We start from the raw sequence: 144,179 nt of genomic DNA on the forward strand, positions 1-144,179 counted from the left end.
GACAACTCTTGAGTACATAACTTTCCCAAATATTTTGGAAAAAGATTTCAGTAAGGAAACTGGACAGCAATTGTTTAAGTCTGTATTGTCACCTTTCTTATGAAGTGGTCATATATCACTAACGACATTACTTATTAAGTTGGAACAACTTTACAGAATTCTGCTTGAAATTCCAACACAAAAGAGATTTTATATTTTACAGTTTTTATAATTGTATTAATTTCATCTACTTCTAGTTGCTCAAAATTTAGTGAATGACATTTTTAATATATTCTTCGTTTTCAACTGAACCATTCAACCCTATATTAGCTGCTACATTTAGGAAGTGACTGTTAAAAGTACTTGCATTTGGTGAATTATCATTCATATGATTGTCATTTAATTCCATTGTTATCGAATCTTGTACACTGACTGGCTGGGCTGTCTCCCATTTGACAATGTCCCATACAGTTTTAATCCTATTATCTGCTTTATTTAATGCTGTCAGTAGATGCATTCTTCTGGACATTTTAAAGATTTCCCTTAAAATAATATAGTATTTTTTGTAATATGAAAGCAATATGAGACCATAACTTACTCTGCCCTATACATGAATTTGATCCATCAACAAGGATACGGGATTTCAACTGAGCACAGCGTGGAACCCTGCATTGGCTGCTATTAAATCACGACGTGTAAATAAAGATTCTTCACTAACAGGCCCGTCATAGCACTGGCCTAGTACAGCTGTTGGTGAGTAAGGTCTGGCCGCACTTGACAAACGCAGCGTACAGTACACGCACAGGTTACGACACATCCGCCGGGAAAGCTTGAAGAGTCACAATGTCCTACTATCTTGCAGCACACACGTTGGAAGATTAGCTACTGAAATTGAATTCAAACACCTAAATTATAATTCTAGTTCATTTTTCATGTATGTATATTTTTTGAAATATGTACTGAAATCTCCTGGAACTACTAACAGTTTCTTCTTGTCTGACAGGTGATTCAATAATGCATCTAGATTTCCTATAAATAGCTGGAAGATTCATAGAGGGGATCTGCAGACTGCTACAACTATCAGAGAAGTTTTCTGCAGTAACACACACACAAGCACACTCTTCTAGGTTCTCATCAGCAAAAAAAAAAAAAAAAAAAAAAAAAAAACAACTATTTGATTCGCTTTGTGTCCAATTTTTACTTTTATTGCAACATCTCTTTTCGCACATTTAGCATGAAAATGATGCAAGTCTACAATAACGGATATTTCACTAATTGATCTCAGGTGTCACACTGCTGGTTGTACAAAGCTTTCTGCGCCTAATATTATGTGAGCTTCAGTTCATTTTAGGAGCACTTCAAAATCTCGCATTTTGTTACAAACACTTCAGTGGTTGACCACTACAATTGCAATAGGCCTACTCTCATCCATGTAAGGCCTTTCTTGTGGTCTTACATTGATTCTTCTGCGTTTCTTACAGCTATCGTTTAATTGGGATAGGATAGAGAGTCGCCTAATCTAAAAAAAACATACACTGTACGCTACTTGGGTAACTGCCTCTGATACATTCTCTCAGTATCATTTAAACAATCTGTCCACCTATTTGGATAGGATACAGGTTGTCTGCCCCTTCACTTTGCGATGGTAGATACTGTTTTTTTTTCTTTTTTTTTTTCTTTTGGTCATCAGTCTACTGACTGGTTTGATGCGGCCCGCCACGAATTCCTTTCCTGTGCTAACCTTTTCATCTCAGACTAGCATTTGCAACCTACGTCCTCAATTATTTGCTTCACGTATTCCAGTCTCTAGCACCACATCTCAAATGCTTCGATTCTCTTCTGTTCCGGTTTTCCCACAGTCCATGTTTCACTACCAGACAATGCTGTACTCCAGACGTACATCCTCAGAAATTTCTTCCTCAAATTAAGGCTGGTATTTGATATTAGTAGACTTCTCTTGGCCAGAAATGCCTTTTTTGCCATAGCGAGTCTGCTTTTGATGTCCTCCTTGCTCCGTCCGTCATTGGTTATTTTACTGCCTAGGTAGCAGAATTCCTTAACTTCATTGACTTCGTGACCATCAATCGTGATGTTAAGTCTCTCGCTGTTCTCATTTCTACTACTTCTCATTACCTTCGTCTTTCTCCGATTTACTCTCAAACCATACTGTGTACTCATTAGACTGTTCATTCCGTTCAGCAGATCATTTAATTCTTCTTCACTTTCACTCAGGATAGCAATGTCATCAGCGAATCGTATCATTGATATCCTTTCACCTTGTATTTTAATTCCACTCCTGAACCTTTCTTTTATTTCCATCATTGCTTCCTCGATGTACAGATTGAAGAGTAGGGGCGAAAGGCTACAGCCTTGTCTTACACCCTTCTTAATACGAGCACTTCGTTCTTGATCGTCCACTCTTATTGTTCCCTCTTGGTTGTTGTACATATTGTATATGAACCGTCTCTCCCTATAGCTTATCCCTACTTTTTTCAGAATCTTGAAAAGCTTGCACCATTTTGTATTGTCGAACGCTTTTTCCAGGTCGACAAGTCCTATGAAAGTGTCTTGATTTTTCTTTAGCCTTGCTTCCATTATTAGCCGTAACGTCAGAATTGCCTCTCTCGTCCCTTTACTTTTCCTAAAGCCAAACTGATCGTCACCTAGCGCATTCTCAATTTTCTTTTCCATTCTTCTGTATATTATTCTTGTAAGCAGCTTCGATGCATGAGCTGTTAAGCTGATTGTGCGATAATTCTCGCACTTGTCGGCTCTTGCCGTCTTCGGAATTGTGTGGAAGATGCTTTTCCGAAAGTCAGATGGTATATCGCCAGACTCATATATTCTACACACCAACGTGAATAGTCGTTTTGTTGCCACTTCCCCCAATGATTTTAGAAATTCTGATGGAATGTTATCTATCCCTTCTGCCTTATTTGACCGTAAGTCCTCCAAAGCTCTTTTAAATTCCGATTCTAATACTGGATCCCCTATCTCTTCTAAATCGACTCCTGTTTCTTCTTCTATTACATCAGACAAATCTTCACCCTCATAGAGGCTTTCAATGTATTCTTTCCACCTATCTGCTCCCTCCTATGCATTTAACAGTGGAATTCCCGTTGCACTCTTAATGTTACCACCTTTGCTTTTAATGTCACCAAAGGTTGTTTTGACTTTCCTGTATGCTGAGTCTGTCCTTCCGACAATCATATCTTTTTCGATGTCTTCACATTTTTCCTGCAGTCATTTCGTCTTAGCTTCCCTGCACTTCCTATTTATTTCATTCCTCAGCGACTTGTATTTCTGTATTCCTGATTTTCCCGGAACATGTTTGTACTTCCTCCTTTCATCAATCAACTGAAGTATTTCTTCTGCTACCCATGGTTTCTTCGCAGCTACCTTCTTTGTACCTATGTTTTCCTTCCCAACTTCTGTGATTGTCCTTTTTAGAGAATTCCATTCCTCTTCAACTGTACTGCCTACTGCGCTGTTCCTTATTGCTGTATCTATAGCGCTAGAGAACTTCAAACGTATCTCGTCATTCCTTAGTACTTCCGTATCCCACTTCTTTGCGTATTGATTCTTCCTGACTAATGTCTTGAACTTCAGCCTACTCTTCATCACTACTATATTGTGATCTGAGTCTATATCTGCTCCTTGGTACGCCTTACAATCCAGTATCTGATTTCGGAATCTCTGTCTGACCATGATGTAATCTAATTGAAATCTTCCCGTATCTCCCGGCCTTTTCCAAGTATACCTCCTCCTCTTGTGATTCTTGAACACGATTCTGATTAGAACAACCCGGCCACTGAACTGCTCACAGTTACACACCCTCTGCCCTACCTTCCTATTCATAACGAATCCTACACCTGTTATACCATTTTCTGCTGCTGTTGATATTACCCGATACTCATCTGACCAGAAATCCTTGTCTTCCTTCCACTTCACTTCACTGACCCCTACTATACCTAGATTGAGCCTTTGCATTTCCTTTTTCATATTTTCTAGTTTCCCTACCACGTTCAAGCTTCAGACATTCCACGCCCCGACTCGTAGAATGTTATCCTTTCGTTGATTATTCAATATTTTTCTCATGGTAACCTCCCCCTTGGCAGCCCCCTCCTGGAGATCCGAATGGGGGACTATTCCGGAATCTTTTGCCAATGGAGAGATCATCATGATACTTCTTCAATTACAGGCCACATGTCCTGTGGATACACGTTACGTGTCTTTAATGCAGAGGTTTCCATTGCCTTCTGCATCCTCATGTCGTTGATCATTGCTGATTCTTCCGCCTTTAGGGGCAATTTCCCACCCCTAGGACAAGAGAGTGCCCCGAACCTCTATCCGCTCCTCCGCCCTCTTTGACAAGGCCGTTGGCAGAATGAGGCTGACTTCTTATGCTAGAAGTCTTCGCCCGCCAATGCTGATTATTTATCAAAATTTAGGCAGTGGCGGGGATCGAACCCGGAACCGAGGACGTTTTGATTATGAATCAAAGACGCTACCCCTTTTTTTTTTTTTTTTTTTTTTTTTTTTTTTTTTTTTTTTTTTTTTTTTAGACCACAGGTACAGCTGACAAATGCAGCATTAGGGAAAATTCTACTAAATACCTACCATGCAAGGAACCACATAACTCGAGTCCTTGGGCAGTAACTGAAAGTTGGTTAAAATATCGAACATTCAGAATTCTTTTATGAGTCATTTGAAAAAATTTACAAAAATTCCATTAAGTTGGTTTATTGTCTTTAAAAGGAGAAAAATGGTTATCTAGTCTGTATTTAATATCCTTGTATCAATTACACCATGTTACTGATTGTCTCTGTTATAAGTTCACACCCAAAAGTAACCAGACGATATTTAGTCCAATCCGATATTTTAAACAACCTCGCGCAATTTAACATAGGTGTCTTCCAGAAGACTGCAGCCAAGTGACTATCTCCAGTCATAGATGTGAGGCACACAGCCCTACTCAAATGCGCGGGAAACGCTGAAATCCTATTGGCTAGTATATTAAGCAGCCAATCGAATCATCTCAAGCACTTTTATACTCGCAGTATTTCTAATGTCACTCAATCAGGTTACCACAAGCAATTTAGACTAGAAATCTCGTAATTCCAAAACCAAATAAAATTTAATGAAAACAAAATACGATTCCCTTCCACAAAATAAGTTACTAATAAATTTAGCACTCAATGCCCCTCCTGGCTGCCATTTACAAAATCAAGCTTACTCAGACATACGTCACAAATACTCCTACTGCACAACAACTGTCTCACACATACACTTGCATAATTTTAATGAAATACCACGTTCTCACTTTATGTATGTCCTCCATTAACTCTTTCAGTTTTTTCAAAAAACACACACAATCAAAACATAATGAAACAATAATTTTCCAAAGTATTTTTAATTAGTTCCCAAAGCTGTGTTAAATGAAACCAAAGAAAATTCCAGACAATTAGATTATACGAACCTGTCCTCTTATTTGTAGTTTCAATTGATACTAAAATTTATGTCTCCAAAAGTATTGAAGTTATTGATTTGAAATTGTAACAGTATGGTTATCCGTAGAATTAGGTATAAAAAGTATGAAAAAGATGGGAATTCGAGTCTGACGAGGAGCGTGTGTAGGCAGGTGCTGCAGAGAGGTTGGCTGCTGTGTCCCGACAGTGCCCACCGTCGGAGGTTCGAGTCCTCCCTCCGGCATGGGTGTGTGTGTTGTCCACAGCGTAAGTCAGTTTAAGTTAGATTAAGTAGTGTCTAAGTTTAGGGACCGATGACCTAAGCAGCTTGGCCTCATAAGTTCCTACTATAAATTTACAAAATTTTAAATCCAAAATACTGCATCTCGGTTCTTCCAATAGTGCAATAGGTGCGCACTGGTTAGATGTAACTGATGAGAGACTTCAACTCGGATTGTGGTTAAGGGCGAATCCCAAGTGCATGGCCACGAACAATTGGGAGCGGAAACTTAATGTCATCGGAACCTTGTTGAAGGAGCATGGCACGCGATCGTTAGACCAACTGCAGAAAGTTCAGTTTATAAATACATACATACTTAGCAAAATATATCATGTCGTAGCAGTCTTACCGATACCACAGGTCACTGCACATAAAATATTAGTTGTAGCCTCTTGGTATGTGTGGAAACAAAATATCTTCAAAGTATCCTCCCACACGGCGACTTTGCGGAGGCAAAACGGAGGACCTGGAATTAAAGACATACTTTTAAACTAATACATGCCACTAAGACAGGCATTACGAAACTTCTGTTCCACTCGTTAAATCCTGGGGATAGGAACGCTCCTGCTAATGTAGCATGCCAGCCTAGATTACGTCCGAAAGTACTATGGCGATTGGAGCTGTATAAGACTTCCACCAGCACAAACCAACACTAGAATCGTCTATAATTGTATTACCAGAAATCGTCTTCACAAACCAATTCCGGTAAATTAACCTACAAAAAAACTGGAGGAACATCTGGAAAAATATCAAAAATAAAATTCTACCAACTAGAGTCAGTGCCGTATGGTGCGACGTTGTAAACGAAATCATACCCACAGCGGAACGATTATGGAAAATCAAATTGAGACCATCTCCTTACTACGACAAATGTCGGCTTGTAGAAACTGTAGTGCACATCTTCTTATGTGAAAATAGAATCAGAATTTGGAACTGGATTAGGAAGAAATTTGCACTATCAACAGAACCGCAGAAAGTCATATACCGATAACTGAAGCTTTACAACCCGACTGGAAATGTTACCCGTCCGCTAAGAATAACAGTTATTCGTGGCTTCTGGGACAGTTTCTGTTTTACGTCGTAACAAACAAAACTTAGAACTTAGAAGAGTACATGTTTTATATTACAGAAGAACATTTTAAGCTGAAGAAGAATAACAAATATAAGGAATGGTTTCAAATTTTATCTATTGCTTTATGTAGGCTACAAAGAGGTGGACAGTTTTATTGGTTAGAAGCAGAATACTATTCTTTCACTATTTTTTTACTCCTGGAATATTCTTTTACGTTGGTTCTAAAACCAGAACTGTTCTAATTGGCAAAACCCCTCCGGCTCCGAAATTTCTTTCATTTGTTGAAAAAATAAATGGCTTCGTTACAGACCTCATATGCATCCAGTGCATAATAACTTAAACTGGGAATATATTTCTGAATGAATGTTTGCTATGTATTTTTCCGTCACCCTTTTCACTGTTATAAGTTATGTTCTACAAGGAACGCACGCCGTTGGAGGCTGCAATCTGTAATTTATTTTACCTTAATAACTACATCAATTTTGTTCTTTAATTTAAAGCAATATATGGATGCAAACATGGAATACATGGGAATAATACAGCTGCTCAGTGATAGGCATGGGGGAGACATCGTGGTTAGGCCTCGGATCTTCGACCCCTCCCCTCTTCGCCTCCGCCTACCTGGTGCTGAAAGTCTTCTCGACTTAAAAAAAATAAAAAATCAATAATAGTGCAATGATCAGTACGTGTGTCTAGTAAGCAGGAGGTACAAGTTCGAAGCCCAGTCGGTCACAAATTTTCATCTGCCGTCATTGCTGTATTTCAACGCGCTGTGACAGTGTGGACGTCGGTCCTTCGATGTTTAAGATGCAATTGTTTTTTGAGGCAATAGAGGTGATTTGCGAACATTTGTCTTACCATCAGTGTAACGGCATCCAACCCTTAGTCACTGCTTTGTGCCAACGCTAGCCCATGTCATATATATTCGAATCAGATTCTAGTTCATATTTAGTCAAATAACGAATGGTCAGTGGACAAGTATGCCGGCCGAAGTGGCCGAGCGGTTCTAGGATCTACGGTCCGGAACCGCGCAACCGCTACGGTCGCAAGTTCGAATCCTGTCTGTGGCATGGATGTGTCTGATGTCCTAAGGTTTAAATTAAAAAAACTGTGTGTGAAATGTTATGGGACTTAACTGCTAAGGTCATCATTCCCTAAGCTTACACACTACTTAACCTAAATAATCCTACGGACAAACACACACACACACACACACACACACACACACACACATATACCAGAGGGAGAGAACTCGAACCTCTGCCGGGACCAGCCGCACAGTCCACGACTGCAGTGCCTAAGACCGCTCTGCTAATCCCGCGCGGCTAGGTTTGAGTAGTTCTAAGTTCTAGCGGACTGATGACCTCAGAAGTTAAGTCCCATAGTGCTCAGAGCCATTTGAACCATTTTTGAAGTATACAAGTACTTACGAACAGTAGAAGCAGCATTGCAGCGAATGATCACTTAACCAAGTGCAACATAGAGTACCTGATAATGAGTCATTCCAGCTGCATAGCTGAGGGTAATATTTGCAAAGCAATTCATTGCAGAATTAATGTAATAACCCAACGATGATCTCTGTCATCATACTGTAACATTAGCAGCCCGCGAATGGAGTACTGTGTTCGTTAAATCGGATTACTCAAGCTGAGGCCAAATAAAGAGAAGCGACGACGCCACAACACTATCTTTACTTAAGTAGGTAGTCAGTGCTAAATTATGTGCGCCGCCATTAACGTTACTGAACACAGTTTGACGGCATAACACCACCACAACTACTGACAACCTGAACCATTATCATCACACAGTTGTGACTCGCAGTGATTACAAGTTGCTGATGTTTGTCAAGAATAGCGGAAAGCGCCTCTGAAGTGCCATTTGCATTACGACTAGGACGGAGAGAATCCTAAATAACAGTAATAGGTCACCCAGCGAAGAGAAGAGTCCACGTATTGTCTCAAGTTCTTGCAGTTTGATATTAATGCAGTTCCCGATGGTTTCACACAAACGGGTTCTTTTGGCTATCGGAATACTCATATGGGAATTATAAAAGTGTAATTGTTAGAACTCTCAACTATCTTAATAACACCTCATTCTATATTGAATACGACTCGGAAAACGACGTTAATTTGACGTTTCCATCCATCACCTGGCGTCTTACTGAATGAAGTCTGAAGTGCACGCACAGTTGTGTTGCCTGCCGCATGGATTCTGTGAAGTGTTGTGGCAGCTGGCAGTCATTGCTGAATACAGACATGTGCAAATATCCTCGCTGCTCTAGGGGAACTAGTCTTTGTTGCATTTTTTTCCATACAGTAATTAGCACAATAACACAAGGCTTATTCTGCTGAAGAACTTGATGCCCACAAGTCCTTAAATAAGAATCTCCTAGCGGGAGTAATGCATGAAAGGAAACAGACTGTTGGACAAAAGAATTGGCAGCTTCCTGCTTTATACGTTTCCGATAGCGCCTACGATAAGAATCTGGTGTCATATGTTTCACTACCCTAAACTGTTTATTTTTTTTACTTCATACTAAAACAAAAGTGATGATATGAGAAGAGGAAATGACTTATATGCTTCTCAGGAACTTTAGTTTTTCGTGTTTATTTTCTCACTTCATACTAAAACAAGGGCGTTAATATGAGAAAAGGAAATGAAATATACGCTTCCAAGACATAATATTTCCTTGTATGCTACTGCTGCATACATGAAAGCCCTGCAGTTAATTTTTGTATGTTGGATAAATCTTGATATCACCTCACATTCCTTTGTGAGAAGGTTCCTATTTTCTTGGGATTCAAATAGAGTGGACATTTCATCACTGCTTAATATTCTGATGACTAATGGCATGATGCCCGTTGCAACTGCTCCATGGCACCTGTGAGTAGAGTCTCACGTTGGTTACTATCGAACACGCAGGCAGTGATATCCGCTCACTGCAGTCAGAGCCAAGGTGATTTCTTTCTAGTGATGGGCTAAACTGCGATTTTCCGATATCAGTGATTTCTATGAATGCTACTTTTGAGTATCTGTGATTCTTAACTGTGATTTGTCGCAGTTAAGAGTCGCAGTTAAGGAACATAGGTCGTGTATCCCTCCGCCACTGCTATTTCTGCGATATCTGCTACTTCCGCGATTTCTGCTACTTCTGTGACTTCTGCTACTTCCGCGATTTCTGCTACTTCTGCGATTTCTGTGACTTCTGCTACTTCTGCGATTTCTGTGATTCCTGCGATTTCTGCGACTTACCACCGTATGAGAAAGTTACATCTGTCAACACAGAAAATTGCATCTCAACAAACCTGTCTTTGGCAAGTATGTTTTACGTTTTTTCTTGCGTTGGCTTTAATTTTGTATTAAAGAAACAACTGTGAAAATATTAATAGTGTAATTAATATGTAAGTAGCCGTACAGTACCGTAATAGTTCGTATTTAGAAAATGAATTGTAACATATTGTTATGTTCACAGGTACCTGAACTACATTTCAGTCACTCAGCAAAGTGATAACTCAAAATATCATTGTCAACAGATCTGAAGAAATTGCCACTACGTCTTTAGACCGTTTTCGTCAGACGAGAGGTTAGTTTCTAAGCGTTTCGATGGACTTAATTACTTCAGTGTGATCGTTCTTGCAAATGTGATATTCATTATAGCAAATATTAGCAATCTACGCTGTCAATTATATTGCTAGTAATTAATGACAGCAAAAATTGTTTAATAATCCTTGTGTTTTTGCAGACACAGTTCTGACTCTGATTACTGGTTGCTGTACGTATCTATCCACATCAAGGCTGTTGTTGAGAGAGACTCGTGAAGATTCAAGACATTTCTTAGAGGATTTGCAGTTTAAAAGTGAAATAATTGTGAAATAAGTGTGTGAATGATTAAACTGTGTTTTATTGAAGTTGTTGTGCGATTTTAAAGGAATAATAAATGTCAAATACAGTGAGTGAATAATAAAAATCTCATTTTCCACATGTTTAAGCCGCCCTATACCCATAATTTTCCGCCACTTACTTATTGGTAAACACTTGTTGGAGAGTGACATGCCGCCCCCCCCCCCCTTTCTCCTAAATCTTGGTGTCACACTGACCTGTAACTTATCCCGAAGTCTACAATATGCATTTTGAGGCTGTTGATATGAAAGTGGGAAGTACAGATCTTCCAGTTAAATCAGGAATAGCTTAAGTGCATTACTTGAAAGTAACACAGGAAAAGCTTACTTATGTATGTGGTAGTAGTGTTGGCAAAAAGTTCTTGTGTGTGAAGTTGCCATGTAGAACACCAGGTGTAAAACTTTTCTCCCGAGTCTTGAACTGTGTCGGAACAAAAGTGAGGCATTCATATGGCTGTTTTCATTTCTCTACACTTATACAGATGTCTGAGTTCTGCTGTGTTAACACTACAAAGTCCTGTAGGCATGTGGAGTATTAACCAAAACTGTCATATTGGAAGCAGAATCAAACACATTTGTTACGTTACTTGATATTTTCAGGAGAAAAAGGCAATGTTGTCTTTTATTAATATAATACATTCAGAGTCACAGCAGTATTTGACCAACCATAACTGATGCTGAATGTGCATGTCGTCATATAATATGAAGGGCTTATTTCAATAGTGGTACAAGTCCATTACCTCCACTTTTCTGTCTATAATGCGTCTGAAATTAGTGATCCAAACAAACATAAATAAAGGTTCATCTCTAGCAAGAAGCCATATGCTTGAATATTTCTGGTATCTCAAATGCAGATTTGTCAGCGCTCATTAAGTTTACGACTCTGTATCTCAAAATGAACAAAAATGGACTTGTACCACTATTGAAATAAGGCCTTCATATGCACACACAGCACATCGAACTCGTGAGGCACAAGGCTCTCATAACGAAGTACGTACGTCGGTCAACAGATGACACTAGGAAAAGTATGTTAACTGCGCTTTTTAGTTGCTACTTGCGACTCTTACTTGCGATTTGTCACAGAAATCGCAGTTTGACTCGGTAGCGAATAGCGTAGTATGAACTTTGCTCAACAGATGGCAGTGCTAACTGCGCTTTTTAGTTGCTACTTGCGACTCTTTGTTGCGACTTGTCACGGAAATCGCAGTTAGACTTGATACCGCATAGCAGAGATGGACGTAGTACGAACTTTGTCCAAAAGATGGCACTGTTAACCGCGCTTTCTAGTTGCTACTTGCGACTCTTAGTTGCGACTTGTCACGGAAATCGCAGTTAGACCCGATACCGTATCGCAGAGATGGACGTAGTACGAACTTTGGCCAACAGATGGCACTGTTAACCGCGCTTTCTAGTTGCTACTTGCGACTCTTAGTTGCGACTTGTCACTGAAATCGCAGAAAGCAGTGCTAAATTCGAGCAATAGATGGCTCACGTCTTTGAATATGAAATACTACTTGCGACTGCTAACTGTGACTGAAATCGCAGTTAGATTCTGTAAAGTTGCTACTGTGATATCTGTGACTTCTCAGTCACTGTGATTTCTAACAGATACGCGATTTCCTGCCCACCACTATTTCTTTCTGTTTATGGCGAAGCGTCTGCTGCAGTGTCCACGCTCAGCCAACATAAACAAATCGCGGCGGCATTGGGCACTCCTAATCGCTGCACTTGTCGCGAGCCTCGACAAGAGCGCACTGTCTCTGCTAACGATACTATGGAGTTAATACATCTTATTTAACGTAATATGCAGGACGTCGGTTGGGTAAAAATTCAGTTTGTAACTTCCCATCACATTAAAATACTTTACAGTCATATTTGATGCAATATTTATTGTTGGTTGTCTCTCTAATGTTAATAGTATTGATTCAGACTGTGCGTGAACACGAAAAAACACACACACACACACACACACACACACACACAAACAGTCATTGATTCCCGTGAGGGTGACAACTACTGTGTGTTGAACAACACATGCACCAGTCAATTCCTCAGCTGGCGTTGAGTGGATGAGATTTTTCAATTACCTTGCATTGCAAGAATTTTAAGGAGGGGACTTGTATGCTAAAGAGCTGCGACAAAGCAAAGCTTGACCGATTATCAGATAACTGTCCACATGGGTTTTGTGGACGAGCCGGCCGCGGTGGTCTAACGGTTATGGCGCTGCAGTCCGGAACCGCGGGACTGCTACGCTCGCAGGTTCGAATCCTGCCTCGGGCATGGGTGTGTGTGATGTCCTTAGGTTAGTTAGGTTTAAGTAGTTCTAAGTTCTAGGGGACTTATGACCTAAGATGTTGAGTCCCATAGTGCTCAGAGCCATTTGTGGACGAGTTTACTTTTAGTAACCACCCCACCCACGATCATTACGTAAGATTTCTCGAAAGCGTAGGGCCATTGATATCATTAAGCCGTCGACAGTGTAGCGTGATGGTTTACTTCCCACAATACATTTTCTATATTCGTCCAAAGGTCGCTTGCATTTGTAGGTCCACATGGCAATGACCTTATTACCTCTGTCCACATATTCTCTATCTGGTTGATGTTCGTGATCGTGGAACAAACGGCAACAGCTTTATCCTCTCTTGGCCCTGAAACCAATCTCGCACTGCTCTGCTATGATGGATGGGGCTCTGCTCCTGTAAATAAACTGTTATCTCGTTAGTTCATATATTTATGTTTAAATAACTTGTTTGTAATAAGAATATTTGATTATTATTTTCCGCAATGTTTAAGAATTCAGGCCCTGTCATAGATAAGTGACCTAGATTCAACAGTCCGATTAAGAATGTGGTTTATCCAGCCTATGATATGATGAGAGTCGTAGCCGGATATCCACATTAAGACTGACTGGCTGAATCCGATTAGAACGATCTGGTATCAAAATGAAATTACTGAAATCGGATAATTTAAACGTCTGTATTGCAACAATGCTGAGCACATAAATTCCTATGATGGAGTAACAGGTAGCAACTGTCTAAAAAAAGTGAGAAATATGTCTACTAGCAGCAATGTAATTTAATTATAACCAATATATATGTGATGGAAATACTGAATCGAACAATACACATCTATTCCAGTGGTGGGATGATACACCATATTGGATTTGCTGATGACATAATGACAACAACAACAATAATAATAATAATAATCCCGTGTGGCAGATAGGGGAAACCCTACCCCTTATGGGTGGTACCGAGGAAATTAAATACTGCCGGCCGCGGTGGCCGAGCGGTTCTAGCCGCTACAGTCTGGAACCGCGCGACCAATACGGTCGCAGGTTCGAATCCTGCCTCGGGCATGGATGTGTGTGATGTCCTTAGTTTAGTTAGGTTTAAGTAGTTCTAAGTTCTAGGGGACTGATGACCTCAGAAGTTAAGTCCCATAGGGCTCAGAGCCATTTGAACCATTCTGAAATCAAATACTTGGGGTGAACTAAATACTAACACAATCCTGAACGGCTATTCAATCTGTTGAACCCAAAATCCAGACACGTCTGAGTGAAAATCACCGCTACTCTGGTCACCATCTGTTAGCTCAATGAGCTCGGCTGAAAATATTTACTTCCAAAGCTTCAACACCCTCTGGTCCTGTCCGGTCCTGGAATCACCCAGGCCAAACCAATGAAACACAAACAAACATGAACTGTGCAAGCAAAGTCAACTTTACCCTTGGTGGTACACAACCCGGCTGTCGACAGGCGGCAGTTGAATTTTCGGATTCTGGGGAGTCCAGGTCAACACGGCAGAGAATATCGAAGATCTCTGGTAAATTTCCTTACAACAGAAAACATGCATTTGAAAACTAAACATCGATACATTGACCCAAACACGAAAACTAAATAATCTCTCAAAAGAAATCGACCAACAAAAAATTCTCATCCTTGCTCTTCAAAAACCACGACTAACTGACAATGAATCCTTGCATTACGGAAACCATTGTATCTTCAAGAGCAAAATACAACAAAAGGTAGCGAAAAGCGTACCAATTTTCGGCATTGCATTTCTCGAACACAGATCTATCATCAACTCTGTCAAAGAAATCACACCCATCAACAGTCGGTTTATGACTATGCTCATTCAGAGCCTCAGTAAAAAATATACACTCATCAACGCACATGCCCCCACCAACATCGAAAATAAGAAAAACACCGGAAATGTCGAAAAATTCTGGAACACACTCGAAAATACTATGAGCAAAATTCACCAAGATGACGTGATAATACTAATGGGAGACTTCAACACTCTATTTGGGAAAAAAAAAAAAAAAAAAAAACGTATAGAAAAATCATTGGTACAAATTCAACACCCGAAACGCTTAGACCAACGGCACACGTCAGACTGACATCTGCCAACAATTCAAAAAGGAAAAAAATCAGTTCCCAGCTAACATGCTTGGCTGCCAGGTGCAAGCTGCTTTCGCTCGCCTTTCGAGACTCGCTGAAAGCCAGACTTTTAACTCTCTTGTAGCCTAGCTACAAGCAGGCAGATAGAAACTCAATAAGGGAATCATAAGACAACGCTCTAGCAAAATTCGTCTTGCTACTTTCATTAACCCTTGGTGTCGGAGCGAAAACCGTACGCTACTGCCAAATTCATAATGTCACTTTTGTTTCGTGCGACATATTTTGTTGTTGTTGTGAATACAAATGGTTCAAATGGCTCTGAGCACTATGGGACTTAACTTCTAAGGTCATCAGCCCCCTAGAACTCAGAACTACTTAAACCTAACTAACCTAAGGACATCACACACATCCATGCCCGAGGCAGGATTCGAACCTGCGACCGTAGCGGTCGCGCGGTTCCAGACTGTAGCGCCTAGAACCGCTCGGCCACCCTGGCCGGCTTTGTGAATACATAATTTATCTGTGAAATGCAACATTTTCATAATACTTGCGAATGATACAGGAAATGACGTAAATACAAATCTTTACGAAGTCAAAAGTCGGTAATATCCTACTAATTCCTGTTAAAATAGGCTCAATCATCTTACAGACATTTAACGCTTTATTAAGATAGACTGCTGTCGTGATGTTTCTGTAGAAAGCTGAATTTAATTTGTATTAGTACAATGAATGTTTTAATTGCATTTTCCATTAGTTTACTAAACGCAACATAACCATCAAAGAGAAATTAATCAGCAGCAAAATGTTCTTTCACATTATCTAAAACAATCTGACAATGCTAAAGTTGTTTACAAATTCTACTCCGGTAGAATTCCACTGGTTCTAACGATGTCATTAAACCAGAGTAGTTTTAAGAGTATTTTCATCTAGAAATGAATGGCCTCGACGGTTGATCGATCAAGAGCGGGAAAGGTAAAATTTTACGAATATATGACGAGAGGGACAAGTGCTTGAGAGAGGACTTTCCTATAGATTCAAGTGCCTGAGAGACGACTTTCCTATCAATCTCCTGGATGTTGTTAGCAACAAATTCCAGCTGTGTTGCACACACCCCTTGGGGCAGAATTCGTAGCCAAAAACACACTTTTGGAACTATCAAATATAAAATATTATGTTCACACTACTCTTTGCTCGAGTTTACGTCTTTTGGTGATGCTCATCCTTTCATTTCTTCTTAGGAAGTTAACGATAAAGGCATCACAACACGTCACCAGTAACAGTACTGCTTAGGAAAGCTCAATGAGCGACCTGATGACGTTCAATAATAGTCACTCCGTTGATTTTTGTTGTTAAGAATTAGAGTATGCAGTATTCCTACACCAGACTTCTGAAATTTGCCTGTTGAATGCAAATGTCGCATCATGGTAAAATGGTAATCTAAAACATACCAGTAGTCGAGGCTTCCTTAATGTGGAAAATCATTCATGCCAGAACGGTCTTTGGCGTGTTTTCCCAAAAGCACTCGCTCCAAACACAGATCAAATCTTTCTAGCTGCCTCCTCTGCGTTCAACCCTCTGTTATACCAAAAGTAAACGTTGTGTTGCAGACTTCACACCTTTTTCCACATGCGACTCAATTTTACAATGCTTAACTGTAGTGCACGATTTTCAAGTATGCAAAATCCAATGCTTAACTGCAAGATGATAATTAGAACTTCAAATTCGAAAATGACAGTTGATACACTGAGAGCGTCGCGCCGCGTTCACTTCGGCGGCGCCGGATTTCAGGCTGCGGGTGGCGCCTGGCCAGTGGCCGCTGCAGCGCGAGGAAACGCTCGAGCCTAAGCTGTTATGATCGCGACGCAGCCACGAGCTGTCCCGCGGAATTGTTTGTAGAATTCTTGTTATTGCTGGTTGGTAGAATGTTAAGCGTATTATCTTCCATGTTCAATCAGACTCATAACTTTAGACCGACATGTGGTAAAAAAAAAAAACTCTGGACGCGGACATGGGACTACAAGTTTAGAATGCACGACGATTACCACTAGACCACGGGCCCACCCAGTCCGAGAACAACACCGAAGGAGACAACACTTCCGCATCTTACAGTGTTGCCAGATTGTGCAGATAGCCAAACTTGTTGTCAGGGGCGGTCAGTTTTATTGGTCACCTTAAGTGAACGACTCTGACTTAGTCTCTGTGGCGCCCAGTTTTTATGTCTAAGACTGTACATACGAAGTCTGTTCAAAAACTTCAGGAACATTTGTAATTTCACACCAATGGTGTGTTGGAGCAAAATGCAGTTGGCATCACTGCACACATCTGTGTTTAATGTTTAAATGTCAAAAGTTTCACTGTTGTATGCCTGTTAGTTATTGTTCACTGCTGTATTGAGTAGAACGTTGTGTCGCACAGTTTGTGAATTTCGATATGGCATCTCCATTAAATTTTGCATAAAAGAAAATTCTTGGACGGCACTTTGTGCGATCCAGCAAGATGCAGTACCTATTGTTATATCCTGCACGGTGTTTGTGTAAAAGAAAAAACTTTATCAATTGACAGGTGCTGCTGAGTAATGTACTATCGTCATACCTTTCTCATCAACATTAACTGTACTTTTATACACTAGACAGTTCCATGTCTTAAGAGCTATGGATTGGGCAGCAGAGGAAGTTTTAATTAATAATGAACATTTTTCCCAGAGACTCAATTTCCCCAAATTTGTCTTTAATGTTTGTGACAAAATATATTGGTTTTGTGGCAGGAAGAGTATCCCCATCAGTCTGAGTACATACGAAGTATCGAGTGAAGCATCTTACTTCCAAAAGTCCGGCCCGTTCCTCTTCTGAAGGCGTAGCCAGGGAAGGACACGACGTCAGGTCATATCTCTCTACATTATAATAATTTTCCCCATCATAAGACTGCTGGAGTCTTGCAGCCACCAGCAGAAGAAAGTTAAATTAGCTTCACGTGCGAATCTTCCACCATGGTACCACGAGGGCTCTCCTCATTGGCACCACCCAGCCACAGCAACTGTTACCTGGCCAGCAAACCGTTACCTGGAGTCCCTGTGCCTCAGTCATGATGTGCACATCCTCCTCGGCTTGCTGTGGGGTTTCCAGCTCAGGCACCATCAGTGCAATCTCTGCTTGGTTGGGGGGCCACCACTAGGCAAGTACTTGATGACCACCCCGCCACTCCACAAGATAATTGTTACGTGTACGGTTTTGGACATAGTACCTATGCAAGAAAGGAAAGGTGGAGGAGAGAGAGAGAGAGAGAGAGAGAGAGAGAGAGAGAGAGAGAGAGAGAGAGAGAGAGGCAGGCACAAAAGGTGGAATATATGTAGAACTGGGTGACCTTCCCTCCATGATCAGCAGTTCTGTAACATTTTGAAAAGCATCCAAAGTCAAACTCAACAAGAGGACCATATAGTTCTGAATGAAAAGCTGTTGAATGCCAGAAGAGAAGAAAAAGTGTCCAAAATCACAAACCAGTCCAAGCACCAAGAAAAAATAATGACAGACAGATGGACCTGTAGCATGGAAAAGGGTAGTAGCACTGCAAGGGCTGGGGCCCCAGGATGGCCAAGGACGTACTCACAAGAGAGATATGAGCCCCCTGGGGAGGGGGGGGGGGGGGATCTGCAGCCAAAACCATCAACAGAGCCTTTGAGTGAGACGTTCTGCTCAGCTCCAAACTGAAGGTCCCTGATCAATTCTAAGAATGCTGCTGCAAACTGTAAGCTCTGCTTATGAGGCCAGCAGTCTCACCACTTCCGCAAGCTGACCGTATGAACTGAGGATGGCCTCAGAACCCACGCAACAGACATCACTGGTGCTTCCATAAGCTGATGATTGCATCCTTCATGCTCGACAACCACAGGTAGAAGCTCCTCCACATTTTGGATGAGGCCCCCCTGGCAGACATTCTGAGTGCCCATTGGATTTCTTTCAGTCCCCAACACCACTTCCCTAAAGGGCTCCACAACATGTTACCACTGGACCTTCTGATAACCAGTAACCCCCCTTCCCACTGTTGTACCTGCTTGGAAGGGGCTGAAGGTGTTCCCATTCAGCCTGTGAATGGGCAAGGGCAGATGTCCATCTTCCACACTGACTTCAGCAATGCAAACACATTACAACCATCCACTCTCCATGCAGTGAGCGAGGACCCTTTGTGACAGGTACACTGCAAGTTGCCTAGGCAGCAGAGCCAATGGGCAACACAAGCGACACCTGAGGTGTCCCATACAATGTGCCAGATGCTCTGCCACTGCTCCCCCTGAGGCAGCAGTCAGCAGACTAGCGACTGACCATGGGCATAAGCATAAGCATCTTCAGCTCCTCACATACTGTGGCCAGTTCCTCCTGCGGCCGCACACAGCATGCATACACCTTATACAAAAAAAAAATGTTCAAATGTGTGTGAAATGTTATGGGACTTAACTGCTAAGGTCATCAGTCCCTAAGCTTACACACTACTTCACCTAAATTATCCTAAGGACAAACACACACACCCATGCCTGAGGGAGGACTCAAACCTCCGCCAGGAGCAGCCGCACAGTCCGTGACTGCAGCGCCTTAGACGGCTCGGCTAATCCCGCGTGGCACACCTTATACATCCTACTGATATTTTCTTAAGAATTAAACTATGAAAACAAACAGAGAAAGCTAAATATGTGACTTGGTACTCGAATGGAGGCTAGTGGCCGACTGTTGTGATCAACACTAACTATCCTTTCAGAACAAACGACAAATGCTCTACACAGTGGGAAACTCTACACTATGCAGATATTAAAATCTGACACCACTCTCTCAAATACAAAAACAAGCAAAAAATTTAAAATTAAACCATGTAAGCACACAAAAACAGCTTCCTTGACAGAAAACCTACTTTCACAGTATCATCATCGGTGTACATGAAGTAATAACTAGAAAACTGATTTTCTGAACTGTTACTGCAGACAGCAATGCTCCGGGTCAGTATATACCGAATCAATGTCAAATTTCTTAAGACAGAAGAAACATTTTCATAATGTTATATAATGTAGCATTTAATTAATTACTTTATTTTGATAAAACATTTTTATTATAATGGTCTACGTCACCTCAATGACTCTTCCTAGATCATACTCTCACACACAACTATCAGTCGAAGCTATAAACGCCAGACTAGTGGACATTCAGGTGCTGAGAGAGCCATTTTCTGTGTCAAATAGAGCATATGTTTTCTTAATTATTAAAGATATGCACACACATACATTACTAATATTTTTCCTTGAATACAATTGTCCTGAATTTTACAATGCACATTAGTACGAGAGAATACCCTTCTCTCACAGGGGGAAAAGTGACATTACATTGTCAGTAAAGGAAAGGTTCTCGAAGGTTACAATAAATATAGGACAGCACTTACATTATTATACTGAAATCACTATTACAATGATTGTACACTGATGCTCATTTTATTAATAAATCAGTTGCACATGTTTATTTTGTCTTTTATTACTTGTGTTCTTTAAAAATACTTTGGAAACAAAGTTTCCACTGAGATGCACAAGAGTAAATAAAATAATTAAACTAGTACTGCATATCTTAGTGACTGATATGCCATAATCCTCACTCATGTTGCGCACCTTTTTTCCATTAGACCATATATCTGGCATTTCAAAAGAAAATTCACTGCACAAATAAGCACAAACAGAAATAATGCACACAATCTGAGCTGTGTGGAATAATTTAACATACATATGTAGAATGCTCACAAAATGAATGCTGGAAGACTGCCACGGGAACTAAATTAAGTTAATTTGCACATGCACACACAGTCACAACTGTATTAAATCACAAATTCAATACAATATATAGTGTTACTAGCTGCTAAGGTTTCAACACGAACATAAAGTACACACTCCATTTGATCAGGAGCAAATATCTTGCTCTGCAGACAGTTTCACATATATAAATATTTAATGCAGAAGTAAAGTTGCTACAATTTTCATTGCTTATAAATATGAAGAATTAAATAGTTCTGTCATGAATACAATACAAAACACAAAATTCAACTGTCATTCATTAACTGCCTTGAATTTATAAAGTTCTCAGATCAACTTTGACAATGATTTTAGAATGTATTTCCATTTATAAATAAATTAATTACTTGCTACAAACAAGGAGGATAAACATATTCTGATTATGTCTTTGCATTAACAAGCATGTGAGGGTTCAAAATAATGCTAAATAATTTATTACACAAATAGAGCAGATACATCATGCTACACAACTGAGACATTACTTTTTTTAAATAAACTAATACATTCAAATGGAAAATACATTAATGTGAAACATTAAAAAAAATGAACCCATTGTCTGAGCAAGCTTAGCATTCTACTCAACAGGTTGTTAACCAGAAAACAAATTCACATATGCTTTTCAATGTCAGTTAACAATATGCATAATGTACATAACTTAAGTACTTAGATGCTGATTACATCACAATAGCAAGCACATTGTTTTCAGGATGAGGCAGATGACTATAGGTAAAATATAGAACAATCATTTTTCCAACAGTAAATGCATGATGAGCCAAAAATGTTATCGGTAGCCATCTTGCCTTCCTCCACCACCTCGACTCCAACCACCTCCACGTCCTCCTCTCCCTCTTCCACCACCTCCTCCCCCCTGGTAACCACCTCCTCCCTGATAACCACCTCCGCCCCCCTGGTATCCACCCCCTCCCTGATAACCACCACCACCTTGGTAACCACCGCCTTGGTAGCCACCACCGCCTTGGTAGCCACCACCTCCGCCGCCACCACCTTGGTAGCCACCGCCTCCGCCGCCACCACCACGGCCACCACCTGCATTGCCTGTGTTCCATCCACCTTGTACTCTACCACCTCTGTCACCGCCACCACCTCCTCCCCTCCCACCGCCACCTCCACCCCCAAAACCACCTCGGCCTCCGCCACCTAAAAATTAAAAACATTTAAGTTTTTAATTGGGATTTTTAATCTTTTGTATTTAGGAAAATCAACTGGAGGAAACTATAAAATTGTGGGACAAAATTACTTGCCAGTACATCAGTAAGGAAAATTTTTAGTACTGTTGACAGACAAATATAAAAGTACATGACACTATTGTACCTTTTGAAACTATTATTTCTTTCCTTGGGGAGGTGAGAGGGATACACTGGGGAAGACTGAATAGACAGACACCTCGTGAGTCCCTCTCATCCTGAGGTCTGAGTGACCTGCCCTTCTTTTTTTGACATTCCTCAACCTATTCTGTGCTGCTTCCAAGGAAGGAACTAATAGTTATTCTTGTGAGCCAAAATATCACCAATCATTTCAAGCCTGTTTTATGTGCGCGACTGGGTCAGTGGCACCAATGATCAGCTGACCATGTGGAGTTATCAAACACTAAGTATGCAGCAGCCAATACATGGGCAGAAATGACATGATGGCATCATTCGTTAACATCAAAAGTTAACTACTACTCACCAAGCTCTCTCCTATTACAGTAATAGATTTTGTATTTTTGTGCCTCATTAATTTTTATGTTGTTTTATGCCTTGTTTTCTCCACAGATTGCAAAGGTCACCCAAGTGCCTGGAATTTTTGTGTTCTCCCAAATGGAGACAAAATATTTGAAAGCAAAAAAGTATTTACATTTTACAAGAGCTGGACGAAGGGAAAGCCTACACTATGCATGAGTAACAACCATAAATAGATACATGTTGTTAATGATAAATTGTTTCCACAGCGAAAAAGTTGGATTTATTTAATGAGAAAAATAATTTTTGATATTGTTTGGCACTATGAAACAAGACAGAAAGGATAAAGTAAAAAGGCAGTGCTTACTACCTTTTAAATATTGTTTGAAGGATTTGCAAGTAATATTTTTCCCTAGCAAGTAAATATAGATGTTTTGAACTGTTTGGACAACACCTTTCCTATTCCTCCACTCCTCACGAGGGTAGACAATTTACCATTTGAAGTTCGTCAAGAATATCTACAACGAATTTTGCTTTAGTCATTAATAAACTCTATTATTAATGTTAAAGATCAGGTGGCATGAATGAATAATGTATGAGGATGTACAGAACTGAATTGGAGAAAAAACAAAATTTACAGCCCAAATTGAGTGTAAAAAAATAAAAAATAATAAAAAAAAAGAGGTCACTTGCTAAGACACTTCCTGAGGCATCAAGGAATAATCAGTCTGGCAACTGAGGGAGAGGGGGGGTGGGGGGGAAGGAGAGCGGAAGGGGGAGAAGTGAACTGTTGAGGGAGAGAGCTAGGTATGAATACAGTAAGCAGGTTCAAATGGATGTAAGTTGCAAAACTTATGCAAAGATAAAGAAATTTTCACAGGATGGAGAGCATGGAGAGCTGCATTGAACCAGTCTTCGGACTAAAGATTACAACAATACAACATTCCTCGTGCCTACATTCTGTTACTACTGAGACAAAACATTTGCTTATGTTGAAGGGTCTTTAAAAACAATGTAAGAAGGAGAAGACAAAACCTGTCACACACTTCAGCAATGAAAAACTGATAAGGAGAGGTGAATGCAGTGGTGCCAATTTTGTTACAGGGGAAATAGGACGAAACCAAATCTACTTATTGTTGATATTTAAATCTGAGAAACATGATATTTCAAAACTTAATCTGAATTCTATATCAGGAAAAGGGTCTTTGTTTTTATTTCTTGATTGTGAATGAAATTACAATAGAGAATTCTTTTCTTTACATAGTAAAGAGTTTGTAGTTACAGGGCGAAGTGATTCAAATTCAAAAATAGCACAGAAAACACATTTGAAGAAGCACAATATTCTAGTCTTGAATATTTCTTGTGTATTCTGTTCCACAGCCTCATCAAAATGTATGAAACATATACTGTTGTAATAAGAACTGCCAGGGCTGCTTTTTTTTTATTTTTCAAATATGATCACATTTAATACCTGAGAATGAGCCTTCACTCAACCTGAAGTGACAAATAAAATTTAAAAAAGCTGTCATGGTGGATCTTATAACAACCGTATGAATTTCATACAGTTTCCTATTCTCATTAAAGTCATTTTTGTTTGTATATGGCTTACGTAATTAAAACAAAGGTAAGACAACCACTCATTTATAAACAAACTGATGTGCAGTGCATAGATATGAATAATATAAAATAGTGTTCACACTAACTTTCTAGCTCTTGCTCTTTTTCTAACAAAACATACCTTCACACAACCACACAGACTATGTGCTATGGGTGAGTGGTTGCCTTTCTTTATTTTAGGTATTTTTCCATCCAGGAATTCTCATCATTCTTACATTATGTGGTTGATTGATTTTTGCCTTATCGCAAGCTTCACTGATTTTGAATCATGTTTCACAAATACTGTTTTGATGTTTGTTCCACCAAACACCACATTTTTTCTTTTCATTTATTACAATTTAATACAACCGAAATGGTTCAAAATTGGGACTTTTTCAATATGATTGCAATGCAATGATCAATCTAAAAAAATCGTACAAAGTGCACTATTGTCAGGTAATACAAAATTTAGTGAAAAGTAATATTAGCAATAACAGCATATTAATGTTACTGAGAATAATACGTTGAAATTTGAGAAAAATAAAAATGTCAGATAACTGACATATTTCGCATAACATCTTCCACTAGAGATCAAACCTATACAACTGAAATTTTCATTCAGAGAGAAAATTAACTAAAAAACTTAAGAGTGTTTAACACCTCCCACCCCTCCAACAAACACAGTGGGATTAATTGAATCCTGCAAGCAGTTTCAATAAATTACAGTAAATATCTAGAACAACCATTGCAGTTCAGTAATTCAATGGAAATTGTTGCAGACTTGTGAAGAACAGAAAATGGACCACACTTTAGAAACATTTTTACTTTTATTTCAGACTTGTATATAGTAAGGTATAAATATTCTTTTCAATATATTATCGCAAAAGAAAAGCACAGTTTCTATGTTAAAACTTGTGCAGATGTTAAAGGAGGTCATCAGCTACCATAGAAAAATTACACCCTATTTGTGAGAAATCAATTTGAACGGTTGAGAAGAAATATTCATCACTTAAACAGTTAGTTACAATTGTACAGTTCACACAAACCAGTCACTGTTAGCTGTGGAAGAATTGATTTCGTGGCTATTTATTGCTGACTTGAGCTTAGAAATTAGTGTTAAAATAGTGACAAGTCCAAACAGCAACACATTGCAGTTTAGGTATCTAGAAAGGCAGCCCCGTCAATGCCTTGTGAAAGTTGAATTCTAAAGTAAGGTACTGTTCTCTCTTGCATGTCAGAGATGTCTATTGGATGGCTACATGGTCTACCAAAAATTATGATTAGTAAGACTACCATTACCAGGAGCATACAAACAAATTATTAAGAATACACATCTTTAACTGATAAGACATACAAAAAAATTTAAAAAAAAATGCAAGTTCCCTGGTCTCACAAAATACAGGATGATTATAATTAAACTTCTGATGCTTAGAGGGCTCCCACAGAAAGTATCATGGGACAATGAAACTTTTTGGAAACATTTGTAGAGACATGTGGAAGGGAAATAACAAACCATTGAAAGAAAGAGACACTAATTTTCATATGAGAGGGTAACATTTGTTAATTGCAAACTGTCTTTACATCCTAGGTTACAAACGTTTTGCTGAATGTGATGAACATCTGCATTCATGACGGCCTGGAATAGCACTAGAGATACCGTTTCACAGATTTTGCAGCACTTTTCAAACGGTGGCTACGGAACATTCAGCTGTTGTGACACAGCTTGTACACTGCTTAAAGATCGTGCACTGCATGCAGCATTCTCAGCCATGGCAATAGTAACTTCAACAACTGGAGGCACAACTGGCCATCAGCCTGTGTGGAAAGAGGACATTTCCACATTCCTTTAATGCAGCGATACTCGTGAAGAACAGCAGCACTATTGCTGTTGTTCTGATAAAATAGCTTTACGAGTAGAACCCTGTTCACCTTGTCCAGACCCCTGATGACTGACTGCAACTGTAATACACACCGATGCTTGTGATTCAACCACATATCACTGCACCACTACTGGCAACTAACGGCAAGTCATGACGCTAACACTACTAGAAATGCAAATTCTATAGTGCACAATCATTCCAATGAAGTTTAGTACACATAAGGTGAATAGTTTTCTGCCGACAACTGGTCAAGCAGTGAAAGTTCAATTATAATCACCCTGTATCTGCGTGATAAAAACAGATAAATAACTACGTAAATTATTGTTGATGCTAGAGAAAAATTTCTACGTGTTTTCAAAATTATTAAAGCCATGTTCAAAATCAATAATTCAACAGATTTGCATGCTACACTCCGCCACCACACAAACAAAATCTTGATATACACGCCAGTAATAATAGTGTAATTGTTGTCAACTGGCTCCTCAAAAACTTATTAACACTATAACAAAACAGTAAAGAATATAATCCAACCCCTCAACTTAATTAGTGATGCTATCAACAAGGCAATCACATTCAGGACGATGTCATACAATTGTGCGTAATGTATTATCAAAGTATTGGGACTACTATCAAACTAAGGAGATTTTGGGTCAAGGACATTTCTGTTATTTAATAGCTTCAAACATATTTAAAATTATCACTGGGAATATGGAGGTTTCCATTGGGAATGTATCTGTAACTACAAAATGTGCAATGTATAAAAAAATTAAACATTATCATCACAGATATGTTGGCTGTGTGTGTCTCCTTATAGGTGCGTGACCTTGAAGCGGACTTAGCCGCTGAGCGAGGCAGCCGCGCGAGTGTGCGAGAGAGAGCGCAACACGGGCCCTAGTATTACTAGACCCGTGTTGCTGTAAAATCAAGTTGGTGATAATCTTCCAACATAACCTAAGACCTTGGGCTCAGCTGTACATTAGTCTGTCAACCTGACCATTTTAAAACTAGTACTGATAGAGACACCACTCATCAAAGCAGAATGGCAGTATCTCTAACTTCACCACATGCATACTAAACCACAATTCCCTTTGGAGAAGCTCTTTAAAATGAAGCAGCAGATGCAAAAAATAAATTTAAAACCGAGACACCTCAATTTTTCTTGGTTATAATGTTAAAAGATATAATCCTGATCTTCTTCAAGTTTCTACAGATATTACTAACAAAATGAGAAATTCTGAAAGATGCAAGCAGATATTGTCATAACTAATATACAGCTTAATTGAATTTGTACTGGGAAACCCACATTGAACATTTTACGCAACTTTAAATATGGTAAATTGTCCATGTAGACAATTGCTCTTGAAATTATATTACAGTGGAATCTTGTTAACTGTATTAATTACATGTTTAACTGACTCATTTGTGTATTGTTCCTCCCTGCTTAGTGTGTTCAAATTTGACAGTATTAGTACTGTTAGGCCACTGCAACTTTTGACACAGATAGTTGAGAGAATGGTGGAAGTAGGGCATCTGCAGCTGCATTGGGTGGTAATGCCCAGAGAGACAGTGTCATTCAATGCCAGCAACATTGCAAGTAATACAGATAATTTGTTTATCTAGAAATGATGTGCGGAAGTACTTTGTATAAGTTAGCAGTACCTCTGACAACTTCAGACTTCTGTAGCTGCCAAACACACTGAACAGCAAGTAATTCAGTCACTGGGCTCCTTTGTTTCTGTTGAGTGTTTGACTTCCAGCCTGTGACTGTTTTTTGTGTTATACAGTACACCAGCACATCATGGGTGAAAAGACAGAGACAGTTAATAAACAAAGAAAATTGGAACATTATTCAGGGAGTGTACAAAATTTCACACATGAAGTGTGTTAAGGCTGCATGAAAACTGGACATACTTCCAACACCATCAAATACAATAAAGAGCAAGTAAATTGAAGTACCATATTTTTTGGGGGGGGGGGGGGGGGGGGGGAGAGGAAATGGCAAATGAAAGCAAGTGTGTGACAGTTTACAGAACTGGAAAACATGCTAATAAAGTGCATGAAACAAGGTCTAGCTTTGAACATTCCTACTGATGGTACTGAGAATTGCACCAAAGCAATATACTTGGCACAAAAGTTGGGACTTGCAGATTTCGAACCACCCAACAGTTGGATCAAAAGGTTCAGTAACAGACAATTTGGTGTATAAATGTGTTCAAAGTGAGGCTGAAAGTGTGTTGGTGTTCACTGTTCAGTTATGGAAAAACACTCTTCCATCATAGAAAAGTATAGCCCCAACGATGGTTTTAATGCAGAGGAACAGGCTTATGTTTTCACCTTTTTCCTGACAAAACTCTTGAGTTGGGGGGGAAAAATGCCATGGTGGAAAATTTAGTAAAAGGAGGCTAACTGTTTTACTATGTAGTTATGAAAGTGGAACAGAAAAATTTGTGCCATAAGTAATTGGAAAGGCGAAAAGTCCATGCTGCTGAAGGTATGTGCAGATATTTCCATGTAAATATACACTAAATGTGAATGCATGGATAACAACAACTATATTTAAACAATTCTTGCATGTCTCTGAAGCAAGATTGGGCATTAGAAACCAGAAACATCACCTTTTTTTGCAACACTGTGCAGTGCATCCCGAAGACATGTTGCATCTAAGCAATAAAATGGTTCGAATGGCTCTAAGCACTATGGGACTTAACATCTGAGGTCATCAGTCCCCTAGACTTAGAACTACTTAAACCTAACACACATCCATGCCCAAGGCAAGATTCGAATCTGTGACCGCAGCAGCAGCATGGTTCCGGACTGAGGCACCTAGAACAGCTCGGTCACAGCAGCTGGCCATCTATGCAATATACAAGAAGTGTTTTTTCATCTCACCTGTACAAGTCACTTGACCAAGGTATTACAAAATGCCTGAAATAAAAAAGCAGGAAGATTCTTGTATGAGAGGCTGGCCTGTCTTCATACTAAGATGATGAAGGTTATAATCTTGGATGCCATCCATTTTGTAAGAAGTGCCTGGCATCCCACACACAAAAGCACAATCTCAAACTGTTTCAGAAAAGATGGCTTTCATGAGACACTTAATAAAGACTTCATGCCAGAAAACAAAGTAACTGCACCGGAAAAATGGCAGCAAATAATGCGGCAAGAAGAAACAATGACTACCTTATCTTCTAGGGTGTGTCACAGTGTAGTTAGATTAACAAGATGTACAATACACTAATAGTAGTTAGATAAAATCAAACAATGAAAAATCAGGATGGAATAATGACAGCATTATGTAAAGCATAATTGCTACTCACTATATAGTGGAGCTGCTTAGTCACAGATAAGCACAACAAAAAGACTACTTAGTCTTTCTTACAATTGTACATGGAGTCTCCATTGTTCGACTGCTTAGTTTTTTTTGTTGTGCTTATCTCGACTCGACATATCTGCTACATGGTGATTAGCAACTATCCTTTTCATAATATTGTCATACTAAGGGGAGTGATTCATTAATGGAGAGATGCTAAATGAACAACACGCATTTGTTTTCAGAAATGTAATAAAAATTGTAGTTTTAGGGTATTTTTATTTTTTCTACATCACATATCAGGTACATATTTTTGGATGCTACAGGTTATGCTTTTGTGTCACGTGACTTCCCTATATTTTAACTGGCTGATGGCAGAAGTGTACATTTCTGACATACTGATTTAGCCGATGTCACCTATATTTTTGCTTCTTGTTTAATAAGATGAAATTTTGAGTGTTTCTGCATGTTATATTCTGAATATGATCTTGAAAAGGCACATTTTGAATTATAATTTACTGAGATAGCATGCCAGCTACTGTGACATTATGATATTACATATTACTTCAAACACAATCCCCTTAAACCCTTTCACTGCTACAGACATGCTCTGCATTCCAAGCTGAAGGCGTCTTTTGTTATGGCTGTACTGGCAGCGAAGACTGGTGCATGTGTGTGAGTCAGCATTCTGGTTGATATGAAATACTTACAATCCGATTCTTACAATACATTTGGGCAAAAACTTTTACTTTTGCACATCTTACAGATGTGCTTGATAAAGAGCTGAATTTCTATTCATTGAGTGTCATCCTTACTGAACTGCATCAAATTAAGTAAAACAATGTATGAATTTTAAAGAGTTTGCAGAGATAAAAACACACTGCAGAAACTGTGTATGGTTGATTTTGGTTCATAAACTGCAGTGAATGAAATGAAGTTAAGATATTGAAATTTTATTTAAAATTGAGAGCAGAACTAAATCTCAAATTATTCTCAAGTACTTGGGTTTATATCCGATATACGATAGCACGCGACATGCCCATTCACATGCTTGCGCATCACGAATTGTGATCATAAATTGTAAATTTCACAAATGATTCAAGTTATTGAAACATGGTTTTTGGCAAATGATAGAATGAAATGAGGCACATATATTGTACAATACATACTTGAAAGTTGTTTTTTTTTATTTACTGATGTATAGAAGTAAAATGTCTGCAGCAGTGACAGGTCAGCAGCTCACGAAGCATACAAACATCCATAGCATGGTAGTGAAACCCAAGTGGAACACATGTACATGTCCACAGCACCCAGGGAATTGCGTAGTGGGATGTGTATCAACATCCATGTCAGTTAAAGGGCTAATTCTGCATTTTGATCACCAAAAAAATCGAATTATTACCAATGTAGGTATTTTTCAGTAGTACATTTTCCCGCTTATGACGTTCAAAATCTGTGGTCCTAAGAAAAACAGGAATAATTCTAGTGTTATACTGGTAACATCTGCAAAATTTCTATGAGGCTATAAAAATAAAATACAAGACCACTAACAACAAGTGTGTAGTTCGATACCTGCCCGGAAAAATTGGGCTCTATACCAAATAATAATATTTATCAACTACATGAAGGCTGTAGGACAATGAATACAAAACGAAAGTGTGAAGTTTCAGTAAGTACTTACAGAAATGAAATGCAGATCAGACAGCAATTTAAACTGGCAATTTTTCATTTTCATACCATCGAAAAATATAAACTAAAAATAAAAAACCTTTACGATTGTAAAAACACCCTAAAGATGCTTACAGGCACAAAATGAGGATGTGCAGCAACTTTGAACTCCACATACGCACTGTATGTAAAACCTGTTACGAAAAACTACTGTGTGGTGCACTTAATTGCATCACAGTTAACCATTAAGAAATTAAAGTGTGTTTAGAACCAATGATACCAGCTAACACTCTTCTTCATCATATTAAAAATATTGCTTAGTTCTGAAACACTCAAATCTGTTTAGAAATTAGGTGTCAAACACACAGCATACAAATTTACTTTGTGACCACACATTACTAAGGAAAGAGGTTTTTTCCAGTAACTAATAGCCAAAAGAAAAGTTAGATATATCACCAGATAGCATGTGAGTTACATCTGTCACGACCTAGATCCAAAGCAATGGGCGAGTACAAAGTTAATTTTAATAAGCATTCCTAGTACCTGGACTGGAAATCATTAAGTTTCAATATTCACAACATAAATTACTACATTCTGCACTGGTATGTCATAAACAGACAAAAATGGAATAACTGGAGCTGCAAAATACTCACATATTTCACATTAGGAGGAGATCACACACTTCTTGAAGGAGAAGTCTGAGCTATACAATTGCTTTAACTACAATTACTTACAGGTAAGTGTCAACACTAATGCACTAATCCAAAGTGACTCAAATTAGTCAGATTCGTGATCTCTAAGTATATGGTGCCTTCAGTCAGCAGTACTGCCTGGCAAAACAATGGAAGGTAACGAAAGGCCTGTAATAATACTTGTTAGCAATGGATATTGTTTCATTATTAAATTTTATGTAATAAACTTGCAGATACAATGGGCAACCCAATACACTCAATACAATCCTGTGTCTCAATGCACCTGTCTGAGTAAGGTAATTAGTACTAGGCTATCTTGAGCCTCAAATAAAGGATAAACCTTGTAAAGGCACCCTCCAATCCAATCTTCTCGAATGGTCCAGAGAAGAAGTTTCTGCAAGATTTCAATGCACAACAGCACAATTGCCTTCATCTGCTACACTCCACTGACAATTAAAACTGCTTGCTCTGCTTGAGCCCTGATGTCACTGATTTTGGGCAAAAATCGGTCTGTCACTATGGGGGAAGTTGGGCAGAAATACTGGAAAGCAAGGGATATGATTATAAATTTGTAAAATTATTACTCTATACTTTGTTGTATCTAATATACCTTGAAGCATATTGTTTCTTTGATTTTATTTTATTTGTAACAGTCATGTTTCTCTTGTTTCATAAAAATAAAAACTGTGATGTTCCCTAATGATATTTTAATTCTGTCGGAGATGGTAAAGGACTTGGAAGAACTGTTGAGTGGGATAGATAATATCCTGAAAAGTGGTTACAAGATTAACACAAACAAAAGCAAAGTGAGGGTCATGGAATACAGTAAAATTAAATCAGGTGATGCTGATAGAATTAGAAATTGTTTGAGTGTTGGAATTTGTGCAGCAAAATCCCTCTTGTTGTCAAAGAAAAGAGCATATAAAATGGAGACTGGCACTGCCAAGAAAAGTATTTCTGAAAAAAAGAGAAATTTGTTAACACTGTGTAAATATTTAAGCGTTTATAACTATTTTCCAAAGGTATTTGTATGGAGTATATCCTTGTACAAAAGTGACAGGATCATTCATTCAGACAAGAAGAGAATAGATGCTTCTGAAGTGTAGTGCTACAGAAGAATGTTTAAGATCTGATGGGGAGATCACATTTCTAATGAAGACTCTGAACTCAACGGGAGAATAGAAATTTGTGGCACAAATTAACTAGAAAAAGGAATCAGTTGATAGGACATACAGACCAATCAAGGAATCATCAGTATGGTAATGGAAGAAATGTGAGAGGGGTAGGGGTAACAACTGAAGGGGAAGACCAAGGTTTGAGTACAGTAAGCACATTCAATTGGATATCAGTTGCTATAGTTATGCAAAGGTGAATACAGTTTCACAGCACAGACCAGTGTTAAGAGCTGCATCAAACCAGTCTTTGGAGTGACTGCAACAACAACATTGTTGTCATTTTCCCAGTTTTAGGCAATGAGATGCATCAATGCAACTGTCTTACATGAATAAAAATTTAGAAAAGTACTCTCTTTGTCAGAGGTGGTCGTGAGTGAGACTTGATAACTAAATAGGTCGCCATGATGTGCTAAAATTACAAACTTAAAATTTTTGTGCACATTGTTTTCTACGAAACGTGCTACATGGACTTACTTTGTATGTGTAAGTGGCTCCAATCCCACACTGACCTTTCTGCATAGGTTTTATTGATGGCTTATTACTGTGGAAGAGATGGATATTGCAAAATGTGTATAATATACGAGGGATGCCTGGGGAAAGTAATTACTGTTTTGGAAAAAACTCTAAAACATTTTTTCAAACTTTTTTTTTAACAAGAACGAGTACTTCTTAAACCATTTTTCTGCATAGTTGCCACCATTGTTTAGATATTTGTCGAAGTGGAAACCAACTTTTCTAAGCCCTTTACAGAGAAAGATGCCACCAATGAAGACTGCCACTGCTGAATACCATTTTTTTGCATCACTGCTGTCAAAGTGTCCTCCTTCAAAATGACACTTCAAATTCAAGAAAAAGTGGTAGTCAGAAGATGTGAAATCAAGGCTGTATGGTGGGTAATCCAACTGCTCCTAACCGAATTACTGAAAATATTTTCAGTGATCACTTACAAATGTAAAACAACACAAACAATCTGGCTGTACTGGCAGTAGTGGAAAGACAATGAACCAGAGAGACGAGTGTGAAAGTGCAGAAATGTTACACCAGTGCTATGGTAGCAGTAGTATGAAAGTGACTTTTATTAAAGTGTTTTTCCACTTATGTAACATACAGAAAATACATCAACTCAAACTAGCATTTCTTGAGATTCCAACAGCAGCTACTCCATGCATTTATTTAATGAGTGAATCATGATTTCTCACACATAACGAGGAAAAGCGATGTGAACCCTTATGGTAAAACTAAGAACACATGTTGGACAAGGACTGCTGTTCTAACAGTGATCCATTGGGTAGAAACTGTAGCTGTTTGTCATGACTTACGTCAAGAAAAGAAAGGAAAAAATTTGCAACGGGCAATAGAACACAAGGAACATAAGAATTAACTTTTCATTATATAAGTCTTTTTTTTTTTTTTTTTTATTTTACATTAGAAACATTTGGTTTTTATAGCAGAAAAATATGCACATGACTTAGGTAAAAAAGTAAAGCTTGGACTTATTTCAGTAATGATTGTCCACATGCCATCATTTATTTAGAAAGTATGAAAAAAGAAAAACGGTGTACTCAGCTACTGGTAAAGAAATAGTAGCAACTGTCCAAACAAAAAACAAACCTATCTTGCAAAAGATACTTTTCTGTGCAACACAATATCAGAATTATACATAATCATAAAATGGTGTAAGTATTTCAAAAATTCCCCAGATAATTAAAGACAGTTTGAGACAGACAGAGAACCAGATAAATGGATGATACAAAGAGAAATGAAACGACAGCTCCCATTGCCAAATACATCAAGTAAAAATGTGCTATTTCTATTTTTCAAGGGATCCCGAAAACAGTGGAAGGCCATATTCTGCCAATTCACACTGATTATTGTGAATTATGTTGCAATGAAGAGATGAAAGTTAATTTAAACAGCTTTCATCAAATATATATGCCATCAACTTAAATCATTTCTTACCTAATTAATCTGATATGTACAAAAACTTTGAGTTATTGATTTATGTACCTGGTTTTGATTGCTGCCAACTAGGCATCTCTGGTGGGGGTGGCTGCTGTTCACTTGGGCGGCCTCCTCTATCTGGAACCTGGAGGGCACAACAAAGATCAACCATCAGGAATGTTTGAGAAAGTATTAACACATCACCAAAAATACAAGTCCCACAAATATCTGTAAGACAGTTATACAAATAAAAGCTGAAAATAGGTTTTTCTGACCTCTCACTTCAATAAAATATTTCCTTTTGGGGGGGGAAAGGAAAAAAAAAAAAAAAAAAAAAAAAAAAAAAAATCGAGATTCATGAATGATTAATTCAAGCAAGAAACACAGGTTTTTATGGTCAATATGTTGGACAGAAGGAATTCTGGAACATGTGTGCATTAGACTGTTTCTTATTCTTTCAAGCACCAGAAATGAGCTAGAGCAGTGTTGATACACATTCCTTTGGGCACTTCCAGAAACACATTTGTCTGGATAAGGATAACATTATGGAATACAGATATGAAATAGTGTCTCTATGTACTTGTACTGATTACATGTCCAACAACTTTCAATTCAGTTTCCATTTAGTTGAAGGACTTTTCCTGTTATTTATAGTTATTTTAATTCCTGGCAGTGCTTGAAGGTGTATTAAAATAACCAAGCTACACATCAGATTGTAAGTTCCACATAGCTGGTTCACTGGGCTGAAAAGGGCAGACAACTACCCTAATATGCACACATCAAAGGCTGAACAGTCACATTCAAATTACTCTTCAATGATTTCTTTACTTTTAGCTGATATGAAAAAAAGAAGAAAGAGAGATGTTATCAAGCAAACCATTCAGGTCCAAGGAATTGTCAGCTGACCTACATAAGGTTTGTTTACTGTTAAAAATGCAGTATGCCTGTAAATCTGCCTTGTCTACTAAATGCAACAACAACAAGAACAGATACTGAAAATTCATGAATTAAAATTTTTATATTTATACAAAATGAATGCTCAGACTTTTGTAAACTTCAATATATGCATTAAAATAACGAATTAATGTTAAAATATTTCTAAGACAAAAATACTAAATTAAAATTAGATCTTTTTATCATAAAATATTTTGCACTTAAAACTTAGCATACAAAACAGGAGACTATGATACCTGAATGTTATAGGCTTCTGTATGCATGAAGTGTAACTCACCCTGCCTATGATGACTTTATTGATAGAAGACTGAGTGTTCTTGCGGACTGAAGCACTGCTTGTCTTTTCGATGACTGCCAGGTCTTCTCGAGCTGCTAAAAGATCAGCAAGATGGACATTTGGCTCAGAGTCTAAAGCTTTCCGACGAACTAGAAAAATAGATGCAATCTCGTCCTCTCTACCACGCATCCGCTCTGACCACTGTCAATAAAATGAGGACTGTTAAACACTTATTTATTTAAGCAATTATTTCTGAGAAAAATGTACAATAATTTTAAAAAAATATTTAGCAAACATGTTAACAGAACATGCACATGCGCATGTGCACACCAGAATAACATATATTTGTAAACATTCCTTCTCAGTTCAAATGGGAAGAGCTTTTTATATTTTTGTATGGTGTGGAGAGATGTTAATGCCTTTTTGGATGTTATAGCTGTGTGTTCAGCCTACTTAATCTTTTCTTTACTGATAGAGGTATATTTATATTTACCCCATTTAGGATACCTAAAATTTCAGATTAATGAACCTAGAATGACCAATCATGTCTGCTTGGGTAATGGATGGACTGAGCTTTAAACCAAGTCACCAGCATCTATGTGGTATTTACACAGAACAGGTATGCCACTGATGTACAACGAGAAGAGTATTGGATCTAACATTGAACCCGAGACCTCTGGCGTAAGAGTCCGACCCCTAACCATCTAGGCCAAACGGCGCTTCAGCAATGGATTAACATTTTATACCCGTAAGGCACCTAAGAAACTTTGGATCAATTTTTCTCTGGATTTTCTGAGTAGTGCGTCCTAATATTTTAACCACGTGAGGTGTTAGGGGTCCTCTTTCACCAAACAAAATTTCGGACAAATCCCCGACCCCATGGTCGTGCCGTCTCCTTGTGAGATAAAGCAAATGTTCACCATAATGTGACTGTAATTAGTCTAGTAGGCTGTTTGTAACTATGCAGTTGCCAAACAGGTCACGAAATTTATATTTTAAAGCCTTGGGTAGTACTGGAAGAAAACAAACCAGTCTGTAGTCAGAGTGCTGTGACGCCATCCTTCTTTCGGTGCCATTATAGACATCCAATGAAGTGTAGTGAGAGAATACTATTTGCTCACATCATCATATTTACAATTTTTTAGCATTTGCTGAACTTATTGTTTAATTTTACCACATAATGAGTGTCAACAGTCATGCAGCTAATTAAGCTGTTTCTAGCAGTAAAATAAAACATTTAATTTTTTTTTAAGTTTGAGAATTATTATTGTGTTGCACAAGCACTGGATATAACATTTTAACCCTCCAGCAGGTCAGCAGAGTGCTTCAGATACAGACGTGTTTAATTGTGTGTGTTTCCATTGAAGAGGCAAAATTACACCCCTCTCGATAGTATGTCGGTCTAATTAATTGTGCTTCATTTCCATTGTATCTGAAGTTTCAGTGTGAAGAAGTTGATCATGTGATGAGGCATATGGGATTTTTCTAAATCTTAGTGTAGCTTGAACGGTCTTTTGGAGGAGGAACAGTTCCAGTAATAAATAATACATTTTGTGACCCATCATGAAGTGTCATCAATTAAGTCCTTTATAATTTGTTTTGTAATGTGCTACTGAAGGAATTCATATGGGCAGCCAATTACAGGAAGGAATTCATATGGGCGGCCAATTAGACAAATGAATATGTACAGGTGTAATGTAGCACTGTCACAAATATCTGGTCACAACAGAGCCACCAATTCAAAGTTATTAAGGATGGTTGTTTGTCCTATTAATATTATGAAGACAGTGGTCGTAAGTGTGAGGTGTGCATACCTGCGTGAATGAATGTCAGGGTGTATACGTGGACAAGGGGGGAAAAAAAAAATTCCCAGAGTTTTCCCGGATGACCCGGTTAAAAATATACTTTTTTTCCAGGTAAAAATATAGTTTTTCTGTGTTAAGTGACAGAATACTTTCTCACAGAACCATAAAACTTATCCACCCTTTGCACGGTTAAGGTTTTATACACCAGCGTAGAACTTCCTTAAACTTTACAAAACAAACACTCCTCCCAAAAAAAACCACAGGCATTTTGGAAAAATCTGATGTGCAGCAACATACGCTGTATATTACAAAAGTAAATGACTGAATTCCACCACACACAGCACGTTAGTTTCTGTAGCATTGAAATCGAGATTGCTATGCACTTTAGTAAGGCAATCATAGCTGATGTCATGTGATCTCACCAGCTGATGATAGCTGACAGGACATAGGACACGTGACGCAGTCAGCCAAGAGCAACCAAAGTCACTGTTCGATAGTGCGAACACATAAATAGGAAAGTTAATGGTTTAAATTAATATACATAGGTAGCTACAAGAAAAGCTAAGCTTTCACATATAATATTGGTCTGTTTTGCATGTGTTACACTTTCATAAACATCACACAAATGTGCCAATAAAATTTTAAATACCTAAACGTCTACGCTCGAAATTCTTCTAAGTGGTTAGCCCTCAGAGTGTTAAGCTTTACATGAGAATCATTTAAGAAATTCAAAGTACATTTGCACATGTAATGTAATTCATCTGGCATAAAATGAAATTTACTTTGAAAGTAACACTTTTCAATCACCTTTTGTAATATTCTCCTGAAACCTGTTATAATCGTTTCAGCAGTTGTCAGAGTGGGCCAGAAAATGGCGTTACTGCACGTGCGCAGCTATGATGACATAAGAAGGCCGCATATTCATACCTTTATAGCATTAAGAGATCTTGCATTACACCGTAAACGAAACAGAACATCATAGGGTACTCCAAGAGCATCTGAATTTCGTAAACCAGACCAAAATGCATAATTCGGCTGAAAGTGCACATTTGTATGTCCAAATTCACAAAGAAGCAAGCACCGACCTGATATTAAGCTTCTCATTGTGGTTTTAGGGCTGCAAATTTTATCGGAGTATCAGTACTATATTCTCTCAGGCTCGGTTCTTTATTACTGCATAACGCCACATGTGGCAAGTGATAAAAACGGGCACTTTTAATTTAGCAAACAGTTGACACTGTGGAATGAAACACTTCACTTCAAATACGTTGACTGCCTGTGTGGAAAAGATTAATATAAGACAAATTTCTTTAGCAAATCAAGGAAAATAACTTTAGTGTTCTGCAAGGCAATTAATGCTTGACTTCCAAAAACCTGGGAGTAAAATAAGATCAGGAAACTAAAACTAATAACATATTTCAGCTTTCCATAAGTATGTAAATGTATTTTAATTCATTTGCTAGCTCTTGGATACAGAAATCCATTTTGTTTTCATTTGACATGAGAGTTGTAAATGAAGAAGAAACAGCAAAATTGCTAAACCTAAACACAGGTCACGTGGAGATTATCACCTCTCTCCACTGCAACTTAGACTGCTCTGTGCATGAGCGAATCTGTTCACCAGAAGAATTTTTCCGGCTAGTGTCTGGCTGCTTGCTGCTACTACAGCTAACAGCCGTACTTCAAGTAGCCATAAGCAGGAGAAGGTACTGCTCACATGCGACTCAATTGTGCCTGCGCACAAGTCCGCTGGCAACTGCTCAAAGGAAACTAATGTAAGCCGTTGTGACGTCATGGTCACCAAAAGCAGTTTGTTGTTATGAAGTATTGCATAGCCTTTGTCCTAAGGCCTTTGATACATTTTTGTATTGGCACACTTATGTGTGCACTGTGTTTTGTTTTTGGAGATGGCGCATTTCCTTTGCAAACTCACGTTTATTTTGGTTTTCTTTCCCTTCTTTATGTTTTATTGCTGCAGCATTTTTTGCAGCAGCAGGCTAAAGTAAAATTTTTCGCTGGAATATCAGTTCTTACCAGTCAAAATTACAAAAATTTAACTGAAAACGGAAACAATGAAAAATTCCTGGGTTTTGCCCGGTTTTCTACTAGGTGAAAAAATTTCCGGGTTTTTCCCAGTTGTTCCAGACTGTATACACCCTGAATGTGTGTGTGTGTGTGTGTGTGTGTGTGTGTGTGTGTGTGTGTGTGTGTGTGTGTGTGTGCGCGCGCGCGCGCGCGTTAAGTTCACTTTTCTGACAAAAGCTGTGGTTGAAAGCTAATGTGCGTCTTTTAGTTGTGTATGTCTGCAACTTAATCTGTTATCTTTATGGCATGTAGCACTGTATCTCTTCCTCAGATCGTTGTTATTATACAAGTATTTTCATCTACAAAAAGATTTAGACAGACTGCAACAGTAATAAATCTGATGCACACCATATGTACATTTGTAATAATGTTCATTTAAGAAAACTAGGTTGTAGCAATGTTTGAAACTTTTACTCTAATTAAACAATATGTTATAGGAAAAAGTACATTACAATTGAATATTCTGTATATATTCAACTCTTCATCACAATGGTTGAAAACAATTGGGTGGTTCTAAAGGAAATCAGAGAATTCCTATGAAGTAATAATATCTCAATCAACAAACAAGAGTTTTTTTCTTTTGAATCATTAGTTTTCTGACTGGTTTGATGTGGCCCACCACTAATTTCTGTCTTGTGCCTATCTTTTCACCTCCAAGTAGCACTTGCAACCTACATCCTCAATTATTTGCTGGATTTATTCCAATCTCTGTCTTCCTCTGCACTTTTCATTCTCTACAGCTCCCTCTAGCACCACGGAAGTTATTTCCCGATGCCTTTACAGATGTCCTACCATCCTGTCCCCCCTCCTTGTCAGTTTTTTCCATATTTTGCTTGACTCGCAAAATCTGCAGAGAACCTCTTCACTCCTTACATTATCAGTCCACATAACTTCCAGCACCATATCTAAAATGCTTTGATTCTTTTCTGTTCTGTTTTTCCCACAATCCATGTTTCACAACCATACCATGCTGTGCTCCAAACTTACATTCTCAGAAATTTCTTTTTGAAATTAAGGCCTATGTTTGATACTAGTACACTTCTCCTAGCCAGAAATGCCCTTTTTGCCATTGCTAGTCTGCTTTTTATGTCTTCCTTGCCCCATCCACCATGGGTTATTTTGCTCCCTAGGTGGCAGAAATCCTCAACTTCATCTACTTCGTGATCATCAATTCTGATGTCAAGTTTGTTGGTATTCTCATTTCTGCTATTCACCATCACTTTCGTCTTTCTTCAGTTTACTCTTGATCCATATTATCTACTCATCATAATGTTCATTCCATTCAATAGATCTTGCAATTCTTCTTCATTTTCACTCAGGATAGCAACATCATCAGCGTACGTTAACACTGATATATTTTAATCCCACTCTTGAGCCTTTCTTTTGTTTGCATCATTGCGTGTTTGATATATAGACTGTATAGTAGAAGTGAAAGACTGCATCCGTATCTTACACTCTTTTTAATCAAAGCACTTCATTCTTGGTCTCCCACTCTTATTGTTCCCTCTTGGTTCTTGCACATATTGTGTATTACCCATCTTTCCCTATAGCTCAACCCTACTTTTCTCAGAATTTCTAACATTTTACACTATTCACATACACGTTTCAAGGTCGACAAATCGTGTGAATGTGTGTCGAGTTTTCTTCAGTCTTGCTTCCATTATCAACCGCAGTGTCAGAACTGCCTCTCTGCTGCCTTTGCCTTTCCTAAAGTCAAGCTGATCGATGTGTAACAGATTCTCAATTTTTTTTCCATTCTTTGGTATATTATTCTTATCAGCAACTTGGATGCACGAGCTGCTAAGCTGATTGTGCGACAATCCTCATGCTTGTCAGCTCTTGCTATGTCTGGAATTATGTGGACTTGTTCTTCCAAAAGTCTGATGGTTTATCACCAGACTCTCAAATTCTGATCACCAATGTGAATAGTTGTTTTGTTCCCCCAATGATTTTAGAAATTCTGATGGAATGTTATCTATGGCATCTATCCCTTCTGCCTCATTTGATCTGAAGCCCTGCAAAACTTTTACATTCTGCCTCTAATACCGGATTCCCTATCGACTTTTGTTTCTTCTTCTATCACATCATCAGACAAGTCCTACCCTTCATAGAGGCCTTCCATGTACTCCTTCCACCTCTATGCTCTTTCCTCTGCATTTAACAGCGGAGTTCCCGTTGCACTCTTAATGTTACCGCCATTGCTTTTAATTTTACCGAAGGATGTTTTGATTTTACTATGTGCTGAGTCGGTCCTTCCAATTCCTTCACATTTTTCATGTAGCCATTTCAACTTAACTTCCTTGTGATTGCTATTTCTTTCATTCCTAAGTGACTTGTTTCTCTCTATTCGTCAATCTCCCTGAACATTTCTGTACTTCTTTCTTTCAGCAGTCAGCTGAGGTATTTCTTCTGTTAACCACCGTTTCCCCACAGTTACCTCTCTTGTACCCATGTTTTCCTTTCCAAATCCTGTGTCTGCCTTTTCAGAGATGTTCATTCATCTTCAACTAATCTGCCTACTGAGCTATTCATTATTGCAGTATCTATAGCCTTAGAAAATTTCAAGCATCTCTCTTTTCCTTAGTATCTCTGCATCCCACTTCCTTGCACACTGATTCTTCCTGACTAGCCTCTTGAACTTCGCCTACTCTTCACCATTACTAAATTGTGATCCGAGTCTCTGTCTGCTCCTCTGTATGCCTTACAATCTAATATCTGATTTTGGAACCTCTGCCAGAGCATGATGTAATCTGAGATCTTCCCCTATCTCCCTCCTTTTCCCAATATAACTCTTCCTCTTGTGATTCTTGATCAGAATATTCACTATTAATAGCTGAAGTTTATTGCAGAACTGTCTGTCTCGTCTCTCATTCTACTCCTTTCCCTTAAACTGCATTCCAGTCCCCATTAGATTTTCATCTCTCTTTATGTTCTGAATTCCCTGCTCAATATCCTCATATTATGCTTGCAACTCTGGCATATATACCTGAACTATTGTTGTCAATTCTGATAACAGCAAATATCTCAATGAAATGTTCATAGTGACTCAATGTCTTCCCTACCTTCCAATTCATAATGAATCCTACTTCCATTATGCCATTTTCTGTAGCGCTATTGATATTACCCTATACTCATCTGACCAGAAATCCTTGCTTTTTTTTCCAATTTCACTTCACTAACCCCCACCATTGAGCCTTAGTACTTCCCTTTTCAAATTTTCTAGCTTACCTACCATGTTCAAACTTATGACATTCCATACACTGAGTCGTAGAACATTATCCTTTTGTTGGTTATTTAACTTAACTGCTCCATCATGAACTTACATGTAGATAGGGCATCTATGAAGGTCTGCTGTCATTCAAAAAATCTCAACTTGGAAACTATTAGAGAGAGACTCATGGTTTGTTATAAACCATTTTGCAGTTCTCAAAGGCTTTTTTCCTCTCTCTTCTCTTGCAGATTTTACTTGGAGTGCATGAAAATGGTGACAAAACAAGGAGACAGTGCAATTTGTCATCTGGTATACAGAATTCAAGTCTGACAGTTGTACTGCAGAATTATTGATGCCAGTTTGAAAAGGCACCACTGGCAAAGCATGTATTTAAACAGTCTGTTTACATACATTTCCTGAGAGTTGGACTGATTGTTAAGATCACAATGTACAGCTCCCTGTTCTCTAGATGTTATGCCATTAGATTTATTTTTGTCTGGTTATGACAAGAATCATGTGTACACAACACCAGTCAATGACATTGCTACAGTCTGTGTATGAAGCAATGAGGCAATCTGAACTGTTGATGCTGCAATGTTGACCCGTACATGGACAGGACTCTTAATATCACCTCGATTTTCTATGGCTGATCTCTCGCCGCACACTGAAATTCTGGCGTAACAGAAAAGAAAAACTTTTAGAGCTGCTGAACATTTTACAATGAATCACAATTCTCTTCTCTAATTGTTTTCAAATTATGGTTTTCTGAAATGATAGTATAACTTTATGGATACCCTGTAGCTCATGTTTACATTTCTGATGAAGGACCTATGACCCAAAATGTATCTGAAGTGTTGTACAGTAAAGTTAACAACTCACCATTTACATTCCACAAAGCACGTTCCACCATATTTAAATGTTATAAGTAGATTTTTAAAAAATCAGATTTTTGACAAATTGTCATATACCTATCACTCCCTGATAATGACTAAGTAGTCTTCCAATATCATGTTTGTTATGTTTTATGGCACCAAGTTTTCAGCACTCAGTGATGTGTGAAAAAAAGATGTTTCAACTGCCAAAACTGGAAATTTACAAGCTTCAAATGTGTGGTGCAGTCCTACGTAACAACTAAGCAACGACAAAACAGATTAGTTTAAACTGCATTGAGTAAAGTGACTGGTAATAACTTTGGCGCAAGATTGATGACTGCCATCTTTCAGAATATATACTGCGACATGAAGTCAATAGTCATACACTAAACTGAAAAAGAGTTCGAGCGCATTACACACAAATAGTACAGGCCAGCAGCAAATTTTGCTTTAATATGCCATTCCTTAAAGTATGGTTAACTTTCAAGATTTTGAAACATTCACAAGTGATTCTTGATATGGCATTCATGATAATGATATGAAGTATTTTACAGTTCATTATGAAGCACAAATCTAGTAACGTATGTTAAATCTTATGCATAAAACTAATTATTTCTCACTAATTTTTACTTTCAATTATTTACAAACATCAAAATGAGATTTAAAAATTGAAAATAATCATAATTAGTACATTCCTCACTGTTTCTGTAGATATTAACTAAATTTAGATATAGTTCAGCTACAAACTTCATAAAGGAATAGTGCATTGCTATTTATTAAAGGGAACCAACCTGAAATGACTGTATAGTCACATCTAATCTCTTTATTAGCAGTTCTTTCCGTACACGATACTCGTCTTGCATTTCGGACTGTAAGTTAGCTAGGATGTGCCACTGTTTGTCCGATAGAACACCTGTGAATAACGGCTTCCCAATTAATTCAGGAGATGCTTTCGCCAATACCTCCTTCATCTGTAGGGAAAGAAATTATGTAGCTGCATGTACACAAAGAAGTAAATTCATGAGCAATTTATATAATTCATTGCTTCCATACCTACATTATTGTAAAACACACTTTGTTAACATCTTTGCTTATACGTAAGTGCCAGATGATACGGAATGCTTGTAATACAATATGTTCTTTTAAGAATGAAAATGCGGCCCAAGAAGATTCTAATCTATTTACTGTCTGTTCTATTAGCTAATTTTGACAGTGTCTTTTCCAAGCACTTATCACAAAACTCAAGCATCACATAATATTTGGCTTAATAGCCAGTACATATGTTACGGCACATTGTTTTCATGTGCATATGTAGCATCAATACAATCCAGAAGTGCTGTATTGTATTTGTACTACACATGCACACAAAAATGATGTGTGCTGTTACATATGTACTGACTACTTAGAGAAATAATTTATGAAGCTCGAGACTTGGGATAAGTATTTGAAAATGACCAATGGCTGAAATTAGCTAACAGCACAGACAATAAATAGATAAAGGCCTGCTTCGGCTATGTTTTCGGTCTTAAACATATTGTGGTTGTGGACCCCCCCCCCCCACAACAACAGATTGTAAAAACAATATTTCTGACACTCTTAAGTAATGTAGGTATAGAGGTGAACGACAGTCCCACAAATTGACATCATGGCATTCCTTTTACTATTTTTAGCCAGTTGTTATTTTAAGCTGTTGCCTGCAATCACTTAGATAACATAGCCATTTATCAAAGAAATGTAATCATAAGCCAAAGAAACTATTATTTAATGTTCATTATTGTGCCGAGTTTGTTTTTCATGTAAAGATTAGAAAACAATGATTCATATCTGACTTATCTCTCTCTCTCTCTCTCTCTCTCTCTCTCTCTCTCTCTCTCTCTCTCTCTCTCCCTCCCCCTCCCCTTAAAACTTTGACCTGATATGTGAAAGTATCACCATAAAGAGTATCATTTTTCATTCAAGTAGTCAATCACCCCAAGTGAAGTGTTTTTAAGAAATAGTTTTGGTCTTAATAATTTTACTAGCTGACGCTTTATGTGGAAGTGTGGACACTAATTGGCATTCTTGACTGATTGTAACTCAGTGGCTTCAAATGACAACCTGTTTTACTTATCAATAGTATTAGAAGTCCTATGTTTATATAGGCGACATTGTATAAATTCCTTTACCAGTTTCAATGCTGTCTTAAAGCAACCACACAGAGCAGATGCTAATTTGGACCAAACTTAAGTAAATAGCAGAAGATAAATTCAGTCCAATATCAAAATATGCCCTATAAAGAAAGTTTTATTTAAACAAATGAGTTGTACTTTCACTTCAATTACCTAAAGAGACAAAAATCCTGTTAAATAAACAAGATCAGTTTTTGTCAGATGAAACAATATAACTTCCCTTTCTGTAGTATTACTGAAAGAAATTTTAGCTATTTTTGCTTTTCAACCATGTAAGCTATGAATTAGTTGGGGGTTAGTTATAACATTCACAGCACATCTGGAACTATACATGGATGAACACTACACAACTGGTCTTGTAAAGTTTGATCCACAGTTATGTACTTAAGGCTTACATTTAGTAAGCACCTGACTGATTTCAACATTCTGCCTGAAGTTTGATCCCCTCAGGAATGGTGTTCCTGTCCTCCATCAAAAATAACAAAGTATCCTCATCAAAAGACATGGTCACTTTTCTCTTTATGTTCACTTCTCTGGTCAAACACATTACACACCTTGTCTGTTGCACTTGTATCTCTTGACAATAGTACGTAGCTCGTGGTCTCGCAGTCACGTTCTCGCTTCCTGAACACAGGGTCCCAGGTTCGATTCCTGGCAGGGTCAGGGATTTTCACCTGCCTTGAGATGACTGGGTGTTAGTCTTGTTCTCATCATTTCATCATGATTCATGTAAGTGGAGATATTGGACTGAGCAAAGGTTGGGAATTTGTATGGGCGCTGATAACCGCGCAGTTGAGCGTCTCACAAACCAATCATAATCATCATCATCATCATCATCATCATCATCATCATCATGACAGTAAAGTGAGGAGTTGCTTCAGCTTTCCTTGCATTCTGCCGGGAGCAGCCAGCTGAGTGACAGTTGTGGTGCACACAGATATTCAGGCAGTGAAGTGAGAAACAATGGGGAAAACAACAGGGGACACATGAAAAGTGTGTGGAGGGGGAGGGGGAGGGGGAGGGGGGACAGGCGTAAGGTAGGAAAAAGGGGGGGCCAGGTGGAGATTATGGCCAGTATGGAGACAACGTCACGGTCTGCATAACCAACACCAATGCCAGCACTAAACGGAGGGTCTCCAATTCCAGAGGGAAATTTAGGTACTCAAACCTGGGACAACAACCACTTTCATGAAGGAAACTGAGGACAGACATAACTTTGTGAGGGTCATCTGCTAACATCTGGGACAAAAAAGGTAGGAGAGCATATTTAGTGTGAAAGGCCAAAAGGTGGGGTAGTGCAGCAAAATATGAATCACTTGTGATGGGGGCCCTGCAACTACAAAGGGGGCAGCTCATTGTGTACTTAAAAACCAAAGACAACCACATGGGGGAAGTCTTGAATGCACAAAGTTTAGTAGACAGAGGGTTGCAATCATGTTTTCACAATATACACTACATTGTGAAGTGATTTGGGTATCAGAAGTTTATAAATTCATTACTGGTAGGCATGATACAGTAAGTTATTGGCAATATGAAGCTCATTTATGAATAATTTGTAATTTGAATGATTTCCATACTTCAGTACCTAAAGTGTCTGGCAGGTAGCAGATCAAGTTTTAAATCTAGTTTAAAATCATTTCCTTTAGGCAACTCCTCCTATTCCATGGACGAGTTTCTGTTTCAGAACTGGTAAAAAAAAGTACCTCTAAATGTAGTTGCAGGTGTAGAACTAAAAATTTCAGTAATATTAATATTAGTACTTTATATCTCTTGTAATCTGACTTGTTCCACATCATATCGATAAAATTATCGGGAAAATGAGCCACGGAACATGACATAACTAAAACAAACTGCTGTGAATATGTTCATTAATTTACTGCCTGATTCATACAATAATGGAGTTAGTTTTCCTGAGCCAAGCAGCTCAGATATGAAAGAAGAATAGGCTATGCAACAAACTAATAAAGCTAAAACTAAGATCTTTTTTCATTGTGTGCTGTCTCATCAATCATTCAATAAAATTCCTTAACTGATTCTGTGTAGCTAACACAAATACATTAATGTAATTTAATAATATAATAAAATAATATAATTAAATGGATAGATATGCTCCTCCTGCACCCATCTCCCTACCCTATGGTTCGTACATCTGTGATAGTCCACACTGCAAGACTTGCCCTATGCACCCTCCTTCACCACCTATTCCAGCCCTGTAACTGGCAAAACATATACTATCAAAGGGAGAGCCACCTGTGAAATGACAAGTCATATACCAGCTGTTATGTGGACACTGTTTGGCCTTTTACATTGGTGTGACTACCACCCATTTATCAGTCAGGATGAATGCATATAGGCAGAGGGTGCATACAGGCAACACACAATATCCTGTTACAGAGCATACTGTACAACATGACAGCCATGACTGGTGCCAGTGTCATCATACACACCGTCTGGATTCTTGCCCCAGACACTAGCTTCTCAAAACTCCGCAGGTGGGAACTAGCACAACAACATGTCCTTGGTTCTCGCCACCCACCTGGCCTTAATTTAATTTCTTCCGTCTCAGCATTTATTCAGAATAACTCTCCTTTCTTCACACAATTTTAGTTTCCTAAATCTTTCATTTTTGACTAGTCTATTTTTCACTGTCTCCCTCCCATCTCTGTTACATACAATGCACTTATCTTTTCACTCTTATTAACTCATGCATGATGTTTTAGTAGTAATCTCTGTCTTGCATATTACCCTGTCCCAGGTTGTCAAATCTCAACCCGTGCAGTCCCCAACACTCAGTCTTTCCTTCTCATCCCGTCTGGTAAGTCTCCTTTGTCTCAGGGTTCTGGGTGACTTCTGAACTGTACCCCTTCCCCTAAACCCCTCCAGTCCTTTTCCTTTGCCCCTTTCCTTTCCCTTCAAATCTTCTGCCAGAAGAAGGAGCCACTGGCTCCGATTCATGTAAATGTTAAATCCGTTTCTATGTGTGTTCCCCTGCTGACACTTGGTGAGTAGGTTTTTTTAATCTCTTATGAAGTTGTTAAATAGCTACTTGTAGTTATCAGTAAGATAGCTTTGCTTATCTGATCCCACATTGATAGATGACTACATAAGTAATTACAGTGTTATAAAATGGTTAGCGAATAAGGAAAACAAGAAGATTTGAAATAGATGCCACCTGTGGGCATTAGAAGTTCAACAATGAGCTCAGTTTGATTCTATTTAAACAGCAACAGCTACTTCAAAACAAAATATCCTCCTCACTGTAACTCTTCGGTTCTATCACAGGAACGAGTTTCTCAGTTTGGAATCATTAACAAACACAATTCTAATACTGTGTCAATAGTAGGTTGGATGACAGCAAACATATTGTGGGTCCTGTGACAGCAGAATGTTCAGGAATGTAAAGTCTTCTGTCTTAAGTGCACTGCTGACCACATAAGGTATATTTGTTTTTTTTAAATGTTAAATTGGGAAAAAGTTAAGATGAAAGAAACAATCAAGAAACAGAAGGGGCAGTAAAAAACTTTAAGAGGAATAACCATTCAAAATCCAGGACTGGGCATAGCTGAGATGAGTGCATCTGTACTGCCTGTGATTTGAGTGTACTGATAACTGCTGCTGCCGAGAGAACCCCAAAGCTGCTGCTCACTTTGCTGTCTTGAGACAACAGTCTGTACTCAATTCGGACAGCTTTATAATGTTGTCTTTCTCCTCTCCTTTTAACAAATATGTTCTCCCACTGATTACAATGGCATATCTTTCTTAAAAGATATGTTAATGATAAACATCTTTATGTAAAGCAAACAGATTCACTATCTGTCTTGAGTGCACTATTTTTTTAATGACCAGTTTAGACTTTACGTGAACCATCTTCAGATCTGTGGCAATCGTAAAATAACTAAATGGCAAATACTCTGAAATAGAAAATGTTACCATACTATGCCAACATAAAACATCAAATGTACCAGAATCATACACAACTGTGTAGGTGAAAGAATAACCCATCCCCCTATCAACAAATTTATATGTTACATCACAAAATAATGGCTTTGTAGAATCTACGTTATTAAAATATTCCATAAGGCTATTGCTACCAGATTGCATCTGGTACAATTGTCACATTTGGATAAAACAAACACCAACACTGAATTAAAAATAATTTTGTTCATTTGGTGAGAATGGATGTACTTAATTAAAATCTCAGGTTTGTTAGGGTTAAAAGACATTATTAAAAATATATGAATATAACAGAAAGAAACATTCCACATGTGAAGAATATATTAAAAAACAAAGATGCTGTGACTTAGCAAACGAGAAAGCGCTGGTAGATAGACACAATAAAAAACACACAAACATACACACAAATTTCAAGCTTTTGCAACCCACGGTTGCTTCATCAGGAAAGAGGGAAGGAGAGGGAAAGATGAAAGGATGTGGGTTTTAAGGGAGAGGGTAAGGAGTCATTCCAATCCCGGGAGCGGAAAGACTTACCTTAGGGGAGGGGGGAGGGGGGGGGGGGGGGGAAGGGACAGGTATTCACTTGCACATACACACACATATCCATCCGCACATATACAGACACAAGCAGACATATGTAAAGGCAAAGAGTTTGGGCAGAGATGTCAGTCGAGGCGGAAGTACAGAGGCAAAGAAGTTGTTAAGCAACAAATGATGTACGAGGGGCGGCAACTTGAAATTAGCGGAGGTTTTGGCCTGGTGGGTAACGGGAAGAGAGGATCTTTGCCTCGTACTTCCCCCTCGACTGACATCTCTGCCCAAACTCTTTGCCTTTACATATGTCTGCCTGTGTCTGTGTATGTGCGGATGGATATGAGTGTGTGTGCGTGCGAGCGCGGGTGTATACCTGTCCCTTTTTTCCCCTAAGGTAAGTCTTTCCGCTCCCGGGATTGGAATGACTCCTTACCCTCTCTCTTAAAACCCACATCCTTTCGTCTTTCCCTCTCCTTCCCTCTTTCCTGATGAAGCAACCATGGGTTGCGAAAGCTTGAAATTTGTGTGTGTGTGTGTGTGTGTGTGTGTGTGTGTGTGTGTGTGTGTTTGTGTGTTTTATTGTGTCTATCTACTAGCACTTTCTCATTTGGTAAGTCACAGCATCTTTGTTTTTTAATATATATAATATATATATAAACGAAAGCGCTGGCACGTCGATAGACATACAAACAAACACAAACATACACACAAAATTCTAGCTTTCGCAACCAACGGTTGCTTCGTCAGGAAAGAGGGAAGAGAGGGAAAGACGAAAGGATTTGGGTTTTAAGGGAGAGGGTAAGGAGTCATTCCAATCCCGGGAGCGGAAAGACTTACCTTAGGGGGAAAAAAGGACGGGTATACACTTGCGCGCACACACACACACACACACATATCCATCCACACATATACAGACACAAGCAGACATATACAGAGGCAAAGATGTTGCTGAATGACAGGTGAGGTATGAGTGGCGGCAACTTGAAATTAGCGGAGATTGAGGCCTGGTGGATAACGGGAAGAGAGGATATATTGAAGAGCAAGTTCCCATCTCTGGAGTTCGGATAGGTTGGTGTTAGTGGGAAGTATCCAGATAACCCGGACGGTGTAACACTGTGCCAAGATGTGCTGGCCGTGCACCAAGGCATGTTTAGCCACAGGGTGATCCTCATTACCAACAAACACTGTCTGCCTGTGTCCATTCATGCGAATGGACAGTTTGTTGCTGGTCATTCCCACATAGAATGCGTCACAGTGTAGGCAGGTCAGTTGGTAAATCACGTGGGTGCTTTCACACGTGGCTCTGCCTTTGATTGTGTACACCTTCCGGGTTACAGGACTGGAGTAGGTGGTGGTGGGAGGGTGCATGGGACAGGTTTTACACCGGGAGTGGTTACAAGGGTAGGAGCCAGAGGGTAGGGAAGGTGGTTTGGGGATTTCATAGGGATGAAGGTTAGGTGGACAGCGGAAAGACACTCTTGGTGGAGTGGGGAGGATTTCATGAAGGATGGATCTCATTTCAGGGCAGGACTTGAGGAAGTCTTATCCCTCCTGGAGAGCCACATTCAGAGTCTGATCCAGTCCCGGAAAGTATCCTGTCACAAGTGGGGCACTTTTGTTGTTCTTGTGTGGGAGGTTCTGGGTTTGAGAGGATGAGGAAGTGGCTCTGGTTATTTGCTTCTGTACCAGGTCGGGAGGGTAGTTGCGGGATGCGAAAGCTGTTGTTAGGTTGTTGGTGTAATGGTTCAGGGATTCCGGACTGGAGCAGATTCGTTTGCCACGAAGACCTAGGCTGTAGGGAAGGACAGTTTGATGTGGAATGGGTGGCAGCTGTCATAATGGAGGTACTGTTGCTTGTTGGTGGATTTGATGTGGACGGACGTGTGAAGCTGACCATTGGACAGGTGGAGGTCAACATCAAGGAAAGTGGCATGGGATTTTGAGTAGGACCAGGTGAATCTGATGGAACCAAAGGAGTTGAGGTTGGAGAGGAAATTCTGGAGTTCTTCTTCGCTGTGAGTCCAGCTCATGAAAATGTCATCAATAAATCTGTACCAAACTTTGGGTTGGCAGGCTTGGGTAACCAAGAAGGCTTCCTCTAAGCGACACATGAATAGGTTGGCGTACGAGGGGGCCATCCTGGTACCCATGGCTGTTTCCTTTAATTGTTGGTATGTCTGGCCTTCAAAAGCGAAGAAGTTGTGGGTCAGGATGAAGCTGGCTAAGGTAATGAGGAAAGAGGTTTTAGGTAGTGTGGCAGGTGATCGGCGTGAAAGGGAGTGCTCCATCGCAGCGAGGCCCTGGACGTTCCTCAAATCCTGCCCTGAAATGAGATCCATCCTTCATGAAATCCTCCCCACTCCACCAAGAGTGTCTTTCCGCCGTCCACCTAACCTTCATCCCTATGAAATCCCCAAACCACCTTCCCTACCCTCTGGCTCCTACCCTTGTAACCGCCCCCGGTGTAAAACCTGTCCCATGCACCCTCCCACCACCACCTACTCCAGTCCTGTAACCCGGAAGGTGTACACAATCAAAGGCAGAGCCACGTGTGAAAGCACCCACGTGATTTACCAACTGACCTGCCTACACTGTGATGCATTCTATGTGGGAATGAACGGCAACAAACTGTCCATTTGCATGAATGGACACAGGCAGACAGTGTTTGTTGGTAATGAGGATCACCCTGTGGCTAAACATGCCTTGGTGCACGGCCAGCACATCTTGGCACAGTGTTACACCGTCCGGGTTATCTGGATACTTCCCACTAACACCAACCTATCCGAACTCCGGAGATGGGAACTTGCTCTTCAATATATCCTCTCTTTCCGTTATCCACCAGGCCTCAATCTCCGCTAATTTCAAGTTGCCGCCACTCATACCTCACCTGTCATTCAACAACATCTTTGCCTCTGCACTTCCGCCTCGACTGACATCTCTGCCCAAACTCTTTGCCTCTGTATATCATTTTCATAATCTGCCACCACAAAACCACTCTTTTTAATACATTTACACGCCGTTTTTTCGAAATTTTCCCGAATCTCTCCATCCTTTAACGTGTTTTGGCGGCAACACAAGCACCTAACCTTTGTGCACATCGTTGTCTACCAACCCAAGTTCACCACAGGATCAACATAGCCCAGCTTTAACCAACACTTTTTCGCCTTTTTTCACAACAGATCTCTAGTTACTTTCTCCAGTTGTTTTCATTTTCATTTCAACCTCATGTTACACTTTCCACCTTCTAATACCATGTCATCCTCACAACACCCTCACAACGACCCCATGAAGTTTTATTTACATTCCCTCCGCAAACATGCCTTCACCCTAGCCAGATTACGCTCGCATATTTTATTTTCTCAGGCTTGTCTGACATTTGACATTACCCCCAAAGGCCTCACACTTAAAGTTCCCATCTCTGGCTGCAACCCTTCTTTCCATCAGTCCCTATACCAGTTCCAAACTGAACAATCCATTGCCCTCACCCACCCAATCCTTCACCTACGCATCAACTCAGCCAATGAACACACCCGTCAACTCCTATCCTTAATAAAAGTCCTCAATCTTTCCTCTCCCACATCCACACCGGCTGTTCAGAGCATCCTCCTACAGGCCAACCGCAAATTAGAACAGCATGCCACCCTTCACCTCAAAAAACTATCCAATCTCCTGGTTTCCCACCTCCAGAAAGGCAACTCACTCACCCTTCACAACCTTTACAGCAAACCTCAACCTCCTCTCATTGCACACAAACCCAGTCTCTCCCATCTACTCAATCTCCCACTTCCAGCTCCACTCCCTCCAAAACCTCAAAATTCCAATCAACACAATCTGGAACCACAACACCCTAATTCAGTAGTTAACCTTTCCTCCAAACCTCTCTCCCAATCCGAAACCTCTGTCCTATCCAAAGGCCTCACCTTCAGCCCCACTCCCAGATTCAACCAAACAGCCCTCGTCAAAGATTTACTGTCCTACACTCGTACTCTCTGCTGGAAGTATCACTTTGCCACGAAGAAAAATGATCCTAATCCTACTCCTAATGATCCAACTCCCGAAGACACTATCCAAATTGAACCCTGCCTGGAACAGTTCCGTCCTCCGTCACAGCGGGACCCACCTCCTCTTCCTCAAAATCACCCTCTCCAAACCTTCCACGAATTTCTGACTTCCAGCCTTGCCTCTCAATCCTTCTTAAAAAACCTTAATCCTACTCCCAACATCACCACTGCTGAAGCCCAAGCTATACGTGATCTGAAGGCTGACCGGTCCACCGTCATCCTTCCGGCGGACAAGGGTTCCACGACCGTGGTACTTGATCGTCGGGAGTATGTGGCTGAGGGACTGCGTCAGCTTTCAGACAACACCACATACAAAGTTTGCCAAGGTAATCCCATTCCTGATGTCCAGGCGGAGCTTCAAGGAATCCTCAGAACCTTACGCCCCCTACAAAACCTTTCACCTGACTCCATCAACCTCCTGGCCCCACCGACACCCCGCACCCCTACCTTCTACCTTTTTCCTAAAATTCACAAACCCAATCATCCCGGCCGCCCCATTGTAGCCGGTTACCAAGCCCCCACAGAACGTATCTCTGCCTACGTAGATCAACACCTTCAACCCACTACATGCAGTCTCCCATCCTTCATCAAAGACACCAACCACTTTCTCGAACGCCTGGAATCCTTACCCAATCTGTTACCCCCGGAAACCATCCTTGTAACCATTGATGCCACTTCCTTATACACAAATATCCCGCACGTCCAGGGCCTCGCTGCGATGGAGCACTTCCTTTCACGCCGATCACCTGCCACCCTACCTAAAACCTCTTTCCTCATTACCTTAGCCAGCTTCATCCTGACCCACAACTTCTTCACTTTTGAAGGCCAGACATACCAACAATTAAAGGGAACAGCCATGGGTACCAGGATGGCCCCCTCGTACGCCAACCTATTCATGGGTCGCTTTTTCTTCCTTTGTTGTTATTCTTAACTGTGAAATGACTTAAACCTACTTGTTTTAATTGCTTCTTTATTTTATTACTCATAACTTTTCACCATGTCCTTGCTCCTGTTCTCATTCGCCACAGTCACTTGCTTTAAAACATTCAGTTCTTATTTTACATCCTGCTGGCCTAGCAGCAATCTTAATAACCTGTACATCACTGCATTGAAGTACACCCACTAGCATCATGGAGGGTGGCATGAGTGCCCATTAATAACAACATCTACAAATGTACATATCCTGACTAGGCTAAATTCATGTTTTCTGTCATTCTTTGTTAGGGTTAAATTTAAGTACTTTATGCCGTTATCCTCTTCAAAGTCCACAGAGAACTTAATTTTTGGGTGCTGAGGACCCATTCTATGTGCTACATTTTCTCCTTTGTGTAATAAAATCTAATCATCCACATATCTCCTTTAACTATTTTTCCTTGGAAAAGAAATTCTATGATGCAGATCCTTATATTAAACAGGAAATCATGATTACAGGAAGTATGGAGAGGATTTGATTTAATGACACAGCGGAGACAAAAATGAACTGAAAACAAAGAACATGAAAAGTTCTCAGTACCAAAAATTAAATTTACTTTGGACTGAGGAAGATAATCACAATAAATTACTTGTATTTGACACTAATAATCATAGAAAATATGAATTTAGCATGTTCAGAAAACATACATCTACAGATAGTATTAATGACCATTCATACCACACTCCATGCTGCAATTGGGCATACTGTAATGCAATTGTGGACAGGTTATTAAGATTACCATTACACCAGCAGGAAGCAGGAAAAAACAGAGCTCTAAAGCGAGTGGCCATAGAGAATGGGTAAAGAAGCAAGGACGTGGTGAAAATTTATAATAAAATGAAGAAGAGCACCTAAAACAAGTAAGCGTAAGTCACATTGCAGAAAAGAACAACGGCAAAGGGTATATGGCTTTAACTTATTTCTAACAACACAGAGAGATGTTTCCATAACACAAATATCAAAATTGGTCTTCATACAAATAACACGTTAACATTCGAGCTCTGTTATATAATCTGTAATATTAGGAATGAGTTTCAGGATTCAGGTGCGTACAGCATCAAATGCAACGACTGCAGTAAACAGTATGTAGGGCAAACGAGATAGCACACGTACAGTTGGAACATTGAGCAAAAGATGGACATCCTACATATGGATCAAAAGGGATTATTCCTTGACTGTTTGAAGGAACTTGAGATTTGCACTCATAAAAGCAAGATCTGAATGTAATCCTGAATAAGCACACTGAATTATATCACATGTTTATTTACATTTTTATTACTTATTAATGTTTTGATTATTGCTTACATGTGTCTAAGTCAACTGGTGAGAGAAAGTGTGTGGTGGAACAACTGGACATGTGCAGTGCCTGACATTGGTGAAGGGGCCCTCCTGTGCAGCCCTTTGACAATAGGGATGGTCAGCAGACAACTGGTCGGCTTGCAGCACAACACCAAATTGGCCATCACATGAGGAAGCAAGCCATGACGTCAGGCTTACAGCAACGCTAAGGATGTTGACCCCCCCCCCCCTCCCGTCTTAAATTAGAAGTATTTCATAATTTTATTATCTCCATTCTTATCAAACAAACAAAACTTATTATTGACTCAATGTGTGTGTGTGTGTGTGTGTGTGTTATCTAAATGTGACAAATATAGCAGATGCCACCTGTAAGCAGTAGCCTTATGGAATATTTCAAGAACATGGATTCTACAAAACCACTATTTTATTATGTGATGTACATGTGAATTTATTGACAGGATGGGTTGCTCTTGTAATTGGTACAGTACGGTACATTCTGGTGCACGTGATGTTTGATGTTGGCATGTCATGGCAACATTTTTGCATTTCATAGAGTAATTTTACAGTATGTGCTGTCTTCTTTGTTTTTAGCCTCCTTTTTGCACTTGCAGATACGCATGTTGTATATGTTGTTTAGTCTTTTGTAGCTGTAAGGAAAGTCTTAAGACCAGTGTGTTTTGCTTTATTCTAAAGTACCTTCAGTAGTTACTATAATGATGTTTCTTCTCCTACAATTCGGTTTTCTAGGGTCGTGAACAGTTCACATGCTTTAGTTACTACTATAAACAGTGTTAATTCTCATCATTACCCATGGTTTTTTGTTGTTTACTTCCACATGTATGTGTTGGATTTTAGCACACATTTCTCCACTGTGAAGAAGTACTGTCATCTCGCCATTTCATGTGTTTTGTTTTGCTATTGCTGTAGTTGGAAAATATAAACACTCGCAGAACAATAGCAGACACTCCTGCAATTACCAAAACAAACAAAAGATGAACGCACCCCACAGCAGCAAAACAAAACACACATAATAGCAAGCACAGTTTTCTTCACAACACAAAAACGTGAATATATTTAGTGCAGTTGAAACTGCTGTGTGCTAAGATCCAACACAGACACAAGGAAGAACAGGAAGAATGAAAGAAACAACAAAAAACAGTGAGTAAGAAAACGAATTAACACTGTTTATAATAGTATGTAAAGCGTGTAAACTGTTCACGATCCTAGCAAACAAATTGTAAGAGAAAAAACCATGATGTTAAAGTGACCACTGAAGGTGCTTTAGAATAAAACGAAATGGGTTTGGTCTTATTAAGATTTTCATTACAGTTGCAAAAGACCGTAATTAATCAATACAACTTATCTTACTGTTTCCTACAGATCACAGAGGATGGTTCATGTTGAACCAAGATTAGGCCTTTTAAAAATTAATGCACTCAAGATGGATAATAATATTCCATTTAAAAGCAGTAATTGCAGATCTGTTCCCCAAGAATGTTATGTCAATTTTCAAAATTTATGTAAAACTGCTGACATGTGAATGGAGGCAACTCTTACTGATTTGGAATACATGTCCTGGAATAATTCAAACTGTATGCAAATACCTAAAAGATAACATGAGACACTTTATGAAATGAGTGCTTAACAATAAAAGTGGGAAACAACAGCTGTTGGCTTACCCAAGTAGCTAATTTCCTTAATTGTGTAGGCTCAGTTAATAGAAAGCAAGTGAATTATTCATCCAAAACAAACCAGCTCATTGTTTTATAATTACAAGTGTGATCATTGTTTCATAATTAGAAGTGTGACTGACCTGTCAAAACCTGAACCTGCTTGTGATTATAATTACTGCTTTACTGCTGTTGACACTGGAGGGCACAGGAAAAATGGCTCTCTTCATTAACTCCTAGTTCTAGAAATAATATCTTAAAATTTAATTGATTTAACCCTTGTCCACCAAGCCAGACACACCATTCATGGTTGTTATTGATGTCCTCTGGAGTCTCAATGTATGAGATGGATCCTTTTGCTGTGCTCATTAATAGAGAGATTTCCAAGAAGTGTTACACATCCTGAGTGTTTGTTTTTTAATAGGTTTGATTTTTCACTGGAAGTATCAGTTTTGTCTTTCATATCTATGGTTCAATGTTTCACCTCTTGCACTTTGAGATTTACAGACTTCATATAACTGACAACACCAACTATAAAAGCCTGTTTAACAATACACCAAGGACTACAGAGATGCTTGTCCTCTTTTGTGGTCATCTCCAGAAACACTGAAAATTGCAAGAGAAACCCAACATACCACTTTTGTGACTGGTACACTAATGGCATTTCCATGAGTGTTCTTCCTATACATACTAAGCATTTTGCATGGTGTAACAATAAGGACAAGTTCATAGACAACATAGTAAGCCCAACACACAATATAAATATTATACAGGGTGGTGAAAAAGTTGGTGGACAGTTTGTTACAATAATCAGACTAGTGAGTTGTTGAATGCGTGAACTGTGAGACACGTTTACAGTTGTAGTTTTCCGAACTGTCACGACGTTACAGAAAGAAGAAAGGATTTTTGCGTTAAACACCTTTTATAAGAGTGGTGCTACTGCAGTTGTTAATGATTGGGGATTACACTTTAGATCAAAACCACTGTCGAGACAAAAAGTGTACGACATGTGAGACAGATTTGAAGAACATGGATTAGTTATGGATGCACCAAGATCTGGCCAGCCAACAACAGTCACAACAGAGGAAAATTGCCAGTACGTTTAACTGTGACCCAGTGAAAATCAATCAGACAATTAGCAACTGAGCTGGATTTACCACAAAGATCAGTGCAAAGAATAATACCAAACAGAAGTTTAAAGTTTACATTCCACATTTATGTAATTATGACGTGCTGAAAACTCTCAAGAAATTTACTTTCAACACAATGGTGCTTCAACACATTATGCCACTGCTGTCAATGACTGTTTAAACGAAACTTTCCAAAGAAAAGTGATTGGTCGAAGGGCAGATATTGACATGCCTCCATGTTCACCAGATACCATGTCCACAGATTTTTTCCTATGGGGTGTCACCAAGGACTGTTTATTCTCAATAACCCCCAGACCATTGTTGAACTAAAGATCTATACACAATGCATTTCACAATTTGGACAGTGATAAATCACTATGCCAAAGAGTATGTAACAGTACTCCTCAAAGACTTCAAAGATGAATTAATGGAGATGGAAAACACTTTGAACATATAAAATAATTGTAAGTATTGTTTGTATTTGTAATGAAACCCAAATTCAATCTTGTTTAAATCAGTTCTCTGTGTCCAGCGACTTTTGCGCCACCACATATACACCAATTCATATAGCCAGCAAACTTGCGAGCATGTGACAAGGTTACAGTATTCTTTCCCCTCATCCTCTAGTCTCATCCATTCCGCACATGGTGTACCAGACAGAAACATGATTGGAGAGCACAAACTAATGGAGCACTGTTTGGTCATGCCTTATCTGCAGCAACAGGTCGTAGTGAAGGTACACATTGAAATATATTTATTAAGCGGTGAATTTTACAACAAAATTCCAAAGGCTCCCTCAGGTTTGCACAAGGCATCATAATATGTTATATTGATGTGACTTACCAAACGAAAGTGCTGGCATGTAGACAGACACACAAACATACACACAAAATTCAAGCTTTCACAACCAACGGTTGCTTCATCAGGAAAGAGGGAAGGAGAGGGAAAGACGAAAGGATGTGGGTTTTAAGGGAGAGGGTAAGGAGTCATTCCAATCCCGGGAGTGGAAAGACTTACCTTAGGGGGAAAAAAGGACAGGTGTTCACTCGCGCACACACACACATATCCATCCGCACATACACAGACACAAGCAGACATTTGTTAAGTCTTTCCGCTCCCGGGATTGGAATGACTCCTTACCCTCTCCCTTAAAACCCACACCCTTTCATCTTTCCCTCTCCTTCCCTCTTTCCTGACGAAAGCTTGAATTTTCTGTGTATGTTTGTGTGTATCGACATGCCAGCGCTTTCGTTTGGTAAGTCACATCATCTTTGTTTTTCGATATATTTTTCCCTCGTGGAATGTTTCCCTCTGTTATATTCATATGTTATATTGTATTTCACAATTTTGTCCATGCCTGAATAGAGTGAAACCTGATAGTATGTTTCAATGCAAAAATTTGCAAGTTACAGTTGGTTGGTTGTATGAAAAGAGGAGGAAAGGGACTGAACTACAAGGTCATCAGTCCCTTGTTCCAAATAAAACAATGCCACAGGTGTGAGAATAAAACAAAAGAGACTGACAACTCAAAACGGAATTAAAGGAAAAATTGCAAGAACGATGAAGGTCAACAAACTTGTAAATGGACAAAAGGGGACAAGAAAACCACAGAAACACAAGAAATGGGATGAAGAGATTAAAACAACAAAGCAGGTTACCATGGCAGGCTGATCACGAAAATAAAAATGGAGAAGCCAGCCACACTGCAACACATTAAAACCTCCACCCTAGAAGGTGGATTACTTTATCAGTATACTTAGCTGTAAATGGAACTATTACTGAATTTAACTCTTACAGATTTTATAGAGCAAGGAAAGTAATCTGTATCTTATTTTGGTAACTTAGCACAAAAAGAATTACAGTTGAATGTATGTCGTATACATGCATGATAAATTCCTGGTTAAGAATAATAATTTCTGTTCACAAGTATTTACCTACAATTTCCCGCAATGCTGTGACAAAGTGTGAAACTTTTTTTACCATATATTCTAAATGGTTCAATCTGAACTTCAGTATTTTGTTGCGGGACAACCTCGTGGTACTAACTTACAATAAACTTCAGTGATGAAACTAATTGCCTAATAAGGGTCACTGCTTTTTCATACATTATTAGAAAACATGAGGACTTTGCTACTGATGATCAACACTGGATAGTAAACAGAGACATTGACTAATAAGCTACTCCACAGTTACAGAAACTAAGATCAGTGAGCTACGTGTCAAAAAGACAAACAAGGTGCGGCGGAAAGAAAATTTCTGAGTTGTAATTTCCTGCTATGCCTTGCTCTTTTCTGGAACTGTATAAGACATTTTCAAACAATAAATAAATATTCTATTAAGAAGTTTTATTCATGAAATTTAAAATGATGATGTTAAGTCTCATTAAGTCTGAGATTCTCTCAGAATGATAACATTCAGCATACACTGGTGATTGGAAACAACATGTATTAATGGATGCATTCTGTAAGCAAACTAATTAATCTCAATCTAGGCTTTGGTAGCTCATTGGCAACCATCAACCTCTTCTACTACTTACTTTCCATTGCAAGATTTATACATCAGACTGGAGATATGCTAATCTCTTCTGCTCCCCCCCCCCCCCCCCCCCAAAAAAAAAAAAAACTTAGTCCTGCAGGCATTAATATCCCTGATTTATATGGCCACTTGTGTAGGGGGTATTAATATCATTTCCATTGATCTAATTCAATTTTTATTTTGTTTAGGCCTATATTAAATGCGTGGCTTGGTAGATCAAAGGGTGCCAGGCTACAAATCTATACACTTGGGATTCAATCCCTGGTTGGCACAACATTTTTTTTTTTTTTCTGTCAGTTTTCACTTCTTCCACCTCTGGCAATGACGTGTATAGTGGAAATAGACAAGGCACTTTGTGGTTCAAAATCCACTGAACTGTAGTTTCCCCTGCAACTGGCTGATTAATCATGATTGGAGCTAAGTAATGATATACCTCTTCCAATTGAATCACAGCTAGCAAATCAACTTTCTGTTTATCACTTTGCCTCGTAACAGTGATTGTATTTATGAAATAACATTTTCACCAGGTTAAATCCCTTTCAGTTTAATGGAGAATTGAACAGCTGAAAACTGACTGGTGAAACAGTAATAATGATAGCTGGTCACTGCACAAAATCATCATATTTAACTAATGGAAAACTGACATAGGGTGTATTAATACCAACTGAACAATACTGACATGCCTGTCATAACTGTTCAAAAAGTAACTGATATACAACCATCTTGCAACATCCACTCAAGTAATGTGCAGACAAAAATTATATAAGAACTAAAGGTTCCATTTCAAAGACATACCTTTGTTTCAACTTTTCCAAATAAAAGGGCTGGAGTAATATTTGCTGGAGGTTTCGGAAATTTTAATGCTATCAGCATGTTTTTCAGGTCACTTGCAGTGGAACTTTCACTCTGAAACAAAAAGTATTTGGTTCATTAATCCATTGGTCATGTATGCAACAACTTTTTACAGCAACCATGTTTCACCATATAAAAGTACATGCAAGTAACTTTCTTACAAGTACATAGATTAATTAATTAATTAATTCATACACTCTCTCACATACCCATCATTTTCTATGGCTCCCTTCTTCAGGGACGGGAATAAGTCAAAGTATACATTGACTGACTAAAGCATATGTTAAAACTGTGTGTGTGTGTGTGTGTGTGTGTGTGTGTGTGTGTGTGTTTTTTTTATATTAGCCATGTTTAACATAGTAAAATAGGAGGAATGACTGTGCAGGAAAACCTGCTCCATCCTCAGTTACATTAAATTGCTGAGGTTTATCTCCTATTGCTTGCATTCTAATACCATCATTAATCACAGTAGTTACCTATCCATGACATGAATCGACAAGGAAAGATCCCAACAAGACCTCACATTTTGAGGAGAAGAAAGTAACACTTGCAAGGTATTAGCCATAGAAATCAATATTGCATGAAAATTTAGGCCTTAACTCTGATAGTACACAGTTTTGACTTCTGAAAGTACTGCTTTTAAACATGCCCATGCATTGGTTGACATTCGTTCCACTCCACTGCACCCACTTAATATTGAAGTTTGAAGTACTGTATAGTAGTAGTAGTAGTAGTAGTAGTAGTAGAAGGGTTTTGTGGGCGCACGACAGCAAGGTCTTCAGCGCCCGTTCAGTATCATAGTGAGACGGGTGTCAAGAAAAAAACTCAGAACATTTACATCAAACGGAACATAAAACACAGGGAACAATCATAAAAAATATGTGCTCACCCACACCGAAGCGTGGGATGAAGCAGGGCGTCAGCAGTAAAACATGGACAACACAGGAAGAAAAAGGTAGAGGGAGCTAAAACAATGGAGCAGATGGAAGTGGCTGGCTGACCGCAAGGAAAAAAGGGAGGAGTCAGCCACTCTGCAATACACTAAAACCGCCAGCCTAAAAGTTTAGGCCAGATTCCAGACACATCACAAAACTTAAAACCCCTAGACACACACGTCTCATCGTTAGCTAAAACACAGGGCAGATCCCCAGCAACTTGTGCTTCTGCCCTTGCACCACGGTATAAAATGCAGTCTGTTAAAATGTGCCGGACAGAAATGTGCACACCACAAGCATCACAAAACGGAGGATCCTCCCGCCGTAATAAATAGCTATGTGTCACAGGACAGTGCCCGATCCGAAGACGTGTGAGCGCCACCTCTTCCCGCCTGAGCAGCCGGCAGGAGGAACGCCACGGCCGAGTGGTTGACTTTACCGACCGCAGTTTATTGGCCGTCACCGCCAGCCAGTCGTCCTCCCACAACTCCATGCACTTCCTGTGGAGTGCAGCGATGACTGACTGCAAGGGGATAGGACACTGGACCACATCCTGCTCTCTGCAGGCCTCCTTGGCAGCCCGATCAGCCTGTTCATTGCCCCATATGCCGACATGACCAGGCACCCAGCAGAAGGATACCTCTGCCCCACCGTTGGAGCAAGTACAGTTGGTCATGTATCAGCTGGACCATCTCTTCAGTCGGGTATATGTTCTGCAGTGATTGTAAGGCACTAAGAGAATCGGAGCAGAGAAGAAATCGATCGCCCCGAACACGATGCATCTGCTCCAGTGCCGTCAGGATCGCGTGGAGCTCCGCTGCGAAAACGGTATATTCAGCAGTGAAGTACTGTATAGTGGATTGAGTAAGAGGTATGTGAAATATGTTTTAACACTGTAGTATGTCTTGTCTATTGCATCCAAGCACATGGTTTCTAAGTGTAGCCGTTTCCAGAGATCTCTGCATTGAATGTTATGTTAGAATCTACAAATGCAGTGTAAGTGAACTAAATGAACAAGTGTCACTAAAGATGTGGCGTTGAAGTATTACTAACATCACTGTTGAATATTATTTTCATTGGATTTTAAAGCTGCTGCTTTTGAACTGAACCACATTTGAAGGAGATGTGCTATTCTTCAACATGATCATACATCCAAAATCATTAACTTTGTTTCATAATAATTCTTCAATTGGTTAAGTTTATTCATTTTGATTTTGAGGCATATATTTGAGGTCTGATAAAAAAGTAACAGAAATTATTGTTTTTCTTAAAAAATCTTTATTAATCAACATCAACTTTTTCCCCTTCAAAGTAACACCGCTCAGGTATAAAACACTTGTGTCAGCACTTTTTCCAATCTTGGAAGCACTTCTGGAACCAAATTTTTGTTATGGTCTTCACCTTCGGCAATTCTGTTTTTATCTCATCAATGGTAGCAAAACGACGTCCTTTTGTGGTTCTCTTCAGTATTGGGAATAGAAAGAAGTTGCAGGGCACCATGCCTGGTGAAAATGGTGGCGAGGGGAACATAATGGTTTTGCTTGTTGCCAAAAAATCACGAACAAGCACCGAGGTTAAGGTGGAGCACAATCGTGATGCAATTTCCATGAGTAGTTTTGCCACAATTTTGGTTGTTTTCTTATAATAGCTTCATGTAAATGGTGCATAGCTTCCAGGTTGTATTCCTTATTGATTACACATCCATAAGGCGGGAACTCATGGTGTGCTATCCTATTGCAATCACAGAAAACAGTGATAAGAACCTTCACATGTGATCGAACCTGTTGAATTTCTTTTTGTCTTGGCTCTCCAGGCAGTTTCCACTGGGATGATTGGGGATTGGTTTTGACGTCATACCTGTATACCCATGTTTCATCACCTGTTATAAACTTCTTTAGAAATTATCAATCACTGTCAACCTCATGCAGAAATTCCTGAGTGATTTCTACACAATATCATTTTTGGTCAAAAAACAACAATTTAGGAACAAACTTTTCCGTTACATGTTTCATGCCCAAAAAGCAGAAAAAATTGATTGGCACAAGTCAAAGGATATGCCAACATCATCAGCAACCTCTCTGGTGGTGATTTTCTGGAAACATTTTTACTTCTTCCACATTGTCTTTAGTAAATGATATGCTAGGGTGTCCAGGGTGGTCGTCCTCTTCTTGACCCTCTTTGAAAAGTTTGTACCACTTATTAACTCTTGTCTTACTCACAATAGATTCAGCAAATGCCACAGTCAACATTTTGAATGTGGTGCTGCACTTATTCCATATTTCAAGTAAAATTTAATGCAGATTCTTTGATCCTTCTTTTCCTAAATTAAAAATTCACTGAGCACTCAAAACAGAAATAACCTTTTTGATTGTCAGCAATAAACCAAACATTTAAAACAGCTGTAAGTGCAAACAGTCATCAGAAACATGTGTACCAATAAGATAGAAAAAAATTAAATCTGACATATAAAATCTGCAAAATTAAAAACAATTCCTGTTTCTTTTCAATTACATCTCATATAGCTGCAGAATATCAATATGAGAATGTTATTAAAATATTGAGGTTGGAATAATTTTCACATGGGATAGATTGCTGGAGCAGAGAACTGTTTTTCCTCCTTAAAATCTTAGTATAAGTTTGTGATGTTTCTGTGCGAGACCTGTTTACAACTAACAATGTAGCTAAAAGCAAATTTCAACCCTTTAATCTAGGTAAAGAGAATTTGAAGCTAAATGACAAATATGGTATGATTTTAATTTTCTTCAGTTTGATTTATATTTTTGCATAAACCCTATTGTCCTCTGAAACCTAGATAAGGAAAGAAAGAACAACCAAAAGACTTAAGACTGATTAGGGTTTAACGTCCTGCCAATGACTAGGTCATTATAGAGGAAGCTCAGACTTGGATTGGGTAAGGATGAACCTTCTTAGAATTTAGGTAAACCAATGAAAACCTAAATCCAGTTGGCCAGTTAGGGATTTGAACCATTGTTGTTCTGAATACGAGTCCAGTGTCTTACCTCTATGCCTCCTCACTCATAATGGAGTGATCAGACTTGTCATTTCAAAATTTGCTGTGATTTTTTTTCCATTTGTAGTTGCCACATACTAAATTTCAGTGCTGATATGAACTGGGAGTTACCTAAAAACTGTCACAACAGAGTAATTCAATGCCAGTTCAATACAGAAAACTGGCATTTTCAACCTGACTATCCTGGATTTCTTCCAAATTCGGTGTATTCAATAATCAGATAAAAGACAAAAACTTTGCAGAGGTATATGACAACTGCGAATAAAGTTATTGTCCAGCTCTTTTCGGAACTTTTGTGAAATGTGCACATGTGTCTCAATACAAATGATACAATTTGTGTGTCTAATCCAGATACAGCAATGAAACTTATATCACTGAAAAGCTAATGAGTTGAGCTTTATATAGAAATGTGGCATGGTAGGTTTCTAAGAATTTTCATATACAAGGTCAATCATTGACATTTGATATTGAATATCTCAAAACAACCCACCTTCAATTTCCCAAAAAAATTTTATTGTATTCCTCAAGGGTGTCACTATAAAAATAGTAAATATCTAGATGGCACACCACAGTCACCATGCCCAAAAATTTATTTTGTCTATATCACTACCCTTTCAAAAATTGGTAATTAGCTCATAAGTATGAACCAAATTATTGAAAAGTATAAATTGTAAGTAATGTTGTATAAAAATATGGTTTATTTCACTGCAATGTATTATAAACCATCTACAGTGCAGCTTCCATGAAGACGCAATAAAAAGTGGCTACAAAACATCACACGTTAAATGGTTAATGTTCGCTATATCTGATGCAAGGTGATTAAGTATCTTTCCAGTTGGTGCCATTGTATCGAATCTTGTGATAATGTCATATCTAATGACAACACAAATGTCTGGTTTAGCGCGTAACACAAATGATGGTGATGGTCCTTGCAGATTGAGATGCTGGCCTGTCCATTTGTTCCTTTGTAAGTTTGTAAGACATGTGCAACCCACCAATGATTGTCATACATGCAGGCAACAAATCCATGCGTGACTGTTAAAAGCCTTTGGATACCATAGTAATCACTGGCTCAGCTCTACTCATTAACGAAATAGAATATGCCCTCCTTCACTATACATTCGTTGACATTATTACGGCTTATGGGTACCTGGAATTGCCCATCTATGGTTGGAATTTTGGTTCAGATTGCTAATTGTAAACCTGACTGGCTGTTTGGTACTATTAGACACTGGATCAGACAAATAGCTCGCTGTGGGCACTGTACAACCTGATATTACAGTGTCGCTAGCTGTAGAAATAGGAGCTGGTCTTACACTGTAGCTTTTAAGCCCAAATTGAAGCACTACATAACCATGAAGCCATTTTGCAAGTATCAGCAGTAGCTATATGAAACACCAAATAGTCAATAAATAATTAAAACTGAAGGTAAATATACGAGAACATAGGATGACAATGTGTACAACGAGTTGTTTAGCCTTTTCATCGAAAGTTTATTCACAATAACAACACAATTGTATGTGAATGGTGGTCTCACATCAAAATGATAAGTTAACTGAATTTAAAGTAGCAAAGTAAAATGTAATTACATTGTGCAAGCAGAGCATTTACAGACAATAACAACTTCACAAAAGACCCATAATTCTGCTCAGCATGCTTATTTAAAACCTAGGTCACTTGACTACAATTTTAATCAATACATTGTCTTATAACATGACCACCTTTCAAGAAAGCTGTACTTAACCTTTACATACACACATTTTACAATACATGGTAAATATTCTCAGTCAGTTTGAGACTCTGTAAGAAAATATTTAAATCCAGATTTTATACTAATAAAACATTAAGGTATTTACTCGCCACACCTGCCATTGAAACCCAACCCATCAAAACACCAACTTTTACATACTAAGGCAGTGCAGTTTGATGCTAGTCAAAACAGTTTTAAATACAATGTAATGTCAAACTATAGTTAATAACATAGAAATCAATGGAGTCAAACTGAGATTTCCATACTAGTTTTAATTAAGTGTGTTTATGTGGATTAATCTTAATTGAGGCACATTTCTGCATATTATTAAATAAATTGTTTATAAATATTTACTAACTTGTTTGGCAATAAACACAACTTGTTATCTTCATTGCTGGTATCAAGAGCTTTTAAACAGTGCCTCATTCAAGTACTTTGCATGACTGTAACCATTTTTATGACTTTTGCAATGAGCTTGTCTCACCACAATAAATCATAAGGTGTCTAGTTTTCTTATAGTACGTCTGTAGGACATGTTAAAATATTTTCAGTAAATATTACAATGTGATTCATGGTGTGGGTTCCTGTAGTCATGTCCTAGTTCATGAACCACGGGCAACGTATGAGTGGCCAAGTAAGTGGTCCCGACAGTCGGGATGCCAGTTACTTTGGAATAAGGCTGGGCATTACGGACATATTCTGAGTCGTGGTCACCTTTGTGCTCATACGGCAAAGACTATCAAATCCACCAGTTAGTCCCTCAGCTGTTAGGGGTAAAACCCAATGGGACTCGGGGCAAGTAAGGATAGCAACCTGCTTCTCTGGTATTTTAAATATGATGCTGGCAATAATCAGAGCAAAATGCCTCGGACCTTTGGAGGTGACGGAGTCCCACTTCTAACTGACAAACCAGGAACTCCTAAGATACGACTTGGCAAACAAATGGTAATGAGATGGGGAGCTATTAATATCAATGGGGGCTACTCTGGGAAGAAGGTAGAACTGGCAGAGGCTGCAAGTAAGATGGGGCTGGACGTTTTAGCTGTTAGTGACATTCGGGTAAGGGGTGAGAAAGAAGAGGAAGTGGGAGAATACAAGGCCTACCTGTCAGGAGTCAAAGCAGGAATAGCACAATGGGGTGTAGGGCTTTACATCAGGAAAGAAATGGAACCCAGCGTAGTTGCAATAAGGTATTAAACGAACGACTGATGTGGATAGATTTGACAGTGTCTAGCAAGAAAATTAGGATTGTGTCAGTATATTCACATTGTGAAGGGACAGATCAAGATAAGATGGATAGTTTTTATGAGGCACTCAGTGATGTAATTGTTAGAGTAAAGGACAAGGACAGTGTTCTGCTCATGGGTGATTTTAACGCCAGGATTGGAAATCGAACAGAAGGGTATGAAAAGGTTATGTGTAAATTTGGAGTGGATATGGTGGCCAACAGGAACGGGAAACAACTCTTGGATTTCTGTGCCAGTATGGGCTTAGTAATCACAAACTCCTTTTTTAAACATAAGAACATTCACCGATATACTTGGAAAGGCAGGGGAACCAGATCCGCCATTGACTATATATTAACAGATCAGGAATTCAGGAAGGCTGTGAGGGACACACGTGTATTCAGGGGATTCTTTGATGACACTGATCATTATTTAATCTGCAGTGAAATTGGGATTGTGAGGCCGAAAGCGAAGGAGGCCAGGTCCATATGTAGGAGGATAAGAGTGGAGAAACTTCAGGATAAGGAAATCAGGCACAAGTACATAACAGCGATCTCAGAAAGGTACCAGTTAGTTGAATGTAGTCAATTACAGTCATTGGAAAAGGAATGGACAAGGTACAGGGACACAGTACTACAAGTGGCTACAGAATGTCTTGGAACACTAGTGTGTAAAAGTAGGATGAAGCAAACAGCTTGGTGGAATGGTATAGTCAAGGCAGCCTGTAAAAGGAAAAAGAAGGCGTATCAAAAAAGGCTACATACCAGAACCCAGGTAGACAGAGAAAGTTATGTTGAAGAAAGAAAAAAAGCCAAACAGATAATTGCAGCATTGAAGAAGAAATTGTGGGAAGACTTTGGAAACAGGTTGGAGACTATGGGTCAAGCTGCTGGAAAACCATTATGGAGTGTAATTAGCAATCTTCGAAAGGGAGGTAAGAAGGAAATGACAAGTATTTTGGACAGGTCAGGAAAACTGCTGGTGAATCCTGTGGATGCCTTGGGCAGATGGAGGGAATATTTTGAAGAGTTGCTCAATGTCGGTGCAAATACGATCAGTAATGTTTCAGATTTCGAGGTAGAATGGGATAGGAATGATGATGGAAATAGAATCACATTTGAGGAAGTGGAGAAAATGGTCAATAGGTTGCAGTGCAATAAAGCAGCTGGGGTGGATAAAATTAAGTCGAATTCATCAAATACAGTGGAATGTCAGGTCTTAAATGGCTACACAAGATAACTGAAATGGCCTGGGAGTCTGGACAGGTTCCATCAGACTGGACGAAAGCAGTAATCACACCAATCTTTAAACATGGAAACAGAATAGACTGTAACAACTACAGAGGTATCTGCAGTCCAACTTTTCTTGTACTGTGTCAAACTCTCAGGTTTTTCAATACGCCAAGGTGTAAATTTGTTCCATCTCTAGCTATCTATTCAGATGTCTGATATATTTAGATTCTCGATTCAATCAGTAGCACGTATTCCGAATGGCATGCATGCATGGGGACAATTCCCGAACAGCTGCTCAAAGTTGGGGTGGATCACCACACTAGATGCCAATGACAGGCAACACAGATTTCCAGGGTGTCAAACCAGAAGAAGGTGCCACTGAATATAGAGCAGTGGTTCACCAGCCTCTGCACACGAGTTTGCAGACATAGCTGAAAATGCTCCGATCAAAATATGAATGCCCTCGTAGTGGACAGCAACTAACGTCCTGAAGTACGAAATACCGGCTTATCTATAAACCACACTACCACAATCTAACTGGATTTGACAGGCGGGATTTGTTGGCTCCCCAAGCCTTTCTGCAGAGGCATTTCAAAACACTCAATGAATTGAAGCCCTTTGTTCATAGGTCTCAGATGCAGGAGCCAGGATAATTTTGAGTCAAATAGTGTGCCCAAAACCTGCACATTTTCCTTGAAATGTACAGTATTGTCCCCCTTGTGAGCTCTGGTTGGTTGAAATTGTGACAAGCATGGTAAAAATTGACTTGCAGTCCTCTCTGGTGAGAACCTAAAAGCAGTTTTAGTTTCCCAAGCTTCCAGCCTCCCGGTTGTCAGCTGTAGCAGTCTCACTGTCGCCTTAAGGTCCGAGGAAGAGCAGAAGATTACAAAGTCATCCACTAACAGAGAGCATTTAATATGGTTTCTGAATGTGGAGGAGATGCCACTGATAGCAACTGCAAACAGTGTGACACTGAGTACACTGCCTCGGGGGACCCCATTCTCCTGAATATAGCGATAAGACGAGGCATCACCAACACGATATCTAATGCATTCTCCTCAAAAAAGGATCGGGTAAGAACTAGCAGATGCCCATGTAGTCCCGATTCACGACTGGTGAAGGATCGTGCACCTATTAGTGGTGCCATATGCTTTTTTGAGGTCAAAAAACACACCAACCGTAAGGTGTTTGAGTAAGAAAGAATCCTATATCACAATCTCCAACAGAAATAAATTGTCAAGGACGGAACAATAGCACCTGCAACCGTACCAGCTGTGGCACAGGTGACCTCGGGACTCATGGACCCAGATGAAGTGGCGGCTGACCGTGCACTTGACAGTCTTACCCGACACCTGATAAAGGATACACTTGGGGTAACTGTTAGGGTCCTTGCCTGGTTTCCACAATGGAATATCCAACTCGGGGACACTTTCCATAAAACGAGATCTGATGGACCAAGATAGGAGCTTTCCTTTGACTCCATGACACAGATGGCAGAGAATGGCATAATGAATCTGATCCATTCCTGGAGCAGTGTCTCCGGCTGTGCAGAATGGAAGACCACCTCATTACACAAGGAGAAGACTGACCAACTTGGCAGCCTTTGCTGGGTGGGTGCAGGCACTACCTGATGGTACACTTGTCTCAAATGGAATAGACCGAACTGAGATCGCTCCACAGGGATCCCATGAACCGCAAGGGAAACAAATTTCGACCCAGACAGATACCTGCATGCCTGAGCAAATCTTACACAACTAGGGATTGCTGCCTAAAGACTGTTTTACCTAAACATCCACTCATCTCATCAGCACATAGCACACTTTTAGGTTGAGGGTTTGTTTTCTTTTAAGAGGAGTGTACCTTCCTTGTGGTCCACACTGAAGAATAATGCTCAAGAGTTTATGTTAGAAGAGATATAGCAGCACAAGCCAGTTCCCAGCTTGGGAAATCTTTGGTCGCCACAAGCATACCCGACCACTGCTGGTGGAGTTCCGTGGGAAAAATAGAGTCTTTCATTCCCTAAGTTGTGGGACAGACTTCGTAAGGCCCCTCCAATGAGGCCTGTCCGGCTTTGGTGACCCTGACTGTAACTATAGTGCAACCAGTATAGCCTTCAGCACCATTGATGCACACAAAGCTCAGCTCTAAAGATGTGTATGCTAAAGCAGTTTTCATACCTCAGGAGAATTAATTTTTGAGTGAATATATAATTTTATTAATTTTGGAAGGAAAAGTTTATGATATGTTCATACACTGGATTTTATGAGATTGGTCTTTCAATGTACTGTCATTATTTCTCTCTCGAACCATTTGTCCCTATATTTTTTTACTACATTTACGAAATAATTATTCCACATATTTGCTGCCTGTGACTCATTTCTAGCCCTTCAATAGTGATGTTATACTGTTATGTGAATGGCTGCTCTGTCTCTTGTTTCATGCCATAACAATAATGTCGATTTTGATTCAAATCTAAATAAAACTCTAAACCACATTAATGTTGAGGTAACAGATGGTATCTCTTTACCCAGCTGTCAAAACTAGTGTCCATACGCACGCTGAAAACGGGACCATGGGACATTCTATGCCTATTTTGAAATATGAGGTTGTGCTGCAGCCTTACATAATTATAAGTACTGCAGCTACAAGAGAGTGGTAAGCATTACACAAACCTTAGGGTCAAGAGAATTTTGTCATGAAGATTCCATGCAATGCAGGTACTTTACTCCATTTGCTGTACCTGCATAAATTTATCACTTCCTTTGTCCATCAGAAAACTAAAATAAGAGATACATGACAACAAAGTCAGGTCCTACTACTTCTTTATTCATCAGGGAACTTTTAAGTAAGTAGGCTAAATGTAGTATGTATATGATCACATCAGGTCCAAATGTAACTACCTCATGCTAAGACGAAAAAACACAAACTACTGACAAGAGTCCACACATTAATGGCCTCAAATGGTGTAAAAAGTTTCCAGTCTCTTAGATAACAGGTAACATGAGACTGTCTAAATCAAAGCTAAAAAAACTTAACTGTAAAATGACTTCATCTTATTGAAGAATTTTTAAGTGTGGAATACCAAGTACCCACTGGTGTATTGTAACAATAAAAATGTAAGCTAAACATGTTTCAAACATTTTTATGGATAAAAAAACTTTTACAAAAATTATAGTTGTCTACTGTGAACTTAGATCATTTTAATATTACAACCCATATGTACGATGATTTCAAAAGTCACTAAAAGAATTTTAAGATTAATTACGCTGTCATATCTTGCACTCAACAGTAAGGGGTGTGTGATATTCAATATAAACGAAAGCACTGATACATTCAAGTGAGTTCCATTTAGCTAGAAGAACTGTTATATACTGAAACATCCCCTACATTAACTACTACACAGCCATGACATAATGAAAATTACTTTTGCAAGATGTGTGAATGCATCATCTCAAAATCAAACTTACCAACTCAACTTGCATCGTTTTAGAGTCATCTGGTTTATTGACTTGGATCATCCGTGCTGCCTGTAGCTCAGTCAGAAGAAAGTCCAGAAGTAACATCCGGTTCTTCCTCGATCCCAGTCTTTCACTCATATGTCCCCCAGTAAGTTGGCTATATGCGCATCCTATTAAAGAATGCAGATACAGCATTTTTATGAAATTCTTATTTATGTAATACATATTGAATCTGACAAATCCTATGCACAAGAGCAGTTAACACTTCAAAGAAAATTATGAAGCTAAAAATACACTATTCATTTGTAACTGCTTTATGTAAGCTGAGTAGTACGTATTTTCTAACCTTTTCTGGTAAAAACTATTTTGACTTCCTACCTTAATTTCAATCTTTAGTTATAACTATAGGCCTACATTTCTACAAGTATTTTCCAGTTAAGAACCAGGACACCACAAAAAGTAACACTTTATTGGTAATTACAGTTACTTCCCAATCATGGTTGCGGTACAAATACAGAACCACCATCAAATGGGGAGAAAAATGTGTGAAAGCAATGAAAATTATACAAAACTTAATTATTAAACTGTAGCTTGACAGCCAAGAAATGCTGAAGTTACTTCCCGGTATTAGGGAAGCATCCAATTCCACCCGCCTGCTTTGACCCATGTCATCAATATGGTGGAAATGCCTACTTCCACTGTATACAAACTGGCAATGATATAGTCACTGTATACACATGCCAACAAATGAGAACAAAAATACAAACGACACAAGAATGTCTCATTTATCTTGACCTATACAGCTCAAATGATGCCCTCAATACCAAAAAACCAACACCAAAATTTTCAAAAACGGGAAATGGACACTTCTCTTGACCTATGGAGCTCAAATGCAGCTCTAGATACCTACTGGCAAACCATAAATAAAAAAATCACAACCATAAACTTCACACCTACATAACCCACAAAACACCACCAAAACCCTAAAACCCGCATAGCCACTAGTTCAACTGAAACACCATAAATATAAAACAGATAAAATATCAGAATTACTACACATGAAATCAAAACAAAAATTACTTACCAACAAAATCACTTGGGTTGGCTGCCAACGACACCACACACACACACACACACACACACACACACACACACACACCAAACTGATCACACCTAGCAAAAACGCCACCCCCCCCCCCCCCACACACACACACACACACACACACACACACACACACACACACACACACACACACACACACACAAGGGAAGAAACCATAACTCTCAAAACAAAGCAGACACTTCCAAATCCATATTATGACTACCAAGACTCAAATGAACTAACATTATGACAATGCTAACCAAGACACAAATGAACTTGATACCACACATTAAATTCAACTTGTCAACATCCACCACCAGAGGGTGCCGTCAAATACAACACGACATCTACAAACACAAACCAACTCTAAAACACTGCACCACAGTGACGTCACACACCATGACAGCATTATGTCACGGGTCAAAGCAGATGGATAGAATTCGAAGCTTGTAATGACCCCACTTCCCTCTATTTCACTCTTGAATGAAGAACTTAATACTCAGGCTGCACCATGGCTCAGTCTGTCAACACAGGGAAGATGTCAGCACAAGTAAGGGAACACTAACACACTACACCAGGGGTAGTCAACCTTTTTTACCAACTGCCCACTTTTGTATCTCTGTTAACTAGTGAAATTTTCTAACTGACCACTGGCTCCACAGTAATGATTATTTATAAAGTAGCACAGTAACTTTACTTAATAAAATTTGTAAAGCAGAGTTCCTCAAAGTTAATATACATAACAAAAATAACATACCAAATACTTTGTCAAAATTTGATTAAAATCTAAACAAAATACTTTTAAACACTAACACCTCATCACCCATGATGAAATTTGTAAGTTCTACTCGTGGGCGGTTGGGACCAGGTTGACTACCAATGCTCTACACAATATGATACAGTTGAGTTCGAAATCAAGTCCTCTGACTCCCCGTACAAAAACATTGGGCCTATAATTTAGGAACATTATAAATTTAGTAAAAGTGCATTTACTGTGGCAGTAGCTTTCACACTGCTGCTCAGCTAATTATGGGAAGTGATGACAACTAATCCAGAATTTAAAGAGTTAACAAGATGGCAGAAAACAAATATTCCTTAAAACTTATACTGTTCTCTTAGGTTCCTGAATCAAAGCCTCATAAACCAGGGCATTTCGGTTAATGCAAGGCATAGGTTTTGAAATAAGTCATTAGATGCAGCGATTCTCACTGGCTATCATACAGCCTACTATCACCTAATCAGCTACGATCAACAGAAATGAATTACTAACTACAGCATGCAGAGTGAGAGCCATCAATACTAATTCCACCTTAACCAAACATTTATAAATGCCAAAAAGTTATTTTTGTTATAAAGATATCCTGCAATTAGTTACATATCTTGGTGTGAATATTTTGCATTTATTGGTGTCAATATTTTACTCAATCTCTAAATTTTTCTGACAATTTTCCGGTAAACACATCATAATACTTGTACAACACTGATGAGAAAGTACACTGTAAGGCAAAAATAAGATAATCAAAATATATTTCATATAACAATGTAGGGCCCCAAAACCATGGCAGTGGTAACAAATTTGTGGCACAGTCCAAGGTCTTGATTGAGTTAGGCAGTGACAATTTTATTTGGAGTCTGCAATTCCAGCGACTGTGAATCAGAAGTACGAGTTTCTGGTAATTTACTGCAATACACTCAAACTCCCTCAAGGTAGAAACACAGGAGAACAAGAAATGAAGGAACCATTGCTTTGAACTGAATACTGAAGGAAATATTTCACTGACAGAAAGACTGCCACTTATAAGGGTCATTCATGGTAGTAATTTATTTTTCTTCCTGCTGACACCGACCACTGCAACGTGCACAACAAAATTTGCTCTCCGTATTTGAGCCATTAACAATATGTAAAGTATATATTTTGTACAAGTTGTCTGACATATAACAGCTTCTCTAGGCTAGTATTTGTTTTCACTTTCTAACAGAAAACTATGCAGTGAGATAGGTGCTCCCAAATCAACTGATATCGCCAATCTTACTATAAAGTATCAGTGCAGTCTTTTGGATACTTTGTGTGATAAATGTTCCAAATGAAAGGAGCTTACCCAACTCCTTCAAGAAACTACTGAGTTCTAGCATGAACGAACTAGAATCCTCTGCAGTTGTGATAGCGTTAACATGTTCTTCCAAATGGTAAAGTGTCTGGAGTTCTTTTGATATCCATTCCACAAGGGCAGTGTACTCGACGGATTTTGGGCCACCATCTAAAGCTTTTTCCAAGCAGGAATCGTCAAGCAATGGACCGGTGTACCTATAAATTGCATAACAATTCATAATATTGGGTTGGGTCATCAATGTCACATTAGCATTTTTAAGTTACACATTGACATTAAAAACTGTTACCCTAGATCTTCTAAAGAGTCTAAAATATCATTCTCCATTTTTAACTTCTTCGAATTACAAACTCTACAGACTCAAAAATATAATAAATCTCCGGGAAAGATTTCGCATGCCTACAACACACCACATACAGCCGGCAACCAAAGACCTTTACTGTACTGTCAGAAAAAAAATATCTCAGGAACTACCAACTGTTTCTCTATATCGTGTACTGACATAGACCATAGATGTATACTGGCTACTTTCGACTACTGAAGAACGGGATACAATCCGTCGGCTTTGAGCAATAACGCCAGACTTTGCCAGAGATGATTTATTACACAGATTTAACAGCAAAATCGAGTGTTCATAAAGAAGGGAATGCAGTAGAGAGAAAACGGATGGTAGACATATATCACTTGCGTTAATATTTCGAACATAATGTTAAGGATATCGCTTGTTTGAGTCCTAGTACTTCTGTAAAAACTACAGAAAATAAGGGGATACAAGTAACTTTAGCACGAAATATCTCAGTTGACGTATATATGAGTTGTATCTCGAACTTCAGTCGATCTGTATAGGTTAACTGCAGTACTGGATACAAATTTAACTTACGTCGATTTCTTCGTTTTCGTTACCATTAGTATCCTATTCTTCAGCTGACCTGTACATAGATCAATTAAAGTACAGGATAAAAAATTTTCTGGTGTTTGTTTTTTGGCCTCCGCTACTACTAGCATTCTGTTCTTAGGTAGACAGTATTATTAGCGAAGGCGAAAAGACTGCCATACGTAAAATTTCTATCCCATACTTTGGTTGACTTGTGTTGGTCAACTGAAGAATAAGATAACAGTGCTAACGAAAACGAAGAAATCGACGTACGTAACATTCGCATCTTCTACCTCAGTTGAACTACGCAAAGGCGAAAACAAAAGACACACATAAAATTTGTATCCCATGCTCCAGTTGAGCTATATAGGTAAAGTGAAGTATGGGATACTTTTTTTTGCCTTCGATACTAGTAGTATCGACTGAAAATTATTGTAGTCTTGCTAGCGACGACAGTAAAACCGACAACAATAAAATTTCCGTCCCATTCCTCAGTTGATTTATATAGGTCAACTGAAGAATAGGATACTCGTATTATTGAATGGGAAAATAACGACATCCTGTATTTCAGTTGACCTCTACGTTCCTAGTCTAATTAAGCGCTACACCTCCACATGAACAAATCGTATGATGAGCAGACACGCTTATCAGGCGCATAAGTTCACTGCACTCGCGACATCAAACGTAGTCAGCAAGAAGACCAGGAATTTGCAAAAATCGAATGGTCGCCATCATGCCTACGCCCAAAGCCTGCTTCAAGTCTTCCACATTCATGGGAATAGAAAAATCCATAACTGCAAGCGAAAATCAAAGACTAAACATTCTTCTAAATGAAAAACTATTCTTCCAAATTACCTCAATCTCACTAAGAATGAAATTAAGTAACGAATGATTTGGAAAGAACCAATTATTTAAATCAATGCAAAGGAAAAAAATATCACACAATGTCTAGTGCTGTCTTTTAAAAACACATTCGTTTATTTCAATTTACAATGATAGCGCTTATCCACAGCAGACAACCGATTTATTATCTACGGCTCGACAGTTAAGACATTAATATCAATGAGTAATCTATGACATAATTGGTCAAAGCCGACGGGTTGTATCCCGTTCTTCAGTTGAGCTGGCTACTTTGATTCATTTATTTGGCCTTCAGTGTGGGTATGCTATTTCGCCATAAATAATTATTCTGTTTTGCCTTCAGCCTTCAGCCATTAACAATTACAAAAAAACTGATAATTTTTAAAAAGTAAGATAATACGCCACCAGAACTAGATTACTATTAAAGCATTCAGAAACGGGAGTCTGAAACAGGTAAGAGTTAAGAGTGAGTTTGCAGCTGACCGCACCACATACGAGAAACATCCACTTTGTGATCCAGCAGATTATTGGTAATGCAAACAGCAAGAGCTGTTAAAAGAATGTTTTGTTTTTAAGAAAATAAATTACACTGTTGTTTTTAAGAAAATAAATTACACTGTAATCACTTCACTTCGGATCACAATATTTTTCTTATTCTGGAAGTAATCTACATCTACATCTTTACTCTACGAATTGCTGTGAAATTCGTAGTAGAGGGTATGTCCCACTGTACCAGTCATTAGGGCTTTGTCCCGTTTTTCTTACATATAGAGCAAGGGAAATGCCTCTGTGCATACTGTAATTAATCTCATCTTATCCTCATGATCCCTATGTGAGTGATACATAAGGGGTTGTAGCATATTCCTGTCGTCATCATTTAAAGCCAGTACTTGAAAATGTGTTAACATACTTTCTCGGGATAGTTTTCGTCTATTTTCAACAGCATACCAGTTCAGTTCTTTCAACAGCTCAGAGTGCTTTCACAGAGGCACCGACAAAGGTCGTCAGACACCGCCGCCAGAGTTCGTCCGATGACATCGGCCACATCATGGAAATGAGCGTTTGGTGTCATTGGCCCGGAGGCCCCTTGTAGGACAGGTCCGGCCGCCTTGGTGCAGGTCTTACTACATTCGACGCCACATTGGGCGACCTGCGCGCCGGATGGGGATGAAATGATGATTAAAACAACACAACACCCAGTCCCTGAGCGAAAAAAATCTCCAACCCAGTCGGCAATCGAACCCTGGCCCATAGGACGGCAATCCGTCATGCTGACCACTCAGTTATCGGGGCGGACAGCCACATCATGACCACATAGCGTCCGTTCTCATTCGTTAGTTTTTTGGAGGGGGTGAAGGTTAGGTTAGGTTAGACTCTGTTATTGTGTCATAGGTTAGGGTGGGATGGATACCATGACGCCTCTGTGCTTGGAAACAAGTGCTACATAGTGGGTTTTGCTATTAAAAACATGCTGCATGCATATGAATGAGGGTTTCTCTCTCGAAAACAACGTGGTGGGTACTGTACATTCTGTCCTCATTTATCGGAATAACCAGGCAACTTTTACAAATATAACAGTGGGCGGGAGAAATATTCAGTTATGTACTAACTTGTACTGACCTTGAAAAGCATACTATAAATACTTTGTTTCGCTGTATTTATTTAAAGTTGTGCATACGTAGGTCAATTAACCTTCAATTGCTGTTATTCATCACTCCTGTAAAAGACAAGCACAAAGTTTAGCATAACTTACTCTGAACACTTAAAACACTAAAAAGTGCAAAAAAATATCGTTCAAAATTGTTCAAATGGCTCTAAGCACTATAGGACTTAACATCTGAGGTCATCAGTTCCCAAAAATATCATACAATCACATTTGCGTACTACCTTATATTAATGACATCGCTACTCTATTGGCATTAAAACACCAGTAAGCAGTAATAATAATTTGTAGACAACAAATACCAACCTACCACAAAAAAGACTCAGTACAGTAGCAACAAATATGTGGGGATACAAGCTCTATGGACTTCCGTCCCCAAGAATATCGCTGCAAAAAATAGTATCTCTGGACATTGGGCAGTATGTTCTGAGATGCCAAATGTGTAGGTTGTATCTGTCCATATAATGTGTATAAATAAATATTGTGTATGTGAATCAGTAACATTGACAGTCATTACAGATCATGAGCATCGTGTTCATTACCCAAATCCTACATTAGTAACCCCACCTGCACCCTACGTGAGAATCCAACACCTTGCCAACGTGGATCCTACACACGTCGATGGTCAGCCAGCTACAGTCATCGACAGCAAGTGTTGTGAGTGTTTATCTAACGACTTCTCGCGGTTACAAGACGGAAATTGCAATACTTTTGTGTTTAATACCCACACAACAATGCAACCATTGTCACATCAGCACACACATAAGGACTATGATATTGAAATTCCATCAGCCACAGTGCCTTTAACGAACACTTAAAATAGTACTAACAGTGCTAGTGTGGACACTAACATCGTTAGATTACATAACGAAGGGACAACGACGATCGGCGGTAATGAACAATGGCGCTACCCTGCCGCCCGCGCCATTCACGAGTGCAGTATTCCAATTGATATACATCCAGCTAGTATTAATGCTACTCATAAGTCTCCCCATCAGCCGAGTGACTCTACCATTATTGAGATGTCAGGCATTGACAGGCTAATTACAGACACCAACCTCAGTGACATAACAAAGGCTGAACAATCAGTGACAACAAACCAACATGCAGGTCAGTGTATTTGATGCTCTCACAGTTAGATAGTGCTGGTTAACAGTGATTTTGAAAAGAATGGCAAATTTCTGCAAACAGCTTTCGCAGTCACATATCAGGTGGGTGACGTTACGGCAGCCGCGCCACATACCACAGTACATCTCGGGCGTGACGTCACGGGCTCGCCAGACGCACCACTCACCACACCCCAGCTCGAACTGGGATACGCTGATGCCCGCTGTGTGCTGGTATGGAAGCAACACGACCATTTTACAACGACCACACATCAATAGCTACCAGGATGCAGCAACAGATGCATCAGTAGCAGTTCGACCGTAAGATGGATATCAGAATTACAACCTGACTGCTACACCATTCACACTGACAATGAAGGGCGTCAAGTTCGAGCCAAATACTACCACCACGCCTACAGTGAACCCCATACCGAGTGGGCCGACGATCTACCACGAATTTATCCAGCTGATGATGATTACACGACACGCCGCCAATCCCATGGGCATGCTGTACAGACCTCCAGCGTCACGATGGCCTCTGAACGACCGTGACTTAGTTCCATCTACCGCGACACATATTACAACCAATGGGTGTGATGGTATTAACACGGACTTACTTGCTACAACACCCACCACGCGCTACATTTTGTTACACCAACACCACATCACCAACTGCAATGTCCATGACGCGACTAATGGAACAGTGTGCACAGTGGACACACGGACTAACATCACCAGAAATCTGTGATATCCAACAGAACTATTTTTCTACGCAGTATGCAGATGCCTCTATACATCTCACAGAGATATCAGCCCTGCCACGACACTTGTCACTCCATGGGCGTGACGTCGCCGCCTGGCTGGCCGCGCCACACGCCAGACCACAGCTCCAACGGGAATATTGCACCACATCATGCCGACAAGTGCAACAAACAGTGGCCATACCTCATCAGGCCACCACAGTTGGTCCGAACAACGCCATGCAACTACTGCACAGCAACAACACACTGGGACAAACACAAAATGAGCACAACAGGAACTACCCACCATCTATCAAACTCCACCTGCTGCCCATTCACCCAGACTCACCAGAACTGTGGTGTGCTTTATGCAAATGTATGATGAGGACAGCTGGGATTGAACACGACTAGAGCAAGCAGTTAATACGTCTCAACCGTCTAGGTGAACAAGCAGATCCTGGCAGTGATCTACTGCTAAACACTCCAACTGCGCACAAATATCAGACAGTGAAGTCACTAATATTGCAACGATTTTCACGCACGCCAGAGCAACAACTGCACTTCGCCATAAATGAGACGATGCTGGGCAATGACACACCATCAGCATTATGGTGCAAACTGCATATGAAAATTGAAAGCAACGTACTACCAGACCGGTCCCTATGGTCATTGTGGTTACTCAAGCTCCCAGAGCAAATACAGTCACCACTTCTAGTACATGCGGACACACCATTGGAAACGTGCCTACAACTGGCCGATTCTGGCGCTCGCATGCCACTGGACACTGATCAGTGCAGGACACCTATCTACAACTGCCATGCCAGTGATGGATATGGCGCATAACAGACGAGGATGGCAGGAGCGGCAGACACAGCACAAAACACTATGTGCAGTCCCTGGGCAACGTCCTCCCCCCCACAACTGGACCCCAGCCGCCTTGCAGGCCACGACCGCTGCATCGCTGCAAAAATCACGGCGCACAGACCCAGCCCCTGCAGGAAAAAAACAAACAAGGGAGACGGTCAACATCTGGGCCACCACAACACAGCCGGCCGTGGTGGCCGAGCGGTTCTAGGCGCTTCAGTCTGGAACCGCGCGACCACTACCGTCGCAGGTACGAATCCTGCCTCGGGCATGGATGTGTGTGATGTCCTTAGGTTAGTAAGGTTTAAGTAGTTCTAAGTTCTAGGGGACTGATGACCTCCGCTGTTAAGTCCCATAGTGCTCAGAACCATTTGAACCATTTGAACCACAACACAGCCCAGCCAAAACAGAACAACAAACGACAGCTGGTTTCACGAGCGATTCAGCATTGACGCATGCTGCTGCCGGCAGCCATGTGGCTACCCAAACTACACCAGCGGACTGGCCTAGGCACACCAGCCCGCTCCCTACAACAAGCTGCCTTCCTACTAGAGATACCAAAGCACATAACACACCACACAACAGGCAGACGGCGCACGACTGTTTGTTTATGACTGCTGGCTGCACCAGTACCTGCTAGTCGATACGGGCACAGACATCAGCACGGTACCCCCACATCTCACCACAGAAGATTACAAGCCCTCAATCATACAACTCTGAGCGGCAAATGATTCAATAATATCGGTAATGGGGACAACCTCTGGAATGCTCTGGCTAGATGACCACACACCACCTCCATGGACGTCCTTTGTGGCCAAAATGGTGGAACCAGTACTCACAGCAGACTTCCTCTGTCATTACAGCCTCATCTCACTAGAGCTCTGTTATCATAAGGTGACAGACTGCACACTATAGGGGTCATCTGCAGTCAAAGTCTGCCGTCCATTACCAACCCTCCCTCTCCACCTCTAGACATGGAAACCACAGCAGATCGTACATTACAGTGTGAAACACTGTGTGACAAACTCCATGAAAAGATCATGGCCTATGAGAACATCTGCAAGGAGAACAACAAAACATGTACAGAGATCGAGCAGCTACTCAGCCACCATCAAGAACTGGACAGCCAATGCAAACAAATCTGGCAGCAACTACATGGCCTGGCGCTCTCGGGAGCCACAGGATAACTGTACAACCACTATCACAAATACACAGGTCAGTACAGTGCCTATTATTCCTGGTGACGCAGCTCTTGCAAGTGGGTTGAACAGTGACAGTGTTTACACTCTTGGGAGCAAGTCGAATAGCGACAGTGTTTCTGCTCTAGCGAGCTAATTACCCACCCCTGCAGACAGATCAGACAACAGGATTCCACCCCTGGACCATCCCCACCAAACAAAACAATTAGCATACTTACAGATGGCACGGTCCACAGAATTAGACTGCCCGTACGCCACCGCCTCCAGTGCCTAGCCCCTCAGAATCTCAAGACGGCCAAGGCAGCCATTGAAGAATTTCACCAAGACAGTATAATCAGACCTTTGCACAGTGAATGGGCATCATCTATCACTACAAGGCCAAAGAAAGATGGTACATGGCACTTCTGCGGCGACTACCGGTAACTCAACGCCATAACGTTTATAGATAGCTACCTGGTCTCAAATACTCAAGATTTTACACACGAGTTGGCAGGGGCAACCATCTTTAGCGTACTAGACTGTAAAATAGCGTACTCCCAAATATCTATGGCCCTGGGGGACGTTCACAAAACGCCCATTATCACTCCATTCGATTTATATGAATTCTTATTCATGGCGTTTGGGTTGAAAAACTCCGCACAGACGTGGCAAATATTCATTGATGGGTTGTTTTTCAATGTGCCACACTGTTACTACTATGTAGATGATTTAATTATATTCTCAAAACCCACAGAGGAACAGGAACGACACCTGCATTGAGTAACGACAAGCTGTCACAACACAGGGTGGAAATTAATAGTGACAAATATCAACTGCGACAGCTTTGCATCACGTTCGTCGGCCATCTAGTCGACGGAACAGGCATACGGCCCACACAGGACAAAATTGAGCAGATCACTGACTGGTCCCCTCCCACAAAGTACCAATAACTATGTAAATTTCTCTGTGTTGTCAATTTCTACTGATGACACCTACCCCATGCAGCTGAAACTCTATTTCCTATCACAGAAGCTCTACAGGGGAAAAATACGTAGGGGAAGAGGAAGCTAACACGGACAGCCAAGATGCACACGGCATTTGACAACATTAAAGCTCAACTATGCCACATTGTCACACTCACACTACCTTCACTGGATGTTCATCTTATCATTACATCAGATGTGAGCGACTGAGCGATATGCGTTGTATTACAGCAGGAAGTGTCAGGGATGACACAACCTCTCTGTTTTTCCTCAAGGAAACTGACAAACTCTCAAAGGAAGTGGTCGACCTTTGACTGCAAACTACTGGCCATGTACGAAGCGTTATGCTACTTCTACGACGATATTAAAGGTTGACCACTTACTATCTATACAGACCATCAACCATTAGGTGACACAGTAAAGAATCCGTCTGCCAAGGCCACACCATGCAGGTTTAGGCACTTGAAGACATCTCACAGTTCACAACAGACGTTCACCACGTGTGCGGAGCAGACAATATGGTTGCAAACTACCTGTCCTATCTAGTGGTCGTGACCACTCAAGTGGATATCGATAATCTCGCGGACACACAGGCACCAGATATGGACCTGGAATGATTTTTGTCAGGCAGCGACACAGGATTACAACTATGAATTTGCACAGTGCTCGGAACCAACAATCTATTTTGGTGCGACATGTCAATGGGGAGGCACCAACCATCTGTCCCTGCCAACTATCACTGAACAATATCAGACGAGCTCCATAACTTAGCTTACCTCGGAGTGCGCCCCACAATGAAACTAGCTTCGGAGCGTTATGTGTGGCTGAATATGAAGAGGGATTGTGCCACTTGGACACGAGTGTGCATTCCTTGCCAGAGGGCGAAGACAGGACGACGCAACCAGCCGCCGTTAGGGAGCTTTCCCGTCCCAAGGGGCCGTTTTTGCCACGCACATGTAGATTTAGTGGGCCACTACCTGAATCTAACGGATTTCGTTATATCCTATCAGTTACCGACCGCACTACTTGTTAGGTGCAGGCGGCTCCTCTCAGGGACATATCAGTGGAGACAGTGGCGAGATCATTCATCGATCTATGGATAGCGAGATTTGGCTGCTCTGAATCGCTAACAACCGATCAGGGCAGACAATTCGAATCGACACTGTTTACGGAACTGTGCCGCCTCTGCGGCTGCCACTGATTCCATATCACAGCCTGCCATCTACAGTTAAATGGCCTAGTGGGACATTGGCACCAAACACTGAAAACATCATTGATATGCCAAGAATGGTCAGAGGCCCTGCTCTGGGTGCTGCTGGGTATCAGAGCGGCCCACAAAGAAGACCTCGACACCTCGCTATCAGAGATCCCCTATGGCAAAGCAATTAGCCTCCTGGCAGAATTTGTCACTCAGACAACGGACGAAGGGAACGAGGACTTCCAGACATCGTACGACGGGCCAGTGAATGGATACGCAGCATCAGAGTCCCACCGCCTTCGCACCACACAACACCCAGTGTATTCGTGCACAAAAATCTACAGATTTGCACTCATATCATGCTATGCACAGATGCTGTCAAGCCAGTGCTGCACCCAGCGTACAGTGGACCATATAAAGTACTAAGATGGGGACTCAATACGTTCGAAATCATGCTAGCCAGCAAACCCATTACTGTGTTCGTCAATAGACTGAAGCCAGCATGGACTTCAGTGGAGATGCCGCGGAACAATACCGACTTTTTGACCTCACGCCACGACACAATCCCATTTTCCGCCACAGTCGATGTCAAGCACTTCCTTCCAGAAGATATCACAGTGTCTCTACATGACACGATGATCATGGTATCTACCACGTACGAAGATCGACAGGTCGACAACAGAACAATGTTGCGATTTTTGTACCATTCCACACTGATACCACAATCAGTCGACACAGTTGAACTGTTATCTACGCTATCCATGTATGGGATCCTACAAGTCAGCCCCAGACCACAACATGGAAAACCGGACCAGAATCAGCCTACAGCCACACCACAGGATCACATAGAACCACCGGCAGGTTACCTAACGATGACACCTCCAGTACCACCTAATTAGCCAGCACTGACGTCACGAACAGGCAGACCGCTGCACCTACCAAGATATCTATATGAGTTCGAACCAGACAGCAACTCCAGAGACGACCAGCACCACACTGCAACACAACTTCAGCACGCTGTGACTTGAATATCACTGCGAGATACAGTATCTCTGGACCATGGGCAGTGTGTTCTGAGACACCAAGTGTTTAAGTTGTATCTGTCCGTATAATGTGTATAAATAAATATTGTTTACGTAAATCGGTAACGTTGACAGTCATTATACATCACGAACATCGTGCTCGTTACCCAAATCCTACAAGTACGCAAGACACCACCCATCTCACTTAACAAACAATTTTTTGAGGCTATAATCTATGACTAAAATTTCCAGTAAAGGTTTAGCCTATTTGTGGTTTCCAATACAGCTGCGATTTTAGTCCACAGATTCCAAATTATATCCTGATTATGTTATTATTAACCTCAGGATACCACAAAGTCACTCTTTTTTGGACTATACTTATCAGTTTCTTCAGTGCTTGATTTGTAAAAAAAAGGGGGGCTCCAGTACTGTGAACTTTGTTTATTACTTTTTATTTCATCCACTTTTGTATGTATGACGATGCACCTGTACTCTTTAAATTTATGCACTTACGTGAGTGTATCGACTCCTAAAACTTCACATCTAATCGCTGGAGTCTGCTGTGCTCATTGTAAAGATTATTATGTAAATGACAATTAGGTTCTCTTAATATAGTATGAAGTTAAAGTTATTCTGCCTTTAATTTCTAAGAAAAACCATGTCACTTTTATATGATTTTTAATTTGTATGGTGTGTTTTCAGAGGATTGCCGCTAGAACAGAGGCGTCAACAGTGACTTGTTAATGGACATTAATGACCGAACACTTTTCGTGTCCAGTAATTACTCTTCATTGCATCCTACGCTACACGTCCCTGTGATACTTGGACCTGTCATTTTATTTGTATCTTGCAAGATTTTCATACAAGCTATGCAGAGAATGATTCGGTCATTTGTCTTGTAAAAATGACGTCGTTGTACGGCCTATACCAGTCGGACACAGACCTGATGGACAGTTAAAAGTTTTTGGTGGTGGTCGATTTTCCTTATATGTTGCGTTCCCAGCTTCATGCCAAACTCGGTACGAAGCTTGGCTGTATTACCACGATGTGCCATACATACTGTGGACGACAATATGCCCAACCACAATCTGGTGACACCTACCCCTTTCTTTATATGTGTTGTTGTGGCCTTCAATCCAGAGACTGGTTAGATCTAGCTCTCCATGCTACTGTATCCTGTGCAAGCTTCTTCATGTCCAAGCAACAACTGCAGCCTACACCCTTCTGAATCTGCGTATTCACCTCTTGGTCTCCCTCTACGATATTTACCCTCCACGCTACCCTCCAACACTAAATTGGTGATCCCTTTTTTGTCCTACCTACTGATCCCTTCTTATAGTCAAATTGTGCCATAAATTCCTCTTCTCCCAAATTCTATTCAGTACCTCCTCATTAGTTACGTGATCTACCCATCTAATCTTCAGCATTTTTCTGTAGCACCACATTTCGAAAGCTTCTATTCTCTTATTATCTAAACTATTTATCGTCCGTGTTTCACTTCGTACATGGCTACACTCCATGCAAATACTTTCAGAGAAGAGTTCGTGACACTTAAATCTATGCTCGTTTTTAACAAATTTCTCTTCTTCAGAAACGCTTTCCTTGCCATTGCAGTCCACATTTTATATCCTCTCTACTTCGACCATCATCAGTTATTTTGCTCCCCAAATAGCAAAACTCATCTACTACTTAAAGTGTCTCATTTCCTCATCTAATTTCCTCGGATCACTCGATTTAATTCGACTACATTCCATTATCCTCGTTTTGCTTTTGTTGACGTTCATCTTGAAATTAGTGTTTTTGAATCTAAAGTTTTGAATTTAAGGGCTACAACGTGTCATTCTGACACTCAGTGTGAGGCCTGACAAAATTTCTATTGTACTAATCTGTACAGTGTTCTATGTTCCATGTACCATATTTCGAGAAACAAAATGGTGAAAAATTTTTATAATTGGAAGAAACCGGACCATTGATTAGAAGCTGCTTGGCCGACAATAAAGGAAAAACGAGTATTGTAAAATTCTGGGCTTTCAAAATTACACGTCTGTGAAAAAGGTGAGGGACATCAACGCACTTATCCTGTTTTACATGTTTCATGGCTTTAAGCAGTTGCTCAGTACCTCATGTTTTGGTATATTTTTAAAGAAATTGTGTAATAAGTGTTACTGTTCTTTATAAAGTCAATTTTCATTGTTGCCAAAAGTTGTCATACATATCTACCTTTTCACTACACCGTGACAAGGTGGCATACTTATTTTTCTAATGTTTCGCTCTGCCCTTCAGATATTCATTTTGTCTTTGCAGTTTAACATTATTGCAGCAGCGCTTAATATTTAGACATCAGTACTTTGTCATTACGCAGTTTAATTTCATCACCATTTTTAATATCAGTTTTAATGTCATTTCTACTGTAAATGCCGAAATACGGAAATTTTCCAACATTAATGCTGGAGATGAAACAAAAAGACAAACGCATGTCGATGGCGACAATGCTGCCGATCCAATAATAGGGTGGACGGATTGCAAAACGGACGTTTCGGAAACGAGAGTCACAAATGTTTCCAACCTGTTTGTGTCGGTGAGTATGCGACCAGAAACGAGTGAAGCAACTGAGAAACCGATTGCATCACGACTTATACCAAAAGTTAGCAAATGTGTTGATTGAGGTTACTACAAAGCAAAGTGCCGACTTGGCTGCATTTAAGATATCAGAAAACATAACTACTGACTTAAATGCAAAATCTGAATACTTAACGAGAAATATTCAACAGACATTTGATAATGTGTCAAAAGACTTAGGAAACGAATTAAATTCAAAATTTAGTGAGTAAAGCACTGAATTGGATTCGAAATATCAAGCCTTCTCCAGAAATATACATGTGAAATTTAATACTGTGGTGACAGACTTAAACGGCCAATTAAATGCGAGTCTCACGCAGATGAGAACCGAGATCACGAGTCTGATGGACACATAACGTGAAGCTCCTCATCAGGTTAAAAGGCTGTTTGAAGATGTAAAAGAGTTGAAAGATACTCAGACAACTGTGCGACAAAAACGACACATTGGCCAAGCAGTTAACGACCTTTTTCCTTGAGCAAGATCGCAAGATGCAGCAAAATCTCGTTACTCAAGGTGAAAAATTAAATCAAGTAATTTTTTTTATTAATGGATTTCTGAGTGCGATACAGATATACTTCAGAAAGCGGAGAAGGAAATATGGTACACATTGCAAGCTGTCGGTGGGGAAATATTGTCCGAACCGGGAACATCAGGCGAATCTCTTCGCAATGATCTCGACCAGAGGCAAAATATTTTAACAAACGAGCTTCCAGGCTGGCGGCAACAAGTCGATGAGTTAAAGCGGAAAATCCGACAGATACAAGAGTCTGACACATACAAGAGTCACCGGTTGTGGCAACATCTCCACCGTCGTTTTCGCATGATAATTCGGTAGGGACGAGAGATTATTCTGCAACATATTGGAGCTTACAGTCTGTATGGAAATTCCCCCCTGCGACCTGTCCAGGCAGCAACAGCTTAAAGCGCGGTGTTGTTGGAAGAAGAATTACTGAATCACCGACAAGTTCAGATTTTCATTCCCGAAAAGATATTTCCATACCCCATTGCTTTATAAGAAGTTTTAGAGGACTGTTGCCTACATCATGGACAGATCACCAGAAATTACAATTCAGGCTGTTTATAAGCAAGGCGAATCTGCACTATGAGCCAAAGTAACGATTGAACAATATTCTACATACGATCGGTTCGAGCAAGCGTTCTTGGTCAAGTACGGTCACCGCAGATACAGGCCCACCTATGGTGGAAAGTTTTCAATCCTGAAATGTGCCACACTAAGCAACGGAGCCTTCGAAAATATTTCGAGCGGTACATTAATAAGACGCGATACTGGGATAATCCCTTCGCACCCAAGGATATGATCGGAATACTAAAAGGCAAATTACCTGTGGACATAAATGAAAAGTCAATCCACCTGCTGGAAGATGACATTGAGTGTTTTCTGCCTGTTGCAGATGTGTTAGATTTAATACATGACGACACGCAATACACGAACGGGAACGATGCGCGCCATCAGTGCTTTCCTGCAACCATAACAACAATGGCCCAAATGGCGCTACACGCAACAGTGCGACCTCTCCCACACAAGACAAACAGCAAAACGTAAACAGAAATCAGCAGGCTCATAACGGCGCTGGATGCCAGCGTAGAAACCAGAATAATAGGTTCCCCCTGGTTACCAGAATGTTAGGAATGGGTCACATGCAGAGTAGTGGTCATCACGCAGGACCATGGTACCAATCGAGACGAAACTTTCCACAAAATAATAATCCACAGAACGGAAATCAGGATTGGAATCAATCTGTTTCCAATTCGAGACCACAAACCCTATAAAACGAGACATACAGACTGTGGAAGGCGTGGATGACCGACCTCCACAAACGAAAAATGCCGGAAACTCAATGTTCGTCATAATGATAATCACGATAGTAGTAGGGCAACGAGGGCGTCACCCCAGGACAGGCGTCACCCCAAAGATGGTCACCCCAGGGACAGCGTCACCCCAATCCAAGATGGCGCCCGTGACGCAAGTACGTTACGTCACGTGACATCAGATGATGATACAATTGACATCAGCTGATGATACGAGTACCGTTATCCATAAATGGGGAGAAGATAGGTCAACTGGGCTACCTCCACTAACCTAAGTCACCCCATCCTACGAACTCATGAGAAGTTTGAATTTTGGCAGGAAGATAGGTCAAATGAGCTACCTATACTAACCAAAAAAAAAAGGGTGGGAAAGAAAGGGCAGTTGGACTACCTCCACTAACCTAAGTCATATCGACCTAGGAACTGATCAGAAGTTTGAATTTTGGTGGAGAGATAGGTCAATTGGGCTACCTCTACCAGCCTGAGAAAATGGTGGCAAAGAAACGGTACTCAGGCTACCTCCACTAACATTAGCCACCTCTTCCTAGGAACTGGACATAAGTCTTTATTTAAACAATTACAAGCAGTACCACCATCAATTTTGTTAGCCATCCTCCTGGAAAATTTTCCTGTACAGAGTTGGTATGGTGTCACATCCACTAGGGGCTGCTCATTTAATTCGAATACAATTTATATAAATTTGTATAAATTTCTATAAACATACTATGTTTGTTTAAATTTATTTAAATTTGTTTAAATTTATTATCTACTTACAACATTAGTGTTGTGTTACCACCACAAGAGGTTGACATATCAGTTTCTTAGTATTTTAATATCTTGATTACATGCACTGGACATAAGTCTTTATTTAAACAATTATACGCAGAATCACCATTAAGTGTGCTCGCCCTCATCTTAGAAAATGTTCACCAGTTTTACTCTAAGAGCTTACATTCAATTCGAATATAATTTATTTAAAGTTATTATCTACAGCATTAGCGTCATGTTACTACCACAAGAGGCTGCACTTCGCGATGTGTCACGTCATCATTAGGCTCTGTGTGTATGTCATGCGCTAATAATACGATAGACTGCCGACTAGACTACCTTCACACCCGCTGACGTCAGCCGAACGCAAACATTCTCGCTTTCTCTAAGAAAACTCAGGTCCACCTGCGCTAGCCTTACGTGAGGCCGAAGTACCACAAAGCTTTACATAGGTAAGAAAAGAGTTTCGCTACGCTTTTGACAACATAGTTGCAACTACTTTTCAAGATTATCCAACCTCATTTCCCACATACATCGAGGGACGTATGTCACCTAGTTTATTACGCTGATACAAAACTCTCATCCTACTACGGTCTGGAGGGAGGGAAAATAGGTTTGAACAACGAATCAGCCTGTTCTGGGCTGCTGGACAGAGGAACGAATGTACTTTATTTATTTTTTGGACCATTCATTTAGCTACGGATATCACCCAATTTACTTATTACGCTGATGCAAAACACTCACCCTAACGTTCTTGGAGTCACAATATACAGTTTACAGATCTCGAAAGTACTCCTAAATAATGCACGACACTGATGTGTAGAGACGCAAACAACTCGTAAAATTACGAGGTCACGCAGTGGCTAGCACAGTAGACTCGCATTCGGAAAGATGACAGTTCAAACCAGCGTGCCAACCCCCATCCTGATTTAGGTTTTCCGTGATTTCCCTAAATCGCTCCAGGCGAATGCTGGGAGGGTTCCTTTGAAAGGACACGGCCGACTTCCCTAATCCGATGAGACCCATGACCTCACTGTTCGGTCTCCTCCCATAAACAACCCAACCGAAATAATCCAGTACACACAATGCACTTCACTGAAATAATGCATGCAAACACCCCCACAACGTTTAAACATCTGAAAATAATTCAGTGTACAAACACTCTGTGCAAGTAAAACTTATCAACCACTCGAACCCCCATTCCACTGAATAGAAAGCCTAATGTATGGAAACTTTCCAGATGCGGGAAACTGACTCAATTAAGATTGGATTCCTCTTGCTGCAGCGTACTTGGTTCGATGTACAAATTGTTCTGCACCAACCAGAAGATGCGCAAGTACTTGCTCAATTTCGCAGCATTTATTTTCTGTCAATTTATACCTATTCCCCCATCGCTTTTCGCAATTCTATTTATTTTATGGCAGTTCTACACATGCAATCGTGTAATAATCTCTCGTTCTGTTTTCTAGGATTGGTTTTAAATTTAGTACAGCTGCCAACACCTAGCACAAATGCACTGATCGGGAGTCATAGTATAGCACAGTACTTGATTGTATCCAGTCACCCACACATTTGGAGAGCGTTTGCCCTGTTTTCCGTATGACTGTGTACATGCATGTGTCACAAAAGACCTCCAGGATCCGCACTTCGATCAGAGTTAGCGTTCGAGTGTGGACCAGCCACATGTTATATACGGACCGATGTTTCAGTGCGGACATACTGCACAGTCATCTATCCAGATTCGCAAAGTGGAGAAGGGGTGGTTTAGCTATGATACATGCTCTCACATTACTGGTTGGAGTTGAAATTAATTTAGAATTGGTAAAATTGTTCATATAATCAATTGTAATGCTTATTATTTGAGTAGATCGGCGGTGTCTTTGTCGTCCACTGGCACGTTGTTGGTCACCACATAATGATTTACTGACAACTCTTGTTATAGTTGGAGAAACAGTTTCGTTGAGGGGCGACACCTACTAGGGAATGCTAGCACCGAAACAGTGATCGCATACATGACTGCAGTATGAGGAATCAGTCGAAATGGAACGCATAGCAATCAGATTCGGACTGTAGTTTGGAAACCCACGCAAACGCGGTAAAGCTATTCCAATTTTGTTATCTTGTAAGGGAATTTTATTTAAAATCGTCGAGTGTGTGTTATAGTACCAACAGTAAAATATTTATTTACACCGGGCGAAGTCTAGAGGTGTCCCAATTGATCTATCCCACCTCCAAAATTCAAACTTCCCGCAAAAGGGGGGTTTGGCAGGGAGGTGCGGCACTCTCCCGCGATCTTGGGTAGCAGCACTCACGTCATCAGCTGATGTCAATCGCGTCACTGTGCAAGGTATAGTTTTCTGCGAGAGGCTGTGTTAATGGCAGTTTAGAACTTGACACAGACCTCGAAGTCATGGCGGGAAAAAATAAACAAGATGTTTGGCAGTGTACAAAGTGTGGTAGAGCAGAAAAATTAATGTTTCAAACAATAAGGCAGGGTCACAGGGTGCATCTCTTGCGACTTACAGCATAGTCATTGAGATACGATCATTGTCCTACGGTACAGGTGGTGAAACTTTAAACTGAGGTGTGCAGTTGATCAAAACGTGTATATTTAATAGGAACATCGCATGTGCTCGATGCCTGCAGGCATGCGGTATTTTGTTTTCGATAAAAGATAGGAGAGGGATGCGGTGAAAATCTTATTGAGTTGTCTGTAGGATGAAGTTAGTAGAGCTTTTATAGTTGGTAATATTTCTCTGGTGGATGGTACAGAATAACGATGATAGATGTTAATGAATGCGGATCTGTAGTACTTATATGTAGTTGGGGGGTGGGGCGGTGGGGTGGGGGTGGGGGGGGCACCGAAGTACGGTAGAAAAAATCATTGTCCTTCTAGCAGTTCCAGTTTCCATCGAATGGTTAAAACACTGTCCCGTCGCAGTAACGCAGCTTAGCCTGTTTCTACATGGGTTGCAGAAGATGGTAGATACATTTTCCCCCGACTCATGCAGTGTTGCGATTTAAATTGGAACGATCAGATTCGTAAAGCTGGAGAAATGGCAGCACTTGCTTGGGGGCTAACTAAAACGAGGTTGGGTTTTTACTGCAGCAGATCGGCTCGAGAAAGATGAGTCGTTTCGAAATATGAGAGTGTTACAAATATGATTCATTAGTGGCTGTAATAAACGACTTCTCAATAGGATCCTACGCAGATATGTGCTTGAATTTTAATTGGATACCGAATTCCTACAGGACAGCGTAGCACTAGAGATCTGAAAAGCTAGTGTACAATTCTTACATCATCAACTGTTTGTGATCCTTCCCAATTAAGCATCGCCTATAGCCCAGTCGATATATCTCAAAACCTCTGATATGGACTTAGAGAGAGAGAATGCTTTACAAATACTAGTCAAATATCTACCTGTGGCGGCTTGAGGGGTCAGCCGAAGTGGCCGAGCGGTTCTAGGCGCTACAGTCTGGAACCGCGTGACCGCTACGGTCGCAGATTCGAATCCTGCCTCGGGCATGGATGTGTGTGATGTCCTTAGGTTAGTTAGGTTTAAGTAATTCTAAGTTCTAGGGGACTGATGACTTCAGAAGTTAAGTGCCATAGTGCTCAGAGCCATTTGAACCATTTGGCTTGAGGGGGTTGAAAATACCGGTTTCATAACATGTTCCTTAGCAGAATAATTTTCTAAATTGGGAGCATCTGGTTTATAAAGTATGTAATTATGTTCTGAGATGTGTGTAAAGGATATGACTATGTCCAGTAGTAAGGAGTATGTCAATTGATAAGAATGGTAAAGATATGGTACAGCGTATTTCATTATTTAGGAGTACTTTCGAGATCTGTAAACTGTATAGTGTGACTCCAAGCACGTTAGGGTGAGTGCTTTGCGTCAGCGTAATAAATAAATTAGGTGAAATCTGTAGCTAAACAAATTCTCCAAACAATAAATAAAGTACACTCCTTCCTCTCTCCAGCAGCTCAGAACAGGCTGATTTGTTTTTCAGACCTATTTTCCCCTCCTCTAGAGTGTGGTGAGTGTTTTGTATCAGCATAATAAACTAGGTGACATATGTCCCTCGATGTATGTGGGAAATGTGGTTGGATGACCTTGAAAAGTAGTTGAAACTAGGTAGCTGAAAGTGTAATGAACCCCTTTTCTTACCTATGTAAAGCTTTGTGGTACTTCGGCCTCATGTAAGGCTAGCCCAGACAGACCTGAGTTTTCTTGGAGACAGTGAGAAAGTTTGTGTTCGGCTGATGTCAATGGATGTGAAAGTAGGCTAGTCAGCTGTCGATCGTATTATCAGCGTGCGACACACATAGAGCCTGATGACAACATGACGTATGGTGCAGCGCAGCCTCTTGTCGTGGTAACATGACACTAATGCTGTAGATGATAAATTTAAATAAATTATATTCGAATTGAATGTAAGCTGTTAGAGTAAAATTGGTGAACATTTTCTAAGACGATGGTGAGCAAACTTGATGGTGGTTCTGCATATAATTGTTTAAGTAAAGAATTATATACAGTGCATGTAATACAGCTATCGATATCTCAGCCTCTTGTGGTGGTAACAAAAAAAAATGTAGAAATTATATTGGAATTGAATGTAAGGTCTTAGAGCAAAATTCGAAATTCCAAGAGGATGGAGAACACACTTGATGGTAGTACTGCAGCTAACTGTTTAAATAAAGACCTATATCCAGTTCATAGGAAGAGGTGACTTGGGTTAGCGGAGGTACCTCAAGTGCCCTTTATTTTCTTAGGTTAGTGGATGTAACCCAATTGATCTATCTTCCCGCCAAAAGCCGCAATCTCGGACAATGGACACACTTGATGATGGCAGTGGCTCAAATTGTTTAAATAAAGGCTTGTGTCCAAAGCTGAAAGAGCGTATGTAATACAGCTATCGATATCTCAGCCTCTTGTGGTCGTAACACGAAACTAATGCTATAGGTAGATAATAAATTTAAACAAATTTACAGACATTTAAAGAAATTTAAACGAAGTTAAATAAATTTATAAAAATTATATTCGAATTGAATGTAAGCTATTAGACCAAAAACTCGAAATCCGAGGAGGATGGCGAACTCACTTGATGATTGTAATGTTTGTAATTGTTTAAATAAAGACTTATGTCCAGTATATGTAATAAAGATATTAAAATACTGAGAAACTGATATATCGACCTCTTGTGGTGGTAACAAAACACTAATACTGTAAGGATATAATAAATTTAAACAAATATAAATAAATTTAAACAAATTTATAGATGTTTAAAGAAATTTATAAAAATTTAAACAAATTTATAGAAATTATATTCGAATTAAATGAGCAGCCACTAGTGGAGGAGACACCATGCCAACTCTGCTCAGGAAAATTTTCCAAGAGGATGGCTAACAAAATTGATGATGGTACTGCTTGTAATTGTTTAAATAAAGACTTATGTCCAGTTCCTAGGAAGAGGTGACTAAGGTTAGTGGAGGTAGCCTGAGTACTGTTTCTTTGCCACCATTTTCTTAGGTTAGTAGAGGTAGCCCAATTGACCTATCTCCCCACCAAAATTCAAACTTCTGATCAGTTCCTAGGACGATACGACTTAGGTTAGTGGAGGTAGTCCAACTGCCCTTTCTTTCCCACCATTTTCTTAGGTTAGTATAGGTAGCTCATTTGACCTATCTTCCTGCCAAAATTCAAACTTCTCATGAGTTCGTAGGATGGGGTGACTTAGGCTAGTGGAGGTAGCCCAGTTGACCAATCTTCTCCACATTTTTGGATAACGGTACTTGTATCATCAGCTGATGTCAATTGCATCATAATCTGATGTCACGTGACGTCACGTACTTGCGTCACGGGCGCCATCTTGGATTGGGGTGACGCTGTCCCTGGGGTGACCAACTTAGGGGTGACGCCTGTCCTGGGGTGACGCCCTCGTTGCCCTACTACTATCGTGATTATCATTATGACGAAGCATGTTCACCGAATTACAAGAACTACTGGCACCATTAATTCCCATTGAATTTGACTCATTGTTCGTTTGTGGAGGTCGGTCATCCACGCCATCCACAGTCTGTATTGTCTCGTTTTATAGGGTTTGTGGTCTCGAATTGGAAACAGAATGATTCCAACCATGATTTTCGTTCTGTGGATTATTATTCTGTGGACAGTCTTGTCTTGATTGGCTACCATGGTTTTGCATGATGACCACTGCTCTGCAAGTGACCCATTCCTAACATTCTGGTAACCAGGGGGAACCTATTAATCCGGTTTTTACGCTGGAATCCAGCACCGTTATGAGCCTGCTGATTTCTGTTTACATTTTGCTGTTTGTCTTGTGTGGGAGAGGTCGCACTGTTGCGTGTAGCGTCATTCGGGCCATTGTTGTTATGGCTACAGGAATGCACTGATGGCGCGCATCGTTCCTGTTCGTGTATCGCGTGTCGTCATGGATTAAATCTAACGCATCTACAACAGGCAGAAAACACTCAATGTCATCTTCCAGCAGGTGGATTGACTTTTCATTTATGTCTACAGGCAATTTGCCTTTTAGTATTCCGATCATATCCTTGGGTGCGAAGGAATTATACCAGTATCGCGTCTTATTAATGTACCGCTCGAAGTATTTTCGAAGGCTCCCTGCTTAATGTGGCACATTTCAGGACTGAAAACTTTCCATCATAGGTGGACCTGTATTTGCGGTGACCATATTTGACCAAGAACGCTTGCTCGAACCGATCGTATGTAGATCATTGTTCATCCATTACTTTGGCCCACAGTGCAGATTCGCCTTGCATATAAGATAATTGTATTGTAATTTCTGGTGATCTGTCCATGATGTAGGCAACAGTCGTCTAAAACTTCTTATAAAGGAAACAGGGTGTGGAAATATCTTTTCAGGAATAAAAATCTGAATTTGGAGGTGATTCAGTAATTCATTCATAAAAAAGCTTGATTTAATAAACATGATTTGATGTCATGTAGGGGAGTCTGGGTAGGCCAGGTACAAGCTGCAGTGAATGGCGTAATTTGAGGTATTCCGGTCATCATAGTGACTGACATAGGAGATAGTAAAAATAATTTTGGAAAGAACTAAGGTTCTGATTTTGCTCTGACAGAATTGTGTTGTGTCAGGAGCTACTGGCGTCTGCACACATACAGGTATTGGTTTTAATAGAATTTGAGAGCGGAGCCACTGAGTGCATGTTCTTAGTGGTGCTTGGTAGGAATGGTGTTCCTAATATGGAGGAATGCGTGTGTCAGTCTCCAACACGGAACTTGCATCCTACTTGTTAATGAGAAGGAGGTGAAATTACAATTAATTTTTACCAAGGAAAATCAGGGCAGATTATGCCATCGCCTGTGAAGCAAATTAGTTGGTGTAAATGTGCTGGGGGTGGACAGTCGTTTTACCAGCACCAAAGCAGACCCAGTGTCAGTCAGTGCCGAAGATGATCTAACAGATGTAAACAAAATTCTCACCAAGGCTCAGGAATCTGCCTTGACGTGCAGTAGACGAATGGACCTATGCAAAATGGTTCAAATGGCTCTGAGCACTATGGGACTTAACATCTGAGGTCATTAGTCCCCTAGAACTTAGAACTACTTAAACCTAACTAACCTAAGGACATCACACACATCCATGCCCGAGGCAGGATTCGAACCTGCGACCATAGCAATTGCGCGGTTCCAGACCGTAGCGCCTAAAATCGCTCGGCCACCCCGGCCGGCGAACCTATGCGCCTATTGAAGACATGTGTATGTGTTTTCTCTAAGAACCTGGTGTTGTGAAAGGATACGTCTGTCTCATGAATGATGCTTCCCACGACACTTATTGTAATCAAACCTATGCCATCCCATGGGCCAGGAGGGAGGCGGTGACACAAGAATTACGCTAGATGCTCGTGTGGGACATTACTGAGACCTCATTCCAGTGGCGACCGTTGAGGCATTCCATAGGTGATGCCAAAAAAACTTACTTTCGTAGCATCGAAAGTATTACGGAATTTTGTCGATAGTTCATATATTTCGTAAGATAGTACATCAAACAAAACTTACACACAAACAGATATAAACACTTATTACCACAGCGCCCTTCTTATGCACAGTAAGAGATTGATATATTCCAGGAGAACATGGTAGCAAGCGTTTGTATAAGAGAGAGAGAAGGGGGGGGGGGGGAGAGGTTGCTTTAGCTATCTTTTTCGCATGTCTGCATGAGATATAAGACTAACACGAACTCCAAAAATCTCTCTCGCACACACAAATGCACACGCGCGCGCACCTATCGACAGCACAATTATTCACTCCTCACAGGGTATGTTCGGTCACTTTTAAGTGGCAGTCGTAAGTAGGAGGTGTTTTGATGTATATAGATACCGGTGGAGATCTCAGCTATACTCCAAGTCTTCCAAGCCAAAATGTTAGCATCTGGAAATGCTTCAAGGACACCATAATCACAATGATTACCTCACACTACAGCTATTGTCAACCATGTACTACCTCCAAACAGAGCTTGCACATCACATGTGAAGTTCAAGCGCAGTCCTCGAAACACATTTGGACCTCCAATCAGTTGTTGCTTATTAAACTGTCCAGCCAAATCAATATCAATAGCCTTCAAACTGCGATACACAGGAACGCTGCGCCGCCAGCGACGACGCCATGCACGTCGCAGAGGCACTGCTGTGGCACGTTAACACAAGTGAACGTAGCATGCCAGCGCCCAGCGAGACACCCAGAGCTATGCATCCGCACTCCTCGATGTTCGCAGAGCGAATGACGCTCCGTGCTGCGGCGCAGCTGGAGCCTGCAGCGCTTATCGCGACCGCCAGTTCCGGCCGCCTCGCTATCTCCCTACTTGCGCAACCAACCGGAAGTGAATTTTTCTGCAACACGGGCCTAGTAAGGGCCCGTGTTGCGCCCCCCGTTTGAATCGCGCGCCACACGCTCCCCAGCCAATCAGAAGCCGCGCCAACCTCAGCTAACAATTGCGCTCTAGCCGTTACCAAATTATTTATGTGCTCTGCTTTGCTTTGAATTGTGCCTGCCGGTTGTTTCTTTTCTAATTTTGAAATTAATGCAGAGAGTAGTCTTGCTTTGCCATAGGGTTCGAATATGACTTTCACACCAGATGGAATCAGCCATCCATATGTACATTATTACATCGATTCTGCCTTCCCAGGAGCACAGACATGGAACTGTGAGAGGGAAACTCCGCTCTTCTCCCGTCGGCACCCAGGACTCCTCCTTTGTTTTACGTTCGCGGCCGACTGCCAGAAAAGTGTTCGCTACAACATGAGTGCCAGTACGAGAAACAATAGAGCATGTATAAATTATTCGAACTTGTAATCTGGATTTTGCGAAGCAAATTTAATCAAATTACCAACATTTAAAACTGAAAGCAATGTACTCACCAAAAGCTGCAACTCCATGGGAAGACAGTTTCAGAATAATTAGTAGAAACGATATGGTAATCCGATTCGTCTCTCCTTCTTGTTGGCAAATAAGTCTACCATCTCAGATTGAAATATTCAATTTTACATACGAATGACTTTTCACAAGATAGCATCCCTAAGGCACTCAGTCATTCTTCTTTCATGGTGTTTCGTAGGAACGTTTCAATTCTCTTGAGCATTGAAAAGCACCCCTCAGATTCTGATGTCGAGATAGGTGTCGTGATTAGCATTTTCAAAACTTTTACAGTCTCGTCGAATGTGTCACGCAGTTCATCCTCTGGAATCAGCGAAAGAAACGAGACTGCGTCAGCAAAAAAATGTTAAAATGTGTGTGAAATCTTATGGGACTTAACAGCTAAGGTCATTAGTCCCTAAGCTTAGACACTACTTAATGTAAATTATCCTAAGGACAAACACACACACCCATGCCCGAGGGAGGACTCGAACCTCTGCCGGGACCAGCCGCACAGTCCATGACTGCAGCGCCCTAGACCTCTCGGCTAATCCCTCGCAGCCTGCATCAGCAACTGCTCCCAACATAGGTCTAGCATAGAAGACTTCAACTGCCATTTTTCCAGAAATATGTATGTGTATTTACAGTGCGTTTAAAATTAGTTGCGACTTTTGACAGTTCAGTACGGATCGAGAGGAGGGAAGCAAAATTGCCAGCTCGTGTTGAAGGCGTCAGCGTGCGACGTTCAACGTGAGGCTAAATTTACACTGCCCGCAATACGATGCGATGCGATGCGATGCCGAGCCGAGCGGAGCGATGAAGCGCTGAAATCGCGTGACAATGGGCAGGCTTGGTTTAACAGTGGCAGCAGAGCGGTGCCCGTTTAGACTGCAGGCTGGGCCGAGCGATGTGATGCGATGCGATGACTCCGCTGTAGTCGCAACCGAGTTTGCGTTTCGCGCGAGTGTTTGGAGCGATTGCTTGTTTGCGCTTGCGTCTGAAGTAATTGCTTGCTTGCGATGGACATCGAAAGACTAATTAACCGTGTGCGTGGACGCCCCGTGTTGTGGGACCAGAAAAATAAATATTACCACAATAGGGATTTTGTTCGTCAAGAATGGAATGAAATAGCTGAAGATTGTTTAACAGACAGTAAGTACAAAAAAGTAAAATAAATAGCTACAAGACTCCAAGAAATAAGTAACACAAACAACTTCGTTTATTTTCTAATTTTAATTGTGTATAGATACTATTACAGTATTTTGATAATGAAATGACGTTCACAATAGTTACAGTATTTGACAATTTCGACATGAAATATATTTGCGTTAATGACTGTTGACATAGTTTTTGAAGGCCTCTCTGACACTCCGCACTCTTCTTGAAGCACTACTGTTTGCTCTGTCATTTTGGAATTTCACGTCTATATTTTCAGGCGAGGTACTGAAGAATAAATGGAAGAACCTACGTGACACTTTCCGCTCTGAACTCAAAAAAACTCGTGCTGAACCTTCAGGAGACGAAGATGGCATGCCGCCTTTCCAATCCAATTGGCCGTGGTACGAGCTAAGGACCTTCTTGACTGACTTAATGACGCCACAGAAGACGAAGACTAATGTTCATCACAGTAAAAGAACAGCATCGCAACACGACGACGTGCCATTTTCACCAGCTCTTACAGAGAAAGAGAGAGAGTGTTTCACCTGATGAAACCAACCAAGCCAGGTCTTCAAGATTGTCTGTAAGTTCAGAAGGTAGCGTTTCGATGCCTCCTGCCTCACCCACCCTACACACAAACCAAAACAAGAGATCCAAGAAATCGACAAACTCTGAGTTGCTAAATATAGAGAAGCAAAAGTTGAAGCTAATTGAGCAACAAATGTCTAAATCAGAAACGCAAGATGACAGCTATCATTTTGTAGTGAGTTTGCTGCCAGCAATGCGAAAACTATCACCAGCAGCTCAGTTGAGAGCCAGGATAAAAATTCAGCAGGTTCTTTTGGAAGAATTGGAACAATCAACCACTTCCACTGCACATTCGTTGATGTCACCCTATGCACCTGAAAATCCAGTTGAAATCGTAATTGCTGGAAATCCGCAGAATGAAATAGTCATTTCTGAAATTCAACCTGATGACATTGTTATTTCAAGCCACCAAGATTCTGAAAACTTTGATACTTAAGTGAGTGAACTGTGATGTATTTTACTTCTCATTGTCAACTATGTCAAAATTTATTAAAAGAAAGTTTGAATCTATCACAATTTGTAAATTTTTCATAATAAAATGATTGCTGTAAACATAATATTGTACTTACCTGATGGTGATCATAACTTTCTCTTCAGGGGTAATAGCCATTCTGAAATTTGTGTTTTGCTTCTGTAATCTATTTGAAACAGACGACACCATATAATCAAATGTCTCTGTAGTCATTGTGAAATAACTCCAAAATTTATCCTCATCTTTTCTCAAGTCACTGTACAAATTATGAAATTCTCCCAAAGCCCTCCTCTCCTTGTTGATTTCATGCATCCATTCACGACTGCGTTGAATTCTCAGAGCACTGTTTTCTAATAAAAAAGAATTTACTGGGTCGAGGAAACACGACATCGTTCCGAGACTGCTCAATTGCTGGCCAGATCGCAAGCGCGCGCGCTGTATCGTGTGCAATGTGAACGCTCCATCGCATTGCATCGCTTTGGCCATTATGCCTCGCATCGCGTCGCGTCGCATCGCATCGCATCGCAGGCAGTGTAAACGTACACTGAGGCCTGTTCGGCGCGTAACCAGTCAGCCGCACAAGCTGGCCCAACTGCAGTCTCTCTCAAACGATTTTAGAGAAATTATACGGTATTAAACTGTGAATCTTGCACACCTTAAAGCTTCATTTGTAAGCCTCATGATCAGTTACCTATTATTTCGTTGATGGTCATAGTTACTGTGATTTTCGGTATTAGCTAAACTGCTGCGAGAAATTCTTGAAGTTTGTAGTGAAAAATACGGTCGCTACGAATTTGCATTTGGTGTGTGTTAGGTCATATGTTGCAGCATATCAAATTTAGATAACATATTGAATTATTCATTAAAACTCGAAGGATATCGCTATCTGTCTCCAATGCCCAGAAAATGGAGTGTAAAGGTTTCCGTCACGAACGCACATGCCAGTGAAAACGCCAGAATGAAATATTCATAAATCCCTTGTGTCTCATAAACGGTCTGAGATACCGAAACAAGATTTTGGAAAATGAGAGCACACAAAGGGCACAGTATTTTGCCATATGATTAACATACGAAACTTCCATATCTACCGCGGTATTCAAGCAACTACATATGTCTTTAAGTGAAATAATGTCATTTTGAGGGAGCATCAGTAGCCTGTAAAAAGAAAACTGCTGTGGGTTTTGCAACAATGTAAATGAAGGAGCTGCACATTTATTTTTACACTGAGAATGGCCGTTCTCATAACTAATGATATGTCTAGCCCTCTGTTGCTAGTTTAATAATACGATGTTTTAGGACTCTGCCACTATTTCAACTGCAGTAGAATGTTAATGAGATGTATATCTGTAAATTCTGCTGTGTTTAGGCACAGGAAGCAGTTGCTAATACAGCAACAAGAGAACTGACGTATTACTCAAAACTCGACACAGTCCTTCATGAATCCATGTCTCCTTAAACACATTCTTGATATGGCTGACAACATGAGACCAGTCCTGTGATGTAACATTTGCAATGACTTTTTTTGTCAGCATTTCAACCTCAATGAGCGTAAATTTCTTGTTTTTGCCACATTACTTTTCACCTGGGCCCATATATTTTCAGTCGGATTTAAATGAGGGTGATACAGAGGAAGCCTGTTTAAATTGCGCCCTTTAGCGTTAGCCTGTTCGTCGACCTAGTAGCGTGGAGATTTTGATTTGTACACTACTACAAGTTCCATTAACTTTCACCATATACAAGATAGGTTCTACTTTATCCAGTCGAACATTTATTTGTACCCAGAGAAAAACAGCCGCTTTCCTCCACTGCATTGTTGGTGCTTTATCAATCACAACTGAGTGGTATTATCTTCACAGCCGATGACCGTCTTCTTGGATGACCACTTTTATTGCGAATCTCGTGTTCAGACGTGCTCCACTGTTATTATTAATGCAGCGCTACCACGAAACACTCGTTCACAACACCTGAAGACTACAGAACTCTTCAACACCAGAAAATATCACTTTACAATGAGAGCTAAATCTGCGTCAGCCCGTGAACTACAGACCTATTAGTTTACTGCCGGCCGTCTCCAAGGTCTTTGAAAGGGTGTACATCAGGCGGCTGCAGCGCCACGTTGACGAGGAAGGCCTCCTGCCCGAAGAGCAGTTCGGCTTCCGCAGGGGCCACTCGGCCGTTCACCAACTCCTTCGGCTTGTGGAAGATGCGTTCGTCGCCCTCGAGCAGCGCGAGTTCTTCGGCGCGGTGTTCCTGGACGTGTCGCGTGCTTTCGACAGTGTGTGGCACCGCGGCCTCTTATTCAAACTTTTTGACCTTGGGGTCCAGATGTCGCACGTCCGTCTCATCCATTCCTATCTTGCCGATAGGACCTTCCATGTGCGGGCCGCGCATGGCTTGTCCTCCGTCCGCCGCATCAACGCCGGTGTGCCACAGGGCTCGGTCTTGGGGCCACTCCTGTACTCGCTGTACACGTCTGATGCGCCGAAGATCGACCGTGTGCGGCTCGCCCTGTACGCAGATGACACGGCTCTATATACGAGGAGCCTCAATGCCGCCGTCATGCGCCGCCGTCTGTAGCTCGCCGTTGACACCCTGGCAGCCTGGGCAGTCAAGTGGCGTCTACAATTCAATGGTGCCAAGACCCAGTTCCTGATCGTCACCAGGCGACTCGTTCCTGCAGGTCTGCAACCGCTCACCGTCCTTGGAAGCCCTGTCCCGTGGGGTCCAACGGCGCATTACCTCGGCGTCACCATCGACCGCCGACTCACGTGGGCTCCGCACATCCGCGAAGTGAAGACCAAAGTGCGGAACAGGCTCCGCATCCTGTACCCGGTGCTGAACCCCGGCTCCCACCCCCCACCGCGGCTGGGCACCGCCCTGTACAAGGCGCTGCTCCGCCCTGTACTCCAATACGCCGCCGTCGTCTGGGGGAACGCCGCCGACGCGAACCTGAAGAAGCTAGAGACACTGAAGAATCGCATCCTTCGGCTGGCCTTACACCTGCCTTACGATTTCCCCACCGCTCATCTTCACGACGTCGCGGAAGTACCTCTGCTCCGTGACCTCTTCCAGACGACCGCCCGCACCTTTTACGAACGTGCTGGCCGGTCGCACAACGCCCAAATCCGGACGCTGGGCCGCAAACTGCCGCGCAGCGTCGCCATCCGCTGGCCACACCTGCTCGCTGCATAGCTAGCTCTGCAGAACTGTGCTGAGGAGACACCCAAAAAGACAATCCACATGTGAAGACGGATTACATCAGCATGCATGGGAGGCAAAGCAATAACTGCTGCGAACTCCATCACACATCGGAGGACAAGTTATCTCCGTGCAGATCCACGCGAGAGCTAATGGACGTAGATGCTTCTAAAGCGCGGCACCACGTACTACTGTTTATCCACGGCGCGGCAACAGGTGCCCTTGAAAGCCGGCTCGCCATTGGTGTTACCTGGGCAACGACGTCATGTCCCCAGTGGTGAGCCAAACGCACAAAGTTGCAACTAATTTTAAATGCGCTATAATTTGAAGATGTTTGTCTGGTAAACCTATGATGTATTTGTCAAACTAATTTACATCAAATAAGGTGGTTGCAATGAGGTGTCCAGTGAACCGAAAACGTAATTTTATTTCAGAAAGGATGGCATCGCACACTTCCAAAGCATCTCTTTTTTTATGCCCATCAAGAATCCGTTGCTTCTTGGCAGGCGTCGTTTCGTCATTTGCGAAACTAATCTCGTTAAGGATGGCGTCAATGTCACCTCTGATGTTTTGCATTACCGCTTCATAAGCTCTCATTGTCTTGCGTTGTTGTGGTCGGATCAGTTATCTTCTGAAGCTGATTAAAAAGTACGTCTGCATGAGACATTGTCTTATAGAAAAATAATAGGCAGAAAATGAATTCGTTATCTTGCAGTCTTTGTTTGTATGTACCAGATTTTTCAGTAGTAAAAGATAGTTTTATGCTCTCACTTGTTTCAGTGAATTCCATAACAGCAATAAGATTTTTCTCTGTTTCAAAAACATCTATTACTACTCGTCACACACACGGGCAAGCTTTTTTGAATAATGCTATGCAACACTTTTGATCTCTGTGGCGAGTTAGAAAAGAAAGAAGAATTACCTGAAAGGTGTGCAAAAAAGACGTGGGCTTTGCAATTAACAGAGGCTGCTGTAGACATAAGGTTGAACTGAAGCGCATAACAATGGATGTAGTTTACATTTGGATATTTGTCTTTAGTTCATTTCTGAACCCCGTTCGACTTGCCACTCATACCATAGGCACCATCGTAACTCTCAGCTATTAGTTTTGCTTGATCATTGCCAATTAATGCTTCAATTTCTTTCAGAATACTCTCAGCTACAGTATGGGCATTCTGACTTCCTGGATTAACAAAATTCCAAAATCTTTCAACAGGTTTTCAAATGATTCAAATGGCTCTGAGCACTATGGGGCTCAACATCTGAGGTCATCAGTCCCGTAGAACTTAGAACTACTTAAACCTAACTAACCTAAGAACATCACACACATCCATGCCCGAGGCAGGATTCGAACCTGCGACCGTAGCGGTCGCGCGGTTCCAGACTAAAGCGCCTAGAACCGCTCGGCCACACCGGCCAGTGTCAACAGGTTTTCCCTCAACAACATAACGCAAAACAATAAGCAATTGAAATTCGCGAGACACATATGTGCTTTCATCCGTGATTATTGCAACATAATCGGCACATTTTGTTTCTTTACGAACTTCATCATGGTACACTTCCAGCGTTCATTGCAGTAGTTCGTTCTGAACGGTCTTAGAAATGCCTTTGAACGCTGATGCTTGAGTTAGATGAACTTGAAGATCTTTATCCAGTTCCGTGTTGAACTTAATTTTATTTTGAGAGGCATCAGATTCATCGTGGCCCCTGAGAGTCAGTTCCAAAGCACCACAGAACCGAATACAGTTTACAATTAAATTCAATATGTATCTATTCTTTTCTACACATTTGTTGTGACTGTCAATTTTTTTGTCTAGATTATGGATCTAATTTCTGCTGAATGCTGGGTTTGCCTAGAAATGAAAGACTAAGCACATTATTCATGTGTTGCTTTGACATTTCATGTACTTTCATTTTAGACCATATATGCCCAATATCAGTTACTCCGGCCTTACACCATTGAAGATCTCGCCCAAATAACACACAAGGAAAACAAAAAACAGCATTGCTTTCTTCATACCACAAATCCATTACTTGTTTTGGGAAAATTTCTGGATTGAACTTACAGCATCGATTTTTTGCTTGGTGCTACGGATTCAGATGCGTGAGTGGCCTACCTAGTGTTTTCTATCTGAGAGTCCTGTCGTTAAATACCGTTTTTAATAACTCATTTGCTTTGTTCATGTTTGCTATTTTCACATTCAGCTGAATTTTCCCTTGCAGATAACACTGTTAAGACAGCTACCTACAGTCAATTACCCAACCTCACAATAACTACAATGTGTTTGTACAGAACTGTACTACACGAACGTAATGGATATAAACAGAAATACTACACCTTTGTTTGGAAAACATGCTCAACAGGTGGTGTGTATGTTAATTTTTTTGTTCGGTAGCAACAGTCCTGCTGTTATGAAATATACCATATTGAAATAATGCCTCTTAGTTATAAAATATGAGGCCATAATTATATTCAGATTAGATATAGCTATTTGTAACGATATTTAAGTGTATTATTTCTGTGTTCGATTTAATTAAACACTAATTAGCGTTTAGGGATGCATTAGCATTAACTTGCAGCAAGACTGTAAAACTGTATTCCAAGAAAAATGACCCCTGATGTGTTCTAACATGATCGCTAGATGGCAGATAGTGCTTCTATAGGTCCTGTACTTTACTGCTCTCTGGCGAAAGGAACATAAAACTCTGAGTCAGACTAGCTGTGGCACCACCTCGGCCATAACAGGCGTATAGAAACCAACGGCCAAGCCTTTCACACAGTGCTTATGAGGCCAGACGGTGCCAATCTGCAGTTGGCTTCAAGTTTGAGAAAACTACCGCGAGAGCGCGCGCGGCGAAACGCGCCTCTTCAAATCAGAAAATACATACTCCGAAACAATGTTTTAAGTGCAATTTGCATGGATTTCTCTTTCCTTTTTATACAAGTGGTGCCACGGCACAGCGGCAGTACTTCAAGGCCGCCCGCCTCATTCTCTCCCTACTGCAGTCCATTGTTAGGCATAGTGAGACCATTGTCAGGCATAGTGAGACCACGAGCAAAATTGGTCAGTGCAGGTTGCCTACATGAGGGGCAAGTATACATTCAGGACCAACCTATTGCTCTCTTTTGACTAATAGGTTCTTAACCTATTGTTCTGCTAAGAGGATTATGATCCCCTGGATATAATCCAGCCTTTTGATTGACAGGTTCTTAATCTATTGTTCGGTTAAGTGGTTTACCAAGAAACCCCCACATCTCAACGTCCCCCACCTCCTCCCCTCCCCCCTCCTCCTCCCCTGTGCCACTTCCTCCCCCATCCCTCCGGAAACTCCTCTCACCGATACAAGCACTCTTTGATATCAATTTGATTGACTAATTAATTAAATGGATCAATTAATTAACCCCTGTCTCTCTGCAAAAGTGATCCACAGATCATGAATGGAATGAAGTGCGTTCACCGTTTGTGGTCTCCCATGCATGTGTCTATCGTCAGGGAGCCGCCACAATGTTCGAAACTGCCAAATGTCCTAATTACAGATCACATTACTAAGTCCCACTGACCACAACCGCATATCGGCCTCCTTTGATTTTGCGGGTCCCAAACAAAGCATCAAGTGGCAGCATTTTGTTGACTGGGAAATCTGGACTTGCTTCTTGTGTCTGTCTTTCTCAAGAGACCACTCCCTGTTTGTCGGTGTGAACCAATGTCTGAAACATGCCGATAGATTTTTTCACCTCTCCTCAGAATACAGTGTTCCTATTGGCTAATGCTGGAGACAAAGGAAGAGCTGACACAATTTCGATATCAGAAATAGAGTGAAATAATTTATTTGCACCACCCTATCAAATTAATCATTTAACAAATAGATCACTTAAAACGCTCATCTACACCTTACAATGATCCTCCTTTGTAACTGAACATATTTATACATTTGAGTATCACACGCAAACATTAGGAAAATCAAGTAATCAAATTTCCACCACAAATAGATAGTAGTGTTAAATATGTCCGATGTCATGCACACATCGACGTTTGAGAGCACAAACACCCTTCTCCACCACATTTCCACTAAACATATTTGGTGAAAAAAATCCTACCGATCGCTGAAACTAGAGATCGTAAGGCGGGCGCCATCTGCCAGCTACAGGTTAGCCCCATCCACACTGGCTGGGAGGTAGACCCACACCCACACAGGGTATGTCTGTCTGTACTAAATGTTTGTGTCCTTGCAATACAACTATCGGTAACAATAAATTGATCAGTCGGGACTCTGACATTGTGATTGGATTTTTAACCACTATAGAATTCCTAAATTGGTGCTCTCTGGTATGAGGGTGAGTCAAATGAAAACCTTAAATATTTTTAAATATTATTTACTGTGCAGAAGTGGTACAAAGCTGTATGACTTTTCAACATAATCCCCCCCACGCTCAATGCAAGCCCTTCAGCACTTACAAAGTGCATAATTTCCTTTAGAAAAAAATTCTTTTCGTAATCCGCAACCACTCATGCACCGCGTGGCGTACACCTTCATCAGAACGGAACTTCTTTCCTCCCATTGCGTCTTTGAGTGGTCAAAACATATGGAAAACACTTGGGGCAAGGTCTGGTGAGTATGGTGGATGATGAAGACACTCAAAATGCAGGTCTGTGATTGTTGCAACTGTTGTAGGGGAAGTGTGGGGCCTTGCATTGTCATGTAGTAAAAGGACACCTGCTGACAGCAATCCATGTCGCTTTGATTTGATTGCAGGCTGCAGATGATTTTTTAGGGGATCTGTGTATGATGCACTGGTGACAGTGGTCCATCTAGGCATGTAATGCTCCAGAATGATTCCTTTTTCGTCCCAAAAGAGAGTCAGCATAATCTTCCCTGCTGATGGTTCTGTTCGAAACTTCTTTGGTTTTGGTGATGAGGAATGGCGCCATTCCTTGCTCGCTTTCTTCGTTTCTGGTTGGTGGAAGTGAACCCAGGTTTCGTCCCCAGTAACGATTCTTGCAAGGAAGCCATCAATCGCCTTCTCGTTCAAAGCGCCGAAGAAGTTCTTCACAAGCATCAACACGCCATTCTCTCATTTCAGGAGTCAGCCGCCGTGGCACCCATCTTGCAGACACTTTGTAAAACTGGAGCACATCATGCACAATGTGGTGTGCTGACCCATAACTAATCTGTAAACATGCTGCCATGTCATTCAGTGTCACTCGGCGGTTTTCCTTCACTATGGCTTTAACTGCTACAATGTGCTGTGGAGTCACAACTCGTAGTGCCTGACCTGGACGAGGAGCATCTTCCACTGAAGTCACACCAATTGCGAACTTCTTACTCCATTCGTAGACTTGCTGCTGTGACAAACATGCATCACCGTACTGGACGTTCATTCGTCGATGAATTTCAATAGGTTTCACACCTTCACTACGCAAAAACCGAATAACAGAACGCCGTTCTTCCCTGGTGAAAGTCGCAAGTGGGGCGGCCATCTTTATACTGGTACTGCGACAGTATGTGTGCATCTGTCCTATGCTGCCACCTACAGGCCATTCTGCACGCTATTTGTAGCACGCTACCAACTTACAGGATAACAGCGCGAAATTTCGATTTGTTTTTACAAAATAAAGGTTTTCATTTGACTCACCCTCGTACATTCAGGAGGAGGGAGGAAAGGGTCTACCACGTGATGGCACATTAACAACGACTACCACTGCGATGTATTGAGAAAGGCGATCCATTCATGGCTAGATGTCTCAGACACCTACAAACACTCGTACATCCCACGTTCTCACCGCCCAGACGTCAACACTCGGTGCACCATGCCGCAGTACAGAACCAACGCTCAGAGACGGGAGAGAACTACCGCCGTAAACGCGGCCCGTGGCTGCAGCCATGGAAGCACGTGTCAGCCAGAGAGAGGCCCGCCAGCTGTGAGGGGGCCTCCCCAGGAGGACCTGAGGGTATAATCCGTTCCTCGTAAGAATAAATCTGGTGTAAACATTGCACAATGTATTCTTCTGCGGTAGCTGGAACCTCATTGGATTTCCATTCCAAGTGGGACTGCAGCCAAGCTGTCTCGAGTACTGTAAAGTACGTTAAAAAGGGTACGTTTTGTGCAGTGCAATACGCGAACATCGACTTAGAGATAATAAGGGACAACAGTTTTACCGGCGCATTTAACTTGGACAGCACTGACCGGTCAGCTGGTACAGCTAGCCTGCAGTGACATGGCCAGCTGCATTTCACACGTAAAAAGAGACGAGCGGAAGAGCAATACAGCTTCGAGTGTCATTTAATTTCTAAGCAGAATGAAAATCTACCACAATCTGCAAACCTCCGACAATACTTACCTTAGACGACTAGACGAAAACCGCAACACGTTATCGTTTTTAGCTAACGCAGTATTGTAATTAAAAATAAGAATTCCTGACTTTACCACAGGGTAATATTTCGGCATGAGCTGTGTGTAACATAAGGGAGTATTGAAGGATTTCACCGTGTAGTTAAATATTGAAGCCACTGAAGGTATTACTTACTGTTTGGTAACCTCTTAGCTCCGTCCTTATCCGAATCCGAGAAATACACTTCAGTTCTGGAAGTGTCAGCTGCTACGTTGATAACTAGCCTATCAACAACAGAATCCACGAAGCCAACCAGGCGCAGCATTATCTCTTATTCTTTTATGGTGAACCGTTCTATATTCCACCAGCGTTTGGCAGTGATGTATGAAAAAGCTGCGTGCGTTAGTTCTAGTACGTCTGGCACTTAAGTCTTGTTACTTCTAGGGCCAAATATCGCGGCTTGGCTCCAAATCAGTTCTGTCTTCTTATTGTTACGGTACAGTAGCAAATGTAAAAATGCAACATTTGTATGATGTGCTCGATGCTGAGAAAGTTATTGTTTTTCATGTTTCTACGATACTTATCTACCTCTGTGGTATACAATTATGGACATATTTCAGATAAAGAGGATTTGGTTTTTCATTTTTGCCTTGAAAATTAAATTGTTATGTTTTCTTAATTTAAACAACCTTTATGAACAGTTTTTTATAAAACATCGATAATTAAGAATGTGTATTTTGAAATGGAAACAGCAATTTCGCATCCAATATGTAATTAGAAACAAGAACACGTGCATCATTCATAAAAATGACGATGAGTTTTATAATTACGAGATGTAGGTATTCAAGTTGAACGAGAAAAAAAATTATGCTGTGGAGATTTGAACCAATGAACAAATAACGGTAGAATGTTCACGTTCCATTACACTGCCATCTGCACTACTTTTGCTTCGTTTGTCTGTTGCATTATATACTACTCCAGGCAAACTTCAAAGCCGATTATCTCCATTAATATTACTAAAAACGTTGAGAACAGCCTACTTCTCAGCACTTTTTAACCGTGTTCCACGCGCGGGTTTCACTACGGAACAGAAAGCAGCCTCAGCCATGTTCTTACTGCGCATTAACAGCGCGACAATCAGAGCAGAACGTTGCAGATGCTGTAACTGTACACGATTTTTTGAAACAAAAACTACATAGCTGAAGTGTGTTTAAGAAAAACGTTGATGGCTGTTAATACATTTGAATATCTTAAAGTTTCATGTAACATAACTTAGTAATGATATACCTAATACATAAGTAGGACCTACTTCCAAGAGTGTAACATCATCAGTGTACATGTGCTACAGCTACTGACCGATCATCGCGTTTGTGTTTGTTTACACCAGGTTTATTCTTATGATGAATAGATTATAACAAACAAAATCTTTGTATGATGCTCTAACAGGCTCTTCTGTTTTTTCTTAACAAACTCAGTTTTGCCAGCTGCAAAAACAGATCCGCCTCATGGTGATCCTCTTCCTGCTCCAAAATGTTAAAGAGGTACGGTGGTTAGCAACAGGAACCTAAAATATGCTTAGACTCGATACAGAACAGTTTTGCGGTTTCTCCACCCATTTGCTTGGCTCCTGAAAAAGAATTCTGAACGCACGTACTCCAGTATACAGGGCGAAAAATTTTAAGTTGATCAATCAGAATAACTCAGAAATGAGCTTTAAATGAAAAAAATGCGAAGAACCCGAAATTGATTATATTCGAGGGGGACATCTGCTGCTGCTAAAATTAGCCCACCACCACAGCCCTCTGGGGGTGGAGTGGGAGGCAACTTTAAAATTTCAAGTGGGAACTCCCATTTTTTATTGCTGAATCCGATTCTACATGAAAAACTACGTACATTTTGTCTTAAAAATTTGTTTTGTTTCTTGGTAGTTGGTGCTGTAATTCAAGAAAATCCATGTTCTCCATTTTGAGTGGCACATGGGTGCGGATAAATAAAAAATACTTATTTACTTCATAAATTTTGATTCGCTAAAACTAAAACTCTCCCTCTCTCCCCATAGAGTGAGGTTGGAGAGAGAGGAATTAGAGTTTTACAAATGTTGACCCAAATACTGTATTTTCTTGAATTACAGCGCCAACTGCCAAGAATCAAAACAAATGTTTAAGACAAAATGTATGTAGTTTTTTTTATATGTAGAATCTGATTCTGGAATAAAAAATGGGGGTTCCCATTTGAAATTTTAATGTTGCCTCCCGCCCCTCCCCCGGGGGGCTGGGATGGCGGGCTATTTTTAGCACCAGCAGATGTTCCCCTCGAAAATAATCAACTTTGGATTCTACACATTTTTTTGTGTGAAGCTTGTTTTTCGAGTTACTCTGGTTTGTCAACTTAAAATTTACACCCTGTATATTGCACACGCAATGATTTCTTAGTTAGTGGAAATTTGTATGGTCTGGGTGGTAGGTAAGTCTATGCGATCTATGCAAGGAATGCACTGGCACTAACCCCAACTTGGCAGCTGAATATATATAAGATGCCACTGTGTGTTGGCTGGATTTATAAGTATCAAAAATACTAAAAGGTTTCGTGGAAGTGGTGAAATCGACAAAATAAAATAAAGAAGCTAGGGCTTTTTAAAATTGTGATTACATCCTTTATTCATCGACAAATATATGTGTTAGCGGGTGGCTTTTTGCTACTGGGCAGTGCGAAACGACACCCAGCTGGTGCGAATGGGGACGTATCATAATTTTTTATACACCTATAAACAACAGTCAGAAATGTTATGCTGCTTCAGCGCAAAGGTACTGTGGATTATGTTCCGATGTATCACCAGACGTTTATGGGAATTCATCAAACTACTATTCATGTGAAAAAATTACGTATGTCTAGTCGTAAGTGGAGGCTAGATTTAATGTGGTGAATTGTGATATCAACGCATTGAGGAATATATCCGAACGTAAGGGGTGATAGATTCATTTTGCAAACAGCTGCACCGTATAGCAATGCAAAGGTTCAACTGGATCTGCTATAGTGTACAAACAGGACGAGCAATATGTCTGTAACAATGAATACATGGAACGTCTTGGCAGGAGGCAGCACCTTCCAGAAGCGCTGACTGGAAGACTTAAATGTCAAATAATTCCCTAGAATTTTTTCACTTGCTGTACGCATATAAACGATAATTGCTCTGCTTGTTTGAAATGTGTATGTGTTGCAGTGTAAAGTTACCGTGGCTCATGTTCAGCCACGTGCAGAGAAAATTACTACTGTACATCTATGGTGAGGGAGATACAGATTCCACACATAGATAATTGTAAGGGCATGAGAGAGATTTGGCATGGAAAGTTATATGCGCTATAAATATTAAAATTTCAACAAGATATTCGTTCCAGAACCACAGCCATCGAGAGCAGACATTTCCAGTACATCCATCAGTGTCAGACTGCTGCAGAAATCGTATATTTAACTGTAGTTACACTGATAAATATAAGCCTGGTTCCCAATATTCTTGTGAGTCTGGACAATGCAGCAGAAAGCATAGCAGCAAGCAAGCAGGTCGTGGCCGGAAACGGTATCTCAGCAAACGCTTTTGTTTGGGGCTGGGGCTCGCCAAACACCAGTTTGGAGAGACTGAGAGAGCTACCAGTCTGCCGCAGCTTATGACAATTTGGCTCGTGGCTGCCCCTGGATGAGTGAATAGTGCACTAATACCCAGTTTGCATCGAGCCGCCCACGGGATCACGTGTGTTGCAAATATACTCCATAGAAATTTGAGAAGATTCAATATGACGAGAGTTGGCGCTGGGAGTATTGACAGAATTCAAATTCCTTTAACCCATTCATCATAAGAATAAATCTGGAGTAAACGAGCACAAACGCGATGATTGGTCAGTAGCCATAGCACACATTCACTGGTGTTGTTATGCTCTTGGTAGCAGGTCCTACTTAGGTATATCATTACTAAGTTACGTTACATGAAATTTTAAGATATTCAAATGTATTAACAGCCATCAACATTTTTCTTAATCATACTTCAGCTATATCTACATCTACATCTACATGGATACTCTGCAAATCACATTTAAGTGCCTGGCAGAGGCTTCATCAAACGACCTTCACAATTCTCTATTACTCCAATCTCGTATAGCACACGGAAAGAATGAACACCTATATCTTCCCGTACTACCTTTGATTTCCTTTATTTTATCGTGGATATCGTTCCTCCCTATGCAGGTCGGTGTCAACAAAATATTTTCGCAATCGGAGGAGAAAGTTGGTGATTGGAATTTCGTGAGAAGATTCCATCGCAACAAAAAACGCCTTTCTTTTAATGATGTCCAGCCCAAATCCTGCATCATTTCTCTACCACTCCTCCCATATTTCGCGATAATAGAAGACGTGCTGCCTTTCTTTGAACTTTTTCGGTGTACTCCATCAGTCCTATCTGGTAAGGACACCACACCATGCAGTAGTTTTCTAAAAGAGGACGGACAAGTGTAGTGTAGGCAGTCTCCTTAGCAGGTCTGTTACATTTTCTAAGTGTCCTGCCAATAAAACGCAGTCTTTGGTTAGCCTTCCCCACAACATTTTCTGTGTTCCTTCTAATTTAAATTGTTCGTAATTGTAATACCTAGGTATTTAGTTGAATTTACGACTTTTAGACTAGACTGATTTGTCGTGTAAGCGAAGGTTAACAAGTTCCTTTTCGTACTCATGTGGATGACCTCACACTTTTCGTTATTTAGGGTCAACTGCCACTTTTCGCACCATTCAGATATCTTTTCTAAATCGTTTTGCAGTTTGTTTTGATCTTCTGATGACATTATTAGTCGATAAACGACAGTATCATCTGCAAACAACTTAAGACGGCTGCTCAGATTGTCTTCCAAATAGTAGTTTTTATTTAAAAAATCGTGTACAGTCACAGCCTCTGCAACTTTCTGGTCTGATTGTCGTGCTGTTAATGGGCAGTATGATAATGTCTGAGGCTGCTTTTGTTCCATAGTGAAACACGCGCGTGGAACACAGTTAAGAAGTGCTGAGAGGTAGGCTGTTCTCAACGTTTTTCATAAATTTATGGAGATAGTCGGCTTTGAAGTTTGCCATCTTCTTGTTTCTAATTACGTATTGGAGGCGAAATCCTGTTTCCATTTCAAATACAAATTCTTAATTATCGATGTTCTATTAAAAAAACCTGTTTATAAAGGTTTTTTAAATTAAGAAAACATACCAATTTCATTTTCAAGGCAAAGATGAAAAACCAGATTCTCTTTATTTGGACTATGTCCATAGTTTTATACCACAAGTATAGTAGAAACATAAAAAAAATCATTTTCTCAGCCTCGAGCACATCATACAAACGCATTTTTATGTTTGCTACTGTACCATTACAATATGAACCCAACAGAACTGACTTGGAGCCGAGCTGCGAGATTTGGCCAGAGAAGTAACAAGACTGTTAAGTGCCAGATGTACTGGAACTAACGCACGCAGCTTTGTCACACATCCCTGCCAAATGCTGGTGGAATATAGAACGGCTCGTCATAAAAGAAGAAGAGAAAATACTGCGCCTGGTTGGCTTCATGGATTCTGTTGTTGATAATTTAGTTATCAAAGCAGCAGGTGACACTTCCAGAACTGAAACGCATTTCTCAGATTCTGACAAGGAAGCAGCTAAGAGATTACCAGACTGTAAGTAATACTTTCAGTGGCTTCAATATTTAACTATATGGTGAAATCCTTCAACACTCTGTTACATTACACACAGTTATGCGGAAAAACTACCCTGTGGTTAAGTGAGGAATTCTTATTTTTAATTACAATTCTGCGTTAGCTAAAAACGATAACGTGCTGCAGTTTTCGTCTAGTCATCTAAGGTGCATATTGTCGGAGACTTTCAGATTGTGGTAGATTTTCAATCTGCTTAAAAATTAAATGACATTCAAGGCTGTATTGCTCTTCTGTTTGTCTCTTTTTATGTGTGAACTGCAGCTGGCCACGGCACTGCAGGCTAGCTGTACCAGCTGACCAGCCAGCGATGTCCAAGTTAAATGCGCCAGTGAAGCTGTTGTCCCTTATTGTCGCAGTAGAATATATTTTTAAGTTCTGGCTCACGTACTCAATGTTAAAATAAGTTCTGTATTTTATATATAAAACAACCGATTTTGAAAAATTGAATTAAAAATTTAGTATATTTAATTATGTCAACCTATCTTATTAACTTTAGCTATATAGCTATTTTTATAATAAGATGACTAAATACAAAAAACAACATGATTGCTAACTTCATTGTTTAATTACTACATGATTGTAGCAAAATAACATGTATTAGTTAATAAAGGTAAGTTAAAAAAACACATTGTGAATGTAAGTAAATAAATTAAAATGTATCAGTTATCAAAAGTACACTATTTTAAAAAATCACATTGTGAACATAAGTAAATTAATTAATATGTATTAGTTAAGAAAAGTAAATTATATTAAAATTTTTAGTTTTCATTTCTTTCTTAATATGTTTCAGAAATGTATAATAGCATGAAGTTAATACTTTTATAATATTTTTTAGTTTTTCATTCATTTATATGCAAGCAAATGTTAATAATTAAAATTTTTCAGTAAGTAATCTATGTTGTGCATCACATGTAAGATTCTTTTTACCATACATAATTACATAAGCAATCGGAATTTAATCTTTAAATGTTGCACAAAGTTTCATATTTGAATTTTGTGTAGTTATAACATTTTTTCTATATGTCATATTGATTACATAAATTCGATAATTAGATATAAAACAAAATGGATTAATATCAATATCTGATTTTAGTAAAGTAATCATTTTAAAATAAAAAAATGTATCATATGTTTTAAGAAAAGTATTTGGTGGATTAATATTCCACATTTCTTAAGGAAAAACGTCATTTTTACTATTTGTTAAATGTGTATTCTGTAGTTTAATATGATAAAATAATGATGAATCAATTAACTGATTGTTTATACAATATGTATGAAATACAACAAAAACAAAATATGGCATATCAAATTCCAGAGAACTATAGTCATTTGTAACAGCTAGTTCAAAATTATTTTTACCAGATAATCCAGCAAATTCTTCTGTTTGAAGTTCATAAAAAGAAATATGAAGTTTACGATTTTTAAAAATATTTTCACATTGTTCAAGTTCATAATTTTGTTCATATTTCACAACTGGTACACAAATTTACATAGATTCTATATTAATTTTACCTTATTTAGGAAGAGTATCTTTTATTTCAACACCAGCATCATTTTTATCAAACCAATGTAAAGTTGCATCTCCAGAAGATGAACTACATGTAAAAATTACTGTTAAATTTCCTTCAAACATAATTTCGTTATAATCTTTTAAAAATCCAAGTAATGATAATGGATAAAGTACTTCATTTCTTTTACTATTTATTTTTCTGTATTAAGAATATGTTCTTGTAAACTTATTTTGTTGGTAACAATTGAAGTTAAATGTAGTAAAACTGTAGATGAAATAAAAGGCTGTTCCATTCTAGATAATATATTATTTCCTTTTTTATTGTTATAACGTGAAACAATTTAGTTACATAATTATCAATTAATTTTTTGTTCGATTTTCCATCATAAGTTGGATAATCTGTACAATCATTTCCAATAATACTAAAATTCATGTATAATTGTGCATGATTTGGATGTAGTCAACCACCACCAATATTTATTTCAATTTTTGTATCTTTGTTAGGAAAATTTAAATTATTTTTAGTTTTTTTAATAACAGGAAACGAACAAGACTGATAACTTTCAATTTTTTCTTGATATATTAATGAAAAAAATTATTATGATATTTTTAAAATAACTGTTACAGTAGCACCATTAAAGTCAATTATCATATTTATCAGTTAAAGTAACTTCTAAATCTTAAATTGTTTAAAAAATAGGAACATTTACAGGATAATTTGGTCATAAATTATTGGTCCACGAAATTCTACATTATGTTTAAATGAAGCAACAATATTAATTTATTTATGAGAATGATCATTATGTTTTATATACATTCCATCAACAAGATTAAAATTATCTTTATTATTCAAAAGGAATTAGCTACAGCTTTTCCATTAATTAGAACAATTTGATTAGTAAAACCAAGTAAACTACCAATGCTATCTGCTATATCCATATCCAATTTTACATCACCTTCAATAATTATTCTGTTTAAAATTTTATCTGCTTTAATGTCTATATTGGGTATTTTCAAATGTATATTTTTCATTTTTAAAATTATATTGACCTACAGGAATTTCTATTGTTTCTCCATCACTATAGAGTTTATGATTTTTTGTTGTAATGTTTGGCGTTAAAAAAGGTGAATGATAACCAACTAATGAAACATTACTATGATTATCACTTATTGGAACAGTTAATATTTTTCTATGTATAGAAGATTTATCACTAAGTTGAAATAATCTACTAATTTACTACTGAAAAATTATTAATAAATGAAAATATTATTAATATACGAAAAAATTAAAATAAATGAAAAAATTATTAATAAATGAACAAAACCGATGGGAAAACTAAAGTAAGAATTCCATAAAATAACTTAAAAAGCAAAAATGGTAAAGTTTTACCACATTCTATAAGATGTGGAATAATTGGACAAAGGGGTTGTGGAAAAACAACATTAATGACTGATAATTATATTTTAGCTCCAGGATGGTTAAACCAGTGTAAAATAAACCATTTGTATGTTTATTCAAAAAGTTTAGAACACCATAAATATCAAGAATTTATAAAACAATGCAAAAAAATTGAAAATAAAATTAATGAAAAAATTATTAGTTTTATTGAAAATAATGAAGAAATTATTCCTTTAGATGAATGTGAAGATAATTCAGTTGTAGTATTAGAGTATTCTATTCTAGATAATCAAGATATTGCAAGACTATATTTTACTAGAGGTAAACATAAAGATATAAATTGCTTTTATTTAGCACAATCAAATTCCAAAATCCCAAAACACTTAGTTAGAGACAATTTAAATATTTTTAGACAAGATGATATAAATTTAAATCATATTTGTCATGAATTTGTTGGTGGAGATTTAAAATTTAATCATGTTGGAAGCCCGCCCGGTTGGACGTGTGTCTAACGCTTTCTAGATGGGAAGGAGCACCTGGTCCCTGGCACAAATCCGTGCGGTGGATTTGTGTAGAGGTCCAATGAACTGGCCAGTCTAGGGATGGTTTTAGCCGGTTTTCCATCTGCCTCGGTGAATGCGGGCTGGTTCCCCTTATTCTGCTGAAGTTACACTATACCAGTGATTCCTGAGCAAACAAGTTCTCCACATATGTATATACCACCATTACTCTACCACGCAAACATAGGGGTTACACTCATTTGGTGTGAGACATTCTGTGGGGGGAGTCCACCAGGGGCCAAATCGCACAACAACCCTGGGTTCGGTGTGGGGCGGTGGAGGGGTGAAGTGGACTGCGGTAGTCGTCGTGGGGTTGTGTACCACTGTGGCTGCAGCAGGGACAGAGCCTCTCTGTCGTTTCTAGGACCCTGGTTAACATACAATACAATTAAAATGTAGGAAAGACGAATTTGTTTTTCTAACAATAAATATGACTAGAAAACTAAATGAAGGCAAATTTAGAAATAAAACACAACAGTTCTTAACAACATATAAATAAAATAAAAACATTAAACATATCCATTAACATTAATATTATTATTAAACATAAACATATACATCAATATAAATTAAGTTTTTTCTTAATTAATATAATTAATGTTTTTTGTCAGTAATAAATATTTGAAAAGTATGGTAAAAAATTGTTAAACAAGCTAAACAAAATAAAAAGAAAGCTGAAGAACTAAAAGAAAAATTTAAACTTTGGAAAAAGCAACCAAGACCAGAATATGAAAAATATGAAAAGGAAGATCAACCTGTTATTTTTGCTGTTGAAAAAGTAAAATTAAGTATTGAAGGTTTAGGCGATAGTGTTTTAAAAGCAACTGAACAAATAAGGAAAATGAAAACAAATGATTCCATATCATCATAATATAGAAGATTTTGAAGATTTATCACCAATTAAAAAATTAACACATTGGTCTGATGATATTCCTGGAAAATATGATTATAGATTAAGTGAATCAGAAATTAAGGATGTATTTAATAAATATGAAGAAGGAAAAGAATCAAGTATTCATCAAAACGAAACTACAAAAAAAATGAAGCTAAAAAAATAAAAGTTAGTGAAAGAATGTTAAAGTATAAAAATCTAGTGAATATAAAGTATTTGATTTAAATCCTGTTGGTATGTTTAAGTATGTTAGTAATTTACATGTAGAATTTAATGGTGATAAATTAAAAATTGGTTTTAACTGAAAAACAGATTACTATAGATGATTTAAATGAAGAGTTTAATGATGAAGATTTGTCTAATTATGCAGATATATTATTAAATTCAGGAGTATTATTTCCTGATATTAAATAAAATAAGATGAAGTAAGGATAATAAATATTTATAATTAATAAAACTAATTATTCTTTTCCAAATTTATGGAGACAAAACTATAGATTTTTCCGATTTTAGTTCTCCTGATAAACAAAAAATAGATGAGGGTTTAGATATACAGATAAATCAATTGAATATGTTTGGTTAAATGATGTTAGACAATTAATTGACAGATTAGCAGTAATTCATGGTGAAGAACTAGCTGGAAATAAAAATTATCTTAGTAAAAAAGTTAGTATTGCACAAATGTTAACAAATAAATTTAGTGATTTTATAATTGATAATCGATAAGGAATTCCATATTTAACTAGATTTTTAAATAATATTCCTCATACATTTTGGAAAAGTGATAAATATGGAAAACGATTAGTAAATACTTAAATTAACAAATAGCCATCTGAAATACAGCTTCCAGGTTATAATTATTGTGGACCAGGAACAAATTTAGTAGAAAGATTAGCTAAAGGTGAGAAACATATAAATCCATTAGATGAAGCTTGTGAAAACATGATATTGCTTATAGAGATAAAAAAGATTTAGATAAAGGACTTATAGTTAATAAATTACTTGGTGGTAGTGGTGGTGGTTAGTGTTTAACGTCCCGTCGACAACGAGGTCATTAGAGACGGAGCACAAGCTCGGGTTAGGGAAGGATTGGGAAGGAAATCGGCCGTGCCCTTTCAAAGGAACCATCCCGGCATTTGCCTGTAACGATTTAGGGAAATCACGGAAAACCTAAATCAGGATGGCCGGAGACGGGATTGAACCGTCGTCCTCCCGAATGCGAGTCCAGTGTGCTAACCACTGCGCCACCTCGCTCGGTAATAAATTACTTCAACCAGCTGCAAAAGAAAGAATGTATGCAAATGATGTTTCATTTGGTGAAAAAGTGCAGCAAGAGCTGTTAGAGGAATAATATATGAGAAAAAAATTAGGTATGGGAATTAATGTTAATATTGATGAAAATGGTTTGGTATTAAAAGATCTTTATAAATTTTAATGTATATAAATATCTTTATAAATTTTAAAACTATACAAAAAATCTTTATCCAATTCTAAACTACATAAATTTTTTTATAAATTTTAAACTACATAAAAAATCTTAATAAAAGTTTAAACTACATATAGAATCTTTATAAATTAAAACTACATTAAAATTCTTTAAATATATAACATTATAAAAAAAAATTTATTAAATTTTAAACTATATATAAAATCTTTATTAAATTTTTAACTATATAAATGAATAACTTTACAATTAAATATATTTTGCTACCTAGTAGTAAAAGTAAACCTAAGTCAATTAAAGGAAATTTAGTAATGAGCAGTTTAATGCATTTGAACCATTTTCAACAGATGTCCAAAAAGTGAAAAAAAGAAAAGAATGTTGATGGAAATTTACTTGTTATTAGCTATTCCTGTTGTTAAAAAAATATTTAGTAAAAAAGGAAGATTGTAAAGGATTAACACAGCATGAAGGTGGATTTTTCCATTATTGTTAGCTGCAAAACCATATTTAGCATCAATTGGTTAATTAGCTGGTGGATCTACAGCAATTACAAATGCAGTGTTAAACAAGAAGGAAAACGATAAAGAATTAGAAGAAAAAAAGACATAACTTAGAAATGCAAAAAAAGTTGGTAATAAATAAAGATAAAAAAATTTTCAAAAGTAATCGATAAATATACTACCTCATTAATTAATTTTGTTATAGAATAACTTACTAAACAATTAAAAATTAAACTCTTTCACTGTGTATACGTGATTGATGAATTAGTAAATAAACCAGTAAAAATTGAATGTGGTATAGTAAATTTAGGTACATCTGACAATCCTGGCACTCATTGGATTTCTTATCATAAAAATACTTATAAAAATTTGTTTTTATTTATTTGGTGGTAATATACCAAAATATCCAGATAACTGGATACGCACACTGACTTATACCTACAAGCCAGCAGTTGCCACCATCCGGCACAGAAGAATGGAGTGCTCAAAACACTGGTCCAAAGAGCACAAACTCTGTCAGATCCTGATAGTCTGGCCACAGAAATAGAACACTTACAATCAGTGTTCAGCAGGAATGGGTACTCCTCTAGAGATATCTAGAAGGCACTTCAACCTGCTAACCGGCCAAAGGATCAAGAAGAACCAGAAGAGGCAAAGAAGATGGCATACCTGCCATATGCCGGACCTATCTCTGCCAAGATCAGCAGGATTCTCCAGAAATATGACATCAAGAGCATATTTTGCCCACCCACCAAAATTGGGGCTATGCTGGGGAATGTAAAAGATGACCTGGGGCTACGCAAGCCAGGTATTTACAACATACCATGCCAGTGTGGGATGTCATACATTGGCCAGACCACAAGAACTGTGAACATCAGGTGTAAAGAACACCAGAGACATACTAGACTCAGGCAGGCAACTAAATCAGCCATAGCAGAGCATTGTCTGGAACTTGGTCATTCAATGGATTACAATGACACCAAGATTGTGACACAGACCTCAAGATTTTGGGACAGTGTCATTAAAGAAGCCATTGAGATTAAGGTCACAGACAATCTAATCAACCGTGACTCGGGATACCAAATCAGCACTGCCTGGAACCCAGTGCTTGAGCTTGTGAAAACTCAACGCAGGACACTCCGGGATTCCACAAGAAATAGAAGTGGAGACCGAGAGAACAGCCGTGAGACAAGGTGTCTGACATTGGAGACCAGATCTGACACACCCCAGATTATGAACTCGACTTCAGGAGACGGTCAGGCCGGGCGCGGGCGGCGGAGGGAATACCAGCGACCAGAGAGGTACAATGTAGCCGTGTCTGGCGGGCGCGGACCTCAGACGGAACACACGACGCGGTGCGGACCGATTAGGGAGCGCCCAGCACGAAACAGAAGTGGAAATCATAGTAACAGTCAGGAGATAGAGTACCCAACATCTCAGACCAGGTCTGACACACCTCAGATGATAACCACATCCGTTGAGGACGGCCAGAACGGGCGCCGACGGCAGTCGGAACATCTGCGACTGGAGGGGTCCATTGAAGCCGAGTCTGGCGGGCGCGGATCACAGATGGAACACTCGGCCCAGAGCGGACCGATTAGGGAACGCCCAGCTCCTCCCAGGCATAAATACTGGACTCGATCGACCCAAGGATCAGTCTCAGGTAGCACCTGAAGAATACAGCGAGGCACGCTGTTGAAATATCGTGCGAGAACGACGCGAACATCCGGCTGGATTCCCGAATATCCAAGATGTCAACAGATCGCCGGGAAAGCATGAAGACTTACATCCAGATAACTATTTAGGAAATAATGAACTATATTACAATACAGAAAAAATGCAACATTTTGATGAAGTAATATGCAGTCATTTATTTGTTTTAGTAGTGCTATGTGCGAAATAATAATTGCAATTATATTAAATAAATGGACATTTTTGGAAATAAGGTACCTGTAACTAAACAAACTGAACAGGTACTTAAGACACAAACATTCAATCTAGAAAAATTTGAACAAGCTGAAAATAGTATTAAACAACTAAAAACATCAATAGATCCAAAGATAACTATTGCAATTAATCAATTTCAAACTATTATTCAACAACTTGAATTTGTAATAGATCCAAAGATATCTAATGTAATTAACAACGTCAAAAAGACTTTAATGATATGTTTAAATTAAGCAAAAGTTATATTGGTGTTTAAAAATAAAAAACTTGTTAATGTAAATGTTCCAATTAATGCATAAGATGTAGTTAACAAACAATACTTAGAAAAAGAATATGTTATAAAACCAGAATACACAAGCATTTTAACACAATTTAATAACTTTGTTAATAAACATTATAACAAGATTCTTTTAGATTTGAAGCGAGTAAATAGTATTATCATTAGTAACTTGGAAGAACAAAATAATAAAATAATGGAAATGCAAACAAATCTCCTTAATACATCAACTATAATTAATTCACTAGAAAGTACATTTAAAACATTAGAATCACAAATGAATAATGGGTTACATAAGAAAGAAGATGAAGATATAGAACAAATAGGTTGTTAGATTAAGTTGAACTTTATTAAATTTTTAAATCTACATAATATATATAGGTGTATATAAGTGGAAAATCATAATTCTCATTCGGTTCTTTAAAACGATCGTATTTATTGTTTAGTGTAAAAAATTTACAAACACATAATCCACATAAAATAATAACTAAAAATGAAGACAAGGAACCGAAGGTGTTTGTACAGCTTGTAAATCTAAAAAAAGCCAATTCATTAAAAAATTGGTGAGGTTTTAAATAATATTCATGAAAATATAATTAATGAATTATGTAAACAAATTAGAAAGATTTTTAAAAGAAGGAATGTTGTTTCTTTTGGTATAGGTGATTCATGGCAAGCTGTTCTAGTTCAAAAGGATCCTGGTAATTTAAAGGGAATTTCAAAAATAAATACAAGTTATAAATATTTATTAACAATAATAGATTTTGTTTTCAAAACATGCATTAGCTTCTCCTATTAAAAATAAAAAATCTAAAAATATAGTTCATGCTTTTCAAAAAAATTTAATTTTTAAAATAGAAAATGGTACTGAATTCTATAACAAATATTTTCAAGAATTAATGGAGAAATATAACATCAATCGTTATTTAACTCCTGCAGAATTAAAAGCATCTGTTGTTCAACATTTTAATAGAACACTTAAAGAAAAAATGTCGAAAAAATTTGCTTTACAAGGAAATTATAGATGGTTAAAATTACTTAGAAATCTAATTGATGAATACAATAATTCAAAACAAATCTAAAATAAAAAGGAAACTAATAGAAGTAAACAAAAAATTTTAAAAATAAGTAATATTGTATATAATGAAAAACCTATATTTTAAAAAAGTGAATTAGTGAAATTAAAATTCTTATTAAAGAAGGTTATACAGCTAATTGGTCAACAGAAATATTTGAAATAGAAGATGTTATTTTTTCTTATCCAATTAGATATAAATTAAAAGATTGAAAAGGAAATTTTTATGAACAAGAATTACAGAAAATATATTTTCCAGATATATGCTTAGTTGAAAAAGTTTTAAAAAAGAAAGGTAATCAAGTTTATGTTAAGTGATTAGTTTTTGATAATTGAAATATCTGTCAGATAATTAAAGATAAAGTAATTTCATAAAGAACTAGTTTACTATTTAGTTTAACAATTAACTAATTTTTAAGCTATTAGTTTTTAATAGAAGTAGTTTACTATTTATTATAACAATTAATTACTTTTTAAATAAGTATCAACTTTTACCAACAGATTTTGAATTAAGTCATTCGGACTTTAAATATTTCATCTTTTCATTGAATAATTTCATCTTTTAATGGAATTATTTCATTTTAATTATTTCATTGTTTAATTTATTCAATCTTTGTAGTTTTTGTATACAATAATCTTTGTATTTTATTTTATCTTTGTAAAATTTTATTTCATCTTTGTAAAAAGTTCCCATTTATTCAGAAATTTTTTTATTAATTTTATATAGAAATAATTTTATTAATCTTATTACATTTTTAATAACTTATAATTATCATATGGTAAGGTATTAATTTTATATTCCAATATATATCTTTCATTATCATGAGGACTTTGTGCCTTTTTGGTTACTTGAATTGTATATTTTCATGTTTTTCACTTTAAATTAAATTAAATGTACTATATTCTTAAACAATCTTTAAAATCTCCTAAACGTATTTATTTTTTAACGAAACATATCTTAATTTCTTTAGATTTTTTCGCTATTTTTTCTCCAACTTTATAAGCATACATTTTTGCTGTTAAACCACAATACTCTTCAATCACTTTTCCACTATACTCATGTTTCATTTTTCCAACAACTATTTAGTTTTTTGTGTAATGTTAGATATATTATCTATTGGATGATCTCCTGTATTAATATAACGAATCATCGATTTCATATCTTCATAAAAATCTTCAGTTTTAAAATTATAAATTTAACTATTTGTACCATGATAACAGAATTCATAATTTTCTCCATATTTAGGTTTCATAACACCATAGTGAAAATCATACATTAATTCTCTAGATAAATCAAGTATACTTAATCCAACATAGATAGGTTTATCAAATGTTATTTTAGTTTTATTCATATGAACATCAACAAGATTTTCATTAAATATAGTTCTACATTTAAAGTTTGGTTTAGCTACAATTTAATCACAAATTTTACTATTTGAAGCTAATTTTGTACTTTGTGTATTTCTTATATTCTCCATTGTTTTTCCAAATCCAGAATTAGTCATAAATTTATAGAAATCTTTTTCAAAATCATATGTAGCATTAGTTCTTTACTGTGTGTTATATATACTTTAAAAAAACAGTCAGTTTATTTAAATTTTAAATCTTGATGTACACTCCTGGAAATGGAAAAAAGAACACATTGACACCGGTGTGTCAGACCCACCATACTTGCTCCGGACACTGCGAGAGGGCTGTACAAGCAATGATCACACGCACAGCACAGCGGAGACACCAGGAACCGCGGTGTTGGCCGTCGAATGGCGCTAGCTGTGCAGCATTTGTGCACCACCGCCGTCAGTGTCAGCCAGTTTGCCGTGGCATACGGAGCTCCATCGCAGTCTTTAACACTGGTAGCATGCCGCGACAGCGTGGACGTGAACCATATGTGCAGTTGACGGACTTTGAGCGAGGGCGTATAGTGGGCATGCGGGAGGCCGGGTGGACGTACCGCCGAATTGCTCAACACGTGGGGCGTGAGGTCTCCACAGTACATCGATGTTGTCGCCAGTGGTCGGCGGAAGGTGCACGTGCCCGTCGACCTGGGACCGGACCGCAGCCACGCACGGATGCACGCCAAGACCATAGGATCCTACGCGGTGCCGTAGGGGACCGCACCGCCACTTCCCAGCAAATTAGGGACACTGTTGCTCCTGGGGTATCGGCGAGGACCATTCGCAACCGTCTCCATGTAGCTGGGCTACGGTCCCGCACACCGTTAGGCCATCTTCCACTCACGCCCCAACATCGTGCAGCCCGCCTCCAGTGGTGTCGCGACAGGCGTGAATGGAGGGACGAATGGAGACGTGTCGTCTTCAGCGATGAGAGTCACTTCTGCCTTGGTGCCAATGATGGTCGTTTGCGTGTTTGGCTCCGTGCAGGTGAGAGCCACAATCAGGACTGGATACGACCGAGGCACACAGGGCCAACACCCGACATCATGGTGTGGGGAGCGATCTCCTACACTGGCCGTACAACACTGGTGATCGTCGAGGGGACACTGAATAGTGCACGGTACATCCAAACCGTCATCGAACCCATCGTTCTACCATTCCTAGACCGGCAAGGGAACTTGCTGTTCCAACAGGACAATGCACGTCCGCATGTATCCCGTGCCACCCAACGTGCTCTAGAAGGTGTAAGTCAACTACCCTGGCCAGCAAGATCTCTGGATTTGTCCCCCATTGAGCATGTTTGGGACTGGATGAAGCATCGTCTCACGCGGTCTGCACGTCCAGCACGAACGCTGGTCCAACTGAGGCGCCAGGTGGAAATGGCATGGCAAGCCGTTCCACAGGACTACATCCAGCATCTCTACGATCGTCTCCATGGGAGAATAGCAGCCTGCATTGCTGCGAAAGGTGGATATACACTGTACTAGTGCCGACATTGTGCATGCTCTGTTGCCTGAGTCTATGTGCCTGTGGTTCTGTCAGTGTGATCATGGGATGTATCTGACCCCAGGAATGTGTCAATAAAGTTTCCCCTTCCTGGGACAATGAATTCACGGTGTTCTTATTTCAATTTCCAGGAGTGTATTTTTGGAAGTCGCATTTCTAAGGATAAATATTGTTTAAGATATCTGTTACGTGCAACACAATTATATTTTTTACCTAAAGTAGTTATTTGGTACATCCTATTTAAATCCACCATATGGTCAATATTGGTTCATAGCATAGCCATATAAATTATTTGCATTGAGATACATTATTTGATTTGATATTTCTTTATTATTAAAATCTTTTAAATATTATTTGCTCTTACATTAATTTTACAACATTGTGAAATTCCTCCTCCTCTTTCTGTATCAACCATTAAACGCATATCATAATCATATAATAATTCAAGTTTTTGATCAGTAATTTTTAACATTGCATTCCAAGATTAACCTGGAGCTGTAAAATACCAAGAAGGATCTAGATTGTTTGTATACCTGTTTTTCTAAAATTTTCAAATACATCACTTAATAACAGCTAATCATTTTAAGATATAAATCATGATATTCACCAACAATTTTTATATTGATTTTTTCCCAAACTAATTTTGTATGTTCATAATCTTCATCAGTTATATTACAATCATTTATTTATTGTAAAAATTTTCTATGTTAGTACTTGTGTTTCTTCAAATTTTTTCCAAGAATCCACGCAATCATATGGACAATCACTTTTTGTAACTACTAAATTAAATAATTCTTGAGAAAAATACTTTTTAATATATTTAATTATTTTTTCTTAAAATTTGTTGAAAGTTTATCAAGTGTAGAAGCCATAAATTTAAATGTATTAACAAATATCATTTTTAAATTTTTGTGTGTTTACAAAACTAATGTTTTCATTTTCATTGACTGATGACCTCAGAAGTTGAGTCCCATAGTGCTTGGAGCCATTTGAATTTTATTTTCATTGTTAGGTATTAGTTCTATTTCTTTATTATCCTAACCTAGTTCTTTTACAAAAACATGAGAATCATAACCAGATAAATTATGTAAGTAAATAGGTAGTAAATAATGTTGTTTTAGTTTTAAATTACAATTATTGGACAATGGAGCAATTTATAATCCAGTTAGATGATCATGATGATGAACTTTTTTATTACTTTTCGTATAAAATACTGGGTGATCAAAAAGTCAGTATAAATTTGAAAACTTAATAAATCATGGAATAATGTAGATAGAGGTGTACAAATTGACACACAGACTTGGAATGACATGGGGTTTTATTAGAAGCAAAAAAAATTCAAAAGTTCGAAAAATGTCTGACAGATGGCGTTTCATCTGATCAGAATAGCAATAATTAGCATAACAAAGTGAGACAAAGAAAAGATGATGTTCTTTACAGGAAATGCTCAATATGTCCACCATCATTTCTCAACAATAGCTGTAGTCGAGAAATAATGTTGTGAACAGCACTGTAAAGCATGTCCGGAGTTACGGTGAGGCATTGGCGTTGGATGTTGTCTTTCAGCATCCCTAGAGATGTCGGTGAATCACGATACACTTGCGACTTCAGATAACTCCAAAGCCAATAATGGCACAGACCGAGGTCTGGGAGGCCAAGCATGATGAAAGTGGCGGCTGAGCACAGGATCATCACCAAACGACGCATGCAAGAGATCTTCCACCCATCTTGCAAAATTGGGTGGAGCGCCATCCTGCATAAACATAGTACGTTCCAGCAGGTGTTTATCAGCCAGGCTGGGGATGATGCGATTCTGTAACATATCGGCGTACCTCTCACACCCTTGGAGTGTGAAATGAGCTTCGTCGGTCCACAACACGTTACTCAACCAATCGTCATCTTTTGAAACGCCCACACCGCATATGCCCTTCACTTCAGTAAATCGCCAGGTAACAGTTCATGACAAACCCGCTACAGTCTCAATTTCTTCCTGAACCGTCTCAGCAGCATTACGCCTTGTGCTCAGTCGGCCACTACGTGGTCTGTCGTCTGAACAACCCGCGGCCTCAAACTTCGAAATCATTCTCGCCACAGCTACATTTGTCAACGGACCTTAACCCGTTCGAATCCCCTTCCTATGGCGATAGGACCATAACGATGAACTAGCACATTCCCCATTCTGATAATACAGCTTCACTAAAAGCGCTTTTTCAGGTAGCGTCAACATGCTGTGACTGCTGGCCCATCTGACTCTCTCTCTCAATATAGCTCCTTTTATACACGTTTGTCATGCGCAGTCACTGACGTTTCGCTGTCCAGCACCATCTGTTGGACATTTTGTGAACCTTTTTTTTGTTCTAATAAAACCACATGTCATTCCAAGCATGTGTCTATTTTCACCCCTCTATCTACATTATTCCGTGGTTCATTAAGTTTTCAAATTTATACTGACTTTTTGATCACCCAGTACATAGGAAGTAGCTACAGTAAAAAAATGTTTCATGAAATACATGTCAGTCAATATATAGTAAAATATGGAAGGAGCAAGCATTTTTCTTACAGTCTGACATCAAACAGACTGAAAAAATATCGTTCTTTGAAATCTATTTGTTCCTTGGGTAATGACTGATCTTTTTTTTAGCTGTGAGAAAATTTCAATTTCTTTTATTGTATTTAGCAGCAAGCCATTAAAGGTTTTGTATAAAGTTTTAACGTTATCTTCAAAAGATCCATCAGTATGTTTGCTTTCTATGTTACCCAAATAACAATTTGCTGCTAGCTGTAACTTCTGCATGTTCACAAAATCTGAAGTTACGTCATATATGCCTGATGCATTTTTTATTGCTATTATTTTATTTTGTCTTTTCTGCATACTGGATCAGTCCTTTTCCCAGCCTTTTTCTGTTAAGACACAGTTTCTTTAGTTACCTTCCTCTTACCTGTATTTTCCTCTCTCATTTCTACGACTGCCATTTTTTGAGGTGTCCTGAAAGCGAAATGTCTATTGTGGCATACATTATCACAGTAGCTACAGCTGTAGAGAACTTCAAGCACAACTCATCATTACTCTGTATCCACACTGATTCTTCCGGGTGATTTCCTTACACTTCAGTCTTGGGGAGAAGTGGAATTTGTGGCACAACTTGACTAGAAGAAGGGATCAGTTGGTAGGACATGTTCTGAGGCATCAAGGTATCATCAGCTTAGTAGTGGAGGGCAGTGTGGAGGGTAAAAATCGTAGAGGGAGACCAATAGATGAATACACGAAGCAGATTCAGAAGGATGTAGGGTGCAGTAGTTACATGGAGATGAAGAAGCTTGCACAGGATAGAATAGAATGGAAAGCTGCATCAAACCAGTCTCTGGACTGAGGACCACAACACACACATTCTCTATCATTACTATATCTAAATCTGATCCCGGGTACAGTGTACAATCTAATATTTAATTTTGAAATCTCTTTCAGACTACTATTTAAGCGAGCTGGAATTTTCCCATGTCTTCAAGGCCTTCTCCAAGTATACCATCACTGCTTATGATTTTTGTTGCTATTATTAGATGAAATTTAGTGCAAAACTCAATTAGTCTTTCTTCTCTCTCATTCCTGCTACTGAGTCCATATTCCTCTGTAACTGTCTTTTAATCCTACCACAGTAGGGCATTCCAATCACCTACGATTATTAGATTTTTCAAAACATTTTACACATTGAACTACGCATTCCACATCCTTATGTATTTATCTCTTCATCTTCTGGCTGTGATATCATGTATACCTGAACAATTGTTATTGGCTGTGAATTCTGATGAGAATAAATCCATCTCTGTACTGTTCAGAATAACTCAGTCTATCTGAGCTTCCTGATCATGACTCCCATCCTGTTAATATATATTTGTCAGACCATAAATCCTTATTTTCTTCCCAATCACTTTACTTACTACCACTGCATGTACACACAGCATTTACACCTCTCTCTTTTCAGATTTTCTAGCTGCCCCACCAGATTCAGATTTCTTTCATTCCATGGTACAGCTCTTAGTACATTACCTTTCATTGCTTATTCTAGCTTTTTCATGTGGCCACCTCTCCCTTGGCAGTATTCCCATGGAGAATTGAATGGACTCATCTGAAATCTTTTGTCATTTGAGAGACGATCACATCATCTTTTTAAATTACAGGCCATCTGTCCTAAAGATACACATGATGTGTCTTTAATGTAGAGGTTTACATTGCCTTCTGCATCTGCATGCCATTGATTATTGCTGGTTCTTGTCCTTTAAGGGAAGAATTAGGGTGATTCCTTATACCGGAATGTTTGGCTGTCACTCCTTATCCAGGACATTTTGGTTACTAGTTGCAGACACTACCCCTAGGTCATGGTGACACTGCTGGTATTAATCCACATTTATGCCCTGCTACCAAGACCCACCTGTCTCCCTCTCCCCTGTTTTCTAAAACAACCCTACCCCTGCACTGTAATAACACTCCACTCATCTCCTGCTCACTCATCAGCCCTGACATCTACTTACCAAGAGTCAGTGTTGCCACTTTTGTGGAATGTATGTGCATATAGTTTTTATTCTGTCTTTATCGAGTGCAAGTTCTTACCAGCAGTACAACACTTTCTGGCAAATTTTTATATACAAGCCTTCAGAGAGTAAACAATAGCATTATACAAAATACAAGACCACAAAAAGTTGTTTATAAAAAGTATCTTTCATTTGACAAAAAGTCACAAATTAGGGAAAGAAAGTCACAATGTACATGACAACATTTTCCTACTTCAAACTTGAAACATCTGAAATAATTCACAGAACAGATTGTGAAAAATAAGGAGTAATGTAGACTGTATCTGACATCTTACATTCTCTTCTACATTACAAATACTTCACAACCAAAAACTTCCTTGACTCATGTTACAAGCACAACTAGTACATAGCAGGCATACTGCTCAAGGGTCATGAAACCACGTCAATAAAATGTTACAAGAAAAAGACATCTAGACAAGAGACAATATTACTTACTGCTTAAATACATAGTTTTTGTCACAGTAATGTTATTCTGGTGGATATGACTTATTAACAAAAATAGTTAACAGATATAATTCCATAATATCACTAGGTCAGTGATGGCAACTGAGGAGGTGACAAAACGGCGACTCATAACAAACAGATACCATGTAAACTGCAGCATGGTCACAGTGATAAGGATAGGATTGGTCCTGAACATGAAGTGGATCATCTTTTAAAAAATATACAGAGCATTAAAGATACATGTTATCCTCCATGTATATATATATATAATAAAAACAGGGCAGTCTCAACAAATTAGTTGTTTCTTTTGCTCTCTTTTTTTCTCACCATGTGTCTCAGGGATGAGACAGGATTCTCTGCTCATTCTCAACAGAAGTGAGATATTTATCATTCATTGAGGTTTATAAATTCTCATTTTTCTTTTTATATGAGCAGATATATGTATCTTTTATGGTGCGACACAGAATGAAGATGTTTTGACTTTTAGGATGAATGGAAGTATAAGCACTAACCCACTCACAATGTTATTGTACCTGACATGTCAGGGAAAGATGGGAAAGGAACATTCAGCTCATGAAGACCATATGTGGCCAAAAATATAGCTGAAATGTTCACACAGAAACTTGCATACAATCCTCAAATGGTAACAACAACAAAATAAACAGGCATCATGTTTCACATCCTTTCAGTATGGCACAGTGAAACATGACAATAACAATCAATGTTGAAGTGTTTTGGCTTTGAGGCCGTAGCATGATTAAATTTAATCTTTAATCACTTGGTTTCAAAAATTTTGGCTTTTTAGGTGGCACTGGCTCTTCATCTTCAACTTTCCTCTTTTCTCGTTTGGTCATAAACTTTTTATGTATGGACTGTACAACTGTGCCAAAGTGCTGTGCCATTTCTAGGTCAGACACATCAACTTCATTTTTCACATCTACTTCTTTTTGTGCAGCAGCTTCTTCTTCTTTCATTATTTCTTCAATTTCAGGGTTCATCCCATGAAAAGATAAACGCCCTACTATGAGATCCTCACATGGCACATAACTTGATTCAATAATATATTTGCTCCTGAAAGAGAAACATTAATTATCAATAATGTAAAACTTGAAGATTTATATATGTAAATAAGATTTAGTTGGCTGTCAAAATGTAACCTCAACAGTTTCATCAAATACAGTGCAATACTCCATAATGACAGGTTGAACGTGAAGGGAAAGCTATGTGGAATGAGTCAAGTAACACATTATCACAGAGAAGCTGATATTTTATGTACATCTGCAATACACTACACTAACAATTAAATAGCACTAACAACAAAGAGATTAAAAGATGAAATTTTCACTCTGCAGTAGTGTTGGTTGATGTGAAACTTCCTGATAGATCAAAACTGTGAGTCGAACCAAGACTCGAACTCGGTATCTTTGCCTAGCAAGACTCACAACCTGTTCTCACAGCTCTACTTCTGCCAGTACCCCGTCTCCCACCATATGAGCTCTGAGGACAGGTCAAGAGTAGTGCTTGAGTAGCTCAGTCGGTAGTCCACCTGCAAGTGAAAGGCAAATGTACCGAGTTCAAGTCTCAGTCCGGCACACAGTTTAAATCTGTCAGGAAGTTTCAGATTAAAGATATTCATAAAGAACAGTTGCTTTGCTGAACATTCACTTTTGAAACATTTATTCATATTCATGAAAAAGTTGCCATTTTCCAGTTACATTGCACAGTTCTAATTTTTTTCCTGCCACAAGACATTCAACTTCTTATGTGAGTACATCCATATACATCAGAGGGAAAAAAATTATCCATGTACTAAAACAATGTAAACTTATCCTACCAGGAACATTATTGCTTACAGTGTTAACACTACAGACACACATGTATTTTCTGAGAAGTCCCCCCTTTTTATTAATTTAGGGAGTTTTCAACTTTACTAGCATAAAGGCAACTTTTTCAAAAGTTATGTATCAAAATACAGAACTCTACACTGAACATTATACGAGGCTGCAAAATCTATGTGAAAACTGTTCTTAAATCTTGCTCATTTGTATCATTATTCATCTGAAACTGATTTCTTCTCTTACTTGTATAAGCCATTAACCGGTAAATATATCATCATGTTTGGCTATGTTACTTGGAGTTATAAATATTATATGGAAAGCCCTGATAAAATGTTACGAGTAAAGGCAAACATTCATCAAACAACAGACATCCAGTGATCAATAGGCACATCAACAAGACTGAAATTTCACCAGCTTTTTGACGAATACTTTTTTGAGCTTGAGTGTACACACACACACATATCAAAACAGTGCCTTGAAATTAAATAGAGAATAACTGTGGAGCAGTCAGCATACATGTGCTGCCACTCCCACTGTCATGTAGTTCATCGGTCACCTGCTGCACTGAAAGGAGCAAAGAATGTTTTGTTCATTGTGACTGGGCAGGTGACACCTGTCTGCTGAGATTGGTGCTGCCATCTGCCTGCCTGTGTGTGCTGCCCCTTTACATAACAAGGGGATATGATTTGGGCTACTTCAAGCCATCTCAGACTGGCCTCCACTATTTAGGTAATATTTTTTGTGCACACCCTTTCTATGGGGAGGGAATAAGTGGAAAGAATACTATCATTTCTGCCAGTATTTCAACAAACTGAGATATACTTTTTCAATAATGAAGTATGACAAATCGAGGTTTTGGATTCTTCTGGAAACGGTGTGACACAATTAACAATAAAGTAAATTCATATGACATGATTGGCTGGGAGGCTCAAGAGTGGTGGTCAGCCACCTGTTTCAAATTTCTTTCAATTGGACACTACTTGAGCAATTTGCACCTATCCTAGTAATCCAAATGAGGAAAGGAGACCTGCAGTTTAACGTGGAATCCAAACCACATGTCTTTCTTGACATATCTTCCCACAAGTGAGAGGTGAAGGCTAGTGTTAATGCCAGACTGAAAGATTCCACTGTCAGACCAGTCTAACAATTTATCATATCCGAGTACTGTTTACAATCAAGTAGCTATATGCAAGCTTGAGTGGCAACCTTGTGAGTGGCTGTGTGGCATACAAATTTTATAAAACCTGCAAATGTTTAAATTTAGAGCTAAACACATACATACAAATAAGGTGCAAGATTAATTCCTTTCTGAGATTTTTTATAAGTGAGTAAGCAATTATTAAGTCAAGTAAGTTTGTAATTTTTACACAGATTAGGCATATAGCAATAGGTGAATGCAGTGACTACCTTATAAATGATTTTTTTAAATTATATATTTCAGGCTGAAGTCGTACAAACATGTATCATTAGCAATTTCAACTTCTTAGCAAGCCATCATTAGAGGGCCTCTTTAAAAAAGAAAGAAAAGATTACCTAGTATTTTACTGTCCTGCTTTTTGTGTTTTTTTTTAAAAAAAAAGATCACCTGATAATGACTTGACCGACCCAGATAGCTGTGCCTGTTAAAGTCCTGTTCCGGGACAAAGAGGTGTGCTGGCCCTGAATCAGATCCACCTTGGGTGTGGTTTTTAGGTGGTTTACCACATTTCACTAGGTGAATACCAGGTTGTTCACAAGTCCTGCTTGTTACATGATTTGTAAACATTTAAAAAATTTGTGCTCACCTTCACATGAATAACACTACACACAGACAATTGTGGTACACACATTCCATCCTAGAGCTAAAGGGCTGGCAACAGGAAGAGCATCTGGCCACTCCTTAAACTAAGAGACACAAAATCTGTTTGATAACCACGCCAACCCTGTACAGATGTGGGACCAAGGCACAAGAACAAGGAGATGATGATGAAAAATTGATAATGACTTCCTAAGAAATCAAACTGGTAATGGCACTTCTTTGTGTGGCCTAAAGCTGAAACGTCTAATAAAAACTGTAATTTTTATTACAGGTTTTTAACATTAGTTTGTTTTAATAGTGTTTGAGGTGCTTTTGACACAAAATGTTGTGGTTTGCACTCTGAGGTAAGAACCTGATGACGCATCCAGGATATACCTAAACATATCTACTGACCACTATACACCGTTTGAAAGATGGACTCTGGAAACTGGACAAAAAATATAAATGGCAAATGACTTATGGAATATATCCTGCAGTGGGTTAATACAAGTATCTGACATTTTATTGCACACAAAGAACTGCTTTGTAGTTTTTGTTGTAATTATTTGTACAACTTTGATACAAGCAGGCAGATAAAACAGTCTCAGGCACTACATTAATAAAAAGATTAGCTGGAGAAAACAGATGCTACCAACATCAGATGGGGTGCACAGTAATCAGAATACAGATAGGTAAATTTCTCACACAAGAAATTCTGGTACAGCATCGAATACTACAAGACACGGAAAAATTTATCTAAGTAAAACACAGAGCAGTGTGTCACATTCTAAATCTTACTGATGAGATAATTTACTAAGACCATAAAGTACCAGTGAACTCTGTTCATAATACGGAAGAATGGGATACATTTCAACAAATTTCAGACTTAAAGACTCTCTGTTTATTAATTACTGTAGCATGTTGGGCCACTTTTACATTTTTACCACAGTTTCTGGTAATAAACAAAGGGTCAAATTTTATATTTCTAGGGAAGCACACTTCTCTTGTAATGTACCTCTAACATGGGGCACTTTTCAGCAGAGGATGGGACACCCTTCAACAACTAAAGACAACAGTTTTTTAGTCTTAACTCGACTAAATCTTTATTTTATTGTGCACTAGGCTTATAATATGGGCACAGATGCTAAGACAACAAATTTTTACAAAATGGAGAGAATATTGGCTTATTTAAATTAGGTCTACTCACTACAAGCAAAAAAATCATTTCTTGAGTAATGTCTGCTGTTCTGGCTTCCATTTTAGATTATTTTCTCCTTAACTAAACAAAATCACACTACTATGTACAGCTTATAAGATCTTAAGCATGTTGTTACTGAAGCGACTAACACCACATGTCAAGAAAGTACTGGGATTCCTACAAGCAGGTTTCAGAAAGGAAAGCCAACTGTAGACCATTTAGATGCAATACAGCAAGTGCTAGCAAAGAGCTGGGAATTCCGCAAAAATGTTCACTGCCTTTTTGTGGACTTCCAAAAAGTATATGATAGTGTGAATAGACAAGCAATATGGCAAGACCTAGAAAGGGCTCAAGTTCCCAGAAAACTTATAAAACTGACACAGATATGCACCCCAGAGACAACATGCTTGGTGAAAGTAAATGGAAACATATCAAAGAAGTTCAAGGTGAGGACTGGAGTGTGACAAGGAGACTGCCTCTCTCCTCTTCTGTTTAACTTGGTGCTGGAGAAAGCCCTGAGAAAGGTAGCATGCCCAGATACAGGAATACAACTGGGAAGAGGAATCAACACCCTGGCCTATGTGGATGATGTAGTTTTAACAGCAGAGAAAGAGCAAGACCTGGTTCAGATGACAAGAACATTCATGGAAGAGGCAATGAGAGCAGACCTAAAGTCGAATACAGATAAGACAAAATACCTCGTAGTTAACAGAGAAAATTAGGACAGACCCCTGAAAGTGGAAGAGAAAGTCTCTGAAAGGGTAAAAGACTTTGAATATCTTGGGGCTATACTCCATGAAAGGAACAAGATAGACCCGGAAATTACCGCATGAATACAGGCAGGAAACAGGTCAAGGTTTGCTGTGGGAATGCTGTTGAATTCCCAGCTTCTATCGAGATCCTCAAAGGCCAGCTTCTATCGAGATCCTCAAAGGCCAAGATCTACAAGACAATAAAACAATCTGTAGTCTCATATGGAGCAGAGACCTGGATTATCACCCAAAAGATGGAAAGAAAACTCCTGACATTTGAGAATGGCGTCCTCAGACAGATTTTTGGGCCAGTGAAGGATGGAGATGAACGGAGGAAAAGAAAGAATTGTGAATCACAGGAGCTATACAAGGTGATAGACATCATGGCGGT

General features: G+C 39.3%; 2 protein-coding genes across 2 annotated transcripts in view; both read right to left on the minus strand.

Annotated features, from left to right (window-relative positions):
• Positions 1-21,696: 21,696 nt before the first annotated feature.
• Positions 21,697-78,528, minus strand: LOC126157289 (protein FAM98A). The gene is made up of 8 exons (XM_049916365.1): positions 78,371-78,528; positions 78,073-78,278; positions 74,881-75,041; positions 63,183-63,293; positions 44,855-45,034; positions 36,091-36,291; positions 34,926-35,004; positions 21,697-22,073 (listed from the first exon to the last, which is right to left on the minus strand). Exons 1-8 carry the CDS (start codon positions 78,406-78,408, stop codon positions 21,697-21,699), a joined length of 1,353 nt encoding a protein of 450 aa, XP_049772322.1. The 5' UTR covers positions 78,409-78,528.
• Positions 78,529-137,760: 59,232 nt separating this feature from the next.
• The window catches only part of LOC126147602 (M-phase phosphoprotein 6), a 24,194-nt gene continuing 17,775 nt past the window's right edge, over positions 137,761-144,179 (minus strand). Inside the window, exon 3 of the mRNA XM_049915705.1 lies at positions 137,761-139,294. Within this exon, the coding sequence (XP_049771662.1) occupies positions 138,994-139,294 (301 nt within the window). The 3' untranslated portion in view covers positions 137,761-138,993. The remainder of the gene's footprint in view (positions 139,295-144,179) is intronic.

Source organism: Schistocerca cancellata, chromosome 2, assembly GCF_023864275.1.
Source record: "Schistocerca cancellata isolate TAMUIC-IGC-003103 chromosome 2, iqSchCanc2.1, whole genome shotgun sequence".
NCBI lineage: Eukaryota > Metazoa > Arthropoda > Insecta > Orthoptera > Acrididae > Schistocerca > Schistocerca cancellata.

Bases quoted from the DNA above. Each gene is read 5' to 3' on its own strand.
- LOC126157289 (XM_049916365.1), bottom strand. From the start codon at position 78,408: ATGGAGAATGATATTTTAGACTCTTTAGAAGATCTAGG. The intron at 36,292-44,854 runs GTTGGTTCCCTT...TTTTATTGACAG, and splicing joins TGACTATACAGTCATTTCAG to TGGTCAGAGCGGATGCGTGG. The intron at 35,005-36,090 runs GTGAGTTACACT...TGTGCCCTCCAG, and splicing joins ATAAAGTCATCATAGGCAGG to GTTCCAGATAGAGGAGGCCG.